This window comes from Aplidium turbinatum, chromosome 4, assembly GCF_918807975.1.
Source record: "Aplidium turbinatum chromosome 4, kaAplTurb1.1, whole genome shotgun sequence".
In the NCBI taxonomy this organism is placed as follows: Eukaryota; Metazoa; Chordata; class Ascidiacea; order Aplousobranchia; family Polyclinidae; genus Aplidium; species Aplidium turbinatum.
In genome coordinates, this window is record NC_137475.1 from 1,189,610 (window position 1) to 1,333,788 (window position 144,179).

At 39.1% G+C, this 144,179-nt stretch overlaps 7 protein-coding genes and 1 non-coding gene across 12 annotated transcripts in view; 5 read left to right on the forward strand and 3 right to left on the reverse strand.

The window, feature by feature from the left end:
* The first annotated feature begins 8,565 nt into the window (after positions 1-8,565).
* Positions 8,566-56,588, forward strand: LOC145768549 (torsin-1A-interacting protein 1-like). Of its 3 annotated transcripts, none has more exons than XM_082580065.1 (5): positions 8,566-8,707; positions 46,355-46,766; positions 49,609-49,759; positions 53,115-53,324; positions 54,647-56,588. In XM_082580065.1, the coding sequence occupies exons 1-5, from the start codon at positions 8,689-8,691 to the stop codon at positions 54,851-54,853; spliced, it is 999 nt and encodes a 332-aa protein (XP_082436191.1). In that variant the 5' UTR covers positions 8,566-8,688; the 3' UTR covers positions 54,854-56,588. The 3 variants fall into 3 exon arrangements, with proteins under 3 accessions (XP_082436191.1, XP_082436189.1, XP_082436190.1); XM_082580063.1 differs by having other exon boundaries at positions 8,566-8,703; positions 46,352-46,766; XM_082580064.1 differs by having other exon boundaries at positions 8,566-8,703.
* Positions 56,589-57,651: 1,063 nt separating this feature from the next.
* Positions 57,652-72,341, reverse strand: LOC145769260 (L-proline trans-4-hydroxylase-like). Its single transcript, XM_082580841.1, has 9 exons — positions 72,186-72,341; positions 71,717-71,819; positions 71,178-71,373; positions 70,269-70,360; positions 69,641-69,728; positions 69,004-69,090; positions 58,792-58,874; positions 58,307-58,418; positions 57,652-57,792 (listed from the first exon to the last, which is right to left on the reverse strand). The coding sequence occupies exons 1-9, from the start codon at positions 72,202-72,204 to the stop codon at positions 57,670-57,672; spliced, it is 903 nt and encodes a 300-aa protein (XP_082436967.1). The 5' UTR covers positions 72,205-72,341; the 3' UTR covers positions 57,652-57,669.
* On the forward strand, positions 60,705-60,807 carry LOC145769752 (U6 spliceosomal RNA). The gene has a single exon (XR_014289072.1). It is a non-coding gene; the product is annotated as a U6 spliceosomal RNA (small nuclear RNA).
* An 83-nt stretch (positions 72,342-72,424) lies between the features above and the next one.
* LOC145768307 (uncharacterized) lies at positions 72,425-77,611 on the forward strand. The gene is made up of 3 exons (XM_082579786.1): positions 72,425-72,492; positions 75,910-76,552; positions 77,450-77,611. The coding sequence occupies exons 1-3, from the start codon at positions 72,425-72,427 to the stop codon at positions 77,609-77,611; spliced, it is 873 nt and encodes a 290-aa protein (XP_082435912.1).
* A 1,065-nt stretch (positions 77,612-78,676) lies between these two features.
* LOC145768308 (neuropilin-2-like) lies at positions 78,677-87,638 on the forward strand. The gene is made up of 7 exons (XM_082579787.1): positions 78,677-78,857; positions 79,688-79,762; positions 80,014-80,208; positions 81,249-81,443; positions 82,465-82,623; positions 82,990-83,153; positions 87,310-87,638. The coding sequence occupies exons 1-7, from the start codon at positions 78,677-78,679 to the stop codon at positions 87,451-87,453; spliced, it is 1,113 nt and encodes a 370-aa protein (XP_082435913.1). The 3' UTR covers positions 87,454-87,638.
* Positions 87,639-91,829: 4,191 nt separating this feature from the next.
* LOC145768699 (clusterin-associated protein 1-like) lies at positions 91,830-99,550 on the forward strand. Its single transcript, XM_082580268.1, has 8 exons — positions 91,830-92,003; positions 95,399-95,655; positions 96,341-96,506; positions 96,679-96,784; positions 97,087-97,256; positions 97,479-97,600; positions 98,007-98,102; positions 98,810-99,550. Exons 1-8 carry the CDS (start codon positions 91,870-91,872, stop codon positions 98,980-98,982), a joined length of 1,224 nt encoding a protein of 407 aa, XP_082436394.1. The 5' UTR covers positions 91,830-91,869; the 3' UTR covers positions 98,983-99,550.
* Positions 99,551-103,568: 4,018 nt separating this feature from the next.
* LOC145768255 (diacylglycerol O-acyltransferase 1-like) lies at positions 103,569-122,083 on the reverse strand. The gene is made up of 16 exons (XM_082579737.1): positions 121,988-122,083; positions 111,789-111,951; positions 111,538-111,625; positions 110,798-110,838; positions 110,186-110,271; positions 109,706-109,758; positions 109,029-109,131; positions 107,728-107,856; positions 107,496-107,551; positions 107,020-107,154; positions 106,217-106,297; positions 105,737-105,781; positions 105,177-105,289; positions 104,722-104,875; positions 104,291-104,353; positions 103,569-103,852 (listed from the first exon to the last, which is right to left on the reverse strand). The coding sequence occupies exons 1-16, from the start codon at positions 122,061-122,063 to the stop codon at positions 103,691-103,693; spliced, it is 1,548 nt and encodes a 515-aa protein (XP_082435863.1). The 5' UTR covers positions 122,064-122,083; the 3' UTR covers positions 103,569-103,690.
* Positions 122,084-127,681: 5,598 nt separating this feature from the next.
* The window catches only part of LOC145769681 (voltage-dependent L-type calcium channel subunit beta-2-like), an 18,246-nt gene continuing 1,748 nt past the window's right edge, over positions 127,682-144,179 (reverse strand). For 2 of the 3 annotated variants that reach the window (XM_082581355.1, XM_082581356.1), the window contains exons 3-12: positions 135,193-135,312; positions 134,623-134,745; positions 134,186-134,402; positions 133,611-133,698; positions 133,102-133,258; positions 132,847-133,015; positions 132,195-132,346; positions 130,505-130,600; positions 129,940-130,101; positions 127,682-129,283 (exon numbers count right to left, since the gene is read on the reverse strand). In XM_082581355.1, coding sequence (XP_082437481.1) covers positions 129,191-129,283; positions 129,940-130,101; positions 130,505-130,600; positions 132,195-132,346; positions 132,847-133,015; positions 133,102-133,258; positions 133,611-133,698; positions 134,186-134,402; positions 134,623-134,745; positions 135,193-135,312 — 1,377 coding nt within the window. In that variant the 3' untranslated portion in view covers positions 127,682-129,190. Of the gene's footprint in view, positions 129,284-129,927; positions 130,102-130,504; positions 130,601-132,194; positions 132,347-132,846; positions 133,016-133,101; positions 133,259-133,610; positions 133,699-134,185; positions 134,403-134,622; positions 134,746-135,192; positions 135,313-144,179 lie in introns of all 3 variants that reach the window. The other variant, XM_082581357.1, reaches the window with a different exon arrangement.

Sequence of the window (144,179 nt, forward strand, 5' to 3'; positions counted from 1 at the left end):
AGCAGAACGCTTCAAAGATGCTGGAGGATATATTTACGATAAACATTAAAATAAGACGTTTTTTGCATAATTGACACCACTCAAACATCTTGGAATAAAACTATAATCCGCAACATGTGCCACTTAAATTTTACATGCATCGGATTCAGTATTAAATTGCCTTTGTGCACCAATAGGTGCGCATTTGGAAGGAACTCCCAGCAGAACGCTTCAAAGATGGAGGATATATTTACGATAAACATTAAAATAATACGATTTTTGCATAATTGACACCACTCATACGTCTTGGAATAAAACTATAATCCGCAACACGTGCCACTTAAATTTTACCTGCATCGGATTCAGTATTAAATTACCTTTCCAGGGATGTGCATCAATAAGTGCGCATTTGGAAGGAACTCCCAGCAGAACGCTTCAAAGATGCTAGAGGATATATTTACGATAAACATTAAAATAAGACGTTTTTTGCATAATTGACACCACTCAAACATCTTGGAATAAAACTATAATCCGCAACACGTGCCACTTAAATTTTACCTGCATCGGATTCAGTATTAAATTACCTTTCCAGGGATGTGCATCAATAAGTGCGCATTTGGAAGGAACTCCCAGCAGAACGCTTCAAAGATGCTGGAGGATATATTTACGATAAACATAAAAATAATGAGATTTTTGCATAATTGACACCACTCAAACATCTTGGAATAAAACTATAATTCGCAACATGTGCCACTTAAATTTTACATGCATCGGATTCAGTATTAAATTACCTTTCTAGGGATGTGCACCAATAGGTGCGCATTTAGAAGAAACTTCCAGCAGAACGCTTCAAAGATGGAGGATATATTTACGATAAACATTAAATAATACAATTTTTGCATAATTGACATTATTCTTCTAACATCTTAGAATAAAACTATAATCCGCAATACGTGCCACTTAAATTTTACATGCATCGGATTCAGTATTAAATTACCTTTCCAGGGATGTGCACCAATAGGTGCGCATTTGGAAGGAACTCCCAGCAGAACGCTTCAAAAATGCTGGAGGATATATTTACGATAAACAATAAAATAATACGATTTTTGCATAGTAGACACTACTCAAACATCTTGGAATAAAATTAAAATCCAAAACACGTGCCACTTAAATTTTACATGCATCGGATTCAGTATTAAATTACCTTTCCAGGGATGTGCATCAATAGGTGCGCATTTGGAAGGAACTCCTAGCAGAACGCTTCAAAGATGCTGGAGGATATATTTACGATAAACATTAAAATAAGACGTTTTTTGCATAATTGACACCACTCAAACATCTTGGAATAAAACTATAATTCGCAACATGTGCCACTTAAATTTTACATGCATCGGATTCAGTATTAAATTACCTTTCTAGGGATGTGCACCAATAGGTGCGCATTTAGAAGAAACTTCCAGCAGAACGCTTCAAAGATGGAGGATATATTTACGATAAACATTAAATAATACAATTTTTGCATAATTGACATTATTCTTCTAACATCTTGGAATAAAACTATAATTCGCAATACGTGCCACTTAAATTTTACATGCATCGGATTCAGTATTAAATTACCTTTCCAGGGATGTGCACCAATAGGTGCGCATTTGGAAGGAACTCCCAGCAGAACGCTTCAAAAATGCTGGAGGATATATTTACGATAAACAATAAAATAGGACGTTTCTTGCATAATTGACACTACTCAAACATCTTGGAATAAAACTAAAATCCAAAACACGTGCCACTTAAATTTTACATGCATCGGATTCAGTATTAAATTACCTTTCCAGGGATGTGCATCAATAGGTGCGCATTTAGAAGGAACTCCTAGCAGAACGCTTCAAAGATGCTGGAGGATATATTTACGATAAACATTAAAATAAGACGTTTTTTGCATAATTGACACCACTCAAACATCTTGGAATAAAACTATAATTCGCAATACGTGCCACTTAAATTTTACATGCATCGGATTCAGTATTAAATTACCTTTCCAGGGATGTGCACCAATAGGTGCGCATTTGGAAGGAACTCCCAGCAGAACGCTTCAAAATGGAGGATATATTTACGATAAACATTAAAATAATACGATTTTTGCATAATTGACACATCTCCAAACATCTTGGAATAAAACTATAATCCGCAATATGTGCCACTTAAATTTTACATGCATCGGATTCAATATTAAATTACCTTTCCAGAGATGTGCACCAATAGGTGCGCATTTGGAAGGAACTCCTAGCAGAACGCTTCAAAGATGGAGGATATATTTACGATAAACATTAAAATAATACGATTTTTGCATAATTGACATCTCTTCAAAGATCTTGGAATAAAACTATAATCCACAATACGTGCCACTTAAATTTTACACGCATCGGATTCAGTATTAAATTACCTTTCCAGGGATGTGCATCAATAGGTGCGCCTTTAGAAGGAACTCCCAGCAGAACGCTTCAAAGATGCTGGAGGATATATTTACGATAAACATTAAAATAAGACGTTTTTTGCATAATTGACACCACTCAAACATCTTGGAATAAAACTATAATCCGCAACATGTGCCACTTAAATTTTACATGCATCGGATTCAGTATTAAATTGCCTTTGTGCACCAATAGGTGCGCATTTGGAAGGAACTCCCAGCAGAACGCTTCAAAGATGGAGGATATATTTACGATAAACATTAAAATAATACGATTTTTGCATAATTGACACCACTCATACGTCTTGGAATAAAACTATAATTCGCAACACGTGCCACTTAAATTTTACCTGCATCGGATTCAGTATTAAATTACCTTTCCAGGGATGTGCATCAATAAGTGCGCATTTGGAAGGAACTCCCAGCAGAACGCTTCAAAGATGCTAGAGGATATATTTACGATAAACATTAAAATAAGACGTTTTTTGCATAATTGATACCACTCAAACATCTTGGAATAAAACTATAATTCGCAATACGTGCCACTTAAATTTTACATGCATCGGATTCAGTATTAAATTACCTTTCCAGAGATGTGCACCAATAGGTGTGCATTTGGAAGGAACTTCCAGCAGAACGCTTCAAAGATGCTGGAGGATATTGTTACGATAAACATTAAAATAATGAGATTTTTGCATAATAGACACCACTCAAACATCTTGGAATAAAACTATAATCCGCAACACGTGCCACTTAAATTTTACATGCATCGGATTCAGTATTAAATTGCCTTTCCAGGGATGTGCACCAATAGGTGCGCATTTGGAAGGAACTCCCAGCAGAACGCTTCAAAGATGGAGGATATATTTACGATAAACAATAAAATAATACGATTTTTGCATAGTAGACACTACTCAAACATCTTGGAATAAAATTATAATCCGTAACACGTGCCACTTAAATTTTACATGCATCGGATTCAGTATTAAATTACCTTTCCAGAGATGTGCATCAATAGGTGCGCATTTGGAAGGAACTCCCAGCAGAACGCTTCAAAGATGCTGGAGGATATATTTATGATAAACATTAAAATAAGACGTTTTTTGCATAATTGACACCACTCAAACATCTTGGAATAAAACTATACTCCGCAACATGTGCCACTTAAATTTTACATGCATCGGATTCAGTATTAAATTGTCTTTCCAGGGATGTGCACCAATAGGTGCGCATTTAAAAGGAACTCCCAGCAGAACGCTTCAAAGATGCTGGGGGATATATTTACGACAAACATTAAAATAATACGATTTTTGCATAATTGACACCACTCAAACATCTTGGAATAAAACTATAATCCGCAACACGTGCCACTTAAATTTTACCTGCATCGGATTTAGTATTAAATTACCTTTCCAGGGATGTGCATCAATAAGTGCGCATTTGGAAGGAACTCCCAGCAGAACGCTTCAAAGATGCTGGAGGATATATTTACGATAAACATTAAAATAAGACGTTTTTTGCATAATTGACACCACTCAAACATCTTGGAATAAAACTATAATTCGCAACATGTGCCACTTAAATTTTACATGCATCGGATTCAGTATTAAATTACCTTTCCAGGGATGTGCACCAATAGGTGCGCATTTAAAAGGAACTCCCAGCAGAACGCTTCAAAGATGGAGGATATATTTACGATAAACATTAAATAATACAATTTTTGCATAATTGACATTATTCTTCTAACATCTTAGAATAAAACTATAATCCGCAATACGTGCCACTTAAATTTTACATGCATCGGATTTAGTATTAAATTACCTTTCCAGGGATGTGCACCAATAGGTGCGCATTTAGAAGAAACTCCCAGCAGAACGCTTCAAATATGCTGGAGGATATATTTACGATAAACATTAAAATAATGAGATTTTTGCATAGTAGACACCACTCAAACATCTTGGAATAAAACTATAATCCGCAACACGTGCCACTTAAATTTTACACGCATCGGATTCAGTATTAAATTACCTTTCCAGGGATGTGCATCAATAGGTGCGCATTTGGAAGGAACTCCCAGCAGAACGCTTCAAAGATGCTGGAGGATATATTTACGATAAACATTAAAATAAGACGTTTTTTGCATAATTGATACCACTCAAACATCTTGGAATAAAACTATAATCCGCAACACGTGCCACTTAAATTTTACATGCATCGGATTCAGTATTAAATTACCTTTCCAGAGATGTGCACCAATAGGTGCGCATTTGGAAGGAACTCCTAGCAGAACGCTTCAAAGATGGAGGATATATTTACGATAAACATTAAAATAATACGATTTTTGCATAATTGACATCACTTCAAACATCTTGGAATAAAACTATAATCCGCAATACGTGCCACTTAAATTTTACACGCATCGGATTCAGTATTAAATTACCTTTCCAGGGATGTGCATCAATAGGTGCGCATTTGGAAGGAACTCCCAGCAGAACGCTTCAAAGATGCTGGAGGATATATTTACGATAAACATTAAAATAAGACGTTTTTTGCATAATTGGCACCACTCAAACATCTTGGAATAAAACTATAATTCGCAACATGTGCCACTTAAATTTTACATGCATCGGATTCAGTATTAAATTACCTTTCCAGGGATGTGCACCAATAGGTGCGCATTTGGAAGGAACTTCCAGCAGAACGCTTCAAAGATGCTGGAGGATAGTGTTACGATAAACATTAAAATAGTACGATTTTTGCATAATTGACACCACTCAAACATCTTGGAATAAAACTATAATCCGCAATACGTGCCACTTAAATTTTACATGCATCGGATGCAGTATTAAATTACCTTTCCAGGGATGTGCATCAATAAGTGCGCATTTGGAAGGAACTCCCAGCAGAACGCTTCAAAGATGAAAGATATATTTAAGATAAACATTAAAATAAGACGTTTTTTGCATAATTGACACCACTCAAACATCTTGGAATAAAACTATAATTCGCAATACGTGCCACTTAAATTTTACATGCATCGGATTCAGTATTAAATTACCTTTCCAGAGATGTGCACCAAAAGGTGCGCATTTGGAAGGAAGTCCTAGCAGAACGCTTCAAAGATGGAGGATATATTTACGATAAACATTAAAATAATACGATTTTTGCATAATTGACATCACTTCAAACATCTTGGAATAAACTATAATCCGCAATAGGTGCCACTTAAATTTTACACGCATCGGATTCAGTATTAAATTACCTTTCCAGGGATGTGCATCAATAGGTGCGCATTTGGAAGGAACTCCCAGCAGAACGCTTCAAAGATGCTGGAGGATATATTTACGATAAACATTAAAATAAGACGTTTTTTGCATAATTGACACCACTCAAACATCTTGGAATAAAACTATAATCTGCAACATGTGCCACTTAAATTTTACATGCATCGGATTCAGTATTAAATTACCTTTCCAGAGATGTGCACCAATAGTTGCGCATTTGGAAGGAACTTCCAGCAGAACGCTTCAAAGATGCTGGAGGATATATTTACGATAAACATTAAATAATACGATTTTTGCATAATTGACACCACTCAAACATCTTGGAATAAAACTATAATCCGCAATACGTGCCACTTAAATTTTACACGCACCGGATTCAGTATTAAATTACCTTTCCAGGGATGTGCACCAATAGGTGCGCATTTGGAAGAAACTCCCAGCAGAACGCTTCAAAGATGGAGGATATATTTACGATAAACATTAAAATAATGAGATTTTAGCATAATAGACATCACTCAAACATCTTGGAATAAAACTATAATCCGCAACACGTGCCGCTTAAATTTTACATGCATCGGATTCAGTATTAAATTGCTTTTCCAGAGATGTGCACCAATAGGTGCGCATTTGGAAGGAACTCCTAGCAGAACGCTTCAAAGATGGAGGATATATTTACGATAAACATTAAAATAGTACGATTTTTGCATAATTGACACCTCGTAAATATATCTTCCAGCATCTTTGAAGCGTTCTGCTGGGAGTCCAAATGCGCACCTATTGGTGCGCATCCCTGGAAAGGTAATTTAATACCGAATCTGATGCATGTAAAATTTAAGTGGCACGTATTGCGGATTATAGTTTTATTCCAAGATGTTTGAAGAGATGTCAATTATGCAAAAATCTCATTATTTTAATGTTTATCGTAAATATATCCTCCATCTTTGAAGCGTTCTGCTAGGAATTCCTTCCAAATGCGCACCTATTGGTGCACATCCCTGGAAAGGTAATTTAATACTGAATCCGATGCATGTAAAATTTAAGTGGCACGTATTGAGGATTATAGTTTTATTCCAAGATGTTTGAGTGGTGTCAATTATGCAAAAAACGTCTTATTTTAACGTTTATCGTAAATATATCCTCCATCTTTGAAGGGTTCTGCTGGGAGTTCCTTCCAAATGCGCACCTATTGGTGCACATCCCTGGAAAGGTAATTTAATACTAAATCCGATGCATGTAAAATTTAAGTGGCACGTATTGAGGATTATAGTTTTATTCCAAGATGTTTGAGTGGTGTCAATTATGCAAAAAACGTCTTATTTTAACGTTTATCGTAAATATATCCTCCATCTTTGAAGCGTTCTGCTGGGAGTTCCTTCCAAATGCGCACCTATTGGTGCACATCCCTGGAAAGGTAATTTAATACTGAATCCGATGCATGTAAAAGTTAAGTGGCACGTGTTGCGGATTATAGTTTTATTCCAAGATGTTTGAAGAGGTGTTAATTATGCAAAAATCTCATTATTTTATTGTTTATCGTAAATATATCCTCCAGCATCTTTGAAGCGTTCTGCTGGGAATTCCTTCCAAATGCGCACCTATTGGTGCACATCCCTGGAAAGGTAATTTAATACCGAATCCGATGCATGTAAAATTTAAGTGGCACGTATTGCGGATTATAGGTTTATTCTAAGATGTTTGAAGAGGTGTCAATTATGCAAAAATCGTATTATTTCAATTTTTATCGTAATTACATCTTCCATTTTTGAAGCGTTCTGCTGAGAGTTCCTTCCAAATGCGCACCTATTGGTGCACATCCCTGGAAAGGTAATTTAATACCGAATCCGATGCATGTAATATTTAAGTGGCACGTATTGCGGATTATAGGTTTATTCCAAGATGTTTGAAGAGGTGTCAATTATGCAAAAATCGTATTATTTTAATGTTTATCGTAAATATATCTTCCATCTTTGAAGCGTTTTGCTGGGAGTTCCTTCTAAATGCGCACCTATTGGTGCACATCCCTGGAAAGGTAATTTAATACTGAATCCGATGCATGTAAAATTTAAGTGGCACGTGTTGCGGATTATAATTTTATTTCAAGATGTTTGAGTGGTGTTTATTATGCGAAAATCGTAATATTTTTATGTTTATCGTAAATATATCCTACATCTTTGAAGCGTTCTGCTAGGAATTCCTTCTAAATGCGCACCTATTGGTGCACATCCCTGGAAAGGTAATTTAATACTGAATCCGATGCATGTAAATTTTAAGTGGCACGTATTGCGGATTATAGTTTTATTCCAAGATGTTTGAAGAGGTGTCAATAATGCAAAAATCGTATTATTTTAATGTTTATCGTAAATATATCTTCCATCTTTGAAGCGTTCTGCTGGGAGTTCCTTCCAAATGCACACCTATTGATGCACATCCCTGGAAAGGTAATTTAATACTGAATCCGATGCATGTAAAATTTAAGTGGCACGTATTGCGGATTATAGTTTTATTTAAGATTTTTCGAATGTGTGTCTGGTCGCATTTTATGCCTCGCACTTATTCACGGATAACATTTTTAGGCGGAAAGCGGAAAAATTATTCTGCCAGAATGACGGTGGTTGAATGACGGTGGTCTCTTCTCTTTATCAATTTTTAATTCAACTATTATGTTATCACCATGAGCACCAATTGAAATGATTATAATTTAATTTTTAATTCTAAATTTTTGTGATTAAAGTATCGTATGTTTTCTATGTACCCTATGACTTTTTATTTTAACTTTATTTTTCTAAAAAGAGATGTGTCCAATGTTTGAGCATAAGTAGGATAAGGTACCGTACATTATACTTACATATATTGTCTCATGAACACAGATTTGTTGAGTTACCAAGATTTGCACTGCTAAAATTTTGTAGTTTGCAACACTGCTTAGAGCTGAAGTGATGCCACTACAGACAAGGAGTCATGGCAAAAAAAAAGGTATGTTTTGTTTTATTAAATTTTCTTACATACGGTACCTGAGAGCAACATTGGAATATTTTCTTGTATAGCCTACCAGAGGTCACACCTAAGGCCAGATCCGGCCCACAAAGTTTGACCATCTGCATACCAAACTGTGCAAAGAATGTGGTGTAGTCTTGGTGCATAATTGGGATGCAACCTAGTTCGTACCCTGAACAGTTCGTACCCTGAAAAGATCGAGAGAAAAAATTTTGAAAAGCCGAAGTCGCTGATCGCAGTTTCCGCAAACATTTTAAAAATTTCCCCCTGAAAAGATCGAGAGAAAGATAGCACAAAGCCGAAGTCGCTGATCGCAGTTTCCGCCAGGGTTGAGAAAAACCCGTTTTTTTTAAAAAAAAGCCCAAATGAGCAAAAAAAGGTAGATTCATGCTTATTTCACCTCAAAACTACTTTTTACAAATGAAGTGCCTTTCACTCACAGTAGCCTACATGCTTGCATAACTCAATAAAACAATGCACTAGGGCTGTTGTTGCTTGAATGTTGCATCATCCATTAATTTCAAGATCAAGTTGGATGTTGCATCATCCACTGATTTCTATACCAAGTTGATGCTACCTTGGTAGAAATCACATTATTGCGTCATTTGCTTTAGATTTAACCTGTTAAGTGCGTATGACGACAATTGTCGTCCGAGACAGTCGCTCTTGCTGTGCGTAAGACGACAATTGTCGTTTTCGTGATCGCAGCTATTCATGGCACTTTTAATTTCGCTTTCCTGTAGTTGCTTTGTCTGGAATGCGCAATTATGACGTGTGAAGAAACATAGATGCATTGTTTACACTACAATAACGATTGCAGCTTGACAGAAATCATTAATCCCTTATTCACTCTATTGCAATATTAGGTATGGTAGCTTCTGCACTCACCTACAATACAAAAAGATTTCATCCTAAATATTTTTTTTCTGAAATGGCTTCCTTCCGGTGTATAAAATTCGAACCACATCATGTGCGTTCAGTCAGTGTAAAGTCATTTTGATGTAATGTTGCAAGCAGTTTCAGAAATATTTTGTTGTGTTCGAAAACATATTTTGTAACATATAGTCAACAAAACAATAAGGTTTTGTGTTGCTGCTAATGTTAGAACAAGCGTCAGAAAATGATACAGTTTGAATATTTCCAAACTAAACTTACGTGTACTTTGTTTAGTGTCCTATAAATGCTTAGAAATTATTGTTCTGTGAACTGATTTATTTTTTTCTTTGTAATAAACAACTAGTTGAATAATTTCACAATAGTGAAAGGTATTATCACTTGAGAGTAATGTGATTGCACCAGAAAACAATAGTCCAGCCGGAGACTTCTCTGCAATAGTCGATGAAAAAGTAAAGCAATAGACACAAAAGGAAATTGAACAAAAGCGTATTATGCTGTGTCATGGGGGTTCCCCAATATCCTAGCAAGCAATAATGCGACGAAAAATACTGCGAGTGATCAAATTAAATAGGCCTACACACTTAACGGGTTAATGTTTAAATATTTTTTATCATTTATATATGTATATATATTATATATAGTAATGGATGAGCAATTGAGCGATTGCGTGGCCAATGGCCATTTAGGAAAATGCTCTGAAACAGTCATGCGTTAGAATCCAGAATCTGTAATTGGTAAATAGCCTCCTAAATTGCATTTCACATCATATATATATACAGACTACAGTAGAGTAGTACTTTCACCAGTTTAACTATAAGGCCTTCTTGCATAAATGGGTTTAGTGTAGTATATATACACAAAGTGGTATTACTTGATTTTTGTGTACTGTACAATATCCACTGCGTTTTCAGTTTATTCTTGGAAATTTACTTCACAATCACATCCTTAAGTCTTAATTTGAAGTTTGTTTTAAGTGCCTTGTAGTGTTTTTGTTCATTTTTCTAATTTTCTAATAAAAACTGGACAAATATGATGCTCTGGGTTTTTTTATGTTTTTTTTTTGTTTTTTTAAGTGGGTTTTTTAAAAAAAAACCACCCGGGTTTTTTTGGGTCGGGTAAAATACTGACAACCCTGGTTTCCGCTAACCCTAACGCTAACCCTCACTGATCGCAGTTTCTGCAAACATTTTTCCATAGTTTCCGCTAACCCTAACTCTAACCATAGAGTAATCTATGCTCTAACCCTAACCCTCGCTGATTGCAGTTTCCGTAAACATTTTCCCGCAGTTTCGCTTACCCTAACTCTAACCATCGAGTAATCTATGCTCCCTATAGGGTGGAGTGAAAAATTTTTTTCTCTCAAATCAAAAAAGAGGGGTTCTAAAAACTTGTCATTTGACCCAAAATCACCATTAAAATTGATTTTAGGGTGTGGCACTTTTAATTGGCCGTGCCACCCGACCCTAGGGGTTGCGACGAGGTTAAAATTCATGAAATCCGCATAACTTTACAACCGTACATGCTAGAAACTTGAAATTGGTCTTAAAAGATTCAGAAGCTACATGTTTCTATCTGCTCTAAAAGCAATTTTAACCATAAATGCAACAGAAAATGATTTAAATGAAAAAAAACTGATATTTTATCATTTCGCTCTCAACCATAATAAGTAGGCTATGTACTGTGTGCATTGTGGAATCGTCCATTTTAGAATCTATTACATAGAGGAACAACATAATAGACTATATTTCAAAATCCATTCACAATCACAATCAATCCTGGAAGAGCACTATGTCATTGTTGGAGTACCAGGCGAGTATTATTTGCCCCATGTCACACCTGAAGATGGGAAAGGAAGAACAACTGCAAATACCGTCAATGATCCCATAAAGTACACTGAACTGGGCGACAAACTTGTAGTTGTAGGAACTGATGGCACGGCAACAATGACCGGATCATACAATGGCTTAATCAGAGCATTGGAAAAGAAGGTAGAACATCCATTGCAGTGGGTGATACTGATATGCCTTCTAGGTTTTAGGTTAGGTTTGTTTATCTTTATCCTGCATTGCGGGAAAGCGGACTTGAGCGCTATGCATCGGTGTACGCCTTCCGACATACACCTGACCCACGCTGCAGCCGACGGCAATGTCTGTTTCCGGTTGTCTACTCTACTTATGACTTAAATTTGATACTACCCATTACTCGAAATCGATCACTAGGTAGAGGCAATTATCGTAAAGTTTCTTGCCCAGAGAAACAACAGCAGGTGCGGGTGGTTGGAGTCGAACATGCAGGCTCTCGACTGCGAGCCCAATGCGTTAACCACTCGGCACACTGCAATGAACTGCCATTGCGACATGTGCTTGTAGCTATAGATGGGACAACACATAATACTTTCCAAGGAAAGATTGGATCAAAACTAAGTGGTTGTGTTTCGGATTGGCCAATTCAAAAATTCAAACCTGGCAATCCTGAGAAGAACGGAAAGGTCAATGGTGAGAGCAATGTGTGAGGTGAAAACGAGAAGGAAAAAAAGGACTGAAGAATTGTTGGATATGCTGGAGATGAGAAAGACCATAGACCAACTGGCAAGGGCAAATGGAGTAAGATGGTATGGACATGTGATAAGGAGGGAGGAAGGAAGTTTTCTTAGAAAGGCACTAGATCTAAAGGTGGATGGGAAGAGGAAACGCGGTCGTCCAAGAAGAACGTGGAAACAACAAGTGAAGGATGAATTTTAAAAAGTCGGACTGAAGGAGAACGATGCAAGGGACAGGGTGATATGGAGAAAAGGGATTAAAACAATTGCTGCGCGGAAACAATCGGCCACCCCCACTAGTGGGGAACAAACCAACGATGGATTATGATGAAACCAATTTCAAACCAGAACTTTCCATTACTGCCCAATAAGGTTGTCGCTAACCTCAGCATAGACCAGCATTATGCTTACAGGATTTGTTGGAAAACTCTCCTTGGTCATGTGGATGATGATTTAGCAATGTTGGAGATAGGGCCAATTTTCCACTTGAGGTGGCTCACACTTGCATGCAGAATCCTGCGGTATTATACTTCAATATCAAAGCCGTCCGCAAACCGGCATACTTTGGCTGAACTTTGCTTAAATGTATATATATATACTTCCACATGGTTTCAAATCAAGCACAAAGATAAAATATCTGATGGGCCAAAGACTCTGTTCAATCTTGTCCAGAGTTGAATCGTCCAGTTCCCGTCCAAAAAAGTGAGGGGAATTTTGTTAAAGGTTGTGCAAAGAAATGCATTCTTTGCACATCCGGAGAATATTCTGGTGGGACGACAGTGAAGAAATTTGCAGAATTGCTGTGAACAAAATATTGGCGATGAGAGGATGTTTACAGCAACATGGAGTCAACATTTCACCGAATGACAACTTTGAAGGAGGTGACCTGAAACAATCAGATGAGAAGACTGGTACAAATGTTAGTTCCAGTGTGCGTTGGTTTCTTGTTCCTAAAATCAACATCAAGGCGAAGGAGTATTACAAGCTTATCAATCTAAATGACCCTGGGATTTGTGAACCTCCACTGATCAAAGCTCTAAGTCGATCCACACTCGAGGAGATTTGAGATAGTCCATTGCGACTTCAGCATCCTTGCCACAATCAAAGAGTTGAACAGTCATACAGCCCTTTTCAAGCCTATAAGAAAAATACATTTTAAAAGAAATGCTAAAGAATCATACACTATCACAGCAAAAATATGGTCAAATCTAAACATTTGAGAAACTGCCTCGCTCACACAAATTGATAACTTAAAATTACACAGCACAACGGGTCAAGTATTTGAGAGGTAAAATTAATTAATTGTTCAGAAAATTTTCTTTTCGCTTTTTGTTTTTTATAATGTTAAATGTAGTGTTGTTGCTGAGTTATGTCTGTTTATGGCTTTGAATTTCAGTTCATCAACATGCCTGAAGTGTCAAATGGCTGTGTTCTATATTCTTGACTGGGCTATACATTCATTTACAATGTTAGGTCAAGAAATTTGTTTAATTCCCACTCTCCTATTTCTAAAAGTGCTTATTTTTGCATGCATTTCATCGACTCACAATGCTTGATGCTTGTTTAATACAAATATCAGTTTTCTTTTGATAAAACGTTTTCTGTTGCACTTAGGGTAAAAATTGCTCTTGGAGCAGATAGAAACATGTTGCTTCTGAATCTTTTAAGACCAATTTCAAGTTTCTAGCATGTACGGTTGTAAAGTTATGCGGATTTCATGAAGTTTGACCTCGTCGCAACCCCTAGGGTCGGGTGGCACGGCCAATTAAAAGTGCCACACCCCAAAATCAATTTTAATGGTGATTTTGGGTCAAATGACAAGTTTTTAGAACCCCTCTTTTTTGATTTGAGAAAAAAAAATTTTTCACTCCACCCTACTCCCTAACCCTTCGTTGATCACAGTTTCCGCAAATATTTTTCCGCAAATATTTTTCCGCAGTTTACGCTAGCCGCAGTTTCTGCTAACCCTAACCCTCGAGTTGTTTGCGGAAACTCCGATCAGCGACTTCGGCTTTGTGCTATTAAACTACGATCAGCTACTTCGGCTTTTTTTAATTTTTTTCTCTCGATCTTTTCAGGGTACGAACTGAGGGTACGAACTGTTCAGGGTACGAACTAGGTTGCACCCCATAATTGCACCATTTTTTCAAGGACTTCTAAAAATTGTTTTTGTTGACTTAAACTGTTACTCTTTTTTTTATTATAAAGATATTTTCATACTTTTAAGCGTGTTATTATTTGATGGTATTGTTGTGTATGTTAAAATTACAATAGTGCTTTTTGTGATTGCTTTTTTAATTCCAAAATGCATCCAAACACTACTGTCATTCTGGCGAAATAATTCTGCACAATCTGCCTAATAAAATGATTCGTAAAAAATGCGCGGTAAATAGTGCAATGGCAGCAGCGGTGGGCTATAAATGGGCAATTTTTTGTTTTGCTTTATAGTTTATAGGGACATTTTTTTTTGTGTTTCATTTAACTTATCTCCACATAAAATCACAAAAATTTAGGTCTAAGTTCCAAGAAAAAAGTGTGCATGGCAAAAATTCAAAACGTCAACCTTTTCCTTGAAAAATCATGTTTTTAGCTATAACTTAGTCATTTTGAAGTATTTTTACCTGGTTGTGGTGTCTTACCCTATGTTTGTGGGGTCAGGCAATCTGTTTAAGCAATAATAAATAGGGTTTAACTTTTGTGTGTAGAGTTATGATATAGTTTGACAAATTTACCCACTTTTTCAAACTTATATCATGGCTTCATCAGAAAAGTGAGAAACACTACTCATGAGATAAGAGACACCATCGCTACAGTAAGTTACAGAGCAGCAGTTTCTGTTGAGAAGGCCCGTATTGTTAAAGTCGGAATGGCCCGTTTCGGCGAGTCCGATTCGGCGAGTCCGATTCGACTAGTCCAATTCGGCGAGTTCCCTATTCGGCGAGAGCCCTTTTCGGCGAGTGCCCTATTCGGCGAGTGCCCTATTCGGCGAGTTTTTGAAATTTTTAAAAGGAAATTATCGGGTACCGTAGCCTAATTGCAATTGCCGTTTTTACATCGTTTTAACGTCGCTAAACGTTGAAATCGTGCAGAAAGGAATAAAAATAAAATGTTTGAACTATTAAATTAAAATTCGTCATGTCAGTTCAGTTATTTTTATTTTTGACCATCATATCAAAAACAATACACGTCAACATAGCAAAGGTAGAAGCGACAAAACGCAAACGTTAAAACGTGCTTGAATTCGTCATGTCAGTTCAGTTATTTTTATTTTTGACCATCATATCAAAAACAATACACGTCAACATAGCAAAGGTAGAAGCGACAAAACGCGAACGTTAAAACGTGCTTGAATTCGTCATGTCAGTTCAGTTGTTTATCTTTCTGATCATGATATCAAAAACAATTCACGTCAACATAGCAAAGGTGTAGAAAAAGGTAAAAGCGACAAAACGCGAACGTTAAAACGTGCTTGTGACCGAAGTAAGTTATTGAGTTGAAAGAAATTTGGCAAGGTTGCATCACCTTCAGAAAAATTTAAGATATAACATAGAATATGTTATATAACATAGAAAATTTAAGATATAACATAGAAGGAAAAATAAAACATAGAATATGTTACAAAAAAAATAATGTTTATATATGTCTATAAGTTAGTACTTTTGAATAGTTAAAATCATAGGCGCCTAACTATTTTTTTGGCCGTGGGGGCGAAAGCGTGTTTCATCAGCAGCAACGTAAATTCAGCGAAATGTCACGCAGATGGATGACGTAATTATGTCGCCACACTAGGATTGCTTTTATTGCCACACTCGGAGTTATCGCTACGTTCGACCTACCGTTAATTATTATAAACAAAGCTCGACCAAAACACATGCTATGCGTCTGCGTTGGCTAGCGGTTGATGGACTGCGACTCTTTAAGCTAAGCGCAACATAAAGTTTAGCAACAAACTAGATTTATTAGCATGAAACAAGAGACGGAAAGGTTTACTAAAAGGTATACTGTAAATGGAATGAAAATACTAACTTGATCATATGCTTGAAAATATACCTGTTGAAAGCAAAATCATTCATGTTTACAGCAATTCAACAGCACGTCACCTTTAATAAATTTAAAAGTTGCTGACATCCGTAAACAGCCCTTGAAAAATAGTTACAGAGAGACGTTTGATTAAGTTTTTGACTTGACATTGCTCCCTTTTCACTACAATATCGCAACTTATGGCTGACCAGCTTTCAAGTTTCAATTCGCTGTAATACGCCCGTTTTCGTGTTGCAGATGAAACAAAAGATGCGCATATTCCCCGCCTTTGATCGGGTTTCTATGGCAATGGACGTGTGTGCGCCGTGCAGTTTGCGCGAGTCCGTTGTTGTATTGATTATGCCGCTTGTGCGACTGTGGGCAGTGCGGTTTGTACCAGCCCTTGTTACGTTGGTTAGTGGTAACCTCGGGCCGAGACTTCAAGTTCATTTTCACAGCAACCGATTCACTGCCGCGACAATTCTCTGCAGAAGTTTCAACTTTTCAAAGCGACAGCGAGGCTGTTTGCAAGCGCATTAAGTTAAACGCACGCTGCGTCAACGTAGCAAATTATGTTGTTTTTGGGTGCATTCAACATCTGATGACATTGAATCGACGCAAAATGGTAGATTTTTGCTATGTCACAGGCAGCAAAATTAGTCATTTTTACATTGATTCAACGTCTGCAGACGTTAAATCAACGTAAAAATGATAGATTTTTTTTTGTCTGGAGTGGGATTGTAGCATCGCTACTCGTTCTAGTGATTATTTACTGCGAAGCTGTTGCGGTTTGCATTTAAAAATGTTTTCCTGCTGCCGATCGCTAGTTCATCTATTGTTTTATGTATCAATGCAGCATAAAAAGTTGCTCCCACGCGGAAATGTGCGTGGGGGCCTGGCCCCCACGGCTTAGGCACCTATGGGTAAAAAGATTAGTTTGGATCAACAAATGTGTGACCTACACTCCTACAGCTTAGATTGAAAGGAAATTATCGGGTAGGCTACCGTAGCCTAGTTATCCCGACCAGCAAAAATTTGTCCAAGAACCCAGTTAGCCTAACAATTCATTTTTACATTGTAGTAACAGAATGAAAAGGCTAACCAAATGTGTGGCCTATCGTTTTAACGTCGCTAAACGTTGAAATCGTGTAGAAAAGGGTGCTTTTGCTGACTAGGATACTTTGAAACTGAGAAACATTCACAGAAGCCCTACGATACGTTGCATTTTTAAGATAATGTATTCAGACGTTGATTCAATGTACAAATGAAATGTTATGCTAAATGGGTTCTTGGAACAAATCGTAGGGCTTCTGTGAATGTTTCTCAGTTTCAAAGTATCCTAGTCAGCAAAAGCTCCCTTTTCTACACGATTTCAACGTTTAGCGACGTTAACACGATAGGCCACACATTTGTTTAGCCTTTTCATTCTGTTACTACAATGTAAAAATGAACTGTGTTCTTGGAACAATTTTTTGCTGGTTGGGATAACTAGGCTACGGTACCCGATAATTTTCTTTCAATCCAAGCTGTAGGCCTCACATTTGTTGGTCCAAACTAATCATTTTAACTATTCAAAAGTACTAACTTAGTTATAGACATAAACATGATCTATTTTTTTTTTTTGTAACATTTTCTTTGTTTTATTTTTCCTTCATATCTTAATTTTTTCTGAAAGTGTTGCGACCGTGCTAAATTTCTTTCAACTGAATAACTTACTTCGGTCACAAGCACGTTTTAACGTTCGTGTTTTGTCGCTTTTACCTTTTTCTACACCTATGCTATGTTGACGTGTATTGTTTTTGATATCATGATCAGAAAGAAAAACAACTGAACTGACATGACGAATTCAAGCACGTTTTAACGTTCGCGTTTTGTCGCTTCTACCTTTGTTATGTTGACGTGTATTGTTTTTCATATGATGGTCAGAAATAAAAACAACTGAACTGACATGACGAATTTTAATTTAATAGTTCAAACATTTTATTTTTATTCCTTTCTGCACGATTTCAACGTTTAGCGACGTTAAAATGATGTAAAAACGGCAATTATAATTAGGCTACGTACCCGATAATTTCCTTTCAAAAATTTCAAAAACTCGCCGAATAGGGCACTCGCCGAAAAGGGCTCTCGCCGAATAGGGAACTCGCCGAATCGAACTAGTCGAATCGGACTCGCCGAATCGGACTCGCCGAATAGTAGCAGACCCGTGCAAAGTTGTATAGACACAAATATGATCTCCAGCTGTCATCAGGGCCCTCGGATGAGCCCCCTTATTCAAAGAAACCACGACCATCAGCAGACTACAAACTGTATGGAATTGTCCTGTCTTCATCTAAATCTATAAACAACTTCTAACACAAAAAGGCACTCTGTCAGGAAGTAGCAGCTGCAAATGCCTTGGTAAATAAGAAGCCCACAACAAAAGTAACTCTACACTTTGACACTACACAGAGAAGTAGGATCTGGATAGTGATTGGCCCTGTCTCATCTTAAATGATGATTAGTGATTACACTAAGTGTAACATGATCTCTCCTCTCTTCTTTGCCTTTGAAGATAGAGACCAAATAGTTGATCTTATTGTTGAGACGTTGAAGAGACTACCTGCACCTGCCAATGACCCTCGCTGGACTGCAATACGTCTATGGGAGCAGATTGATGCCCTCATGACAGATGCCGCAAGTAAAAATCTCAAGATTGAGATTGGTGTTGAGAACATTTTGCATCAAAGCATGTGCCATATTATTTGCTTTGTAAGTCCCATATACATGTGAACAGTTTGGTACAGACAATCTCACAGCTACGGCTGCTCGCGAAAATAAAATTGGTCTTCGTAAACTTATTGTAAAGATAGAGCCAGCATTGCAGGCCTTCCTCTGGCAAAACAAATCTGTGGTTGAAACTGCTCAGGCAGCTTTTTTAAAGCTTGTAGCCCATGAGGGAGATGGCAAGACAGCATCTTTAGCAGAACAGTTTGATTTGAATTTAGAGGAAGCTGAAGTATATAAGTTGTTTAATGTTTAGCCTCTACAAAGAGCGACATTTTACCCGACTTAGATATCAGGCAGGTGCAGTCTATAATTGCATTCCATACATGAAGCATGCAGTTACTTGCCAAGACACCGCTAAATAATCTTCTCATTCAAGCTTGCAAAATTTACCTTGAGAATGATTTCATCATAGCAGGATTCCGGAATGGCCCGTTTCGGTGAGTCCGATTCGGTGAGTCCGATTTGGTTAGTCCGATTCGGTGAGTCTGATCCCTTAACGGGGGATTTTTTCAATTTTTTTTTTAAATTATCGGGTACCATAGCCTAATTATCATCGCCGTTTTAGGGTTAGGAGTTAAGGTTAGGGGTTAGAAGTTAGGAACTCACCGAATCAGACTCACCGAATCGGACTCACCGAATAGTAGCAGACCCCAGGATTCAAAGCACTTGCAAAATTTTACATGCAGAGTGACAATGCCCTTCTTTAACTGTGTGGAACCAGCAAACCAGGATTTGTTAATTGACATCCTTCCTCAGCTCTGCAGTGAACTTGCTAAAAAAATTAAACACACCCTCTGGGACTACCATGTAGAATGGACACATGTGAAAATGGAAGACAATGCTACACAAAGCGATCTTGATCTTCTTCTTGGAGAGATGTGCAATTGTGCATCCAGGCTGGAAAAGGAGTAGAACTGCAGTGCAAGCGTGAGTATTGGGATGTGGATCTTAATGCTGCTCGAGCAACTCCTCTCCATACACTGGTATCAGACCAACGAAAAAAACCTGCTGACAAACAACTTGAATGCAGAGTTAGGCCAAGTTTGGTTATCTTGCCTCACAATCGGCCAAACACTCAAACAGAATGTTCAAGGCAAAGAGGATCAAAGATGACCTTATGTTATCAGAAAGACAGATCAATGAAGTTGAGCGGTCAACCAGTATACTATTCTCAAACAACTACAATTGATGGAGGTGACCTGAAGCAACGAGCAGAAACAGAAGAAAAAAGGTTAAAAGAGAATTTACAAAAGAAAGTGAAAACCAGTGATTTTATTGACCAACTCGTTGTGAAATGTAAACAACATGGAAGGCCTTTTACATCTGTCCATGAAATTAAAACTCTTGTTTCTAAAAAGCCACCTAAGCTAAAAACATTCTTAAAACAAGAAATCCAATATCAGAGAGTCACCCACTAACATGATGTAGATGTCCGCAGAGATCTTTATAAGATCAACAAGGTATCCCAAGAGGAGATGATTGAGAACCTCCTTGTAGATGATTTCCAAGTTGAGGAAGCAGTGGACTTCCCTTGTGAAGAGGAAATAGTGCAAACACTTACAGGAGCTAAATAGGCGAAGGGTCTGGATAAGGAAGGCCTGGTGTTCCAACCAAACCAGTTACTTGCCATCATATGGGATGTGGGAGAAAACAAAAGATGGTTCCGTGGGTTTTACCTTGACGATAATGGTGATGAAACATTTCGAGTGGACCATCTGTCACGTGCTGGCACAGGAGATGAAACTTGGCAGCGACCACCTGGCACTGATGACATTCAGAACACTATGGAGCAACAGATTGTCCCTGTGACGGTTTCAGGAACTTGGGTGTTTTCTCGAAGAAAAACATGTTACATTTTAAACAATGCCCCTGAAATTGAAACTGTATTTAAAGAAATATCCCAATAAAAGTGAAAAAACTAGCCTATAAATTTGGTAAAAATTAGTATATATTAAGTCAACCTTCAATTGTCAATGACTTTTCTGATGCACTAACAGATTGCCTGACCCCACAGACATCTAAAATTGTGATTTTTCATGGAAAATAGCGGCCATTTTGGATTTTTTTCTCTGCACACTTTTTTCTTGGATGCAAGATCAAAAATTTTGTCATTTTATGTTGAGATAGGTTAAGTGGAATAGAAAAAAACTGTCCCCAGTGAAAAATAACAAAAAAAGGATTTTTGACCCATGTATCACTTCTAATGACAGTAACAACATGCGGACTTTGATAAAAGCACTTCTTGTTGAAATAGGCTATTTAATTTTATGCTGCTTGAAAGTCAGGATGCCATTTTTAATTTTGTTTTTATTACAGTTAGAAACAAGAGTTTTTCAAAAAACATAATTTGAATACCAGAAAAAAGTCACATAGTTAGCGTAAAAAGATAAAACTTACACAAGGTGTCAACATTATTGATAGGCTGTGGCTAGATTTACACCATATAGCGTTGCAGATAAGGAATTCTGCCCTAATTTGAGAAAGTTTAAAGCTGTTGAAAACAAAAACTTGTATTTTGGAAATTTTTGTATTCCTGGGCAAAGATCAAAACCCCAACTTTATTCCTAACTCTAACCCTTCCTAACTTTAATCTTAACTCTAACCCTTACCTTAACCCTTACTAACTTTAATAAGTGGGTGAAAATAGCCACTTCTATATTGATAAGGTGAAAATAGCCTCTGAGGTCATATTGCCCTGTTTACTCAAGCAAGACAATGACCTCAATATACACTCACGTCTCACATGTGTTGTTACATAGGTTCCATATCTTCTTGCGCAATGCGCAATCATAGTGCAAAGTGTGAAACATGAAGTCGCACATGCTTTAATAAACTATGAAGGCAGTAGCATTAAAATAAATGGCATTTGGCAAAACTAAAACCCTTAAATAATACGTGTAATTGTAATAAAACTATTTTATTGAAATAAGTATATATGGTATACTGTAGTGCGATTGAAGGCAAGAAAAAATAAAACACGCAATATTTAAAAAAATTGGCCAATGATGTGTGAGCGGTTACTTTCCACGTTAAATTATGTAAAAACTTCCAACAATAAACATAAAAATTCGAAGCAGTGACGACCAACAGAAAAAAAGTGCGATTGAAGGCAAGAGAAATAGAACACAATGTTTTAAAGATTGGCTAATGATGTATGGTTACTTTCGACGTTAAATTTCGTAAAAAACTTCCAACAATAAACATAAATTCGAAGCACTGAAGACCACTAGAAATTCGAGACAAAATTATATTGCAATAACGTTTCCAACTGTGTTTAAGTAGGCTTGATTTGATGAAAAAGGTAGTTTCAGTGATTTTGCATTATGTCTAAGAGTTTTGGCACTATTAGTTAGTCGGAAAAATAAAATAGTTTATTTGGTTTTGGGACATATATGTCCCGTCAGACTTTTTGGTTGGGACGCATTTGTCCCAATAGACTTATAATCAAACGTGTTCAGGCTGAAATAAAAAATATCATCGCTCCAGTTTTGCAGTCTGCACATATATTCACAAGTATTTACAAAAAATGGCTAATTGTGACAGGGTTGTCGGTATTTTACCCAACCCAAAAAAACCCGGGTGGGTTTTTTTAAAAAAAACCCACTTAAAAAAACCCAAAAAAACCCATAAAAAAACCCAGAGCATCATATTTGTCCAGTTTTTATTAGAAAATTAAAAAATGAACAAAAACACTACAAGGCACTTAAAACAAACTTTAAATTGGGACTTAAGGATGTGATTGTGAAGTAAATTTCCAAGAATAGACTGAAAACGCAGTGGATATTGTACAGTACACAAAAATCAAGTAATGCCACTTTGTGTATATACTACACTAAAACTCATTTATGCAAGAAGGCCTTATAGTTAAACTGGTGAAAGTACTACTCTACTGTAGTCTGTATCATATATATGATGTGAAATGCAATTTAGGAGGCTATTTACCAATTACAGATTCTGGATTCTAACGCATGGCTGTTTCAGAGCATTTGCCTAATTGGCCACGCAATCGCTCAATTGCTCATCCATTACTATATATAATATATATATAAATGATAAAAAATATTTAAACATGATGGCATAAATGCTCCTTGCCTTCAAATCTAAAGCAAATGTGATTTCTACCACGGTAGCATCAACTTTGTATAGAAATCAGTGGATGATGCAACATCCAACTTGATCTTGAAATTAATGGATGATGCAACATTCAAGCAACAACAGCCCTAGTGCATTATTTTATTGAGTTATGGCGAGCATGTACTGTGAGTGAAAGGCACTTCATTCGTAAAAAGTAGTTTTGAGGTGAAATAAGCATGAATCTACTTTTTTTTGCATCTTTTTTAAAAAAAAACCAAAAAAACCCGGGTTTTTTTAAAAAAACCCGGGCGGGTTGGGCTTTTTTAAAAAAACCCGGGTTTTTCTCAACCCTGAATTGTGATCACTTTTTGAATGCTGATGAAGTTAGTAATAGTTAGGTTCGTTATGTAATTTCGTTCAAAATTTTTGGAGATTAGCAAACCTATAATAGCAGGGTTCGATGTTAGCGGTAGTCCGCTAGCCAATGGCTAGTGAAAATTTGCGCGGACTAGTAGAAATGTTGCAGTGCTAGTCCGCAGGGCTGCGATTTTTGCCTTTTTTGGTGATGAGGTCACTCGACACGCGTCATCACTATTCGACAAACGCCGTGCCTTACAAAAAGAAAAAAAAAGGAAAATAAAAAGGTAAAAAAAACTGAGAGAGGACTAAACGTCGTCAGGTCGAGGAACAATCGGGGGGGGAGGCATCACGTGATGCAATCATAAGAGTGCTGACTTACGTAAACTTTCTTGCGCCAGGTACTTCAAAGCAAGGTCTAAATGTGACGCTTCACACGAGAAACTCCCAAGGCGTCAGCGCCGCCATTTTTGAACACTGTGGGAGAATGCTTTGATTGAAGTTCCAACGCCTGGCATCAAACATTTCGCCACACACGTTTTGTGTTATTCGACACAACGGGTTTCCTTTATAGATAAAATAACCGAAGTAGGCTACTTTAATTGTCAACGTGTTTGCAAGTTTGTATTTATGTCTGACTTATGCACTTGTTGTTCCAAGCTTGCAGAAATGTTTTGCACTGTGAATAAGGAATAGTAGACAGATAAACACGGTTGCAACTTGACTTCCATCCACTAAAAGGGTTTCTGTGATTACGTAATGGGCGATTTTGCATTTGCATTTACAAAAGCACACAACCCAGCTGGCAAAACCTGTCGTTTTTACATTGATTCAACGTCTGCAGACGTTGAATCGAAAAAACGAGAAGCGAAAAATATACTAGAGTAGTCTATCACGAGTCACGACCGCACTGTTTGATTTGTAGTGATGTACCAAAAGTAGCAATACGCACGCTGTTACGTTAAATAACTCAGGGGGAAAAGTAAGTTAATTTTGGGTTGATTCAACGTTCGAGTCAGCACAAATCTATTTAATTTTCCTGGCGGGTTACATTGCGTACCCAAACAGCAAAAATCATCATTTTTGCATTGATTCAACGTCTACAGACGTGAAGTCAATGCAAAAATAACGAATTTTGCTGCCTGCGTAACAATGCCCAAGAAGAAATGTACGTTTGTTTTACATTAATTCAACATCTAGCGACTTTGAATTATCATAAAATAACGTTAATTGTTCAACCAGGTACCGGTAACAAATTAATATCTCACTGCGAGATGATTGCCTCGATTTACGTTTACACTAACATAATTTCAGCACAATTGAGATACCGCGAGCAAACAAGAGTCTTATAAAGAACTAGTCGTCAGAATCGGAATCATAAGACGCTGTATGGGAGGATGAGGTTGTCGCGTCATCACTGAAATACTTGAAGACGCAAAACTGCCTGTTCATGAACGCGCAATGCCATATGATTAGAATCATTATTTTTCTTTTCTGCCGAAGAACCGTTTATCTAACTTCGTATTACTTTTTTAACTTGACCCCCTAGCTTTCTAATTCCGATTTGTTTCCGTCATAAAATTCTTTACAAATTTTGCAAAATACCACACTAACTTTTCCTTCTGTTTGATAATTTATAGCAGGTAAATTCCACTTTTTAACTGTATCTTCTTTCACGATGATTTATATTCGCAACGACACCGGTAAACAATAAGCATTCGATGAAAGAATAACATTTGCGTAACAATTAAGCCAGTATTCATAAGGTGGCAAACTTTTTACAGTTCACAAGAGGGGTCTGCTACTATTCGGCGAATCCGATTCGGCGAGTCCGATTCGGCGAGTTCCCTATTCGGCGAGAGCCTTTTTCGGCGAGTGCCCTTTTCGGCGAGTTTTTGAAATTTTATTTTTAAAGGGAATTATCGGGTACCGTAGCCTACCTAATTATAATTGCCATTTTTACATCGTTAAACGTTGATATCGTGCAGAAAAGAATAAAAATAAAATGTTTGAACTATTAAATTAAAATTCGTTATGTCAGTTCAGTTTAGTTCAGACACGGGAGGTCAACTGTAGACCAAGTCACACTACTAACTCAGGATATTGAGGAGAGTTTCTCGGCAAAAAAGAAAGCGGGGGCTGTTTTTATCGACCTAACAGCAGCCTATGACAGTGTTTGGCACCGTGGCCTAGTCTACAAGCTACTCCGCCTACTCCCTGACAGGCACATGGTCAAAATGATCATGGAACTCATCCACAACAGGAGTTTTACCCTTACCACCGGAAGCGGAAAACCAAGTAGACTGCGGCGACTCAAAAACGGTGTCCCACAGGGATCAGTCTTGGCTCCCCTCCTTTTCAACGTCTATACGCATGACCTACCATCAACAACATCTCACAAATATGCATATGCTGATGACTTGGCCATCTTGCACTCTGCGAAAGACTGGCAATCATTACAAACGACGTTGAGCCAAGACATGACGACCATATCTGGATACCTTCATCAATGGAAACTGAAGCTCAGCGAAAGTAAAACTGTGACGGCAGCCTTCCATCTCAACAACAGGGAGGCAAAACGTGATCTGAAAGTGACCGTTAACGGCAAAATTCTGCCGCCCTGCCCAGAACCAACATACCTTGGGGTTACACTTGACAGGTCACTCACATACCGTCACCATTTACAGTCACTACGCAAAAAGCTGACATCTCGCGTCGCCCTGCTGAGACGTTTGGCAGGCACAACTTGGGGCGCAGGTGCTGACACCTTGCGCACTGCAACCCTGGCTTTGGTTCACTCCACTGCTGAATACTGCGCCCCTGCCTGGTGCCGCAGTGCCCACACCCGCCTCATCGACGGCCCAATCAACGACGCATTGCGAATTGTGACTGGATGCCTGCGCCCAACTCCAACAGAGTATTTACCAATCCTTGCAGGCATCCAACCTGCTGAGCTTCGCCGAAAGGGAGCCATTATACACCTGGCTCGCCGGGCGGGGGATCCTGACCACTTGCTCCATGCAAAACTCAACATCCCACCTCAGGAATCTCCCCGGCAACTAAAGTCAAGACACCCCTTTGTGCCAGCTGCTGTTGAATTACTACAACCATTCAGCGATCGTGCCATCAGCGCAGCACACTTCATGGAAGACACTTGGAATGCAGCATGGTGCGCCACCAACACCAAACTACATGGTTTTATGCCCCACCCGGTGGCGCGCCCCCCTGGTATGGACCTTCCTCGGCCGACTTGGGTCAAGCTCAACAGAATCCGAACCGGAGTCGGTCGCTTCCATTCCAACATGCACAAGTGGGGTCTGGCTCCCTCATCGGCCTGCGAATGCGGCGCGGAGGAACAAACTGCTGACCATGTCGTTCTCGAATGTCCCACCTACAAGGCACCAAATGGAACGCATGGTATAGCAACGCTGGACAAAGCTACACTCACCTGGCTCTCCACTACCTGCCCTGAAATTTGATCTAGTCTCAAACGAAAGAAGAAGTTGAGTTGTTTTTATTTCTGACCATCATATGAAAAACAATACACGTCAACATAGCAAAGGTAGAAGCGACAAAACGCGAACGTTAAAATGTGCTTGTGACCGAAGTAAGTTATTGAGTTGAAAGAAATTTGGCATGGTCGCAACACCTTCAGAAAAATTTGAGAAATGAACGGAAAATAAAAAAAAGACAATGTTACAAAAAAAAATCATGTTTAATGTCTATAAGTTAGTACTTTTGAATAGTTAAAATGATTAGTTTGCATCAACAAATGTGTGGCCTACAGCTTGGATTGAAAGGAAATTATCGGGTACCGTAGCCTGGTTATCCCAACCAGCAGAAATTGCCGTTTTTACATCGTTTTAACGTCGCTAAACGTTGAAATCGTGTAGAAAAGATAACTTTGCTGACTAGGATACGTTGAAACTGGGAAACATTCACAGAAGCTTTTCGATTTGTTCCAAGAACCCATTTAGCCTAACAGTTCATTTGTACATTGATTCAACGTCTGAATACATTATCTTAAAAATGCATAATCTTAAAAATGCAACGTATCGAAGGGCTTCTGTGAATGTTTCTCAGTTTCAACGCAGGCCTTAAAAATCGTGTTTTTTTTTTCGGCAGCCATCGTGGCCTACCGAGAGCTCCTTCTCGGCGGCCAAATCTGCGTGCTTGGAGGTCAAAATACAATAACGATAGCACAAGTAAATAGCATTAAACTTGCAACAATGTTAAAATGATCACTTAGCGTTGTTGAAGTCTGGGCGGCATCCTGCAATAGAATCGTTGTGCCACGCATTAAATGCTTTATCAGGATTGTAATCCGGTATTGTGGGACCATCTAACGACCCTAAATTGTTTTAACTGCTCGCAGCTCAGTAAATTGTTTCAACTGCATACCGCCTTTCATAAAACCTGACCATTTATTCCGTTATGATGTTACCATTGAGGGTGTGAAGTCACTAACCCACAGCGTTCTCAACTATGAAGACACGTGTTTTACCCACGGATGTCAACTAACCTAGTTCTCCTTTTTAACAACGATTCAATATCCGACAACATTGAATCGATATAAAAACGACAATATTGCCAGCCGATGTAAATTAACACTTCGGATTAACACTTTGTTAAAATAAACATCGGGAATTGCAAACAAGACTTACAGCGCTGGTGATCGCAGCTGGATATATTCAATACAACAGTAGTGACTATGATGCGCTGGCCTAATTCTGCGTCACTCTTTGATACGACATATTTTCGACATTTAATCCACGATCATTCTATTGCGAAATTAAATAATTGGCTAGAAGAAACCGGAGGCCAAACTTGGCCGACGGAGGAGGTAGCACAGGCGGTCATTCAAGCACTACTTAGCGGCGATGGCCGCCGGCTGCTTTAAGGCTTGCAACGTATCCTAGTCATCAAAGTTCTCTTTTCTACACGATTTCAACGTTTAGCGACGTTAAAACGATAGGCCACACATTTGGTTAGCCTTTTCATTCTGTTACTACAATGTAAAAATGAACTGTTAGGCTAACTGGGTTCTTAGAACAAATTTTTGCTGGTCGGGATAACTAGGCTACAGTACCCGATAATTTCCTTTCAATCCAAGCTGTAGGCCACACATTTGTTGATCCAAACTAATCATTTTAACTATTCAAAAGTACTAACTTATAGATATAAACATGATGTTTTTTTTTGTAACATTTTCTTTTTTTCTATTTTCCCTTCACATCTTAAATTTTTCTGAAGGTGTTGCGACCATGCCAAATTTCTTTCAACTCAATAACTTACTTCGGTCACAAGCACGTTTTAACGTTTGCGTTTTGTCGCTTCTAACTTAAAAACAACTGAACGGACATGACGAATTCAAGCACGTTTTAGCGTTCGCGTTTTGTCGCTTCTACCTTTGCTATGTTGACGTTGTTTTTCATATGATGGTCAGAAATAAAAACAATTGAACTGAACTGACATGACGAATTTTAATTTAATAGTTCAAACATTTTATTTTAATTCCTTTCTGCACGTTCAGCGACATTAAAACGATGTGAAAACAGTTAGGCTACGGTACCCGATAATTCCCTTTCAAAAATAAAATTTCAAAAACTCGCCGAATAGGGCACTCGCCGAAAAAGGCTCTCGCCGAATAGGGAACTCGCCGAATCGGACTAGCCAAATCGGATTAGCCGAATCGGACTCGCCGAAACGGGCCATTCTGCACAAGAGCATTGTCAGCGCATAAAATAGTTTGCGTGATGCTCTGGGCTACCGCCGTGTGACACGCAATGAAGAAGCGCATAGAATTTCGTTTGAATAAACATTAAAGCATACGGCAATTGTCGCAGCAATCTAAGGTGTGTTGATTTGGCGACGGCAATGTTTTTTGCCGTCGTAGATGGAATCACTCAACCAGCGTGCGATTAAAAACAGTAAGTGACTCTGATACCACACAACTTGTGTGGTAACTCGCGGCCAAACGCTTATAATCTGACTCTTGTGATGTCATATTACTATTCGACAAACAAGCGTAGAATTTTTGGTCGTTCGACAAGAAAGAAAAAATTGCAGCCCTGCTAGTCCGATTGGCTAGTGAAAAGAAAATATTGGGTCATTCCATATCAAAACAGCCAATATGAAGATATCTTGTATATGGTACCTCTCAGATTTTGTTGAAAAGTTGTCATACTATGCCTTAGGCTACCAAACGAAAGAATCCTAAGTTTTAGATCAATATCTCAAACGGTTTTCCCATGGCGGCCATTTGAATTTCAGGCGCTACCCTAGTTTTTGACTTGGGGGGGGTAGCGAATAGCAATTTCAGCCATTTTCAGAGCCCCATAACTTTATTTGTAATTGTGGTAGAAGACTAAAAATTGCTGTGCTAGTTCACCATAAACTATACTACACAATTCAATAGTAACAAACAACATCTCTTGATGCATAAGTGTTAGGTGGGTCATCAAAATCCTGTTTTTTTGCCCCGTATAAGTGATTTTTTCAATTTTCAAATGCTTCTACCACCCAAACCAATCAAAATATTTCTCTAAAACCTAATTATTTGTAATATTTGGAAACTTTTCTTCTGCCAACTTGAATTTGGGAGCTGTGGTGGCATTAACAGAGATCTTATGGGGGTCTGAAAACCCTATCAGGCAGAAATGGCCCTTTTTTACCCCTATGTTTAGAGCCCCAAATGACCGCGTGGGCATTTTATGGTCATGCTGAAATTTATACCAGACAAACATTTACATTTATTCTTTCATTTCATGAAATAAAATCTGTGAGTATCAAACTCCTTCACTATAAATTTTACGTTTTTAAAATGTAACATTTTGGTCATTTTTGGCAAATAATCTCAAGTCCTTAATGTAGGTCAGAGAAAATTCAACAATGATTTATCATGAAAACAGTGAAAATAAGTAGGTACTATGCTTAGTGATCATAAACATTGAAATGCTGACATTGTTGACCATTAATTTATGTTCAAAATGACGCTTTTACCTCTTCTCACCCATGAAAAAGTACCCACCTGCAATCAATAAGCTATGATGTGGAGATAAAATTGTAGGAAAATGATCAAGTCGTGTTCAAAAATTAAATTGTTTTCAGTTTGCACTATAATTCTGCATTATGTAAAATGCATAACTCAAATTAGCTCAGTTGTGTTTGAATATCATCTATTGTCTAAGAAACTGTGGGAGTAGTGTCAGAACATTTTCATAATCTTTTTTGTTAAATTTGAATTTTCGAACACTGAATCCGTAGGTTTCTGGTACACCAACACTACAAATGGTATGTTGGAATGGCACCCAACAAGGCATCTGTCTTTGGTCTGGCGGCCACATCAAAATGTTGTTTACACGCTTCATGAATTTTATGAAAACATCACCATGTTTATCTGAACGTTCAATAATATTTCCATAGATACAGGCAATGTATATTCCTGGTTGGAACAGAGTTGAGATTTTTGATTGATCTGAAAGCAAGCGTTCTTCATCCAAATGTTTTGCATCACAGATTTGTTCTGCACTGATGTCAGTGAATATTGAATCTTGTGACATTCTTTTCATTCGTACTATATTGATGGAAATTGGAATAAAGCAATGGTGTGAACGTGTTCCCCTAATAGTTTTTGTCGAGGCATAACGTCTCTACAATTCATACTCTTCTTCATTTTTTTTAACATCGTCTGCACTAATGAAGAAGAACTGAATGTTTTTGATATTTGTCGTTGCCCATTCAAACATCTGCAATGGTGTCACAATATGGTTTGCATTGGGGACCTGAAGACTTGCACGTGCTGTAAGACGCTTGACAGTGCCTCCAATGCCGTCACATGGGCTTTTCCCATGCGAAGTGGCAAAAAAGTGCCATTCAGCAGAAATGCCAAAGTCATGTTTGTGATAGCACAGGTTGGTGAAGTTCTTATAATTTTTATATTGTGAAGCTGCACCATCTCTAAAATAGATTACTTTGTGCAGATTCGGGATAAACTGTTTTAGATGAGGTAACAAGCGTGATAGAAAACAATGAACTGCAGTTGTGTCATGCTTAAGGCGATCTGAAATTACGGACAGGCTGAGGCACTTTAGTTTCTGTGCATCTTTGTAGTACACCACAAATGGATGAAGGGTTGCTTGGCTGTTATCCTAGTGATGACCTTGCACAGCGTCTTGGACAATAAAACTATAGTTCTCTGAAAAGTCCAAGAGAACAATTGCTGTAGCAGGTGCAACTTCTTCCTTCAGTGATCTCAGAAAAGACGCCTGTGCTTTCATAATGAAATGATGTTGTCGCAAATGATCGAATAATGAACACATTATTTCTATAAATTCCTGGACTGAATTTTGCATTGACACAAGTGTTGTCCTGTCAGTGTGCACCCATTGTTTGTAAGAAATGGTATCATCAACATCAAAGTCATTTTTTTCAAATATATTGTTTTAAGTAACCTTGTAGTCCTTCCTTTCCTGGGCATGAGTCACAAAGATGGATCATGCATTCCCTTTCATTTGTGCTGCAGACCAAGTGTTGCAATAACTCCTTGTAATTTTCTTGAATTGGAATAGCTTGGATGAGTAATTTAGCATTTTGATGTGACTCACACACACAAACAGAATGCATACCTGAACTGTTCACTGGTAGACACCACTTTGGCCGAAGTTCACAAAACTGGCAAACCAAAAATCATAAATATCTTAAAATCAATACAAAATCAGGTGAATAGAAAATTTTGCGAAATTGGAAATCTACCTAAAAAAATACTCCTAAATGGACCCATATTCAGAACCCTAAGCATTGTTCACTGCTTGGTGAGAGTGGTGTACCAACAACTGCACAATTGGAATATTGATTTGAGCTAAGCATTTTACATAATGCAGAATTATAGTGCAAACTGAAAACAATTTAATTTTTGAACACGACTTGATCATTTTCCTACAATTTTATCTCCACATCATAGCTTATTGATTGCAGGTGGGTACTTTTTCATGGGTGAGAAGAGGTAAAAGCGTCATTTTGAACATAAATTAATGGTCAACAATGTCAGCATTTCAATGTTTATGATCACTAAGCATAGTACCTACTTATTTTCACTGTTTTCATGATAAATCATTGTTGAATTTTCTCTGACCTACATTAAGGACTTGAGATTATTTGCCAAAAATGACCAAAATGTTACATTTTAAAAACGTAAAATTTATAGTGAAGGAGTTTGATACTCACAGATTTTATTTCATGAAATGAAAGAATAAATGTAAATGTTTGTCTGGTATAAATTTCAGCATGACCATAAAATGCCCACGCGGTCATTTGGGGCTCTAAACATAGGGGTAAAAAAGGGCCATTTCTGCCTGATAGGGTTTTCGGACCCCCATAAGATCTCTGTTAATGCCACCACAGCTCCCAAATTCAAGTTGGCAGAAGAAAAGTTTCCAAATATTACAAATAATTAGGTTTTAGAGAAATATTTTGATTGGTTTGGGTGGTAGAAGCATTTGAAAATTGAAAAAATCACTTATACGGGGCAAAAAAACAGGATTTTGATGACCCACCTAACACTTATGCATCAAGAGATGTTGTTTGTTACTATTGAATTGTGTAGTATAGTTTATGGTGAACTAGCACAGCAATTTTTAGTCTTCTACCACAATTACAAATAAAGTTATGGGGCTCTGAAAATGGCTGAAATTGCTATTCGCTACCCTCCAAGTCAAAAACTAGGGTAGCACCCGAAATTCAAATGGCCGCCATGGGAAAACCGTTTGAGATATTGATCTAAAACTTAGGATTCTTTCGTTTGGTAGCCTAAGGTATAGTATGACAACTTTTCAACAAAATCTGAGAGGTACCATATACATGGGTGGCTGAGTTGATATGGAATGACCCTATTCGCCGGTGAAAAGTTTTGGTTTACAAAATGGCGATTGGCGACGTCACTCTGAAATACTGCAAAAATTTGCTTGCCAGAAGCGAAATTGCATGAAGAAGGCTGCAAAGTCGGTCAACTGAGCACGTGACTAGTTTTTTCTCGCATTTTTGCTAGACACGACACGTGGTAACGCCAGCAAGCCCAGCATGCAGAAGCCAGCATCCCAGCAAGCAGCAGTTAGCGAAATTAACGTTTTTTTTGTTGATATATCGTGATCAAATGCTGATTCAACGTTACTACAAAGTGTCTAACGCTTAGTGTTAGCTGGGTAGTTATTAGTAGTTTTTACGAGGACTGACAGGAAGAAAGCATATGCTGATTCTGATTTTGACATGTCTTCTGATTCTGACAGCGAAGAAGAGCTTGTTGTCACTGTGTAGCCTAATATTAATACGTCCCCAAGCTTGAACATTTTTACAAACAATAATTTATTCGACTTTTATTTCGTTTTTTCCCCTCTTCTTTGGATTGCTACCTTGTCGTAGTTGAAGAGCTCGTGTGCCTCCATGACCTAGAAGGTGTTTTTGTGCGTATTGTTGCTCTCTTGTGCGTACTGAAATCTGAAAGCCTTTAGTTAGTTTCAGTCTAAGCCAAAACACTTATCTTAATACGTCATCAGACAAGTGAAAAGTCAGTAAACTGGTCGGACTAGTGAAAAATCGTGCGGGCTAGTGAAAGCGGGGAGCAACTAGTCCGGTGGGCTAGTGAAAAAAAAAGTTAAGATCGACCCCTGCTATACATTTTCGGAAAGCTTAGACCATGAGGACTCCGAAACACGTTGATTACATTTGCAGAGATGTCCCCATGGCCGCCATTTTGAATTTTCAAAATGGCCGCCGCAAAATATATATTTTGATATATCTTGGCTTCTAATAAACTTAGAAACTTTATCAAACATGCTAATTCTATGTTTTAAGGGTCAAGAAATTCATTAGATGCATACCTAGATACCAAGCGTTAACCACTTTGCAATAATCCGCCATATTCGTTTTCAAAATGGCCGCCGAAATTATATTTCGTTACATTACTACTTATAATACAGTGTTACGCTGTATTTGTCTGCCTACAAAAAAGTATTTGTCTGCAATTAAGTATAAAAAATGAAAATAATGAAATAAAAAAAGTATGGTATTTATTCGTATTTGTTGTCCGCCTACTGGAAAGGCACCACACATGGAACAATCACTGCAGTGTATCAGAAAGCCATTGTTCCAGGAAAACTAGTCGCACCAAAGCTCGAACTTACTGCAGCTAAGAACTTATCAATTCTTCCATATGTGCGCATTAAGCCATGTGCCAAGCTAAAACCAGAACTTGACAACAGAGCGCAGAGATTTGAGGCCAACACAACAGGTGTTGCTCAGTCATATGAACTGACCCAGTTAGGGTGGGTCACAGCATCTACTTTGTCCAGAGCAAGAGAAAATTATGAACAGAGCAAGATCCCCAGATGGGCAGGATACAAGTCACCCATTTCATCTTGCCAACAACTCACTCACGTTGGTGCACTACCCCTGCTACCTGAAGTTGCTCACGAGTGGCCTACTATGCTGACTGTGATAACCTTCGACAAGTTCGACATGGCCCTCTACGAAAAGGCAGTGCAGTTGCTAGACGCACGGGTCGACCTGAAAAGAGAAATTGTTTCCAGACTGGGTGAGCTGCATGCTGTGATGGCTGCACTAAGAGATTTCGGAACTTCCATAGAGAACTCTGGGATTGATGATGCCTGGATCGAAGCCGATGTGTATGGATCTGCGACCACAAGACAAATTCTCAAGTGTGCGCACTACAAGAGAACTCTTCGTGCACACATCCACAGCTTTGTATGAACTGGCCTTGGATCAGTTTTTCACAGAGAAGCCACATCTGAAGATTATCTGCTCAAGATCAGCAGATAAGGTCCAGGAGGCATGTACATCGTTATCTGATAACAGAAACATTACTCCTGAATCCATCTCGACTGCTCATGACCATCTGGAACGAATCCTCATAGATAAAGATGCGATGCAGCAATCGAAAGCATGGAAAACGGAGAAGTCCTCTAATGCGATGTTCAAGTCAATGATGAACTATGTTCACGGTGTGGAAACGATCTTATTCTTTGTCGAGGCATCCCGGAATGCAGATCTCAATCTCCATTTGCAAGCTGGTGAGGAACTGAATAAGCCCTAGATCGGATAAAGTACAAGCGCCTTTGGCCACGGTATATTGCAGATATGCATGACCTGAAGATCAACCACCCAGAGACTTGGTGTGAACTTCAAGAAGGCAATGTGTCTGTTACCAAGGGTGAGATCCCATTTGTGTCCATAGGTGCAGATCGTGCATGCGAGCAGTTCAACAAGATGATGAAAGTCCGCTCTGGACTAATTGGCATTTCTAACAACAATGCCCGGCAACGGTTTTTCCTGGCTGCACCAAAGATGTCGCGCCTCTCAGAAAAATTCAAAGAGCAGTTTGGAGACACTTCTTCCAAAAAAGTCACGCTGAAGTACAACCAGCCATTGTCAGGAAAGAACATGAAGCTGTTGACAAGATAAAAGCTACCATACTCAGTCACGGAAATCTATTCACAGTTGAAAGTGACGAGTTGTATAACTTCATCACACACACATGTGTTCCACAAGAAAATGTCAAACAGATCCTGACCGTCGATGAGCAGGGACAACAGCTCTACAAAGAGTATGTTGCAGAACGCATTAAACGCATTAATGGTTATGTCAGCTTATGGGCACCAGTTACGAAGCAGAACAACCCCATGTACATGTCAAGAAACAAGAAGTAAACAGTCAAGGTTCTTGACCAGTCGGTCGATCTGAAAGAAACAAAACACCTCTACGGGCGCTTCATGGTCCTATCCAGATCAAGCCGGGACATTGACCAGAAAAACGCTATCGGTAACTATGTGTTCACCCTCACACCGAGAGCACTATTCGCTCCAGATGAATCAGTTCTACCATGCACTGATAAATCAAAGCCCATCCATTGCCTGCAGCATCTGGTTGAAACTGATGGAACAGAGCATGATGCGCATGAACCAGCATCGGGTGGACAGAGAGTTGACACTGCTAATACAGAACTGTTACCATCGGCATCGCATATGAGTCAGAAAATTGCCATTGTCAATAGCATGGTGGTCGTTCAGAAGATGACAAAGAATACGGGGCCATCACGACAGTCAAAGATCTTAGCCAACACTTCAATTACAAGCTCATGACGTTGACAGCAGAGTTTGACGAGATTATTCTGGTGTTCGACACGTACAAGTCTGACTCTTTGAAACAGAAAACTAGAGCAAGACGACGAAAAGACAAAGATCCCGTCCAATACCAAATCATGAATGACACCAGAATCAAGCACATACCACTGAGTAGGTTCCTGTCCCATGACCAAACGAAAGCAGGTTTCACACAGTATCTTGCTGAAGAAGTAATCGGATACAACAAGCGTTCTCCAAAGCTGGTGATAACTTCAGCGTCAGGCCACACCAGAAGCAATCGAAACATCACGTTTGAAGTGAACAAACACGAAGAAGCTGACACCTTGATGATCTGCCTCGCAGCATCACAGCAGAGTCCTGGTGCGCAATTAGTCTTCTTCAGTCTGGACACAGACGTTCTTGTCCTTGCTGCTGCAAACTACGACCAACTCTGCAAACACTCGTCCATTTCCATGCTATCAGGTACACTGGTGATCGCACCAATATGGAGAGCTCTAGGACAAGAGAAGGCGAAAGCATTACCCGTATTCCATACTTTCAGTGGAGCCGATAATGTTGGCAGATTTCAGGATTGGATAAAACCAAGTGGTTCTGACAGTACTTGAAGGCAGGAATGGAAACAATCAGTGCACTAATACAGTTACCTGAGGACAGCACACTATCTCAGAATGTGAAAGAAATGCTAGCCAACTTTGTCTGCACGATGTACTGCCTGAAGGGTGCCCACTAGGGTGCATCATCTGCCCCTCATTTTTTGTTTGATTTTCTGCAGTGGATTAAAATGTTCTTTTTTATGATTGTTGAAGATGTGCAACTTTTCAGAAGAATTCATTAACATCTAGGGGTACCACAATTGGATTAAATTATGTCATTTTGTGTTATTTTGGGGTCATTCCATGGCTACTGGTACAGTTGTAGAACCGCATGTCGTAGATTTTTTATGAAATTTTATATGTAGAACCTCCATGCAATTCTAAGAAAAGTGATACCAATTTTACCAAAATCGGCAAAGTACTTTTTGAGATATCGACGATTGAAAATTTGCCCTTTTCGTGATCGCTCATGCGTAAACATTAACTGCAAATTTTGTTTGACCTATTATGAAGGTGTTTCAAATGGTAACTTGAAAATTCCACTGCATATGAATTATCCAAAGTAAGGAGATTCTAAAAAGATATATTGTTTGTTTGTTTTTATATCACTACAGGCCACCAAGTGGCTAGTTTCACACATGACTATTTGTGATCAGTCATGCATGACGAAACTTTGATCGCTTATAGCAAAAAACACTCTACTTCGATTTTTCTGCAACTTGGCTTAAATGAAAGGTAATTTTCTTGGCTTTCTAGCTTCCAAATATGAAGTGGGATATTTGAGTAGAAATGAGGTAGTTTGCTGTAGTAAGTGTATCATGTATTTTTTAAAGTGAAGGGTAGCACAGTTTAAACAACTGACTGAGGGGAGACGTTAAAACCAATTCCGTGACCGGTTACAACGTCGTATGCAACAGTTACAACGTTAAATTGGGATTCTCATGAATTGGACAAACACAAACTGAATGGGTTCCGGAAGCTCCTACCAAACCGCACCATTTTGGCCTTAATGTGCAAAATTTTGACAAACCAATCTTCATATCTGGTTGTCTCTTTTTAAACTCCTGATATAACTCATTTAGTGTCACCAAAATCAATCTTCCAAAACCTCAACCACGTCAACAAAGGGCTTTCCCTCAAGAGATTATTGATTCTGTTTTGAAGTTCTATGAAGATGATAAATTTAGTAGGTTACTTCCAGGTCAAAAGGATAAAGTGTCTGTGGGCAAAAAATGCTATCAACAAAAAAGATTGGTTTTGGTGACACTAAATGAGTTGTATCAGGAGTTTAAAAAGAGACAACCAAATATGAAAACTGGTTTGTCAAAATTTTGCACATTAAGGCCAAAATGGTGCGTTTTGGTAGGAGCTTCCGGATTCCGGAACCCATTCAGTTTGTGTTTGTCCAATTCATGAGAATCCCAATTTAACGTTGTAACTGTTGCATACGACGTTGTAACCGGTCACGGAATTAGATTTAACGTCTCCCCTCAGTCAGTTGTTTAAACTGTGCTACCCATCCTTTCTTCACTTTAAAAAATACATGGTACACTTACTACAGCAAACTACCTCATTTCTGCTCAAATATCCCAATTCATATTTGGAAGCTAGAAAGCCAAGAAAATTACCTTTCATTTAAGCCAAGTTGCAGAAAAATCGAAGTAGAGTGTTTTTTGCTATAAGCGATCAAAGTTTCGTCATGCATGACTGATCACAAATAGTCATGTGTGAAACTAGCCACTTGGTGGCCTGTAGTGATATAAAAACAAACAAACAATATATCTTTTTAGAATCTCCTTACTTTGGATAACTCATATGCAGTGGAATTTTCAAGTTACCATTTAAAACACCTTCATAATAGGTCAAACAAAATTTGCAGTTAATGTTTACGCATGAGCGATCACGAAAAGGGCAAATTTTCAATCGCCGATATCCATAGGCGTCGAAATGGAGTGGGCAGGGTGGGCGGCGCCCACCCTGCCGTGAAACGAGGGTGGGCAAAATATGTTTCGCCCACCCTGTTTTCATGACACTTATGAAGTGTTCATTACAATTATTTCCGTTTTTGTTAAACGCTGAATTATCCAACCAACTGCAGCGCAACTTCTTGTTTTACGCTATGTCTCTCGCTAGGTATCCGACAGAACAAAGCAATTCCGCCTCAACGCTGCGTTGAAAAAAATGCGGTATTCACTGCATTGTTGTTGGTAGGGCAACTGCCACACGCTGGCAATTCCTGTTGAGAGAAAGCCACGTTTGATCTTTTCTCCGAATGGTCTCACTTTCGTTACATCACAATCAAACTTCAGTTCCGGGTCAGCGTAAGGGAATATGAATATGACATCATAATGAACATATCAATAAAATAACCGATAGGCTACAAACTAAAGAGGTACTGAAACAATCGCTTTTTACAAATCTTTCCTCACAAACTTGTTGCTGGGTATGTATAAATTGGGGCACCGCGCGATGTTGTCATTTCATTATTGAAAAGTTAAACATGAAGCAAAGTCAAACATCTATTCGCGCATTCTTAAAACCAGCTTCCAAAAGGCGTCGAGATGATAATGCTGAAGAAGCCACATCCACCACGAATAAACGTAGAGAAGACATTGATGAAGAAAGCAGTGCTTCAAGGATGGACCGTGGTGAAGTCAAGCCTTAAAGCAGCCGGCGGCCATCGCGGCCATGGCCGCTAAGTAGTGCTTGAATGGCCGCCGGTGCTACCTTCTCAGTCGGCCAAGTTTGGCCGCCGGTTTCTTCTAGCCAATTATGTAATTTCAGAATAGAATGATCGTGGATTAACTGTCGAAAATATGTAGTATCAAAGAGTGGCGCAGAATTAGGTCAGCGCGTTATAATCACCACTGTTGTATTGTGCGGGAACATTTGCTATTGTATCATATAATATGGAATATATCCAGCTGCGATCACCAGCTGTACCCGCGCATTAGACCAACGCGCATTTATCCATTATGCGCGAGTAATAGCGTTAATTACCGTGACGCGAAATCACAGGTCGCAGGTTTGCGATTTTTGCATGATTATAGAGCATGTTTATTTTAACAAAACTGTTAATCCGAAGTGCTAATTTACATCGGCTGGCAATATTGTCGTTTTTATGTCGATGCAATGTTGTCGGATATTGAATCGTTGTTGAAAAGGAGAACTAGGTCAGTTGACATCCGAGGGGAAAACACGTGTCTTCATAGTTGAGAAATGTTCCCGCTATGGGTTAGTGACTTCACACCCTCAATGGTGACATCATAACGATATAAATGGTCAGATTTCATGAAAGGCGGTATTCGGTAAAGCAGTTGAAACATTTTACTGAGCAATTGAAACAATTTAGTGTCGTCAGATGCATAGGCGCCGACTTTTCAAAAAACCTTGGGTGGCGAGAAAGGTGATGACGTCATAACCGTAACACTATTTTACTCAATTAAAATAGTCTTTGATTAAGCTTAGTGTCTTGTTTATATTGACAAATAAGTCGCAAACCGAATTTATTAGAACCGCTGCTTGAAAGGATTAGTTTTACGCATGCAGTACGCGTAGTCGTAAAAATTTTGATATTGTTAGCTCATAATTGGAACAGTTGGAAAACAAGACGATTCGTTTCCTTTTCGTGCGAGTGAATAACAATGATCAAGACAGTGAAGTTATCGAAATAAAACGCAAAAAATCATGATCTCAAGCAGAGTGAAAACCCGCTATCAGTTTTATTAACCTCGTTTCGCTAATTACTTTCTTTCAAAGCGTTGACAACGGCGAAGTGTTTTCTCTTCTGTTTTTTATCGAAAGTCTTTGTAGTCTTTTATTGAATACAGTAGGCTATATACTCGAGTAAAGGTCGAGATGTTCGCAAGTGATTTTCACCTCAAAAAGGCAAGTTCAACTAACACGGGACATGCTGTTGTCTCCAGCTCGGCAGTTTTCAAAATGAACGCACTAAAAATCATTGTCGACGTAGATTACGGAGTGTGAAATCGCGTCGGCCTAAGTAAAAGTTTTGAATATTGTACGTTTATTTGCAGTGATTCAAACTGAATTTTCATATTCAATGATTTCTTGTCAATTCTAAACTTTATGCACTTGTTGAGCAATATGCAAAGCTCACGAGACAAAACAGCAAGAGCTGTTTTGAGATCATTTTTTTATTTTTGCGTGTAGGATATAATCGTTCTTATTATTACGTAACATTCCATGATCGTTAAAGTCCATGTCAAACCTTAGCGGCCGCATAAAACAATGATGTCAGGTTAGCTAGGTGATAACAGCGGTAAGAGACGTCGTGAAAGCAGGCAGTATCTGTGCCAAGACCATTAAACACCTTTTCTTTTATCGGTTTTCGATTTAATTTTCACACATTGCGAAGAAAACAATGCGTTCTGTTGAATCATAATTGTCTCACAGCGGGATGACCTCGTTGAAAATAGCGCGTCTAATTTAGCTGGTTTACTGAATATTGCCGTGAATACTGAATAGTTACGTGACTATTCCAGCAGCGTAAGTTACTCTACCATCTACTTTGAAATTTCCATACCGTATGAGAAAGCCATGCGATTAGCTGCTGTTTTGCGGGCAAGAGCAACGTAGGCTTTTCTTGCTTTCGGCATTCTTTAAGTCCGTTTAAAAAAATTATCTAAATCTCTTTCGCGAAGTGTTTTATCTTTAAAACTCCACTTGTAATCAACAATTTTGTTGCCCCTAAACCATAAATTTACGGGGGCGCCGCCCCCCCCCCCCCCCGGAAGTCGGCGCGTATGGTTAGATGGTCCCGCAATACCGGATTACAATCCCGATAAAGCAGTTATTGCGTTGTACAACGATTCTATTGCAGGACGCCACCCAGACTTCAACAACGCTAAGTGATCATTTTAACATTGTAGCAAGTTTAATTCTATTTACTTGTGCTATCGTTATTTGTATTTTGGCCTCCAAGCGCGCAGATTTGGCCGCCGAGAAGGAGCTCCCGGTAGGCCACAATGGCTGCCGGGAAAAAATACAAGTTTTAAGGCCTGGAAGTCAATGTCTCAGGCAATGCACCGGTAGTTGTAGAAGGCAGCATTAGCCATGGATCTCTACCTGCTCCATTTGACGTTAGCATGCTGCCGGATCAGCTTCCGGCTTGGGAAGGTCGTGTGTTGAAAAGGAAGCTTTTTTCCGAATTCCAGTGGATGCGTCTTAACCCTGATGGTACTTGTTACTGTAGCTGCTGTTTGTGGTCCTCGGAAAACAATCGGTTAACTGCCGCATACCAACGGAAGTTATACAGCAGCAATATCCGCAGTCAGCAGTCACCTGTCCGAACATTTTGCGGCAAATCCGAAGGCGCCACTTTAAAGATAACAGGTCACGAGTCACGCGCTTTTTAGGTTGCAAAGAAAAACATAAAAGAAGTTTGTTTAGTTTAGCAGCTCTCATAAGATCGCAAGGCGCAAGAATGAAACATCAAACCTATTAAAGCTAAATTGCTGCCGTGACGCTAAACGCAGTCTTTGTGAGAAAGACTAACCAATGCGAATTTGCGAACATACACATTCAATGAAATCTGTTTGAAAACACTCGCCCAACCAGAATTCCTCTCTTCTAAGAAAAAATTGACGCCTATGCCGATATCTCAAAAAGTACTTTGCCGATTTTGGTAAAATTGGTAGCACTTTTTTCAGAATTGCACGGAGGTTCTACACATAAAATTTCATAAAAAATCTACGACATGTGGTTCTACAACTGTACCAGTAGCCATGGAATGACCCCAAAATAACACAAAATGACATAATTTAATCCAATTGTGGTACCCCTAGATGTTAATAAATTCTTCTGAAAAGTTGCACATCTTCAACAATCATAAAAAGGAACATTTTAATCCACTGCAAAAAATCAAACAAAAAATGAGGGGCAGATGATGCACCCTAGTGCCGACATAAACAACATTCCAGAATTGAGATGGCACCTGTTTTGCAAGAACTTGGTGGAGAATCAAAACTTGCCTCCAACAATTGGTGCATCAGTACCATCAGCATGAAAGTGGGATTTCACCTACATAGGCGTCGATTTTTTCTTAAAAGAGAGGAATTCTGGGTGGGCGAGAGACCGAGAGTTTACAAACAGATTTCATTGAATGTGTATTGTGTATGTTCGCAAATTCGCAATGGTTAGTCTTTTTCACAAATACTGCGTTTAGCGTCGCTGCAGCAATTAAGCTTTAATAGGTTTGATGTTTGCTTTCTTGCGCCTTGCGATCTTATGAGCGCTGCTAAACTAAACAAACTTCTTTTATGTTTTCCTTTGCGACCTAAAAAGTGTGTACCTCATGACCTGTTATCTTTAAAGTGGCACCTTCGGATTTGCCGCAACATGTTCGGACAGGTGACTGCTGACTGTGCGGATATTGCGGTTTCGTACCGCGCCAAGCTTAGGCCTACGTACAATGTGGTCATTCAATCACGCAGCACGAGTTCAGTTGTAAAGTAGTCCTGAACAGAAAAAGGTTTATTCGACCAACTTTTTCGTATTCAAAATAATTTTTCAATTGATTACGCTACTTACTGTACGTTTGGTGAAAATCTATTCGAAAAGCTAGGCCACGCGGATTTTAATTGTCTTGGCTTTCTGCTCTAGACAGGTTTTCAACGTGCGACGTCCCAAAAGAGAGGGATGAGTTCGGCGGTTTTACAGCGAATTGGCTTGATATCAAATCGTGCCCAAACGCCTTTTTTTCAACGCAGCGTTGTTGCGGAATTGCTTTGTTCTGTCGGATATATGGCGTAAAACAAGTTGTGCTGCAGTTGGTTGGATAATTCAGCGTTTAACAAAAACGGATATAATTGTAACGAACACTTCATAGGTGTCATGAAAGCAGGGTGGGCGAAACATGTTTTGCCCACCCTATTTCGACGCCTATGCCTATCACCACAAAGATTCTACATTCTACCTGCACCACAAGCCATTATTCAGCTAGACCGATGCCAATGCAAAACCAACTGCTCAACCCAGAGAGGTTCGTGTCGAAGGAACAACTTGACCTGCACCGACTTGTGCCTGTGTGGGACAGACTGCGAAAATGACATTGACTGTAATGCTGGAAATAAGACTCAGGACAGCTGTTGGAAAATTGAATTGTTTTTTGTTTGTCCAAAATATGACAGTGGCGTGCAGGCTTGCTTCTAATGAATTCCTTAGTCAACATAACTTAGCACTAGCAGTTTGAATGAAGTTTCCATCTCAACTAGTAAGTAGTAATGTACCGTAACGAAATATAATTTCGGCGGCCATTTTGAAAACCAATATGGCGGATAATTGCAAAGTGGTTAACGCTAGGCATCTAGGTATGCATCTAATGGATTTCTTGACCCTTAAAACATAGAATTAGCATGTTTGAAAAAGTTTCTAAGTTTATCAGGAGCCAAGATATATTAAAATATATATTTTGCGGTGGCCATTTTGAAAATTCAAAAAGGCGTCGTTAGATTTACAGAAGGATTTTGTTGGATTACAGCAGTAGTTCTCAAACTGTGCATCGCGACGCCCTGGTGCGTCGTTTCACTTTTCCAAGGGCGTCGCAGAATAGTTCTATTTCTTGACTGAACTCAGTTTAAGATTATAAAAATGAGGTTAACCCTTTGAGGACCGCTGGTTCGCACATGTGTCCCATGCACTTAGCCGATTACACCGCAATTAACTGAAAATTTTGCCACTGCTGATACCCTAACGCAGTATTGTATATCTATCCTTCAAAAAAAAATTGGAAACTCTGAATCATTTTTCTTGGTGTTATTTCAGTCTGAAAACAGTGAAGAGTTGAGGTTACAAGTGCATTTTTTTCCCTTCAAATTTGCGAAGCATATTTATTTACATTTGTCCAAGCTCGAGTCGAAATTTGCAAAATACTTCCTGGAAAATTTTTTAAACTACGAGTGGTTTCGTGATCCTTTCGTGGTAGAAAATCCTGCAAATTTTTGGATTCAATAAATGACGATTATCCAGGTTTGGTGAAAGAAAGCACTGCGAATTATTATCCCATTTGCCACGTCGTATTTAGGCTATGTGAAGCAGGATTTTCTGCCTTGGAGGTGATAAAACCAAATATCGATCACGAATAAACAGTGAAAGAAAAATGCGGGTGGCAATTTTAAAAATTCTCCCAAGATTCAATGAACTTTGTGAAAACAAACAAGCCCACACGTCACATTAAATAATATACATTGCTTTTTGTTGTTGTATCAATAAACAAAACTTTAATAATAAGTTTCTTCATTTACTTTTATTTGCTGGTGCGTCGCAAGTCCAGAAAACTTTTCCAGAGGCGTCGCAACAAAAAAAAGTTTGAGAACCACTGGATTACAGGATTATCGTTGGATTTTCAAAAAATTGCCGAATAGGGAACTAACTGATAAAGACTGTATCCAAATAGGGAACTAGCCCAATCGGACTAGCCGAATCAGGCTGTAGCCGAATAGGGTAATAGCCGAATCGGACTAGCCCAATCGGACTAGCCGAATAGTAGCAGACCCTTCTGGATGGCCATCTAAGCGTGTTCGGATGATGGTGAATGTTGGCGTTCACCTTCCCGAGGAAGGAGCAACCCGTCGAAGGTGTGTTGGCTGCAGCAGGAAAGGAAAAGAGACACGCACGAAAATCATGTGTGTGGAGTGCAACCTGCCATACTGCAAAGCTTGTTTCAAGCCCTACCACACCTAAACTTTTAGCAACTGCTTATTTACCTTAACTGAACTCCATGAATTGAACATGCATGCTCATTTTTTCTTTTGACGTTTTTCGTGTGTTTCATTTTCATTCGTTAGTGTATTGAAGACTGTTGGGACACTGGTGTCCCAGTAAAAAAGACTATTGGGACAATATTGTCCCAGCCCCATTTTCACCATTTTATGCAGCTGAAGTTAACAGTATGCATAACAGGCACTATCAACGACATAAATCACAAAAAATTAGTTTAAAATGCCTGCAGATTATATTCAGACTTAAAAGCGTTGAGTACATTGCAATGTTTGGATGTGATGTTGATGAAGCAATTTTCTGCGGTAGTGCGTTGATAATAATTACTTTCATTTTTCAAAATTTTATTTCTGACCAGTTAATTTTGTGATCCACTTGTTGTTAATTTTACTTTCAATTTCATCAGATGAACGTTGCAACTAGTGCTAGAAACGATCTTAATGCTTTTAAATATGATAAATATTGAATACTTGTTTATTTTGCAGAAGCACCTCTTTTTAGGAAAGGAAAAATACACAAGACAGAACCAGATAAAATTCCTGACCACACGTCTTCATCTGAAGAAGATGATGATAAACCTGAAGAAGTTAATGACACTTCATATTCATCTTTAAATGATTCTTTCAAAGATCCAATTGTTGAACTTGAAGCATCCAAATGTTCAGAGGAACAGTTAGACGTCGCCAAGAAAAGCTCATATTGTTTTATTTGTTTTATCATGGGTACCCTGGTTGTGTTGGCTATTTCCCTCTTCTTATCGGACTTTTGTAAAACCCTCCATCCTTACTTGCCATGGATGGATGAAGTTCATCATTCCAGGTTGTCATTATATAAGGAAGATATAAATGAAATAAAAAAAGCTTTTCCATCACAGCATTCCCGATTATGGAAAACAATAAGGTGAGGTCATAATAACGTTCACTATAAGAAACTCTCAAAATATTTTTATATATTATATTACAAATTTAGGCGAAAAGTAAAGTGATTAGGCAAAAAGAAAATTGAATGACTTTAGGGTGTTGATTGCTTTTTCATGCCTACTTTTCACTGGTATGTACTCTACAGCTATGGATCTCAGATCTCAGATCCCGTAGTTTGGTCTTGAACAGTACTGTGCCTTAGCCATCGCTACTCTTATCTTCACTTCATTTGTTGACTTTCCAATTTCATGAATTGTGCACCCTGCTTTCTATTAGATCTGGAATTTATTGCATTATCATTATGTAACAATTATGCTACAATGTAACAAATCTGTAACAATTAGATGTGTTGTGTCGCATTAACTATTTCAGTACGTACGCCAGTAGTAAAGATGACATAATAAAGATGTCATATCTGATTGTGGGTCGCACAATAAAACTTGCATTAAAAGCGGGTCGTGAACTGAAAAAGGTTGGGAAGCACTGCTCTACAGTATGTTGCATAAAAAGCAAGAACATTTCTTTGTGATTAGTATGCAGATTGTTGGTGCGAGCAGCGATACAGGCTGCACAGTTTTGTACGAGTAGAGAAAACTACTTAATCCACTCATTGTTTACAAATGAAAGCCTTGTTTTTGGCACAACATATTGTGTGAGCAACAAAGACCTCTAATTTTTCTAATTTATTTTATTACGGGGGTTCACCTCAAGCGGAATGGCCCGTTTCGGCGACTCCGGTTCGGCGAGTCCGATTCGGCGAGTCCGATTCGGCGAGAGCCCTTTTCGGCGAGTTCTCGATTCAGCAAGTTTTTGAATTTTTTTTTGAAAATTATCGGGTACTGTAGCCTAATTATCAATGCCATTTTTACATCGTTTTAACGTCGCTAAACGTTGAAATCTTGCAGAAAAAAATAAAAATAAAATGTTTGAACTATTAAATGAAAATTCGTCATGTCAGTTCAGTTGTTTTTATTTCTGATCATCATATGAAAAACAACGTCAACATAGCAAAGGTAGAAGCGACAAAACGCGAACGTTAAAACGTGCTTGAATTCGTCATGTCAGTTCAGTTGTTTTTATTTCTGACCATCATATCAAAAACAATACATGTCAACATAGCAAAGGTCGAGAAAAAGGTAGAAGCGACAAAACGCGAACGTTAAAACGTGCTTGTGACCGAAGTAAGTTATTGAGTTGAAAGAAATTTGGCATGGTCGCAACACCTTCAGAAAAATTTAAGATATGAAGGGAAAATAAAAGAAAGAAAATGTTACAAACAAAAAAAATAAATCATGTTTATGTCTACAAGTTAGTACTTTTGAATAGTTAAAATGATTAGTTTGGATCAACAAATGTGTGGCCTACAGCTTGGATTAAAAGGAAATTATCGGGTACCGTAGCCTAGTTATCCCGACCAGCAAAAATTTGTTCCAAGAACCCATTTAGCCTAACAGTTCATTTTTACATTGTAGTAACAAAATGAAAAGGCTAACCAAGTGTGTGACCTACAGCTTGGATTGAAAGGAAGTTATCCGGGTACCGTAGCGTAGTTATTCCGACCAGCAGAAATTGCCGTTTTTACATCGTTTTAACGTTGCTAAACATTGAAATCGTGTAGAAAAGAGAACTTTGCTGACTAGGATACGTTGATACGTTGCATTTTTAAGATTATGTTTTTCAAACACTGTTTTATTGATGCATACTTTAAACCTTTTGGTTTTGTCATCTTCTCCTTTTGTTGATCTAAAATTCGTGTGTTTACTTTACTTTATAAGTTCCTTTCAATCCAAGCTGTAGGCCACACATTTGGTTAGCCTTTTCATTCTGTTACTACAATGTAAAAGTGAACTGTTAGACTAACTGGGTTCTTGGAACAAATCGAAGGGCTTCTGTGAATGTTTCTCAGTTTCAACGTATCCTAGTCAGCAAAAGTTCCCTTTTCTCCACGATTTCAACGTTTAGCGACGTTAAAACGATAGGCCACACAACACATTTGGTTAGTCTTTTCATTTTGTTGCTAACTGGGTTCTTGAATCAAATTTTTGCTGCTCGGGATAACTAGGCTACGGTACCCGATAATTTCCTTTCAATCCAAGCTGTAGGCCACACATTTGTTGATCCAAACTAATCATTTTAACTATTCAAAAGTACTAACTTATAGACATAAACATGATTTATTTTTTTGTTTGTAACATTTTCTTTCTTTTATTTTCCCTTCATATCTTAAATTTTTCTGAAGGTGTTGCGACCATGCCAAATTTCTTTCAACTCAATAACTTACTTCGGTCACAAGCACGTTTTAACGTTCGCGTTTTGTCGCTTCTACCTTTTTCTCGACCTTTGCTATGTTGACATGTATTGTTTTTGATATGATGGTCAGAAATAAAAACAACTGAACTGACATGACGAATTCAAGCACGTTTTAACGTTCGCGTTTTGTCGCTTCTACCTTTGCTATGTTGACGTTGTTTTTCATATGATGATCAGAAATAAAAACAACTGAACTGACATGACGAATTTTAATTTAATAGTTCAAACATTTTATATTTATTCTTTTCTGCATGATTTCAACGTTTAGCGACGTTAAAACGATGTAAAAACGGCATTGATAATAGGCTACGGCACCCAATAATTTTCAAAAAAAAATTCAAAAACTCGCCGAATAGGGCACTCGCCGAAAAGGGCTCTCGCCGAATAGGGAACTCGCCGAATCGGACTAGCCGAATAGTAGCAGACCCCACCTCAAGGGTACATAGACACTTTGTTTGAGTACTCGATCAGTCACTCTCATGAGTAATGATCAACTTTTGTTTTCAACGTAGACTTGATACGGAAGGGAACTTAAAATTGGAGGACCCCCACCAACCATCTATATTGATGCTAGCATCGGATGAGGATGGCTATCCCACTGCACAGTGCCTCTCCTCAAAGCTGTCTGAAGCATTTTCTCGGGGGTGTCAAAGACACATCGTAGTGGGTCTTATTACTTTGTGGCGTTTATTGATCTCGTCAGTTCTTAACTTCTTCAAATGTCTAGCTAAAGGAGTGAACGCATCAACACAACTCTCAGCAATATATTGCGGTGTGGTTTCTCTTATCAGATCCAGTCTGACCCTTTTCAGCTAACATCACTTTCGGTTACACTAAAGCGATGTTTCATTGTGATTAATGAAACGCAGGGTTCCCACGCAGTCGGGAAAGTAGGGAAAAAGTAGGGAATTTAAAAACCCGTTTTCCAGACCGGGAAAAGGTCGGGAATTTTGTGAAACCTCCTTCGTGGTATTGAAATAGTATGGAAAACCTTGATGACTAAATTGTAGATAAAAAATCCGATGTATCGGTATCGGTGATATCGGCCATTTTTTGAGTGGCCGATACTAAACATGTAAAAAAGGCGCTTGCTGCGGATTTTCTACAGAAGCAAAGATATAGATTTTTCAAAGTAGTAACTAACGTCAGATTGATGTAGAAAAATAACAACCTGTTAAATTTTTGATACGTCACACTCCCATGACTTCTTGCGCGCACGTTTTAACATTGGTTGCATGCAGTGATTCTATCACTCAAACAAAACGTTTTGTTTCAGCAGTTTTGCGTTGTTCGATTCTTAAGTTGTGTAAGGAGACTCAATTTCTCCAATATTTATCATTTATGTTTCTTCTTTAATCTCAGCAGAGTATAAAAGTTGTAAAAGTTTTTCATCCATACGACGTTATGAATGAAATTATATTTCAAATCGGCGTAATGACGTGACATCACCTTTAACATTTTATCGAATAAGGAATTAACAAATTCGATCGTCACAAGTGGTTTGGTTGTGGTAAACAAATACGTTTTGACTTTGAAGTTTAGTGGAACAAAATATCCAATAATCGATATGTAATATATGTAGTCAAATCCCATATCAAGAATAAGTCCATATTTTCTCAGGTTTATGTAAGCTCCAGAGATCAGTAGGCACAACAAGACCTTTTACTGATTGGTTCAGTGAGGATTCGTGGTCCCGTTGCTCTCATTTTTAGTGAATAGGCTCGTTTTCAATTCATTCTTATAAGACATTACGTAATGAAAAAATATGTGATAAGGTTGGAAGACATTACGTCATGTATTTTCAATACAAATTGAAGTTTAAAATTTATTCTTTTGTTCATAGTCGTAATCCACCTTCAAAGCGGGATTACAAAGAACGATTTTCAATAAGGGGGGCATCAAGAATAAGTCGACATGACTTTTAAGGTTTACATCAGCTCCGGAGATCAGTAAAATATTAGGTTGTCATCTTAGGTGCAACAAGACCATTGATTGATTGGTTTAGTGAGGATTCGTAGTCCCATTGCTTTCATTTTGAGTGATCATACTGATTTTCAATTTATTCCTACAAGACATTACGCAATGAAAAAATATATGATAGCTAAGGATGGAAGACATTACGTCATGTCGTTTCAATTTAAAATGAAGTATAAAAGTTATTCTTTTGTTCATACTCGTAATCCTCCTTCAAAGCGGTATTACAAAGAACAATGTTGTGGCGCAACATGCAGCTTTTCAATGAAGTTCGGAAACTGTTTTTTTTTCTTGTTCATCTGCGCTTTAAATATCGGTCATTCTCCGTTGTTCATCCACTAAGCAGTTTAGGTGAACTGTGGTTAGCCTACTTGCAACAGGAGTTATACTGTACAGACAGTGGCGTAACGTAACCATGGCGTGACTTATTTAATTGTGAGGCACTCCAGAAGCAGAAATATTTAGCTTGACATGAAAATTTAGCCTCGGGCGATTTTTGTTCTGTAGCCTAACATTCAAAATTTTACTTATTACCGTATATACTCGAGTGTAGTTCGAGATTTTCGCAAGTGATTTTCACCTCAAAAAGCCAGGTTCGACTTATACACGGGACAAGCTGTTTCCAGCTCGGCAGCCTTCAAAATTAACGCATTTTTGCTGCGGCAAAATTATTGCCGACCTAGATTACTGAGTGTGAAACAGCGTCGGCTGAAGTAAAAGTTTTGAATACGTTCATTTGCCGTGATTCAAATATGATTTCTTGTCAATTCTAAACTTTATACACTTGTTGAACAATACGCAAAGCTTAAGAAACAAAAGAGCTGATTTAAGCAATCGATTTTTTTTATTTTGCGTGTATGATTGTTCTTATTACGTAACATTCCATGATCGTTGAAGTCGATTAGCGGCCGCATAAAACAATGATGTTAGGTTGGCTAGGTGATAATAGCGGTAAGAGACATCGTCAATGCAGGCAATATCTGCGACCAAGACCACAATACCTCAGTCCTTAATCACGGTGGCCTTTCATTACTAAAACCTACTATTATGACACAACAACAAAGACAATATCATTCATAAATCTTATTTACTGTACAATGTCTTTGTGATTCAGTGTTCAGAATCACAATGACAGTGTTCAGTGTTCTTTTCACTTGTAAACTTCATTTTGTCAGGGGTGTGATTTTTAATTGTTTTGGTTTGGCTTATGACAGGTTGCCATATCCGATGGAATGAGGCTTTGAATTGCAATTTTAGTATAAATGTGACAGTTTATCCAAACTGATTTCAGTTCGGGTTTTTTCTTCAAACAGGAATCTTCTACTGTACATCTACTCTACTGTACTTCTACTATTGTTTTTCATACTGATTCGAATGTAATAGAGTCCGGATATACAATTTTTAACCTGCTGTGCATGATCGTGTTTGGAAATAATACAGCACAAAAACTTTCATTGATTAAGCACTGTTAATGCGCATCAAAATCAGGTTGGAAATTTTTTAAATTTAGTATTGGAAAAGTAGGGAATTTTTAGAATTTAGTATTGAAAAAGTAGGGAATTTGTTTATAAAAAATGTGTGGGAACCCTGGAAACGAGAAGTCTGTGAAAGAGCGTTTTTAAGCTTATTAACGTGTTTTCTTTTTGATACAAACATAAGGACTGATTCAGCGATTTATTTTAAAGTGTCTTCTGAAATAATTTTGGAAATTATCTGGTGGGGAAATTTCTCAACTGAAAGCGCGGGGCCCAGTTGCTGGGGTGTTTAATTAAAGGTTAAATTTGAAAATGAAGAGCACAGAAAACTAAGGTCTAAATACTGATTGTGTGATGGAAAGTGGAAACCGGATTGGAAACTTCATGTTGATACAGTAGAATTTATGTAATTTGTCAGTTCGCCTTATTTATCACATGTTTGTCCTTTCCGGTTGCATAATTCATAAGGTTGACATGTTTGCGTAGTTCATTTAATTCGTCACTTCTACTCTACTTGAGGTGGCGAATTAGGCGATTTGTATTCATCAATTTGTGAATTTTGTTCCGAGGTGGATGGATCTTCACTGAGTGGTCTCACTCCGGACGTAGCGAAACTGAGGATTGATGATGAGATAACGCGAGGCTTTAGACAAGGAGCTTGTTCTGTGGTCGTGTCTCACTTTGAGGAGATCCCCTCATTTGCTACTAACGTTTTCTATCAGTTCTGTGAGAACGACAATGCTCCGTTCAGGAACGTCTCCATTATCTTCAACGTGCAGGTGAGATGATCTCTGAACTGGTGTCTGGTTGTCATGTGAGAAAGAACTCGATTGTTACTGTATTTTGTGCCATACACCTTGGCATGTGGGTGAGCACATACATTATCAATGTGTTGTGTTGGTTGCCATTCGTGGAAGAGCAGAACTTGTCTCAGTCCCCACGAGGTAATCGTTTGCTAACCTCCATCGCTTCACATGTCTGTTGCAACATTAACTGGTTTGCAATGGATTGAGTTTCGCTTTTAGCAGCATGATCGTTGCTTACTTCACAATAGAGATACTAACGACCTGTTTTATCCTGATGCTGCGAGTTCGCTGTGGTAATAGCGAATTGCTTTAGCTTTCAGAACACAGTTCCCTAGTCATGTGCTATGAAATCACAGCATCAGGCTAAATCAGGTCGTTAGTATCTACGTTATGAAGTAATAGGTTTGTTTTGTTTTTGTGCGATCAGATGAGCAATAAAACCACGCATTGCTGAGCTGAGATATTTGTTAGAAAAGCTTCCCATAAAACTAATCTTGCCAGTTTGTACTTATAGAAGAATTGAACCCACTGACTCAGGCCCGGCCGCAAAATTTTTTTCCCACAAATTTTTTGTTACTTCGCATAGAGTTTGTATTTATACCGTGTGAATGTAAACATCTTTCCTTGTCGTGGTTGGTTCAGTGGTTTCATCTTTTGCCTTATATTCGTGAGGACATCGGTTCGACGCCCATCGAAGTCAATTTTTTTTTTTTACATTAAGTTTTGCTGTGCACAAAAGTTTTTCGAAAAAAGTAAGGTTAGTGTTAATTCTTAATCAATTCGAAACATCTTACTTTTAGATTAGTGACCAGAATCTATTTCTTTTCTCAACTTTTACTTGGCTAGGTGTGTCTCCAGGCTACGTTTTTTTTTTCAAGTTCAATGTTTAGATTTGGACCTGGAAGGCGAAAATCGGCTGCAGTGAGGGCGAAAATCGGCTGCTGTGAGGGCGAAAATCGGTAAAAACAGTTACGCGTGCCGCGCGGTAACCAGTAATTGCTACACTTACACAAATATGCAAATGAGACAAAAGTTCGTGGGGAAAAAATTTCGCGGCCCGGCCACCGAGGATGGTGTTTGCGTACAAAGTCGCACTGTGGCTTTCCGAGACAAAGTTTGCTTCTTTGTTGCCCTTGTGTGCGTCATCGCGATGGAAGCTTCATGTTCATCAACTAGCATAGGCTACGACGCAACCAACAAAACTTCACATTAATTTAACGTCTGCAGACGTTGATTCAATATAAAAATAACAATGTTTGAGCCGGGAAAGAAGAAATTTATTTATTTCTTTGTAGGTTCAACCTGTAGGAGATGACGGAAGCAACTCTAACCTGTCCAAGTACCCCGCCAAGTGGGACAGGGTGTTGGACGACTTTCTAACCCGTTCCCTGCAACATCGTGATCCCAAGCGCATGACCCAGGATATGATAGGGGGCTTGTTATCACGAATCACTCCTTTCGTGGTGTGGGTCGGAAAAGAGGAAAGATTAAGTTCATGTTGATCTTAAATATTATTTCTAGTATTGCAATTATTTGTACTTAACTGACATTTTACTGCAATTTACAGTATCATCAGTGTACTTATTGATGATACTTGCTAAGTTATTCGCGAACTTTCATTCGTCAATCATTCGATCTCCAATTGGAGATCGGGAAGCACTGCGCATGACCTGTTGATCTGACATTTCTACATCTGTGCGTGGAACTTTTTATCTATTTAAAAGTTTCAATATATCTTGTTGAAGTTGCTATATTCTCTTATCGCATTCTTGCATGAATTGTAGCGCCTCCATTTTGTGGTCTGTAGCCTATATTGCCGGACAGCAAATCAGTCGTTTTTTACATAACAATGTATAAAAGTCTAATTTGCTGTGTGGGTTGCTGATGCTCAATGTTATAGTTACATGGAGGTGATGTCATAGCTACATGGAGGTGACGTCATAGTTACATGGAGGTGACGTCATAGTTACATGGAGGGTGACGCACCAACCGCATCGATTAGGTCACGGTCCCTTTGTGCCAAGTTGCACTGCATCACCCCCCTCCCGCCAGAAAATCAGTCCTGTTTACATTACGTAGTTCAACGTCTGCAGATGTCGAATCAATGTAAAACAGAACAGATATTCTGGTTTTAAATGAAACGTTTACGATTTCGTTGAATGGAACTTGAGTTGAATGAAATGTTTGTCCAAGACCAGGATCCGTTAGATATATCTGACTCACGACTTCATTCTTCCGATCCCGCTTAATCCACCTATTCACTGGCTCAAGAACATAATCAATATTTGGAAACATTACTGTGACTAAGCTTGTAGCCAACTCCTGTCACTCTCTGCATTCCAACCATTTTTTATGATAAACGTTTTCAAACCCTGCCTCTCCACCGACCAATCAAATTGCGTTTGCCTGGATACAAACCACAAATATACGGCTCGGTCACCAAGGTTGGCGGCATCGAATCTGTAGACCACGATATGTGCTGCTTGATATAGTACTTAGCTTGGTCTTGCCACTTATTTGCATTCTAGTCGGTGCCATTCAATAGAATGGGAATTAGCGGTGGAATTGTTTGAGTTTATACAAAATGTTTCATCGCATTCTCAGACAGTGTTCCATCACATAGCCGCTCAGTGGTGAGTTCACTTTGGGAGGATTGTGGATTGAACTGAAACGATATTATCCATACATGATTTTGTTTTGTGGGACAGTTGGGCTTTATCGTTTCATTTTGACGCAAGCATTTTTGAAGGCGCTATTGTACCATTCAAGGCGTGCAGACGTCACACAGGTTACCTTATGCGTCATTGATGGTTTGTTGCCGGGAAGTTTTCCATCGAGCAGGATTTTGTTGGTGGATGTGATTATCCTGGAATATTTGTCATGGTACCAGAGTTTAGATAATGACTCGCACCTATTCCAGTTCTGAAACAATTTGCTCTCGATGCTGATATGTTTACTTAGTAGGCTACGATAGAATTCGTCTAATGTGACATTTCGCTTTTGCAGCATCTGTTGCAAAGTTCCGTTTTTAAATATACTAGAATTCTGTTGTGGCGTCACTTTTTCGGAGTTACCTTTAAGTGTCACTATAGACGAGTTCTACTGTATTTTATTTTGATCTCAAACACGTTACATAATTACATATGTTCGCGTTTTATCACTTCTAGCCTACCTGTTATTGCTGTGTTGTAGTAAGTGTAGTTTCGCTCTGATGGTCAGAAATAAAGTCAAGCTTAGTCGAAATGTTCGCTTTGTCATTATTGTTTCTTGTGCTTCGACCAGGGACGTCGTAAGCAAGGTTGTGATAACTCGTCACAATTGCATCAAGCCTCCACACAGACTGTACGAATGTTACGCAATTCCAACGTAAAGGTGAACATTTGAAATAGCCGATTGTAGCCAAGTAGCTGATCCTTTCGGTTATCTACAGGTAGCGGGTTATGTCCGTCGTGTATGTGGCGACAGTTCAACGACGGCAGGGTCGATGCCCTTGGTGCATTGACCAAGTTGCATAGATTGCTTTCATGCTCACAGAAATTTAAGATACATTGCGTACTTTTTTCTTTCGTGGCCCATTTTCGTTACACAAAAATTCTTGTGGCTCATTAATTGTTTACGCAAGAAAAAAACTACAAAATAGGTTTAAAAACAGCAGAAAATATTTCAAAACAGCTTATACTGTGCATCAATGAGATGTTTGGTTGGTTTTTGAATCTTTATCCTCGGACTGACAAACCTTGATTGGTTATTCCTGGTAGTTTCGCATAGGCTACTTGTAGAGGCTCTTGACGCAGGGCCGGTTACCGAGATTGGCAGAGTGAAGTTTTCTGATTGTTGAAGTGTTGTTGCCGGGAAATTATTCCACTTACTAGATGCCGTTGAATGGAGAGCAGTCCTTAGAAATGCATTGGTCCAGCGCACACCTCGAGAGTCGAACCAGCGTTATTTGATCTTGAAGCTTCTTAGTTCATGAAGTCATGCTCTAACCAACTGAGTTATCCTGGCAGACTTATTTAATCATTATTTGAATACGAAAAGAAACAAAAATTTTATTTTTGAAAAATGCGTAATTTTCATTGAATTGTTTAAAAAAAGATGTTAACTTATTTTAATGAGATTCTAATATTTTATGAAGTAAATTAAATCTATTTGAATAAGAATGACTGAAGCTTGTTCTGGAAATGTTAATATGAATATTTCGCCTTACATTATTTTTATACACAACTCGTAACACACAGTTTGATTGACTTGAACGACTAAACTTTATTTCTTTGTAAAGAAAAGTTTTGTTTCTTCTGTGCGTCATAATCGTGTTCGGTTACGTCACTTTGTCTTGCAGCTTTGTGATCTCGACTTGAAGCGTCGGCGCGTTCGGGTCATTGATGTCCTTCCCTGACAAATCGTCGAACTCGTCGCATTTCATCAGATCCTCATCATCGACCTTGGTTGCGTAATAAAGTTATCGAGTGCTGGGATGACGTGTTAAATTCCAGTTGACTTCATCAAAGGTTTCACCAACCGACAACAAATTAGATTTTTTCACATTGATTTAACGTTTGCAGACGTTGAATCAATGTAAAAACAACTGATTTGCCGTCTGGGAACGTCACAATCAACCATTTGTTGATGTCCAATCACGTTACTGGTTTTAATTGCAATAACTTTTTGTTGCTGATTACCTGGTTGGTGTAAGAAGTAATCACAATATTTCCGTTTTCTTATGTAAACAGTAAACACGTTAACCTGTTCTATTTCCCATCATAGTTGTTTCAAGGGCAATTAGCCTATTCTTCCAGTGAGTTTTAGCTGGGATTTCAAGGACGAGTCATTCAAGAGACTCTTAAGCGAGGGAGATGATGATTATTATTGATTACCACAGTAAACATAACCTTTCTTGTAGCCACCTGGTTACTGCCAACGTACATTATTTTTAAGTAAACAGCAGACTGGCGTACTTTATGCAGCTTGGTAGCGTTGGGATGATGGTGGTCCTTGAATGGGTTGTTGTCCAGTCTGTTGTAGCAACACAGGAAAGCCCACCTTGACCTGTCTGAGCGGTTCTGGGCGCTGTTCAAGCATTTTGACGGTTACAATCTGCTTCACTATCTCAATTAATTCTTCTAACGCAGATTTGCGCAAAGTGAATAAGCAATCTTAGCCAGACCAGTTGTGAGGCATTACGCTAAAAGTAGCAATCATTTTAAGTTACAAGCAGCAGCATCAAACAAGGCGAGTTGCAAGTGCAAAATAAACAATATAAATATAATAAACAAATAATAAACAATTAATCAAAAAAATGTATTTATGTTGTATTTTTATAAACTCGCGTTAGATCTTTTACAAACATTTACATTACACTTCATTAAAATTAAACTTTGTAGGATATTTTGTGCTTATATTATGCAGTAAGTTCAACAAATGATGCTTCCAGTTCACCTACCTGGTGTGCAGGGCATTGCAATGCATGAACATTGCATCACCTGGATCTAGTACGACGTTGACTTCTTCGAATATCTTCTTGATCTGAATAAAAGTGAAAATATCATCATGAAATTGACAATAATGTGATTGTCAGAAGTCGCGTTTCATATTGAACTATCGTAAGATGTCGCCTGACTTGTAGGCTGTGACGCATCAGATTATGACGTCGAACATTTCGATTGGATTCGAAGCATGAGCATAGCGCGAAAGTGTATTTATAGCCTGAATCTCTTTTTATTCTTGTTTGCAATCGGTTTGTTGTCGATGAATAAGTTTACTTCAGTTGTTGTAAATGTCAATACTTTTTTCCACTAAAATCAACTCTTTGGTGTAACCAGAGGCGTATTTAGAAAGTTTGTTAGGGGGGGGGGGCAAGACATTGTGTCAGTCAGCCGCGTAGCGGCTGACTCGGCGGCGGAGGCCAATGGGGGTCTGGGGGTAGTACACACCGGGTAGTCTCAACGGTAGTATACACAGAAAGCTCAAATTTGGTGAAAATGGCTGTTGATTGGTTCAAATGTTTTCTACTTGGGTTAAAATTAGACTTGTTTGACCCTTTACAAAGAATGGGGTATACCAAAATGTCATATAATGCGTCAGAACGGAGGGATTGGGTTAGCTGAAACAGTCAGAATACCGTCAGATAAGGGGAGGGGGTCCAAAATTAAGGGCGAATCCGGAGAAGTAAGTTACTGTTCCAATCAAGGAACCAACAAAAGGCATCAAACACTTCAGAACATAAACAATAAGTTGGTCCTTCCGACCTCGAATACCTTTTGAACATTCTCGGCGATTCACAATGACAATTTACAGTTTAATGCGATGGCTGTGCTTGGCAAATATATCAATGACTGCGTCATACTCGAGTACAATATCCTTGCTTAACTCTTTCGCAACCACCGAGGTCACGACGTTTTAATCTAAATAACCAGACATTTTTCACAAAAACCTGTTGTATTTACGCCGTAATAATATCTCATGTGATCGACGTAGACGCACAATCTTGACATCAATTGAAAGCATACATCTTCAGCTACCCGAAGATGAAAAGTTTTGCAATAAAATTTAAAACATTCAATGTACAACTAGCAACTTTCCAAACGATATTTTTTCTAATTTCTAAAAAAATTAAAAATTGGCAGAAAAGTATACTTCATTATAATCTTTACTACCCAAACATGATACAATAATATGAAAATATATGTAGTTTGATCGAATGCCAAAACAATTCTGCACATGAGAAAAATTTTACTTCGTTTCTGTGCACAATGCTTTAGGACAGGGGTCACCAACCTTTTTTGCATGCGGGCCACTTTGGCACTAAGGAAAGCTGTGGCGGGCCGCACTAATAAAATGTTAGGTAGGTTGACTCTTATGCTAGAAAAGAACGCATTTCGTACCCAGATTGGCTTCCTTGCCTTCCCGTCCGCTTAATCTAAACCTCCAATAGGCCTACCAGGTGTAAACCTGGATACGACAAACAAAAAAATCAGCATATTCATCGCCAAGCAAGAGTGGAGTTGTCACTTCGCTTCACAAAAGATATTAACAATTTCAGTAAACAAGGAAATGTTTGACACATCGCAATACAGGCAACAATAGTGACCTGCAAACATATCAGCGAAAAATGGGCTCCAATAACAGGGAAAAAGAAACTAGGCACCATGAAACAAACGCTTGTCGAAATCACCGAAAAATCGTAATTCTTGAACAGTCTTCCCTCTAAAAAAGCAACGAGCTGGTTTTCATCCTTTTTGTGAGAGTCTATAAAACCGTCTTTCTTTGATTATTGTCAACTGTCACTTGCGGTGCTTATCAGCGTGTCAAGAATTGTTGATTAACAACATTTTGCAGGACTTGCTTCGGCAGTAGGCCTACATGCTTCGGCAATACTAAAATTGGAACGATACAGAGAAGATTAGCATGGCCCCTGCGCAAGGATGACACGCAAAATCGTGAAGCGTTCCATATTTCTTTAAAAAAAAAACAATTTGCAGTAGCCTACTAAGCTAAATATTTTCATAATACAATCAGAAAAAGTCCTTAAATTTATATATAATATTTTGCCAATTTATTATAGATTGAGTTGCCACACCGACCTAATTTTCCAACAAAAACTTGCATAAAGAGAACACTGCTCGTGAAACACAATAACGGTGAAACGCATGACATTTACAAACATAAAATAAGCAACCCTATGCTCACAGACAATTTTGAAATTCGAAAACAGACGTTTTAATCAACCACTGGGACAGTGTGGCTGGACATCGCATTGGAATAACTTTAAGCAACCCCCACCTAGAACTATAATCTGCTTGGTCGGTCGGTGGGATCGTATGCAAAGCGAAAATATGCTTCCCGGAAAGTATTTTTGCCTTCGTGCTCATTAACTCCTCAAGAAAAGTATTTTTGGTTATACTTGTACGCTGATACCTTCCGCGGGCCGCAGCGATACAGCGTGGCGGGCCGCATGCGGCCCGCGGGCCGCCATTTGGTGACCCCTGCTTTAGGAGATACAGCAGAATGAATAAGGACAGGTAAAGACTATGGATGGATCTGCCATCATTTACATTTTTTTTTGCTTGAAACACCTTTTAAACTTGGACGTATGGATACGTCCTTGGTCATCATGGTTAAAATCTCAAGACGTGTGTATACGTCCGTGGTCGCGAAAGAGTTAAATACATCTGAGCTAGACCATCCAAACGTGGCTCGGTCATGGTCGTGTGGTAATAATTTTTCAGGTAGCCTGATTTTTCAAATTAGTAAACTGAAACATCGCTCATTGGAGGCAGTTGTAACTGGAAGCGTAGCAAAGATTCGAAGTAATTTATGGATAATCGGATAAGTGCGGAGTTGTTCAGGAAGTTGACACGCATCCACAAGAGTCGCAGGTCGTTTATCCGCAGTAACTGCAAGCCAATTCGCTCTCCATCTTTGCAATTCAATAGTAGCTGCAAAGTAATTGCTTGGTTCAACATCCAGCATTTCATGGTAGAAGTCGAAAATCTCGTCGATCAGGCAATCCATATCTTCATGAATCAATTAAGGCAGAAATGTGCTGACTTTAAAAACTAGCGAGCAGTGCTCATTGAATCTCTTGTGAATTTGTGCCATGCAATTGTCAAGAAAAGGAAGAAAAACTGTTCGTTTGAAATAGACCTCCGCAGTTTCAGCTGGAATTTTAGGTCGATGTTGTGGTTAAGATTCTCTCCGGGGCATTCGGATTTCTTCGCCAAAAACTGAGCAAGCCTTTGCTAAAACGTTGTTGAAAAAGCCTATTATCGCCCCTTGGGTCTTGCAACACAGTTGCGCAGCTTCTAACATTCATCATTGCAGAATTCAACGTATGTGTAGGTCCTTGTAGGAGCTTAGAAAGAGGCTTAGTAACCTAGAAGAATATTATTTAGAAAATGTTGTGGTGCTGCAGCACCATTAGACGAGCCGCCACTCTATTTTCTATATGCAGTGTATACTAGTGATTGCTTGCTTAATTAAATATTTTTAACTTAATGTAATCAAGATTAAACTCGAAGTTGATTTGGAAACTCAAGAGTATTATTGAAAAATTACATCGCAAAAAGTGTAATAAAAAGTGTAATCCCCGCGCTAGGATGAATCATTCAAGCAATTATGTCTTGCGCTAGCCTAGAACTCTTTTTTTTGCAAAATTTGTTTTTTTTAAAAACAAAACTTTATCTGATCATTAGGAGGAGGCCATCGCCCCTTATCCTCCCCCCTAAATACGCACTGGGTGTAACTAAGCCGTTGAGAACATAATAAATCGATTATACTGTAAATCCCCGGTTGTTCGGTGCTGCCAGACCTTTCTATTGCTATATTTTATTTGTATATAATTGTGTTTTTTTTTCGAATCGTATTAGAAAGGCAAATAAAACAAGGTAGTCAGGTAAAACCTTGTTAAAGCTAGTTATTGACTTGCAGACGACATCTAGGCTTGTTTCTACGCACTAGAAGTTATTTGTAGCTGTTTAAAAACGTCAAACTTTAAAATGTCGGGGAGCAATGTGCGAGATAGTCGATTCAATACGGAGGAAGCGGTAGGTCAGATTTTTGCTGACACAAACAACGAGGACAATTTTGATATTGTTGATAGAGAAGCTTCGTTTTCGCATGTTGACTATGACAGCCCGGGGAGTGATTGGGAATGTGATTTGAATGATTTTTATGATTTACATCTTGACGATAGATTCATGGATGTGTCTCCCGATTATGATGAAGAGGGTGGTCTATCCTTTTACCACCCCAGATTCACGATGTTCCCGGACTACACTGGACTGGCTGCTAGAGAGCAGCCAGTCTTTGGTTTCATCATCCATGACACACAGACCTTCCACTCCATTAGGTAGCTTGAAGATGGAACAGTCATTGATGATGTGGTCTGCGCTCTGTTCCTCGGCACCACATTCACAGGAGGAGGAAGAGGCCATTCCCCGTTGGTGCATGGTTGAGCAGAAAAGCCCGATGCCCTTACAAGGACGGTTGAGGCGCACCCATGCCTGTCTTGGTAGTGTTAGGCCGATGGGGCGTGTGTCGGCGTCGGAGATGAACGAATAGAGTCTGGTGGCGGTTGACTTCCATTCAGAACTCCATTTATGATCCGCCCAAGTAGCCGCATTTATGGTCCGCCCAAGTTTTCCCTGACTGTCCAATGTCCATGCCAGCCAGGCCTGTATGCAGAGAACGATCGTTTTTGGGGTTTTCCACACAAAAGTGGATTATTCTGTAGCTGCACCTGATGAAGAAAGCAGAGATTCATCAGACGTAGGCTATAGCCTGCGAGTAAATGTCCAAATTATGCTCTCACCAGACTCAACAGCTTGAAGTTTATACTATGAAAGCAGGGATATCTAAAGAAGGGGATACGAAGGCTTTTATTATGTCTGACAATAGAAGGGCTTTTGTTTATCGTAAATAATCTGTGTTTATCGTAAAATGACGATTGGCACCGATAGTAGTTTAATAAATCTTGTTATGATAACTTGCATTGCACTATTAGCATCAGGCCTGGATATTCAGAGCATGCTCATGGTTGCTTGTTAATTCAACTACCCATATACTTACTTTACATCTAGCTTACTGCAAAGGCTTTGTTAAAAAAAAAACAGCTCACTGATAACTTTTCAACTGTCTTTGTAAACAAGTATTCTTTAAATATGCTCTACGTAACATTTGCTAACTGTCTTCTGTGGGCTCATTGTACCAACTGCACTACAAAACTTTCTACGATTTTAAAAAGAACCACATGTTTAAAGCATTACAAACTACCGCCCTGGTAGTGTCATGAGAATAAGGCAATCGCTGCGAGCCTTCATATCCCTTTCTCTAGATATCCCTGTATGAAAGAAAGCAAAAACATTTATTGAAAAGCATTATGTGATAGAAGACTACAATCGCTATGTACAAACTATAACTATTTTTCAATGTATCTTTCAGTTTTTACATGGTATTCTATGGTTCTTTTTGTCCGTTTTGTGTATTTTTATTTTTATTCAGTAAACAACAAGACATTCCAACAACGTTTTACTAAAAAAAACTTTTTTTTACAAATTTTCTAAAAATTGAAGCATCTAAAATGGCTGCCACGAAGTCACGTGACAATCTTCCTGGCAAAATTTTAAAATTTTCCTTTTTTCATTAATCCAACCTTTTTTTTAAATCTAAAACACAAAAGAAATTTTCAAAAAGCTCTTATAGGAGCCTATTTTTTTCACATTCATTACGAAATGCATATTTTTTTTTACCAGTTTCATTTTTTAACACTTTGCTCCTCAAAGGGAGGCCAGATTTGGCCCCCCCCCTCATATTTCCTTTAATTATTTGAAGCACAGTAACGCCATGCACTTGGTTTTTCTTGACTTTTCCTAAAATTGCCAGGCGGATCTGATGATATTAAATTTGATGCTAAAAGTTGTGTAGTTTTCTTGTAAAATCAAGATTTTGGTGAATTTTTGCTATTTCTAGCTCACTTCCAGCAAAGCGTGAAATGGATTACATTGCGATGACAAGCCATAAGCTCATAATTGCTTCGTGCATCCATATGCGCGAGCAGAGAGAAGCATCCTCTTGCTTTCCTTTGTTTGGTTTGACCTCAATAATACAAAGCGCGTTATTTCTTATGCTACAAAGAAAAGCCAGTGATCGTAAAGCTGTTAATTAGAAACAATAATAGCAAACGTTTTTTGCATTATCAGCTCTACAAAGAAGAATAGCAATCCACGATCAAAATAGTAGGCTATGGAGGCCACAAACTATTCAAAACAGTTGTTTCAAGCAGATAGTATTCATTGACGAATAAAAAACGTTACAATAAGAAATCTTCTCTTGGATAAAGACACGAAAACCTGGTTTCGAAATAAACGTTCTATGGAAATGCTCTCATTGACAAAACTTACAATTGAAGAAATGTATCACTGCAAATGCTTTTGGGAGAAGCCGGAGAAATAGCGTTTTTGCAAACAGTAATTGTGAGATATACTCAAAATTATGAGATAGGCTCCATTTACACGTAGCAGCTAACTCGATGGCGTCCCTTCAATGCTTTATGTCGCCTATTTGTTGTTATGTCCTGCATTTTTGTTTCACAGTGCACTGTGTGTTGTTCCAAAGAGCGCAAAATAAAGATGATAATGCCTCATCTGCATTACAAAATATTTTGTAATGTAGACAAGGCATAAAGTTAGGCGTCACATAAGACAAACAACAAATCAGCTTTCTTCATCATTGATTCAACATCTGAATACGTTGCGCCAATGTATAAGAGGCCGGCTATTGTGAAGACCCGCCATTTATAAACGATCCGATTATACCAAAAGTGGGACAAACTAGTGGATCAAAGAATGAATAAACAATGCTGAGAAAACTAAATCTAAGTGACGAACAATACCGATGTCTTCATTTATCTTGGAAAAATGCTGCCTAAACTTATCAACAAAAAATACCATAAATAACGGCAAGGATCCCGAAAGCAGAATTTGCTCGACTTTGGCATGAATTTAGTCAGACATCTACAGTAATAATTCCACACATACAATAACGGGCTCTCAACTGCTGTAAGAAACATAATAATCAACCTGGTTCTGGGCGATTTGTGTAACAGTTTAGGGGAAGACACTACTTGAAATGATGCACCACACAAAAGATTTTCAATGAAGACTGAGTCTAAAAACCGATGTGGATTGTGCTGCACAATAACTTCAAGTTTAGGACAGAAAAGGCACAATACATCACGATAAAAATAAAGACCTTGTGGGAAATTTTCGAGAATCATAACACGATGCAAATACCATAAACGCGTAGTTTGCATGCTGCTCTAAGCTGGCCGGCAACTACAAAGGTAGACAATAGCCTACAGGCAGTTTATAATTCGATAACAGCGCAATAAACATTATAAATACGTAAACCGACAATTTTCTTTTACAAACGTTTTACGTCTAATAGTAAATTTTCCCCCAACAATTTTTTGTGAAGCACTTGCAAACCACGGTTTTGTAAAATAATTCATCATTATTATTTTTTACTTCTCGGATATTGTAAAACGTCATCAGCAAAATCACAAAAAAATTTCATTACTTCAATGTAGTAGGCCTAAGAATTTTTTATAAAATTGTAGCCACGTTGTTTCAACAAAGAAGCCATTTTTTAGCAATATAAAGTTATAGAAAATAATTTGCAATCGTGCAAATGGTTGGAAAGAATCTAGGAAATCTTCTCACAATCTGGCACAAAATGATTATGTTTATTGTATCTCTGTAAAATTTTTTACGACAAACTTTGAAGCTTCGTTATAATCATTTTTATCTTTGAAGTCAAAAGTTATTTTTTTTTGGCCAGAAACATAATCACTGCCTTGCTGATGTTGTCGCTTTTACGCGTATTTTTAGTGCTTCAAACAATAAGGACCCAGTCAGCAATCCAGTCCTTTTACATTGATTCAACATTTGTAAACGTTAAATTTATGTAGATTTGCTGACTGTGGTTACGCATGTTCCTCAATTCGCTGTTGCATTATTTCGACGCTGGCGGACTAAAAATGTATTTTCAAATTGATTGACACAATCTTCAATAAAAAGTGAGCTTCCAACTTAGCTTTGTTGATGTAAATGCTGTATTTTTTGTGGATGTAATTTATGAGTCATGTTTATAAACACCCGTAAGCGAAATGACTTATGATGTGGCCTGCATGATATTTGTGATGCGACTTGACACAAATCCACAATTTCAAAAGCACCTAATTTGAACTTAGAAATTTCAGATAATTTCAACAACATGTTCAATTGTCTTCTCTCTACTAAAAATATTCATACTACGAACTCAATTGTAGACCTAAAATACACAAACGAAGATGTAAACAGCTATTCAAGCAGGCTAAGCTGTTACTTATGAAAAATTTGGTTCCATAAAACTAGAAGCTAGCCATGAGTTTCGGAATGCATTAGTTTAGGATAAAAATGTAAGACAACAAACGCAGTTTTGATTTTTTTTCAAATTCGTGTAACAATGTTACTCTGATTGTAACTATTTTAGAATCAGTGAGTAGCTTACAATAAGATTTGCTCGCAAGTCGTAAATTCTAATCAATGCAATGATTCGGCACACCGCACACACACTTCGTGCGTTCGATCGAGCTCTTTGTTATTTAGAAGTTTGCATGAAATCGGATTAGCACGGTAATTAAATTGCGGCAAGTTAAATCAAAAATGTCGTTTTTGGGTACCTTTGCAAAAATTGAAATATCAAGTTTAACATATAAAATTTTAAAATAATGACTTTTCAAACTTATAGACAAATGATTTGCTTTCACACTAGTGCAACTTCTGTTGAAATAGCATCAGCGGATAACACGTAACAGCTGATTGAATTTGATCCAAAAACGGCCCCCCCTTGAGCAGTTAACTTCCAAAAAAACGTTGAAAAGCAAAGGGTTAAATGTTATTCAGTAATTGATTTTGTTTGTTTTGTGTATCTTTATCCATATTTAGTAAGCAAAAAGACTTTCCAACTACCTTTCATTACAAAAAAAACGATTTCTTCACAAATTTCACAAAAATTAAAAAATCCAAAATGGCTGCCATGACGTCACGTGACAATCTAACTGGGCAAAACTCTAAAATTTTGCCTGTTTTTATTAGTCCAACCTTTTTTTAAAATCTAATACACAAAAGAAATTTTCAAAAAAGCTCTTGTAGTATTTTTTGCACATTCATTTCAAAATGCATATTTTTTCCTAAAAAAAGGCTTAGCACAGGAACTAAACATGCCTATAGCAGCGAAAGGATTAAGCTTTTGCATTTGCAAAACGTCTAATTAAATCACATTGTGATGATGCGCGAAGCGTCAGTGAAGCAATAAACCATCCTGTTTGTTGTTGCTTTAATTTCGCTTTCATCAGATGAACGTTGCAACTAGTGCTAGAAACGATAATTATTCTGACGAGCACCCAAACTTTTCAGCATTCAATGCAGAACAGACGTAAAACTTTTAACCCAAAAACAAATATCACTTTTCCGCTGGCGAAATTAATAAATTGTTATAGCTGACTTCTGATCCAACTCCTGCCCCCCCCCTCCTTGAAGCGGGGATTTGAATAATTAGCCTACTATGTCAATTTCATACATCAATTTTCATATATTCAATTTGCTATATCCCCAATTACTAATCTTCTTCACAGGCAGACATCCCGAGTTTTCATCGTATTCAGGCTTGTAACTGGAGATTGAATGTGAAACGTATGGGGAAACAATGAAGGTGATGTTCACATTTAAACATGGTTTAGTTTATTTTGTTGACAACAATGTGCTTTCGCTGGGTGTAGAACTAGTAGCCTACTCTTTAATCAACTTTACTCAGCCGAGTGGTAAACTCGGACACAAAGAGCATCGGTTCGACACCGCTCAAAAGCATTCGCTTATGTCTGTGGCAGGACACTTGAAGGTGGCCTATGTCTCAAAGTGAAAAGGAAGATTTTGTCGTTGGCCTAAGCCTGAATAAGACAAAAAACACTTTGCCTTAAATCACAGTGTTTGACCAAACGCTTTCGTCTCTGGCACATAAACAAATGTCATTACATGCTTCATGCACACAGCTCTATGGTAAAATTCATCTTGTTCCATCATAAATAATGGTTTGTTGCATCACTATATCATCACACCTCTGTCATTCTTTCCGGATTCGGTTCTTGTTGTTTTCCGCTTTTCATGAGATCCACTCGTCCCAGTTCATGAGAGCCACGGAGGACCTGCATGTGGAAGATGTGTGTTGTGGAAAAGATTTTCTAATCCAATGATTAAAGACTTAATACGTTTTAGCTTTGGTAAAGAACTAATGTAGGAATACCATGAACAGAAGATAGACAAAACCTTAACTGGATTAAATAACATTAATAAAACAATATAATGTTTTTCATCTGTTTATACCTTTCACACTTGCCACCATTTTCTGCACAAAAAAAAAACTTCACAACACCTACAAATTAAAACATGGAGGAAAATTGAATGAGTGTTGGCTACAACTAAGGCCAACACTGAAAATGATCGGGTACGATCGGGTACGGGTCTGACCAGATCTGAGCCAGATAAAGTGACTGTCTGGTAAGTGCCATGTCATGAATGCCTTGATGGCACTTTCTGTAACTTCAATACTGAATTAGGTTGCAACAAATTCATAACAAACACGCCAATACTTTGGTTTAGTTGAAACTTTTAATTTGCGAGGTTTCACTTTTAGGTCTCTCTTAAACCCAAACTTACAGTGACCTCACTACAAACATAATTGTGACGTCATCTTACTCTGAGACAGCCGTTGTCTACGTCACACCTGTCCACCCCAATCATGACAGTGATCATTCGTGGGAAGAGGTTGAACTGGTACCAGTAGCTAAGAATAATAAGAATAATGTTAAACAACGTCACAATAGTGAACTTTGTTGTTGGCAACTCACATGGGAAGCGTTCACTTTTATTTTTGCAATTTGCAATTAATATTCTTCAAATTGGAATTATTGGTATTATTTTGTATTAAAATTAAACTTTAATTTACTTCTTACTGCCACAATTTTTAATTTATGTAATTTGTTAAAACAAAACGTTGTTGCACTGCAACACTTCGCTGCCGAATCGAATGCTTCTGGAAACGCTTTTTTGCTGTGATACTAAACTTCGTCTTCATTGTTGTGTTTCTTTTCTTTTTGTCTCTTCTCTGTTTTTATCCGGTTCCTCTTCCTCGTCTGCGTTTTCTTCCTTCTTGCTCGTATTCTTCTTCCATCTTTTTTCAACTGTCACATCACAATGACAGAATTGTTCCATTGCGATATTTATGTTGTGAAATTTAGAGTTGTATTTTGGACATATGAGTTGGAACAAGAATGGAAATCGGCGCCTTCTTGTCTGTCGAACGTCACATTGTGACGTCACTTACCCGTAATCCTGATGCCATTGATAGCTTCCGCCATCTCGTGGCTGCTTCATGTTCAGTCTGCTGTTGTAGTGGTAAACCTCTCCTCCGAGGAGCTGCAGTACAGATTAGCAACATTTATCTTTATCTTCCATACATAACTCAATAGATAGTTTATCAAACCCCAAGTTAGTGTTGATTTTGAGTTACACAGATCAGTAACTTTTTAAATCTTAACTCCAAAACGAGTATCGGGGTTTGGTAAACTATGTGCATCGAATTAAACAACAAATGCTGTTAGTGCTATAAAAAGTACTCCAAGCCAAGCAGAGCAAATTACATCAAAATTAGCTAGGCCTACAAGTTCACTAAAAACCTGAACAGTCTGTTTCACCTCAATAGTATCATCAGAAGAAACTTATTCGAATAAATTCTAACTAAAATAATAATCTAATGTAATTAATAATATAATATAACCTAAATAGAATTTGTATCGAAATATGTATTTAACATAGGCCTAATATGACTTTGTATCGTATCATCCAAGGTAGGCCTATGCATTTGTGTTTATATTAAGTTTGTATTTGAGAAGCAATGTAGGATTGGAAAATTTCGTTTGAAAACCAACGTGCTTCACAAAGCTATCCTGCTATAAAATTAGTTCCCTTGGATGTCACAAGCTTTATTTGATTTGTCAGTTGCTAGTCTAAATTTAGCTGCAACATGTGGGCAATGACGTCAGATTTCAATATTTAGTTGCGAGTTCTAGAGGTGTGGTACAAATAGGAACGTCATCGTATCATTAGTCAACACGTCATCATGTCAACGTCATGCGTTCAACGTATACAAATTGTAGGATCTATTGTAGATTCCATGCTGTTTACGAAAAAGCTCAGAATTTAGAAAATTATTGAGGTTGAAATGTATTTTTACCTTCTCCGATGTATCAACCATTCGTCTACATCTTGCCATCATTCCTGTGAAGTCGTGTCCCGGATGGTTCCAGATCACAATCTTCGAACTCTTCCCTTCCTTGTCTGTGAGTCCGAATGCGAGTTTGTGATTTATCAAGTTGCCTTTCGCTAATCCCTTTCGTAGTTTATCCATCTCTTCCGGAGTAAAGAGCCCTCTATAATTTATAAAGATGTGGAGATCTTGGAAGCAAAGATTTTGAAAAGTGACAAATCAGACATGCAGAAACTAAATTTGTTGGTTCGAAAACTACAGTGTAGTTTTTGAATGACGTAGAAGTGAATTGGATGTGCAGAGTATATTGCTTCGATAGTAATTTGGAATTATCAAAACTTCTCGGTTAGGTTGTACGTGTTACATTAAGTGTACATCAAAACAGTTCTTCGTTAAAATTAACTCTGCTGAGTACTTGGGCTTCCTTCTAGCGCCAGCTTGACTTGGCGTGTAGTTGGTTGTACTTCAGACTGCATAGGCTATCTCATTATTTCTATCAATCCTACCTCACAAAGAGAAATCCATCTCTGTCAAAATCGCTCTTCATTTTATTTTTCCACCACTTCTTTCCTGGTACATAATTGTACTCAGGGACTGGCCCACTTGGCCCTAAAAGAAGAAAGAAGATCTTCTAAGAATATACACAGTACACAGTGCACAGTAGCCTAATTCACTGTATCCTGAAATTATCTATCCTACATTTCGGTGTCTACATAAAAAAAATCTTATTTTCCCTACTTCTGAAATCATGTTGGGCCTGAATAAGATTTCCAACAAAGTTCTTTAACAATCCCTTCTATTGACAAAGATTCATTTTAGAAAAACATTTGTTTCTTTCTGTCCTTATTTGGTATAAAATAAACAAAGTATCACACAAAATTAAACTAGTCAAACTGATGTAATCTTTTCATCAAAAGGGAGGAAACTCAAATGAAATATTTTTTTTGTGTTTTTAATTTAGTTTGCTATTCTCACCTTTGTATTCAATTGCCATTGATTTGATTCAAAGAGAAGAAAAGTGAAAATATAAATTTCTGGTGAACTCAAAAGAGTCGTTTATGTCCAGCCTAGGAAACAAACATATGTGAATGTGGGCAAGCAATGAACAACTTTTGCTGGAATTACCACGTCTCAATCCTATACACTCTATTCAGAACAATAACAATCACTTTATTTCGCGTCTATCGTGGTAACATCACGAAATGTAATTACAGATGAATACAGTCATCGAGTCAGCTGCTCCTGTTGGTGGTGGGGAAGGCGGTTTCTTCTTGGTAGCAGAGTGGATTGCATTGTTTTATGTTCACCATACAGAATGTTGTCTGAGACAGTGTGACCGATGACTGACTGCTCTGCAGTAGCCAACCAAACAAACACAGAAAAATCGATAACAATATTCATTATTCGATAACATAGAATAATGAAAGGTTGGACAATCGGCCTCAATCTTTAACCTGTGATGACCGACTCTTTGTGAAATACTTTTTGTACTTTCTATTTCATCAAATGGGCAGTGAGCATTGTAACCAACATTCGATGGTGAAGGATGGACTCTCGACGCCAAAGACTTTTACGACGACGGATTTGTCATGTAATTGTGTCTGGCTGAGACACAGCCGCATGTCGATTGTCGAACCACCGCATTTAAGAGTTGGCCAAAAGGTCTCACCGCTCGGCACTAGTCAAAATTTATATGGTTTTAAATGATTGACTACACATACAGAAGTATGCGATTGTTCTATAACTGAAGGATCGCTACTCTTGATTGTTGCTTAACATTCATTCTTTATTGGAACATATTATAAATGAAGCAAACAAGGATTCTTACTATTTCAACAACTTTTCATGCAAGTTTCAATCTTAAGTTAAATCTTTTCAGATTCTTGGCGTGTTGCCCTATTACCTTATACAACTTATAGCTGGTACTTTTTTGTCTTAGTTAAAATAAAATGCTCTGATTGTCAAACATCTCCAAGACCAATATTTCATATTTGTCCACATTGTTTGGTTCAAGCTACAGATTAAGTTATAATCTACCACTGCTTAGAGATAAGCTACCTTTTTCTAACAATCACTTGCAGTACAACAACTGCTGTTGCAAACTAAGTATGTTTCGTTGGTTATAATTATTGCTCTGTTTAGATGGCTTGTCTCAGGCACTTTGCAATTGCACTTACGAAATGATCACTTGTTACAGCTTAGATATATAGACTGCATGCAATGCCTCATTTAAACATTGCTGAACTTTCATAACCACCAATAGACGCAGAAGGCAACAGGTTTGCATGCACCTCAGCAATCACCAGTGCAACATCACCTTATACGTTGAAACAATGTTGTCGATCGTTAAGTAAACCTGGAAGGTTATAATTTAATCGTTGACTATTGTGTACCCAACCTATAGGAGACTTATTTCATGTCACGTTTCCAGCATGAAAAGCAAACATTAGCAAAGTTAAACTTAAATCGTGGGCGGAGGCCAAATTCGATTGACAGTAAAGCAAATTAAGATCTCATCACCGGTCACAATGAGCGTTTTCAGCTCTTCTCTCCTGCTGATCCTCCTCGTCCACGCGCTCCTACTTCTGTAATGTCCAATCGTAAACTCTTTATGTTTTGCTTTTACTAATGTGACGTCAGAATGTATTGTTACTTAATAGTGATCAAAAGTGAGAAAAACTAACTGGTAAAGGTGATCAGGTACTATGACACTTCCTCAAATGGGCGATCAACCTAACACAGAAAGCAATCATTAAGAAAATAAATCAATAAATAAAGGATGAATAAAGGATATGAAGGTTTTGGACATTCAGTGACTTTTATTTTTTTATTTATTTAACATGTAAATTTGCGTTTTTTTTTGTTTTTTTTGGGCTAGTTGTGCTGATAGTAATCTTCTGTAATTTTTTCGTTTCGATCCAGTTCTGCTGATGAATCCTATAGGATGAAAACCGGTTCCACAACATAAATTATATTAAAAATTTTTTTTTTTTGAAATACCATTGTGAGTGTTAACCTGGTCAAATGGTTTAAGGTTTAGACTTGAAAAAAAACTATTGATTTATTTACTTAATAGTGATTAGTGATTACTTATAACTTATAGTGATTCTATTTGAATAAGGCACTATTGATGCTCTACAGTACAGCGAAATGCATATGCCAATAGGGCTCTGCTGATTTTCCATGTATTTTTGTAATAAAGAATGATTACTTAATAGTGTGTATGGCTGCATTGCTTATGCGTCATCAATAAAAAGTCAACTGTATTGCTTATGCGTCATCAATAGAAAGTCAACTGTATTGCTTATGCGTCATCAATAGAAAGTCAACTGTATTGCTTATGCGTCATCAATAAAAAGTCAACTGACGGAGAACAGAACGACAACCTTCATCTCAGAAAATAGAAATTAGGAACAAATTAAATTTTGAAACATTGGTCGGATTTTGTGTGAAAAATAAATGCCACCTTCATGAAAACATAGCGAACAGAGAAATGTGACTCCTTGGGTACCTAGCAAGAGAGCGAGTTTAAACAAACAACAACGATAAGTGGATAATGGACCCACAGCTTCTGAATGCAGTTGGTTGAGTTATTTTATTTTTTAAACATTGTTCCCTGACTAGAAATGTGAAGGTTCCTTTGGTATGCTGCGAGTTTTGATGAAAGTATTCTATTTTGCTTCTTAGTTTTTGCAAAAACCAATCAATTAATTTGCAACTGCATCATTGGCAAGACACTTGAAGGCATGCCTGAAGGTGGACACGAAGATTGGCTTCATTGCTTTCCCGTCCACTTAGCCTTAATCTTTCAACATGACTTTCAATATGACGATGCATTGCTGAACATATACAACCCATGACCGTGAGCTTGGCAAGTTGTTTGGAGCAAAATAATTTATTTTATAACTTAAATGGCGGTTCAAAGTAAAACATAGGCAGATAAAACCAAGCAACCACACGGCATTTAACATAATATATTAAACTGAACATAAACTATAAGCTACAAACGTTTTCGGCCATACACATATTAGCAAAGGTGGGCAGTACCGAGTACAATTGTACCGCGGTATTGTACAGCGGTACTTTTTGTGTACCGGTACCGGGGTACTTTTTGAAATTTGTACCGGTTGCCTAAATACCAAGTACGTTTTGGTCAAAATACCCAGTACTTTTATCGGTACTTTTTTTTCAACAATGTTAACTCCGTAACGATTTAATCCATGAACGGAAATGGCCCGAAGAGAAATCATCATGAACGAAAATGGCGCAGTTTTTTTTGTTGTTATTGCTACTTAAGTAACACTACTTTCATTACTCTACATCTCTGATGTTGAATGGCCTTTATTTCCAATAGCTTTCTATACGGCATGTTGGGTTGGCCCTTAACTATAAGTCTATAAACTTACAAGTATTAATATGCCTACCTTAAATTTATGCATTCATACTGAGCAAAATCAAGAGACTTGTGACTTTATTTTCCGATCTGTTCCATTCAGCTTTGCGTGCCTACCAAAGGGCTGGTTGAGCAGTCTTTGTGTAGAATATGAGCATTGTCATGGCGCGTTGCTGTTACTGTGTTATTGTTAATATAATTGGGATGGAGATGAATCGCATTTGTGGTTTTAAATGTAAGATTATTTCGATTACAATCACAAAAAAAATTCATCATTCTAAGTCTTGTAACTTGTATTTAAAAAAGTACTGTACCGAGTACCGTACCGAGTACCGTACCGAGTACCGTACCGAGTACCGTACCGAGTACCGTACCGAGTACCGTACCGAGTACCGTACCGAGTACCGTACCGAGTACCGTACCGAGTACCGTACCGAGTACCGTACCGAGTACCGTACCGAGTACCGTACCGAGTACCGTACCGAGTACCGTACCGAGTACCGTACCGAGTACCGTACCGAGTACCGTACCGAGTACCGTACCGAGTACCGTACCGAGTACCGTACCGAGTACCGTACCGAGTACCGTACCGAGTACCGTACCGAGTACCGTACCGAGTACCGTACCGAGTACCGTACCGAGTACCGTACCGAGTACCGTACCGAGTACCGTACCGAGTACCGTACCGAGTACCGTACCGAGTACCGTACCGAGTACCGTACCGAGTACCGTACCGAGTACCGTACCGAGTACCGTACCGAGTACCGTACCGAGTACCGTACCGAGTACCGTACCGAGTACCGTACCGAGTACCGTACCGAGTACCGTACCGAGTACCGTACCGAGTACCGTACCGAGTACCGTACCGAGTACCGTACCGAGTACCGTACCGAGTACCGTACCGAGTACCGTACCGAGTACCGTACCGAGTACCGTACCGAGTACCGCGGTACTTTTTGAAAATAGTACCGGTAGTGCGGTACTATTAAATTGTACCGTGCTCATCTCTGCACGTTAGCCTTTTTCGAGTAACGAAAAATAACTGATTTTACATCTACAATGAAAATAAATAACTGATCTACCAATGAATTGAAAAAAGAAAATGCATAAGAATGAAACAGTAAATCAGGGGAGAAAGGCACATCATATGGCGGTTAATTCCGCGAGGCAAAATCGCATCATATGATGAATTAATACGTTTTTCGTTACTTGAAAAGGGCTAACATGTGTATGGCCGAAAACGTTTGTAGTTTATAGTTTATGTTCAGTTTAATATATTATGTTAAATGCCGTGTGGTTTCTTGGTTGTATATGTCTGTGGTTGAAGAAAGTGACTCCTTTACCAAAATTGTACAAAGTAAAACACTTTATTAGAAAAATTTACTCGAAGCAATACCCAAAGAACCAGTGATTTTAGTGTCCAAACTAATTTCATATTTTCCTGAAATCTTGTTGTTGGGAACGCTCCGATGAAATGCATTTTATTTTTGCAGTTGAAAGTGTGACTTCACATGGAATCAAACCCAGACCTTCACGTGTCTGAAACATGGGTCCCTTGACAGATGCTACATTCCAAAACATTTTAATTGCGAGTTACAGCAACAAGGGAGTGGATTCCAACGCTTTGGAAACCTCATTCCAACACGAACGTCATTGTCTGTTGCGTTTGATTGATGCTTGTGTTTACTTAACGTTGAAACAACGTTTAGAAACGAAAACTGCACTTGGTGAACAGGAATTCTTGACAAACAAATTTAAGACCTGTTCCATCATTCCAGTTCTGCAACCAATCGAGTTCCAACGAGATGAAGCTGCTTCTCACAACCACAAATGATTGCATACGCAGCTTGTTACGTTGGGATGCAAGGACAGAAAGAGATTAGGAAGAGATTGGAAGACGGGCCAGGATCCCAATTCTGAAATCCCAGGTTTTAACGATTTTGTTGATCTCGAAAGTGTTCTGCTTGCAATAATTCAAACATTTGAACTGAATGAACGAAAACATTAAAGTTTGAAGCAAAACTAAACAAACTTCTTTACTAAAAAGCTAATTGTGGAAAAGAAAAAAAGATGTTTCGATTGCCCAGTTGCCCACTGTCACCATTAGGTTGTATAACTTTGCTTTTGCTTGATTCATAAACGATGCAGATTTCCTTGATGTTGGAGTTCTGATTGAATCTCTTGATTCTAAAGTACAGTATAACAATCATTACAGTTAGAGAAAAAAACGATCTAGAAAAAGTTAGAGAAAACAAACAATTGTTCGAACTGAGTCGGACTTTGAAGGACCACAAAGTTAGAGTAGAAGGTTTTAGTATCAAATCTCACAGACCTGGTTGTCATTAATTTTCATCCTTGATTTGAACTTAGAGAAGCTGCGGTGCTGTTGTCATGGTAATCCAAAAAAAAATCTTGTAAATTTTAAACCCGTTCAGATACAGTAGATCAGTTGCAACCACACAGATAATATCAAAACTAGCTTTGAATAACAAACAGGACCAACATAGATTGCAAAAATGCTGAAACATTATCTTTTGGGAAAACTCCCTCTCAGGCTTCTAGCTACCCAAGTGGTTACGCGCCCGCCTCAAGATCAAGCGGCGCTGGTTCGACTCTCGGGGTGTGCGCTTGAGCAACGCACGTTAAGAAGTGCTCTCCATCCAGCGGCACCTAATGAATGGAATAATTCCCCGGCACCAACACTTCAACAATCGAAAAACTTCACTCTGCCAATCTTGGTAACCGGCCCTGCGTCAAGAGCCTCTACAAGAATGCGAAACTACCAGGAACAACCTATCAAGGCTTTGTCAGTCCGAGGATAAAGATTCAAAACCAACCAACCAACCAACCAAACAAACCATTACAAGTCATAAAAGCAGCATCTGCTTTAGTAAAATCAACAAATAACAAGTAGACTATCCAACCAGCAAAATTTGCTCTTTTTACTTTGATTCAATGTCTTTAGAGGTTGGATCAATGTAAAAAAAGATCAATTTGTTAACTGAGCATGTTGTATTTCTTTTTCCTATGCATGGCAAAGGCAACGTATGGCATTGTTATGTCATAATAAAATATGACTTTTTACAAGTGCATAAAGCTGCAACTTCTTTTCCTTTATGTTTCAACCACCACCCCTGAGATTTGCTTCCCCGCCATGGAAAAGGGGGAACCGGGGCCCCCAGGAAAACCAGGGGTGTGCGGGTGTGAGCTTCAATATGAGGAAAGCATCAGGGAACAATTGACGGAGCTAACAGGTTTACTTTTTAAATATTTCTTTTTAATAATAAAAATACTGTTCCTTTTTATACAGTGCTTTACTCATGGTGGATGTACGTTGTTGTCTGTACCACAAGACAGCCAGTTTCAGTGTAGCCATATACAGACAGCACTCAACACACTACTACTCGGAATTCTTTCCTGAATGTTGAGTGGTTGACAGGAATGAAATTCAAGAAAATTCAAGGGCATGTTTGCTGTGGCCCGACAACGACGTGGTATCGAACCCCCGTCCATAGGCTCAGGGTCGAACATTCCTTTGTCAAGGGACAGTTTTGTTCAAGCAGAGACATCAACGTCTTTAAATAGATAACTGCATCTCAATGGGTGAACCTGAGTTCGATTCCGGATCGTCGTATGTCATCCAAAACCTTCATAGAGTCCGAGTTTGATTCCCTATCAAGAAAATCAGAAACAAACCTATGCTGGACCTCGGTAGAGCAGAAAATCAAGATTCTTCTTCCTGGCAAGAAGAAACTGATGAGTTTATGAATAATCACTTTTGTTTAAAAACGTAATGTTTGATGACAGGTAGGCCCTATAAATGATGTCACAAAGTGTGGATCTCAAGTAATTTTGACATCACAATGTTTGTATATGAATATCTTATGAACAAGTATCAGGTAGATAAACTTGCTGATAATGTGTAGTATAGTGCTAGGGGGGATGTTAATAAGCTAATGATTGTAATGTGTATGCTCGGTGGTAGAATAAAAATTTTACATGACAAAATCAACCGTCTCAAAAGTAAAGCACTAATAAGTTTCAGCATTCCACAAACTAATGCAAGTTTCATTATGTTGAACAGGTACAGTGAGCATATTGAGCGCAATAGCATCTCCACCTAGAATGGATGAAGATGAACGCACAGTAGAGGAAGAAGGTCCTGCTCATATTTTAAATCATTTTTATAATCACCAAATAATACTTGGCTTCGAAAACGTTGTGAAGAATCTTGTTGGAAAAATTGAATGGAATTCAGAAATAAATACAATACGCTAAGCTATGATAGGTCATTGAAAATTTGTAAAAACAAAATCAGCATGACTGGTATTTTGTTAGATTCGCTTAGACTTTATTTATCTTCGCAATACTTTAAAAAAATTCATTCCTGTAAACTTCATTATCGTTCAGCCATAACTTGCATCGTGCCAGCGTCTGTAGAGAACGGCCTCATCTATTCCGCTTCCAACGCGGCCTCTGTTGAGGAAAACATTGTCATCAAGTGCCGCAAGGATTTCTACACCGATGTCAGGACGGAAAAGAATGAAGTGTTAATGACCTGCCAAGAAAATAGAGCTTGGGATAAACGCGTACCCCATTGCTATGGTAACGTAGACGTAATGTATGAAAGTATATATAAGCTTTGGCGTGATGCGGGGTTGGGTCAATCTTGGACTGGCAGCTCATCTGTAGTCAAATCAAGTATGGGAGTTCTATGACCTTGTTTGCCTGACAGATTCCTCGGTGCTCGCAAGCCTCCACACGACGACAATGTGTCGACCCAGGTCGTGGAGGAAGTGAGAATAAGTGAAACGTGAGAATAGACTTTCACATTACATTTAGAATATCCGAGTAAAACATTATTGCAAAAGGAAACCATAGAAGCAACATACACAAAAATAACAACTGCCCCAAGCACTTGAAGTTTACATTCACATTATTTCAAGCTAAAAGTATCAACTAGCTAAAAAATGAGACTCTGGCTCCTGTTTTTTGACAAGAATTTCACATTCCAGCTCCACTCCGACTCCGGCAGAAACTCGAGACTCCTGTACAGTTTACACTTCTGCTATTAACGAGATATCCATGTTGAAGATTGTCTATTTGTGAAAAAATTCTATGCAAAACCAGGTGCAAAACTCATGCAGCTGTCGTTGTTTAAAGATTTAAGGCGCCTATAACTTCATCGCCTATGGTTTCCAATTAGCGCACAGTAACCTACCTGTGGCTTGAGGTTGTAAATGATAGGCCCAGTCATCCATTTAACTATGCAACCTAATTCTCTTCCACAATTATCTTTTAGGCTACATTCCACAGATGCAAGATTTTCCCCTTTTGCAGCTGTCAGTGCTGCAAGCTTTCAATTGCGGTTCATCTGCGAATCTGCAGTCGTTTAAAAACTAAAATATCACTGGAGTTAATAAAAGTTTTTGAAAGAAATGAAGATATGGTTTTGTGAAGCCACAGCAAACCACTTATAGAGCAAAACTGTGCGAGTTAGTTTGACAAGTTATATCCGTTTATGAATTAAAGTTTTCACACGATGACGCTTTGAGCATGAAACTGCACGAATTTTCCATTAACTCATAATGTGTCCTATCATGTCTTCACAACATTGTTAGGGTTACAGTAGTTCAATGTTGCAGCGAAAACGTGTCTCGTCCCCCTCGTCCCGAAGTATGTAACTGCATCTACCGACCTCACAAAGCTGAAAGTCTCTGCTAACATGACTTACTGGTGTCGCGGAGGATACGAGATCCACGGAACAGATGGATTAACGGAAAAGACAGTTATTTGCCACAACAATGGAAAGTGGACAGAGAACCCCCCACACTGTGTCCGTAAGTGCAAATTTGTTTGTTAAAAGTTTGGGGCTTTATAAGTTGTGAAAATTTGTTACAGATTATTATTTATCAAAATTCATAAAATAATTTTCTTTTTATTGTCATTCGTTCAAACTGTGGAGACAGAGGTAGCGCACTAACTTTTCCCAACCAAATATTGACATTATAAGCTAGTCTAGAATAAATCTGGTTTTTCATCTCAACCGTTAGTAGCCTACTAAGTGTCTAAAATGTCTTACGTCCATATTAGTTGCATTCTTAATGTTTTTTATTCTTAAATGCGATCAAGTTGAACATAATTTCATAGGAAAAGTTTTGCATCCAAATCTGAATTTCCGCTGACGAAATTAAAGTTCCTGATCAAAATTTAAATAAATATTCTCTTAATTTACGATTACGTGTTGCTTACAATGATTCTTTCAGAATAATGCACAATTTGTCTTGTTATGTCAGTGCCCGTGAATATCAAGTAATGAATAATATAACAATGTTTGATGCTTTATTGAGGAAAAACATGTTTTCGTTTATCAACCGTTGCATAGGCTATAGCCTACTCCACAAATCGCTTTATAGCAGACCTGATGTCATCTGATTGTTTTTATCGTTCTGAATACTTTCAACTCTTTCAACGCTCATTGTATGGAAATTTGTAACAGTAGATATTTAGTGAGCTCTTAAACTGACGACATCCAAAGTGGCTCTCTGTGACCTTTGTGCATTTGCAGTTTGTGTATTATTTCGTTGTTTTGTCTTGGATATGGACAGCTTTGTCTGACGCAAATAAATAATAATAGTTTAAACATGGCTGAGAGGTAGCCTATAGGCCTAACTTCAAACAGAAACAGCTAGTGGCCGTTAGTAGGCTAAGTAATCTGGTTAAAGGTTCCCATAGCTGTTCTCTTGAAAGTAATGATAACCTAATTTTAGTTCACAATATTCTTCTCATGTAACGAAGTCTTTTTATATCCCTTCGGGTTAACGTTTATTATGAAGTAGTTTTTCTTAATTTCTTCCATAGGAAGCTACTGCGGTGTCGGATTCCAGGATGGAAGAGTGAGGGATGAACAAATAAGCGCTTCATCATTCCACAACACGGACTGGCTTCCTCATTTTGGAAGATTGGATAAAGAGACGCTTGTCTCAGGAACCGGTGGAATGTGGCTCCCAGGAGCAAGCTGTAAGACAAATGTTTTCTGCATTGTACCGGTATGCAATATATCATTATGTTTTCATAAGAGACTTTTTGTAACGTCAATCAATGATTGACAATATTTCAACAATTATGTTTGTTTATTTTAAATTTTTCATTAAAAGTTTACTTGACTCAATACTTTTTTTTGGTTGTATGATAGAGGACACCACAGGTGACTGATAACTTAAGCCCCAGGGGATAATTTATGCCGCTTCATTTTGTCAAGTTATGCACCAATTGTTTTAAATTTCACTTTGAAAAAAACTTTTCAACTAACCCCAGTTTCCCCCTATTATAGAATATTTCGACATTGAACCGTTTACATCTCAATGCTATGTTGTGACGTTGCAGATCGTGGGGAGTGGATTCTTGTTGACCTCACGACCCCAAAATCAATCACTGGGGTAGTTACCCAAGGCTACCCGAAAAGGCCTTGGTGGGTGACCGGGTACACAATAGGTTATGGGAACACATCAGACACTCTGCACATGATACAACAAGACAGACAACCCAAAGTAACTATAAGATACTTCGCTTTGATTATATTATTGTCAGCTTAAGTTTTAGTGAGAAATTGTACTTGTAGCCTATTAAATTAATAATTTCTCTCTCCCAGCAGTTTTAAAGACGTTCGGTAGGCTATATAGTAGGGTGGAGTGAAAACACTTTTTATAAAATTGTTATTAGCTTGGTGTTGGAAAACTTGCTAATTACTACTAAAACGAATTGTGCAAAATTAGAATGTAATCTGACGACATCTTGATCTGCCACCAGCCACTTGAAAATTTACTATTTCCTTCTACATTAGGGTGGATCAATTTAGGGGAGTGTAAAACTTTTTTCCTCATTTTTCTTAGCTTGGGTGGCCAAAACTTGCGATTGGGCATATAGAACACTGTGCTAGAACTATATTTCGATCAAACAAATTTTTGATCTGCAACCAGGCCATTACTTATCGACTAAAAATGCAAAAATACATGCAAATGTATATTTGAATTTGATATTAGCATAGAGATTTATTGCAATGCAATGGAGATGATAATATGCATCAAACTTCCTCATTTTAGATGAAATAGTCACGTTTCGATTCGAACTTGGGCATTTCTTGTCGTGATTCAATGCGTGAGCGTATAAATCCATCTCGCGAATTAACCCTTCACACCGCCGCTGAAGCTTCCGTCACCAACTTGACGCACCTTTCCACCACTTGCGTGTGACACGGAAATCAAGGAAATAAAAGTTCTGGAGTGTCCTTAGCTGCAATCATGTCTCGCAGTTCTTTGTTCCCCATGTTTCTTGTTAGAGGAGTCTCCGTAAGATTGAGAGCCTGATAGTCAACTATATCGTAGTATTCTTTGGCGTCAAACTTTATGGGCGGAATGCAGAATCGTCGCACTGTTCTCTATTCACGATGGCTTGATCGAGCATTCTGAATTCTCTTAAGTCCAAGCTCACGGATTATCACTACCAATGACAAATGTAAAGTGGCAAATAAGAAGCACGCCCTTGCAGTGAAGCAGGAATGCAGCTGGCTCTGGAACTCCCCAAGCTCAGATGGCCATTTGTCAGCTCCCTTCAGCACCAGAGAACTTGCATCTGTCATTAAACAAGTTAAAAGTGGGAAAGCACAAGGGCCCGATAATATCCCTCCAGAATTCTTAAGGCACTGTGGTCCCAAATGTTTGGCATGGTTGAAAAGCTTCTATTCTGCTTGCCTTACCCTCCAGACCATACCTAAAATCTGTCGAAAAGCAACTGCAGTGGCACTACTAACCAAACAAGCCAGCTGATGATTCAAGAGCTATCGTCCAATATCACTACTCTGCGTCCCATATAAGACCCTGGTACGGCTCCTGCTAACTTGACTCGAGCCAGTTGTCGATCTCCAACTACCAAAAGAACAAGTTGGATTTCGGCACGGACGCTGTACGACTCATCAAGCAGTCAAGCTGACCGAAGATATAGAGAAAAGTTTCGAGAAGGGCAACAAAGCAGGAGTAATCTTGGTAGACCTCACTGCCGCCTATGATTCTGTGTGTCACCAAGGGCTAACCCTAAAGCTTCTCCGCATGATCCCAGGTAAAAAGGTAGTGCGATTTCTCGCCAACATTCTGGCAAATCGGACCTTTTTGCCGAAGACAAGTGATGGGCAGTGCAGCCGGCCCAGCCGCTTAAGAAACGGTGTTCCGCAAGGATCATGGTTAGCCTATCCCCTCTACTATATTTAACATCTACATCAGTGACATGCCAGAGACTACGTCACGCCAGTACGGCTATGCTGATGATCTGGCACTACTCCATTCTGACAAGTACTGGCCTGTGGTAGAGGAAGCACTTACAGATGACATGGCCCAAATCGCAGACTACCTGAAGCTTTGGATGCTGAAACTGAGCCTGGCAAAGATCACTGTCACACCTTTTCACCTTTGTAACATGGAATCTACGCGCCCATTGTCAGTCTCAACGGAAACCCACTCCCACACATCCCGTGCCCCACCTTCCTAGGAGTGAATCTCGATCGAAAATTAATATACAAACACCATGCTGAAGCCCTACATGCTAAGCTATCAGCGCGCAACAACTTTCTGAGATGCTTAGCTGGAACATCCTGGGGTTCTAGTACATCTGCACTCCGTACAAGTGCTCTTGCACTTGTTTATAGCACCTCCAAATATGCTTCCCCCACTTGGTGCCGCAGCGCACACACTAGCAAAATTGACACTGCCCTCAACACCACCATGAGAATAATCACTGGTTGCCTGCTTCCAACTCTCGCCGACTTTTTGCCTGTGCTATCCGGCATCGCCCTAGGTAGACTGCGAGGGAAAATCACGTACGCAGTCTAGTTTTAGAAGCTATGTCAAGGGATGACCACCTCCTCAACCAGATTGTCCTAAATTCGCACCCTCAAAAGCCCCAGCGCTTGAAATCTCGACGCCCCTTTTCCGGACATGCTGCAGATATCTACAAGTCCAACTTCCACCTTACCGAAGTTTGGAACAGTGAATGGAGAGAAGTTGCGAGACCAACCCAATTCACAGTTCCTCCCAATACCAACACTCCAGCCGGAGCAGAACAACCTCGGAAGGAATGGATAAAGCTCAATCGCTTGCTGACTGGGGTGGGCCATTTCAACAGCAACATGTTTCAATGCGGCCTCACCGACTCACCATCTTGTGCATGTGCCTCAGAATCTCAGACTGCATAACACATTATCTACCAATGTCCTGCATATCGACCCCAGGACAGATATATGGAGTGTGGACCTCACAACGCTCGATGAACACACAATCCATTGGCTGCTGTGCCTGGATGTAACAACGTGATCTGCGGCGGTCTCAAACGCAAAAAGAAGAATATTCTCCAACTTTTTGGGAAGATGCTCCATACACAAAGCAAGAGCTTATCCAAGAGGACAGAAAAATTCACGTGGTCCAGCTGTTAGTCCATCCAGATGTGCAAATACATGTCTAATGCAAATACACGATACTGTTCTCCAGAGAAATGGATACTTTGCACACTCAGAAAACATTACGTTGGCCATGATCACAGATGAGAGGCAGATAATCCGTGAGCTTGGACATAAGTGAATTCAGAAAGCTCGATCAAGACATCGCGAACAGAGAACAATGCGACGATTCTGCATTCCGCCCATAAAGTTTGACGCCAACGAATACTACGATATGGTTGACTGTCAGGTTCTCGATCTCACTGAGCCTCCTGTGACAAGAAATATGAGAGACCAAAAACTAGGAGACATGATTGCAGCTAAGGACACTCCAGAACTTTTATTTCCTCGATTTCCGTGTCACACGCAAGTGGTGGAAAGGTGCGTCAAGTTGGTGACGGAAGCTTCAGCGGCGGTGTGAAAGGTTAATTCGCGAGATGGATTTATACGCTCACGCATTGAATCACGACAAGAAATGCCCAAGTTCGAATCGAAACGTGACTATTTCATCTAAAACGAGGAAGTTTGATGCATATTATCATCTCCATTGCATTGCAATAAATCTCTATGCTAACGTCAAATTCAAATACATTTTCATTTTTTTTTGTAGGCTATTTTTGCGGTTTTAGTCAATGAGTAATGGCCTGGTTGCAAATCAAAAATTTGTTTGATCGAAATATAGTTTTAGCGCAGTGTTCTATATACCCATTAGCAAGTTTTGGCCACCCAAGCTGAGTAAAATGAGGAAAAAAGTTTTACACCCCCCTAAATTGATCCACCCTAATGTAGAAGGAAATAGTAACTTTTCAAGTGGCTGGTGGCAGATCAAAAATTTGTTCAATCGAAATAATTTTTTTACACAATGTTCTATACACCCAATGGCAAGTTTTCCAACCCCAAGCTAAGCAAAATGAGGAAAAAAGTGTTTTACACACCTACATCGATCCACCCTACTATATAGGCTAATATTTTATAGATCAGCTTTTACATCAACCTTGGGTTAGCCTACGCAACAAAAAATTGTTAGCTGTGTCGTTGGCTGGAAGAATGCGTTGGCGCAGGTGGAGCAAGCAAAAAACATTTTAAAAGGCGAAGAAACATCAATTCAGTATATTATTGTTTTTTAGAGGGGAGTGGGTTGTCTTTGCTTCTCTCTGTACGTTTTTACACTTCAATTTTTTTCACCTATTAAATTAAATTATTTTTTTGGACTTCTTTTATAGATATTCGAAGCAAATCCAGAAAACGGCGAGGAACATTACGTTAACAGATTTATTGAAGCGGTTACAGCCAGATATTTTCGGTTGACAGTGGAAACTTACATCAACGACAGCCCTACTCTACGCATGGACTATTTGACTTGTTAGCTTTATGGAATGTTAATTGTTTTGTTATCTACCGATCAATCAGTCTTATATCTGGGCTATTGCAATATCGTTGCAGATTAAGCTGAATAGCATATTTGCAGTTGGAAAATATAGCTGTTAATGTTGGGCTGTAAAGCAATGAAATTTCTTACTGTCGCTTTGAAGATTCCCCCAAAGCATTTTCATTTTACAACAACTTTTTCTATTGCATTTCTAAAAAACATAAGTTCAAAAAAAAGCTTCATGTTGTTTTCAACGACTATAAAACTTCTCCAATTTACGCCTAGGTAGCCTGCCTATCTGGCTGCGCTGAACCTGAAAGTTAAACTCTAAGCTATCTGTAGTTACATAGACAACTTTACGTTAGGCTACATTAATAGGCCTATGTACCGTATATTGAAATATATTGATTATGACTCATTTTAAAACACATCTAAAGTTATAAAATGTGTTCAGAAAATTAAGGTTGTGAATACTCAGACAATGCAGTAATTTTCGTTAAAGTCTGCCCACTAGCGGCCATGCTTCAATTTGTTTTAGCTTATCACGCATCTATATACACTTATACAGTATTATTATTCTATGTTACACACGGATTGTAAGCTGCGATCGAAAACATTCGACATTGACTCCACAATATTTCAGGGGCGCTTCACCAGCAAAGTAACTTCAAGATCAAGCCGCGTTGTTGCTTCGATTCTCCGGGTGTGCGCTTGAGTCAAGGATTTGAGCAACGCATTTTAAGGTTTCGGTGACTAAGCGTACGTCAGTGGTTCAAAGCCTCTACAAATAAGCCTTCTACAAATATTGCTGTATTTATTGTATTATATTTACCTACAACGAAATAAAATCAATCAATCAATCAATCAAACTAAAAGTGAAAAGGCCTCTCAAGAAAATTTCTCCGGTAAGAGGGAACGGTGGTGGGATAATTCGGCTCTGAATAGACTTCGATTTTTGTTTAAGTATTTCTTGATATACAATATATAATTAATCAACTACAGTAGAATTCGCCTATAGTGATACCTGAAGGGACCGCGGAAAAAAGTGTCACTATAGACGAATGATGACGTCGTTGATAACGTCACTTGTGCAGTATCTGCGCATGCGCATCCCATGTTGGTTTAATTCAAACCCAGTCAGCAAATCAATCCTTTATGGTTCAACCTTTGCATACGTTAAATCAATGTAAAAAGATGGATTTGCTGGCTGGGAACTGGCGAATGCTGATCAGGACAAAATATGATTCCAACTTAAACTGGAAATACACCGCAAAGTGTCCTTATACGGAAATTTTTGAGCCCAAGGGACAGAAATGTGGTGTCACTGTAAGCAAAGTGTTCTTATACACGAAGTCACTATAGGCCAAGTCATTTCTATGCAAAACATATGGTTTGCAAACGGGACTTTGCAACAGGTGTCACTATAGGCGAAGTGTCACTATAGCCAAAGTCACTATTGGCGAATTCTACTGTACTTGTCGGCAGCCGTGGCCGAGTGGTTAGCGCGTTGGGCTCGCAGTCGAGAGCCTGCATGTTCGACTCCAGCCACCCGCACTTGCTGTTGTTTCTCTGGGCAAGAGACGTAACGATAATTGCCTCTACCTAGTAATCGATTTCGAGTAATGGGTAGTACCAAATTTAAGTCATAAGTAGAGTAGACAATCGGAAACAGACATTGCCGTCGGCTGCAGCGTGGGTCAGGTGTATGTCGGAAGGCGTACACCGATGCATAGCGCACAAGTCCGCTTTCCCGTAATGCAGGATAAAGATAAACAAACAAACAAACTTTTTGGCAAAGTTTTAATTCTTAATCCCCCTTGCAAATAAAAGAAAACTACTAACAGCTTGAAATAAAACATAACCAAAGAAAAGCTAATTGTCAATCAAAAACAACACTTCACATTTGTACCACTGAAGAGAGAATTCAATAGTTTTCGAAACGTTTGCTGAACATGAGTTTAATATCTACATTTTATGCTCGTTATGTTTTTGTTAGAACAACATCAGTATTGAGTATGGAACAAAGCGCAGCGCACACTTTCGCTTTGATCAAGATGCAGCTGACTCGATGACTAATGTAGTCTTTCGCTGCTTTTCTGTCTGTTGTTAAATATATATATATATGTTTGTACCGTATACTATTTTTCGCAACAGACAAAATAAAAGGTTTCTCTCTCAAAAAGTGCAGTTACAGTCAGGGCCATGTCATTGTCAGCCGCCTGTGCCCTCCGGAAAGGTAGGGCCTAGGGTTGTTTAGGTGCCGACTGATTTTAGTCTGTTTAATGTGTTTTGACTGTTTAAAGCTGCTGCAAAATCTCAATAATGAATAGCTTAAATCATGCAAGCTGTATTTACTGCTTCCCAACCCCCCCGGCTGAGGGTCCACCAGGGCTGAGTTTTTTTGGCTGTTGCTATAGTGTAATAATAGCCTCAATAGTGTTGCCAGATAAGGAATTCTGCCCTAATTTGAGAAAAGTTTAATGCTGTTTGAAAATAAAAACTTGTATTTTTGAAATTTTTTTTAGTCCTAGGCAAAGATCAAAACCCTAATCTTATTCCTAACTCTAACCCTTACCGGTACCTTAACCCTTCTTAACTTTAATCCTAACTCTGGCAACACCTTATTGTATCCATGGCATTAAGTGTAGAAAAATAGCCACTTCCTTTTTTTTCGGTCAATCAATTATTTTATTATTTGTCATTAACATTCACACATATTTTGTCTGCAGCATTTTTCGGCTTGTAGTATTAAAACATTTAATTTTATATGTATTTTTGTAAAATTTTCTTGCTTGCCTTGTTTGCTCGATCACATTTTTCTATACACCTAACTAGCAATCTTGGGCACCCATAGTTTCAGAAAGTGAATTAAGGGAGTAAAATAAAAAGGTTTTTTGTATATCAATTTCAATTCAATTCAATTTATTTTTCTTTGCTGGCGCGAACATGTAGAGAACGATAAAGTAATCACACAAATTTTACACCAACAAAAGGAGAAGATGACAAAACCAAAAGGTTTAAAATATGCATCAATAAAACTGTTTGAAAAACATAATCTTAAAAATGCACAGCCACCAAACCTAGAAAAGAAAGCGAAAAAAGAAAACTTTTATTTCGTCGATAATAAGATAGACCTACAACACTTGCTAGAGTAGCAAGGGCAATTTAACACAAAAAAAATTCAAAAAGTGACAAGTTTCCCGAAGTTTTTACTTTGAGAGTCTCGCATTCAAAACTTGGTTGTGATGTCATAAAAGACTCAAAAAAATAAAAATTGCAGGAAACCGGCTCAGTGTGACCATGCGGATTCAGAAAAAAGTAAATAAAAATAGAGATATAATTAAGCATAATAAAATAAAGACATACTACTTTCTGTTCAAATAAACTTTGTTCAATCAATTTCACTTTCCAAAAGTTTTACAAAAGTTACAAGTGAAATAATTTATGGCAATTTAAAATTTAAATCATAAATGCAATTATATTTCCACCAAAAAGGTAGTGATAAAAATGCAACAACAAAAAAATTGTAGTCAAAAGCAAATTAACGAATTAACAAATATATCCCACAAAAGCTAAAATGATATTCCAAAGTAAGCACTGGTAACTCAAGTCGCCTAGTTCATTAGTAATTTAATTGATAAATTTCAGGGTTAATGAAGATATGTAGCTTACTGTGAAAATACATTAGATGAAACGGGTGCAACCCATTTCGTCCATTGTCCCTTGAACACTTTGTACTTCCATTTCGTACCCTGAAAAGATTGAGAAAAAATCCAACAGAGCCAAAGTCGCTGATCGGAGTTGCCGCAAACATTTCAAAATTTTGATCTTTTCAGGAGACGAAATAGGTTGCAGGCCTCAAAATTTGATTTTGTTGACAGCGGACAAACGTCTCCGGTCTGAGTTGCTATCTCGGCGGACACACCAGTTTTAACGTCGATCGTCATGCTTAATTACTTTATCTTGAACTATATCTACGGTTTAGAAAACTTTTTAAAATTTCAGCGAAGTCACTCTGAAAGACTTTCATCAGACCAATGACCTGCACTTGAAGAGTCAAACGTTTCAGTAGGCTTTTTTTCTTAGGTTTGTTTTTGCGTGTCATGTGAGCGAAAGTTTGGGGGGGGGTAAATTTTACTTTTTCATTCGGCAAGGGGTAAACGAGATAAAAAAAGTTTATAGCCTATGAATTCAACCTATTTCGTCCCCTGAATATTTCGTACCCCGATTTTGTCCCCTCAAATCGGGATACGAAATGTTTTGACATAACCCAGCATACAAAAATTTTTTCTGTTCCCTCAATAACTTACATGTATGCAATGTATAGAAAGATATTGCTAAACTACATTGACATGTTTTGTCTCTTTCAGTTTTTAGGATTCTTTGTATACAGGAATTATATTAATACATAGAAATGTCATATAGAGATTTACGAAACTTCACTGAAATGATGCGATATCTTGGATATCCACGGCTAATATCAATGGAGAATTTTCGAACTCCTAATTTTGAACTTGTTGCCGAAATTATGCTTTGGCTTGTTCAAAGGTATGATTGGTTGTGTTGGTGAATATATTGTTATTGTTAATAAATTTCAAATCAATTACCAACCAGATGGAAATGGTTTGACTCAACATTAAATGCAGCGATTCAGTTGGAAATAGCATAACTGAAACATGGTACATATATCTTAAAGTTACAGCAAATGTTTGTGTGCTATTTATCTTGTTTAATGAATGATTTTTGAACCCCGTGACTTGTTGGAGATTATTTCATTAACGGAATGTCAGTGGCTGGATTGACTGTGTGTGAGTGCCGAAGCAAAATTGTAAGGCATTTATTTGCCTGATGGTTGATGACAAACATTTAATGGCATAGACGCATCACACATACGCGCCGACTTCCGGGGGGGGGGGGGGGCGGCGCCCCTCGTAAATTTATGGTTGAGGGGCAACAAAAATGGCTATTACAAGTTGTGTTCAAAGATAAAATACTTTGCAAAAGAGATTTAGATCATTTAAACGGACTTAAAGAATGCCGAAAGCGAAAAACAGCCTACGTTGCTCTTGCCAGCAAAACAGCAGTTGATCGCATGGCTTTTTCTGGAACGTGAATGACTACTGAGATGCGCACGGCACGCACGCTCACAGTCACACGCTGCTTATCTTCCCGCGCGTGAGGAGCAACTTCAAAGTCAAAACGCATGGTAGCGAAAAATCGAATGCGAGGTTGAATGTTTATTCTCGTTTCATGAGTTATCTAAACGTCCGTTAGATTTTTTGTGACTTCAAACATGAAATCGATTTTAGCAAACTTTATCGAGTTGAAACTATGACACAACTAACAATTACGTGAATACAGTTTAAAGAAAACATCCATTTTTCAAAACTGTCATCTGTGTTTTGCTTCAAATACATCTCGTTCGCTCATCCATATATACAGAAGTGGGCACCCGCTACTTTTAAAGTAGCACGCTACCCGCTACCACTACTTGGACCAAAATAGCGCGCGCTACCCGCTACCAATTTACACAAGTATCGCGCGCTACCGCTACTTCTTCCGCTACTTTTGTCTAAAATGACATAGCAAACACTCTTCAAGTCCCTAATGAGGCAAAAATGACCTTGAAAACGAATGTTATCATTCGTTTACACAGTCATTTTAACGTTGTCATAGAAAACACATTCTAAGGGAAATTTGTTGTTACGCATCTTTCAAAAACACGAGCATTTCAAAATGAGAGTCACTAAGTCCTGCCCGCTTTGGCTTAAGCACATCTTTTCCAACAGAGAAAAGTCTCTCCACCGCAGCACTGGAAGGAATGGGAGTGTTGTATTTAATGAAGAGATGTTTTAACTCGGTATTCGAAAAGCTCAAAGACTTGCTCCTGTCCGAAAAAAAGGCGTCCACAATTACTGTTTCCTTCTGCACCAACGTTTCACGGGATGGCGCCAACACACCAAAAAATTCATTCTCGGAGTCGTGACTGGTGCTGGTGTCACATTGATCGCAGGATTGCAACTCCAAACCAGAAAACGAGATTCCCAAAAGACCGAAACTTTGCAACCAAACCGATTATATATATAGGTTTTTTCATTTTAAATTAAAAAGTAGCGAGTAGCGTGAGTGCAACTGAAAAAAAGTAGCGCCTCTCCTGCTACGGCTACTTTGGAAAAAAATAGCGCCGCTCCTGCAGCTGCTACTCCAACTAAAAATAGCGCCGCAACTCCAACTAAAAAGTAGCGCGCTACTGCCCACCTCTGCATATATAGTATACTCCTGCACTACCATTCGATAAAAGATTATAAAGACTTTCGATAAAAAACAGAAGAGAAAACACTTCGCCGTTGTTAACGCATTGAAGGCAAGTAATTAGCAAAACAAGCGAAACGAGGTTTATAAATCTGATCGCAGATTTTCACTCTGCTTGAGATCACGATTTTTTGCATTTTATTTCGATAACTTCACTGTCTTGATCGTTGTTATTCACTCGCACAAAAAGGAATGAATCGGCTTGTTTTCCAACTGTTCTAATTATGAGCTAACAATATCAAAATTTTTACGACTAGGCGTACTGCATGCGTAAAACTAATCGTTTCAAGCAGCGGTTCTAATAGATTCGGTTTGCGACCTAGGTGTCAATATAAAAAAGACAGTACCGTAAGCTTAATCAAAGACTATTTCAATTGAGTAAAATAGCGTTGTGGTTATGACGTCACCACCTTTCTCGCTCCCCAAGGTTTTTAGAAAAGTCGGCGCCTATGACACAGGGATATCTAGAGAAGGGGATATGAAGGCTCGCAGCGATTGCCTTATTCTCATGACACTACCAGGGCGGTAGTTTGCACCGCGTTAAACATGTGGTTCTTTTTAAAATCGTAGGAAGTTTTGTAGTGCAGCTGGTACAATAAGCTACAGAAGACAGTTAGTAAATGTTACGTAGAGCATATTTAAAGAATACTTGTTTGGAAAAACAGTTGAAAAGTTACCAGTAAGCTGTTTTTCTTAACAAAGCCTTTGGAGTAGGCTAGATGTAAAGCAAGTAAATGGGTAGTTGAATTAACAAGCAACCATGAGCATGCAGTGAATATCCAGGCCTGATGCTAATAGTGCAATGCAAGTTATCTTAACAAGATTTATCAAACTACTATCGGTGCCAATTGTCATCTTGCGATAAACAGAGATTATTTACAATAAACAAAAGCCCTTCTATTGTCAGACGTAATAAAAGCCTTCGTATCCCCTTCTTTAGATATCCCTGCTATGACATCACATTCATAAGGATTTTGGTTAAGGTCATTCATTCATTATTTTTTGTCATTAACGCGTCCGGGACGAAAAAGATACTAACTACAAAATCGATATAGACCTAACAGCACGTTAATGAACGGGAAAGGTGGCAAAACCTTGAAAGGATTAAAACGTGCCTGAATGGAAAATCATGTAGTAGGTTATAATGTCTGTAGTTAGCACGGCTACAAAACCCAAAAAACAAATAGCAAAAAATAAAACAAAAACAGAGAAAAGCACACATGTAGTAATGAATGACAGCCTAATGACAAGTGTTGTGGATTGAATTTGCCAGTTCCAATATTGATGTGGATGAGTAGTCATAATAATAATAATAGGATGGAGAAAGAAAACCGGACATAAAAGAAACTCATCCTCAGGCAAAAGCTCGTTTCGATGTGGCCTAGAAGAGCTGGTGTCGAGCTCTTTCTATGGTCAGACTGCACATCACACAGTAGCCTAAGACGATTGAGGTTTGAGATCCAGTTTAAGTAAATTGTTTCTTGTCCTGGTGGGTGATTTTATTTATTTATTTTATCATTAACAAAATATTGCTTCCATCAACATGCTTCATGTGATACTGAAACACTTTCCCAACTCAATTGATTTTAGAGACGACTTTGTTTTGTAATAACTAGAAACGTTTATTCCAGGTATGACCCCAATGCTGTGATCCCTCAAGATATCGACACCGAGCAAGATCGGGTCATTTTCATTAAATCAGTCGCCCAGTTCATGGCGACAAAGGCGCATATCAGGCTGAATACCAAGCGGCTCTACATGGCGGATGGCTACTCCGTGAAGGAAATGCTTAAAGTCACCTCTGTGCTACATGCCGCCATGAAGGCGACCACCTCCATGAGCGCAGAGCATGGCGCGGGAGATCAGGCCGTTACATCATTCGATATCGGTGTGTGCTTCTAGCTGAGTGCTTTAATGTTTGAGGAATTTCTAGATAATTGCACATGTCATTGCTTCTTTCAGTTTGGCTTGTATTGTTGATTGTTGTCTATACTGCTGTGCTTGCCGTATGTCAGCGCATAGCACAAACGCTATGGATTTGTACCCGGTAGGTTTGAAATATCTTTGTTTGTTTGTTTGTTTGTTTATCTTTATCCTGCATTGCGGGAAAGCGGACTTGAGCGCTATGCATCGGTGTACGCCTTCCGACATACACCTGACCTACGCTGCAGCCGACAGCAATGTCTGTTTCCGGTTGTCTACTCTACTTATGACTTAAATTTGGTACTACCCATTACTCGAAAATCGATCACTAGGTAGAGGCAATTATCGTAAAGTTTCTTGCCCAGAGAAACAACAGCAAGTGCGAGTGGCTGGAGTCGAACATGCAGGCTCTCGACTGCGAGCCCAACGCGCTAACCACTCGGCCACAGCGGCTCTTGTTTGGAGGCAGCAAACTTGCACGTCCTACCTTGGATACTTCTCCTAGAGCTTACGACTGAAAAATGACGCATCCGACGTACAATTTTGCATTGATAATAATTTTGTTGGAAGAGATTTTGCATCAGATGCGTTATTTGAGACGAATATAAAGAGGGAAAGACATAAACGAACGATCTATTTTCCTTCTACAGCTTCCAAGCTTCAAGATCTCAAGACTGTGCGACAACTGGCTAGTGACGTCACTCAGCGAGGGGCCACTCTGTATCACCTTCTCGCTCATGAGCCAGATCTGAGGGAGGCCCGCCAGCAAGCCCTAGGTCAGCCCCTTGACATCAATAAGATTGAAAAGGGCCTACGGTAAGTCTAAGACATTGTTGTGATGCTGGAAAAGTTTGATGTTGCTGTTTTGAAAACGTTACTTGCACTTACCATGCACGTCAGGTGGTCGGATTGGGTGGTGTTTAATTATTGATGTAAATTTAGAATAAACATCAAACAATTGGATTAAATCTTTCTATTGTTTCTTCAGCGCAAGCATTGCGTCTGTGGAGCAAGAGACCAAGAAGACGCTTCATAAGTTGGACAATGTGGCCGCGGATGAGGCGAACTTGGAAGCGAAAATTGAGAAGCGGAAGGTGAGTATCCATCCGCAAATGAACCATTGTTGTGAGGTCGAGGTTGTTATTTACCGCGGCCCCGTACAACCAACTCCAGCAGTGGCCACTAACACTCACGTATGAAAGCCACGAGACTATCTGAGAGTGTGGATATTCACCGACCATAAAATAAAATGATTTGATGGGACTGTACTGACATGGGCTTCATTAGTTGAAGGAATATTGATCGATTGCGTGGCTGAGTGGTAAGAACGCCGGCTCTGTGATCGTGATCGTCACCGGTTCGATGCCCAAGGTATTCCCTTGAATTTACTTTTCAGTCTGAGCTGGAGCGATCGCGCAAGCGTTTCTCCACTCTCCAGAACGTCCGACCGGCGTTCATGGATGAGTTCGAGAGATTAGAGGATGAGTTGAAGACCCAGTACGAGGACTACCTGACAAAGTTCCGCAATATGACCTACCTGGAACATCAGATGGAGGACTTCTCCAAGTAAGTGGAGGACGCAGGAGTAGATATAAAGGATCCGCGCATGATGTTGGAGTGAATTTCTATCTTATGGGTCTGATTGTGGTGATGAGAACAGAATTCCGGCATGGTGTCGAGTGTCGACCTGGGCATCATAGAACAAAACCCGCAACGGTGTCAGTTTACCGACAGTGACGTTGCTATCTCTCTGTTGTAATGTACGAATGACGTAATGTTATGTTCCAGGCAAGAGCACATGAAGATGGTAGAAAGTGAAAGTTCACTCAAGCGCATCCAAACCCGGCTCAAGGAAGCCGAGTCTGACGTCATACTCAATGGGGGATTCCTCGACGAAGGAAACCTCGATGGTGAGTTGACTTTCTCTGCGCGACCACTAGATATCATGGCCTAGAGAATATTTCACAGATGTTTATCGACTGCTAAGTGGCGTTCTGACAAAGATTTGTCGTCCAAATCATGCGATCCTGGTTCGATTCCAGGCGGAGTTGATCTTGAAAAATATTGTTCAACCAACCATAGTTGCACTTTGACCAAGCTTGACCTGAAACCAAGGACTTTAAATAAATGACTTGGCAACCCTGGTTCGTGCTGTGGATGCAGTGTCAGTGTAGGGATCTTCCCCTGAGTGTTGGACGATGTGACCGGATCCGCCATAGTGTTGCGGCAATAGCGGAAGTTTAATGGTATCAATCATGTATATTAATAAAGAAGTTCACACCCTCATAGTTCTTACCCATCATTCTTCTTCTTTAGATATCATCGATGATGGCAGCGAATCCGATGAAGATTTGGGGATTGCAGGAGGAAACGAACGATCTCGTCCCCAAAACCCAGTCCGGCCCCATGCTGGTATGTCTCATCATTATAAAACTATTTTGACCAATCCTCGTTAGCGGTATGTGCACGAGAGATAGTGAGTAGAGTGGAGATGTGCAAACCCATGTCATCGTTCTTCCTGTTCGTCTCTCACTGCACTCGATGATGGAAGTCAACCTTTGCGAGAACTCGCTTCTGACGTTTGCTCTTATATTTGAATTTGGTATTTTTGTTCTGGTTTACCACCGCTTGATGGCGCCATATAACTTAACACTGTTCCGCCCTCTAACTGGGGTCTGTGTTATTTTGTTGTAGCCGGTGCTTGGAGTGGCGACTTTCTAATTTGTCTTGGCGCAAGAATGTCAAAGCTAAACGTATTTTAAGAGTCTTTTCTGGACCATGCAAACCGCACTCAGTTGCTCAGTAGCCTAATTGCAATTTGATACGAAAGGTTTCGAAGAGATTCTTTGTCAACAGATTGCTCAACTGTGACCTTCCTTTTGAACTCTCTACATTTTGTTCCGTCTTTTGTGTTTATTAGTAATTTCGGTATGTTTTTAATTCCCGTAATTTTCTTTATATTTTCAAAATATTTCATTTTTTGTTCTTCTTTTGCCCTATCCCAGTCCGTTGGTTTCGGTTGCAAATGGTTTCGAAGGGACTCAAAGCCAAACAAGGAAACATCTTCAGTAAATCATCGGTTTTGGTTGTTACAACGTAAACGAACGTCCCGTTTGCAGGAGTGCGGAGGAGCATGTACGTCGGTGAGAGCGACGACGACACATTGTCCAGTAGCGATGTTGCTGACGACGATGATGACGTGAGCGCCGACGAGCTGATGATGAGGGAAGACGCAAGCGATGACGTGCAGGGGCATCCCCCTCCTGATGACGACGACGATGATGATTTCTAGACAATGATGAGACTTGACGTTCGGTGACAACGCTGCTGATCCCCTCCCCCTCATATTGGTCGGTCCTCTCCCCCTCATATTGGTCGATCCCCTCCCCCTTATATTGGTCGGTTATGTCTGAAATAGCTGCACAGCAGTTTAACAGACATGAAGTCATCAGTTCCCTCCCCCCACCCACTCCATACTGGATCGTCGGCTGCTATGCCTTACCCTGAAACCACATAGAGGGTTGATTTTGGTTTATTTTATTAACGCTGTCGGTCGTTGACGTTGCTTTGATTGGCAAGAGTAACTGTTTGTGGCCAAGTACTTTTGTTTAAGGTCAACTTTTTACCACAACTTTTGGACTTATTTTATTCTATCCCATCCGCCATGTGTTTTGATGCGTCATGTAGCGGCTTGGGTGGAACCAGCAGATTCTATTCATCACCAGGGTTTCATTGTGAAGGAATTTGTTACTTGGCTGTATGTCGTTGCTGATTTGAATGAAGGATTTTGAGTTCAGTTTCCAACTGTAGCTGTTTTTTTTTATAAAATACTGTTCACTTCATTTGTTTGATTATTTTGGTTTTTTGAATCTCATGGGCCGATGGTCGCCCTTTCACCACCCCAGTGGCTTATGTTTCAACCCATTGGTAATAGAACACTTAAACATTATCCTTGACATGTGCATGAAAACTCATTATTACAAAACTAGCAACTGATTACCGTAATATGGGGTAACTTTGGTCCACTTTTTTTGTTTCTTGAATGCTATCACAGAATACTTAATCTTTAGGAAGTGAAATTTTATTCCAAAACATGGGCTTATGAACTGACACAAGCGCTACATACGTTGATACTGAAAATTCAACGTAACAAAGGAGTTTTTAAAAAATAACTGTGGTGGCCAAAGTTACCCCAGGATGGGGTAACTTTGGCCATGTATATAAAATGCCTTGAATGTCAATGTTAAACCGCCTTAGGGTAACATTGGCCACCATCCAAGTTTTAAAAAAGTGTTTAAAGACTGCTAGGTCTCTGATAATCACACCGGTGCGATATAACGAAGCGGAAAATGCCTTTTTTCAAAAACAATACAATTTGAAGACACAATAAAAGGTTAAGATACGAGCATGGCCGGATGACACACTCTAATCCTCAAACACTTCGAAAAGATTATTACGGGAGTGAGAGGGTTGGTTCCTGGGATCCCACTCAGGGTCAGATCCGGAATCAGATAATTCTTCCTCAATGGTTTCATCATCGTAGTCGGTCTCGGCTTGCCCTGAAACGAAATCCTGCCGTTCATCTGCATTTGGAGGCTCCACTCCTACTGCTTCGGCAACAGAACCATTTGTGTCCAGGAGATCGTGCCGTTCATCTGCGTTTGGAGGCTTCATTCCGCCTTCCTCGGCATCAAAATCACTTGTGTCCTGCTCGTCAACAGGCCCACGAACGCTTTTCCCTGGCTCAACAGTCAACCGACGCTTCTTCGCGGAGCTGTTTCCTATACCTTGTTCCACACCGCCATTCTTGAAGATGGGAGAGAAGCACTTTTGACACTAATATGTTTAAAAAGGTTTTAAATTTACACAAACATCCTTTGTACCGCATTAAACATATATTTGACCACTGGCCAAAGTTACCCCAAAATGATGTGATTTAGTTGGGGAACTTTGGCCACCCCATAGATTGCTTTTTAATGTAACACAATCATAATATTGCTTATATATTATCAATAACACTTCTTTTAGGATGAGAAAAATGCAAAAAATAACTTATCACACTGACTCAGTTTCACTGCAGAAGTGAAAGTAGACAGCTCAGAAATTTGGTTTCAAATTTCTAACCTTTTTCTGATGGAATTATTCAGCAGCAGATATCGCAAAAACAATGTTAACAGCTAGAAATACGTTATAATGTAATGTAAAATCAGAAACAAAAGGTTATAATTGTCTAAGTTGCCAGAAAAACTGGAGTTGTGCAAAAAACAAAAAAATTCAGATGTGGACCAAAGTTACCCCATATTACGGTATGGTTTAACAATCACATCGCGCAATTCTAGCCCACTTCGCCGTCAGCTAAAAGGAGGCTGAAGACACCAGCAAATAAATAAAAATTCCTATCGGTGGTTGCATCGCAAGTTTGTTTGTCCCCATAGTGTGGTTTTGAATCTTTATCCTCGGACTAACAAAGCCTTGATAGGTTATTCCTGGTTGTTTCGCATACCGGTACTTGTTTGTAGATATGTAGAGGCTTTGACACAGGGATTGAAATTGACACAGGATTTGTTACCGAGATTGAAATTTCCGATTGTTGCCGGAGAATTATTCCATCCATTAGGTGCCGCTGAATGGAGAGCACACCCCAAGCGTGCGTTGCTCAAGCGCACACCCCGAGAGCCGAACCAGCGCGCTTGATCTTGAAGCTTCTTAGTTCACGAAGTCAGGCGCAAATCGACGGAGCTATCGGGGCGGACGTTTGAGATTTTAAATGTTAATTGTGCCTGCCTGATGAACATTCTAACTAATCTGACTCCACACTAGTTCCACACAATTATTAAACTTACTCGAATTATAATTTATCAGAAGGTGTTCGTATAATATTGTAGGTCTATAACAAAATGAATTTAAACATTACAGAATAACAAAACAATAAGAGGTTACGAATTAGCACATTTTAACAGTCATCCAAATTGTATTTCTATTACCGGCAGGCTACCTTTTTTCTATTTAGAGCAGCTTAGATGAAAAAATACAAAATCTTTAGGAAATGACGTATGAGAGTGGTTCACTTGCTTGGCATGATATTGAATTGCTACACTAGTAGGCTACTGCAGCTTCGAATACGGTACTTGTAGAGATTTTCACGCAAGGCGGTTACAGAAATTAACGGAGTGAAGTTTCAATAGTTGTCGTCTGAGTGGAGAGCAATCCGCGTCAGCAACTTGCGAGTAACCACTGAGCTAACGGGCGGACGAATTCACATTGTGTGATCTAAAAGTCCGCGCAAATTCCATTATTTTATTTCAACTGTTGTCAAGTGGGTCTCGCGCGTACCACCGGGAAGACTTCTACGTACCATAGTTTGGGAACCACTGTACAAAAGGAATGTAAATCCCACAACGGGATTCCGTCGGAAACAAAAACAAGGCCTAACCCTTTAATCGATTAGCGGATTTAACGTTTGAATTTGAAAACGTATTTTCCCGAAGGAACATGTTTTGAAATTCTACTTTTTTTGCGACAATAGAATAATTGGAATGATGCAAATGTAATTCTAATATTCAGGTCTGAGCAACGTACAAGAAAGCCTGAACAATGAATATGTTGAAGCTATCAACATCTTCAAATCCGGCCATTTGTGAAGTGTCTTTGAACGACATATTTAGAAATTGTTCTTTAGGCAGAAAAAATCTAAAACAACTTTTGAAAACTTTCTACGAAAATCAAACAAGACATTCTCTGAGTTCAGTGAGCAGGGGCATAGACGTAGCCGGGGGGGGGCGAAAGGGGCCATGGCCCCCTCCAAATTTTCAAAGTTTTGATTCCGAAGTTGAACCCTTTTTTGAAAATATAATAAAATTTGTAGAAATTTATATCGTTTTCCAAGACATCAGGCTATTAACACCTCCCAGGACTTGTTTTAGACACACAGAAAGACACCAATAAATTTTGCAAATCGTAAATCGCGCAAAGTTTGCGCGATTTACGCTTCTTTTAACTAATCTGTGGAAGCAATTTCAGAATCGCTTACTCTGTTGGGTTTTTGTGTAGTTTTTGAGTAGCTGAGTTTTTGGTGTTCTCTAATTTTAGCCGCAGTTTTGCCCGTTCGTGTGTAAGAGCTACCTTTAATAAGTTAATAGCTGTTTATCTGATAATAAATTTCATACAAATATTACGGACCCTAAAAGTGTTTCCAGAAAGCTCTATAATCCAATATTTGAGTGTAATTTTGCAAAGTTTTCCGGGGGAGTACACCCCCGGACCCCCATAGAATACGCGTGCCTTCGGCACGCTCTAACCCCCCCACCAGTTTTATTGTTTCCCTTGCTCAACCCACCAGTATACATCAGGTGATGATGTTTTAAATCAAACACTTTGTCGTTCTCTTTAATTTATCTTATTTGCCCCCCCTCCCCAAAAAAAATTTTCTGGCTACGCCACTGAGCAGGGGGTCAAACAATTTATGGCTGGTAGCATACAGCTCACTTGTCTCATGTTCAGGAATTTCACATATCAGAATCATGTAGTAATATTATTGTACAATAGCAGGGTGGCCCAGGGGATTGTGCGTCCATCACGAAGTCCAAGGGAACTGAGTTCGATACTACATCAAGCAATCGAATTTTACGACCATTAATTTTGCTTGACAAAAAGATTTCATGATCAGAAGATATCCTGGAACGTAGGGGAATCGAACTCTGATTTGGTGTTTGAACTATCTTAGATGTCATGAAAATAGTGAAACTGCGACATATGTAACGCTCCTGGATAGATGACAATGTGAGGGCACCAGTTCAATTTCTCACCAGCGCATACTAGAAATCAAGGAGATACCTGGTTCGATTCCCCGGAATAACTTGGAGCCAACCACACGATACGAACCAAAAGTGCCATTTCATTGTAAGACGCTCAAATACAAAACATGGACCGTGGAACGAAAGACAAATTGCACAGGAATCACATGATTCTTGACGACAGACGACACCAGCTTCAATTGTTCATTATAATACTGATGGGTCGGAGTAATTAAACACGTAATAATAATAAACGTAAGCTAAGATGGCGATGGGTTGTCCCAGGATGAGGGAGATCCACACGATCATGTTGCCATAGTGACTGCTGAAGCGTTTTGTTACAGCCTCGGTTACCATGGAGAGGGGTATCTGATGAAAATATAAAACAATTGATGATAACATGACTCATCATTGGAAGCGGTGATTTAATGCATTGTCATATAGCCACCACCTGCATTCACATAGGTTAGCGTATTTTTAATCTGCAGGTCGTTGCAGCAGAGGAGGTTTGTTAACCAATCAGAAGGCAACATTTAAATCAGCTGATTATAGTCATTAAGAAAATTCAGTGACCGTTTCGCCGTCGGCAACGTGGCCTAACGGTTTGAGGGTTATTCATTTCTATGACGTGGGTTCCATTCCCACCCTTGTCATCACTCTTTTTTCTTCTTTAATTACCAAACAAAGTTTAAAGCAAGAATTAATTTTATGGCTAACAGCTACAAGGGTCACAATAGGCTACCTGTACGACATGCTGTACGATTGATGACGTTGATAGAAAGCTACACGAGGCAACAAGCCACTCACCTGCATGGTCATTCCGAAGAATGCCCATAACTTGAACATGTGGAGAGGTATCGAGACCAGGTACTGGAAAAATTATTCGTGATTAGTTGAGCTTGCAGCACAACGTACATGACAATGTGCATCAGCTGGTGGATAATTTCTTAAAAGTGCAACTTCTAAAGCAGCACGGACTACGGACAAGTCGCAAATCTGACCCGTATTTTAAGCAACTTCTATCGTTCGGGCACACAATATTGTTCCATCAAATTAGTTGAGAATCAGTGAATAGCTCCAAAGCCTCCAATCATCCAAAATACAAACCAGAAATATCAGGCTATGTCCCGGCTAAGTTACATCCCAGATGCGCAATTTTACTTCAATCGATGCAACGTTTATACTCGTAATTTGAAGATTGAATTGAATCTACGGTGATGTTCGAATGCCACACTTACCTCATGGAAGAATGCGGAGAGAAGGAAAACCATGATCTGCGCGGTCTTCCTGCTGACTCCTGTGGAGAGGAGCGGCTTGTATAGATGTCGTACACACCACTTGTGGACGGGAATATTCCAGGCCTGCCAGAAGTACACGATGGTGGGGGAGTTCCTGCGATCAACGTCATGATTGTTTGTTACGTCACACTCAGCATCATATGATTGTGTTGCTCACAAAGTGCCCAACTATATGTGTGTTTTACTTCGGATAAGCCGAATCATTATCATCTGAATGATAATAATTATTAATCTAAACTCTAAAAGAAAATTTCCTTGAGCCATAAATCGTCTGTGGTTTGTTGCTCATATTCTACAAACGGGCCACCGTGAACCAACCATGAGACTTCAACACATCAAAAAAACTGACGAAGATGTAGCAAGTTATGACGCCACCGAGCGGACACATGACTCACCACCAGTCCCTGTAGAATTCCCTGTCCGCGAACTTCATGACTTCGGCCACTGCGTTGAGGAGGGAGTGAAAGAAGAGGTAGAAGAATATCAACCAAATAAGGTGGTTTGGTATCTGTGGCCACAACGGTTCATGTTAAACTTGTGTTGGTAAGAACGTTCATCTTCAAACGTGATAAGTTTTTTTTAAATTTAACTTTATTTTACTGGGCAGTGTGGCCGCTAAAATAAACCGTCACCTCCGGTTGAGTGGTTCATACTTTTAATTTGTCTTGTAGCAGTTGTCTAGTTTTAATAGCTTGCTTTGCTTGATATTGTGTCTGGTGATGATAATATTCATTGTATACCCTCTTTTACATTGAGTTGGTTGTAAATGACTTGTTGTATTGAGTCTACTCTAAACCAAACACAAGATCAATAAAAGCTGAACAAATCAAATCATTGCCGTCCAAGAAAAACGCTTACAGATTATTTTATTCTTATTCTATTTGAATAAGGACTTCCAAGGTGCTCACTCTTGGACAGCAGTGGTTTCATCCAGAGAAGTACGTAACAGACTCACCGATAACTTGAGCAGCCTTTCCACCACAACTGAACCCTCACTTTTCTGAAACAAATTATTCATGGTCACCACACGGTGGCGCACAACTAACAGAAAGGTTTGAAGTTTACGAGTCTTGTCAGGCCTCAGAGGCGCTTGCTGCAACTAACTTATGACCATCGTGCGATGCAAAATTAACGTTATTTCAACGTGAGAGCAGTGGGGTATTTTGATCGCTCAAAGGGCGATCAGCTCAACACTAGTTGATAACACGTGGCTGTGTCATTAGCAAGATACTTAATGATATAAAATTGGACACGACTCGCTTCCTCGTCTACCTCATTATTGTCGACCTTTCACCTTGAACTTGTACAAAAAGATCAAAGGTCATGCTGGTTGCTACGTCATAATCAGGATTGTTGTCGAACAATCCTCCCTAGACGTTCCAAGCTGAATGAGACCCTCAATACCGTCTCGTGGTTGTCACCAACCGGAACTTACATGTATGGGAAGAATGGCTTTCCTGAGAACCGGCACAATCCACTGCTGGGTCAGGGCGACTTCGAGGTGGAACAAAAACAACTGAAAAGAAATGAAACATTGGTACCAGGTACCCCTCGTAGACTGCACGATACTGACCTGCAATGATCTACAATAATAATGTTATCATTGATCCAATCATCGTGACGTCATACAAGTCTCAAAGGGTGGTAGGTTGGAGTCCACCAACCCCCATGTAGGATGTAGCTAGGGCATTAGGGTAAACAATATAAATTGTTTCGCACATTTTCCATTCAAAGGAATATTGGGAACTATCTGCAACCTTTCCTTTATACCGTTGTCAAGCTTGTGAGTTCCTTTTCAATTCCTGCATGTCTTGACATCAAACTAGATTTTCAACTGATCTTGAAATCAAACTATGGATTCCAACCTGCTCGGAATGCTACATTGAAAGCTTTTTAACAGAAAAACATTTAAACGACGTTGAATAATATCTGAATGCCACGTCTGAAGATTTGTTTGAAAAGCCACAACCGCTCCCGAGAACCAGCGCAGCTTACACGAGGTGATTACGATGGTGGCATCATCCAGGGCGGTTTGTTTGGACAACTTTCTTTCAAGCAAACAATGCCAGTGTTTGTGTTGCCGTCATGCGCGGAAATAACCGACGTTTCCATAATACAACGCAATATGACGTAACACAACGGTTCAGCAAATGATGGCCGTACGTTTATTGTCAAACAATGTAATCTATCTGCACAATGCAAACTGTATCGACTTCAAAGATTCAGCAAGTCACTCACCAATTCAAGTATCCTCCTCCCGAGGTAAGCCTTGTTGATGGACTTGGTGCGGGGGTAGTTCGGTTCGTAGCACAATGTGGGGGAGCACATGAAGTAATACAAGTTGCGGTAGCTCAAGTTGTACGGATATTTTACCTAAAAATAAGTTCAAATGACGTAAAACAACAGCAATTAGCATAAAACAATAAGGCCACTTCAAAACGCCGTAAAAACTTTATGGTCCGATAACTGATAGGTTGTTGCCATGGCAATGCAGAACATACAGCGTGCAACAAAACTATAGTCTGATCAACTACATCACCAGCGCGCCATTCTGATCACGTGGTGGGCAACCGTTGCTATGGCGAGCACTCGCGCTATACCAAAATACCAGTGGTCGTCATAGGGGGATCACGGTCGGCATAACGAGAGTAGGGTGAAAGAATAATCCCACTACAGATAGACATGATCAATTAACCCAACAAGACTGCAATCACCTTGACAGCTTCCGCACTATCCCGGATGTCTTTCAACGCTGAGGAAGGCATGGACACTGAGATGCAAAAATATGAGTTCGATAAATATCAATAGAACCCGGAAGTCATGTCACGTCACATACGTGGCGCCTACAATCCAATCAGTGGTTGACAGTCAATCTATTGAAGGTAAACTCGTCGTCGTTCACTGATCCAAACTACATGACTTTCATACCACTGGAGGGCGACTCACTCGTTCTCTGTATCTTCCTCTTTCCCATCGTCTTCATGTAGTCCTCTCTGTACCACTTGTTGGCTTGGGCGTACGACCACAGCTTGAGGAAGACGGTCACATACACGCTGCATGCCACCAACGAGCCGACTGTGGGAGGACAAGCCACGTTATGAATCAACCACAAGGTATCCCGACACTCGCTGCTAAGCTATCTTTAAGTTAGAATCATAAGCTCAGTGAAATACCCTATGGAAGAAAACGTTGGGACAAAGTTGCCAAAATAGTAAACAAAGTGCGCCAAGTTGTACATGAACATTTCAACTAATTAATGCTCGTCCACTACTTTAGCTCGTCTATGTCAGTTCAAGATTGTGACGTGGATGCCAATGGTGGGGCTCTGAATAGATGCCACGATCATTTGTAACATAAACTACAGTAACACACATCAGAACGGCATGCGGCACTGCGGCCAAGGCTATTACGGTCCACGACGTTCAGGCGCAGTAGTTATGTAGACCCCCAAGCGCTATGTTGAGTGAAGTGTATGCTATTGGGTACATGGTGCTTGCGACAGGACGGTAACATAATAAACAGGAAACAATCTCACGTGAGAGGATGGTCTAATGAGATTGTGTGACCTGTGAAGTATTAAAACAAAATTTCTCCACTCAGTATTTTATTGAAAAACCACAGGAAGCGCAAAACAGTTCAGTAATTAATATAAAAAGTTATAAAATTGCGTATAATCTGGAAAATATAAAACGTGGGAAATATTCCGACAAGATTTCAGTAGAAAATTCCAATTTGTTTGTTGTGTGACCAACTCAAAGACAAATGTCATGCAGCAACATAACAAACCTAAGTAATTGTAACTTCTTTTTAGCTTCATTGGGTCTATTAAACGCGATGAAACAATTAAAACATTATTTTCTGTTTGATACAAACTTCGTATAAAAAGCATTGTCCAAGATATTCCAAGAGTCTATGCTATCATGCCCAAAAAATAAAAAAAATATGACAACAGATAGGACATTCCCTTATTAATAACCCACTGCCTGCCAAGCGTGAGTTATTTGTTTATTGATAAAACACCCTGTGCCTGTCACAAGCTTCTTGCGCCCAATGAAACACACTTTACTCGAAATAGCGCCAAATCGTCTGGTGCCACAGCGTTTGCGCCTACATGAGAAGCGCCTTAACGCTGTCCGAGGTATCATGGTCAGTTCCCACACCACGGTCTCGGAATCCCGGTGCGCACGAAACGAACAACCAGAAGTTACCAGGATGGGATATGAACAAAATGTTTGGTGATAACTCACTTGGATTTGGAGGCTGGCTGAGGATACGGATCGGAGGTAGAATGATTGTGATAAAGAGATTGATTGAATGAAGAACAACTCCAGTTTTTGGAGAGATGTGATTCTACAAGGATAGAAACAAATTTGCCGACATTTCTTAGAAATATCCACTTTCTTTTTCAACTACAATGTTAGACAGTAAACCATACGAATCGTAAAAAGATCTTAACCTAATACTGTACCACAATATTTTTGACAAGATGAATTGAAGTGAACACGAAACAACCGCAAGCGATCTCAATTCAATCGGTTAGAAGGGAAGGCGCTGAAATTCGAGAGCAAACGATCAACGGGGAAACTCAAACAGTCTCATTCATGTGGAAGATTGCGTTGTCATGATGCAGACGGTTGTTCTTGCTAAGAGTTTTAAGCTGTCTGATGTCACATAGTTCTTACCAACCTCTGGAATTATTTGCTGAAAATGAAGCTTTGATTCTAACTCTGGTCAAGGCATACCAAACCACTGCCCAACTATGAATTCCTAGCTTTGAGCAAGCAAGACGCAACAGCGTCAAGCAGAGCGGAACGTTGGTAGTGGTAGCTTGCTCTGGTTGAGGAATGTGTTTTTGGTTAATAGCGCACCCTAAGTTTGTGCCGATACAAATTAATGATTAAACAAATGGAACGACATCACTTACTTTAGCGAGCAGCCTCTCTAGATGGAATGCTGCAAAAATGAAGATGTTCGAGGCTGTAATAAACAAAGTTTCTGGTTACCATGGTCACCAATAATAATCATAATTTTATTTCGCGCCATTGCAACAACATAGAGGGGGCCAACACTGCGATACAACAGACAACATGAAGGGACATAATTATAGTCTTCGGGTCAGCTGCTAACCTTATTTTGAGTTGCCATTAAGCCGAGACACAGCCGCGTGCTCGCGGTGGCGAGCCGGCGTTTCGCAGATATTTTCACCAGGCAACCGAAAAACCAGAGAAAAAGTTACTGATTGACACGCTTCAACTGCTGTCGCGACTTTGGTATTGGGAGATCGAAGTTTAAATCTCGTTATAACTTTATCAAACAAGACTACACAGACACACTCAAAACATCACTAGATAAGTTCGTACTTCAATAGAATGATGTTTCGTTTACACTTTAACAGAATACTTACCACAAATAAGCAACAGGTTGGGCCATTCATAAGGATTGTGAAGCACAGTTGCCGCCCACTGGACGGGGTCTACCAGGATACCATACCTGCGCAGATGACACACAAACATTTATAATCGTTCAAATAAAACCTTCCTGTTGTTAGCGTCAGCAATGTTGACTATATTTCAATCACTGCAATGGAGATGATTCATTGGTGAATTAAACATCAGCATGGGGTGGCATGCAATGCTACTGGAAATATAACATTGCCACGCAATTTCACAACAAACGTTACATCTATGCATAGGCGCCGACTCCAGAGGGGCGGGGGGGCGGCGCCCCCCGTGAATTTAGCTCGGGGTGGCTGCCCCCCCGCAAATTATTTAAAAAAAATTCTAAATCAAATGTTTCTAAGTTCAGATTTGCGTTAGTTTGACTTTCATTGCGGATCAATCTCATTAAAAGATCTACTTGTTGCAACAAGAGCGCTGCTTGCCACGCAATTTCACAACAAACGTTACATCTATGATCTATGGTACATCTCTGTTCACTGGATTCTTATTGTAAATGTTGAAACTTCGGACAATGCCCAAACAACTGTGCCTCAAGGATTCGATGACATGCAACTTACTTCATAATGTTTTCAAGGAACACTCTGGCATTGGAAACAACCTGGTGGAAACATAGTAAAGATTATTGAAAACTTTGCATTATGTGAATTATATTGATGTGGTATTCAAGAGATCTTGCAACGTTGAGCATAGATTGTCCATGGGTAGCGTAAGATGTTTAACTAGCAACACCACAATACATTCAATATAGTGGAATAAACACATTATTTGACTGTTATTTGTGTTCAGTTATCAATAAATGCATGCATTGCGTACTATGGTTTCACAATTCACATATTGCAGCACTTAATATTATCACTAATGTTTCTTCAAGGCCATTAACATGAGGTATACATTGTTCCTGAGACCTGAGCCCAACACCCCAAACAGGTTCACAAATATGAGGCAATCTCATAGAGACGAAATGTTATTCTTTTACATAATTCCCATGCAAAGTTTTATTTGCGATGTTATATATAACTGCTTGGAATGAAACTGTTTGCATTAATTTTATACCACGTGTGCTTAAGCAACAACCGCGCTTTTCACTTAACTGTCTGTACTCCAACTCAACACCATTCAAACATTGCTGAATAATTGTTTACTACATGAAACTGCACAACAGAATGAAACTTGAAGAACTGGTCACAAGCGTATGAGACAAAGTTGCATCTGGTTTAAAATTGTTGGGCATTACAACAACGTGTTGCAGTATTTATAGATTGAGCAAAACTTTGAAAGCTGTCAAGTGTCAACTTACCAATAGAACGACACATAAATTAAGAAAGCCTCGATAGTCTTCAAATCCGCTGGTAGAGCTGAACAAGGATTGTCGAGGGCTGTGACACCTACAACACAACAATGTGATTACATGCGCAATAATTGACAAACATGAAATGTAGGTTTTTTTTTATTTACAGCGGTCAATTTTTTTCATGTTGTGAAAAGAGCAACTTTCTACCATGGAGACAACATACATCACAAATAAAAATTGAAAACTCAGTGTATTACGTTTTTATTCCATAAGATGGAATTTCTTTCATTTTTTCACCACTCTCTTGCGCTGTGTTAGACTTCCCATTGTCGTACTTATGATTTGTAGTGTCTGCAGCTACACTTGAGCTGACCGTCCGGGGCTTACGCTTACGAAGAGTTGGTTCAGACATTTTTCTTTCTAGATATATATGTACAAAAGTATAAGAAAAACAAAAATAAAGTCTAAAAGAATACAAAAACAATTCTTAAAAATAAGTGAGAATAGATATGTTGCAGTGCGATAATAGCAAAACAGAGACGTGAAAAGTTTCCACTGCAAAACGATAATAACATTTATGTCGCTGAATTTGTTCAAACTTTAATATCTGTTGTAAATTTAATAAATCCCTAAAATAGGCTGAAACAAATCATCTGTTCCTTTGTGTTGCCATCATTGCTGTTTGAGGTATTTTTCTCACCGCCAATCCTTCCACCAGCCCATGTTGACAATACAGTAGTTTCTAATCTACAAGAAGCTGGGTACTGAAGAGCATCCACTACTTCTCTTGTTTTTTGTCAATCTAAATTAACATTAAACTAACTCTGCGGTACTACTAGCATGCACTACAGTATGCTCCGTGGTTGGGCTGGGTCTACACATTGGCACAGCAACAAATCCTCTATTGGCCAAGCGGAGAGAGCCTGCATAACGTCAGTTTGACATTCATTGTTAATAGTAGTCTGTGATCTGAGTCTGCACGTCCAAACCAAACAATTTCCTCACATAGGATAGAGAGTCCAGAGCATTGCAAATTGCAATGCAGAATGCTCACAGGTCAAGGTGTTGATATATTAGAAATAACAGTCTGCCACCATGCTATTACTACAGGGGTGTCCAAAGTCTGACTTGCGGGCCAACTACAGCTCGCGATGGTTTTTTATATTGGAGCCCATCCTTTAGGTGCAGACAGTTAGGCGCCTGCCAAATAGGTGCGCACACTGTTGCACCCGATCGTTCAGGTGCTATTCCCAATAAAGTGCATTTCATTAGGTGGTTGATGGTAATACAGCAGGGTGGCATACACAGAATTTTCTCAGTGGGGGAGGCGGGAATTCGAAAACCATTTCAAATCAAAACAAAGACGAATATTAAAAAACGACTATTTTGTCACTGGGGGAGGAGGAATTCGATATAACGTGACATTTTGCTCAAGAGTAGACTAATGCTACTTCATAGTCTGACCAAAGTTTGAATTTAAAATGAACGACCAATTTTCTAATTATATGGCTTATTCAACCTAGTGACGTACGTACAACCCAACCCACTCGAAACTGCCAAAAAATAATTTTACTGTATCTGAAAAACTAGAGCCAATTTGAAAAACCAAAGTGCATTTTCGGAATCAGGGGCCTCAAAATATCCCAAGATCACTCTCACATGTTGTGTTTTAAAAAAAAAAATTTTGTTGATCTGTGTAATCAAGCATTTTTGATTAATCGTCTTCTTTGTGTGAACCTTTTTTGGCACTCCAGGGGTCGAGGGGCTCTGCCTTTCACCACCCTTGGGTAGTGGCGGCAACTCGGTCTAAATGGTTGGGCAGATGCCGAGCAGCCACTGAATAGATTCGTCATCCAGTTTATGAGTGTAATTTAACATATCGAATAGCTCCTGAATGACTGGATGCCACAGTGCACCACACTTAAATATTCTGACGCCACAGTGTGAACACGTATTTGGCAGGTACCTAACTGTCTGCATCTATAAGACGCAAACCTTTTTATACAGCCGCACCTGTTTAACTTTTAGCAAGCAGAGAAAAATATATATAAATAGTAACAATTTAACTTGCAGCAGTAAAACAATTATGGCAGTGACAGGTCTACAGCACTTTCTCAGACTTTAGAAAAATCCAGCGAGAAAGAGTTAGCATTGTTATTGCATCATGATCATGAAGTCAACATATTTTGCTCTAATGACTGTAGTGATGCAGCTGAACACTGGCCTAAACCAATTACAGAAGGTGAGTTAATAAAACTTTGGTAGATCTCAGTTGAAGGCTTAAAAAAGATATGGTAAATCTATTTTGTTTTTAACCTTTTATGGGCTATCTCCTAAACTTGTATAGCCTAAAATACTTAATAAATCTAGAATCATACTAATTATTAAATGAAGAAATTTAGTTTCTACCAGTACCAAGACTAAATAAAAAGTCTGAAAATAAAGTTTCTCAGTCAACTGGACCAGCCTACTTTGGACTCGGTACTTTTTTCGAGCTTGTAGGAGCTGAACAGTTTGCTGTAATCTTTTAATTTTCACGTATTAGGCATTGCTGACATTCAATTTATAGCTTAACTGTGTAAACATGGGCTCTCAATCCTTTGGTCTATTCCAGGGGTCACCAACCTTTTTTGCATGCGGGCCACTTTGGCACTAAGGAGAGCTGTGGCGGGCCGCACTAATAAAATTTTAGGTAGGTTGACTCTTATGCTAGAAATGAACGCATTTCGTGCCCTGTATTCAGCGTTACATGTTGTTACTATTTATCTTAGAATACCGCAGCAACAAAATTAGTCGAACAACGCTACCGCCAGGCCAAGCTTCTTTAACAACACTTTTGACTTCTTTAACAATGTCTAATAAACGAGGCCACTTGTTTTGCGCACTTGTAGCGAGGCGAACGGTTTCATTAGAATATTCGTCGCCAAGCAAGAGTGATGTCACTTCGCTTCGCAAAAGATATCTTGCAATTAACAGTTTCAGTAACCAAACAAATGTTTGACACATCGCAATACAGGCAACAACAGTGACCTGCTATGCTGCTAACATATCAGCGAACAATAGGCTCCAATAACGGGGAGAAAGAAACTAGGCACCATGAAACAAACACTTGTAGAAATTACCGAAAAAAAACGTTTCTATCGTAACTCATGAACAGTGTTCCTTCTAAAAAAGCAATGAGTTGGTTTTTCATCTTTTTGTGAGAGTCTATAAAACCGTATTTCTTGATTATTTGACAACTGTTACTTGCGGTGCTTATCAGCATGGCAAGAATTGTTGATTAACAACATTTTGCAGTATCAAACTAAATATTTTCATAATTCAACCAGAAGTTGTCTTTTGAAAATACAACCATAATACAACCAGAAGTTGTCTTTTGAAAATACAACCATAACACAACCAGAAGTTGTCTTATGAAAATACAACCATAATGCAAACAGAAGTTGTCTTATGAAAATACAGCCATAATACAACCAGAAGTTGTCTTATGAAAATACAACCAGAATTAATACAAACAACACCTGTCAGAAGATATTTCATTTTATTGATACAACCAGAAAAAGTCTTTAAATTTATATATGATACTTTGTCAATTCATTATAAATTGACTTGGCACACCGGCCTATTTTGCTAACAAAAACTTGCTTAAAGGGAACACTGCTTGTGAAACACAATAACGGTGAAACGCACACTAGTGTTTACATGACACTCACAAACTTAAAATAAGCAACCCTATGCTCACAGACAATTTCGAAATTCGAAAACAGACATTTTAATCAACCACTGGGACATTGTGGCTGGACATCGCATTGGAATAACGTTGAGCGACCCCCACCTAGAACTACAATCTGAATGGTCGGTGGAATCGTATGCAAAGCGAAAATAATATGCTTCCCGGAAAGTATTTTTTACCTTCATGCTCATTGACTCCTCAAGAAAAGTATTTTTGATTATACTTGTACGCTGATACCTTCCGCGGGCCGCAGCGATACGGCATGGCGGGCCGCATGCGGCCCGCCATTTGGTGACCTCTGGTCTATTCTAACTGATTTTATCCACTAAGAGTGCGAGTTGTATCATAGAATAGAAATAAAATCTAAATATTTGCATTGATTAGCTATTCCAAAATTCCAATTTTAGTTTAGTCAACATAATATGAATAATAATGTGTTTTTAATAGAGATGGGCAATTGAAAATACTGAATCGATTCAAATCCTAAGGGCAACACTAAAAGGCAGAAATGCAGAACGCGGAAATAAGCCGGGCTTGAAATGGCGTATTGTCCGCAGAAGTAGCGATTTAATGCCGATGTAGAAAACGCGGAAATACGATCTTGGCATCCATATTGTTTAACATAGCGACACCTTCATCATGAAAGAATGAAATGTTGCAACATGGAAAAAGGCGAAAATGCGATTTTTAACAACTCACCACCGAACCTACTTTTATGTTAAAATATCATTGAAAGATATTGTTTAGAAGCAATTGTGAGGTCATTAAATACTTTAACTGTTTTAATTCCACAGTTATTGGAGTAAATTTTGAAATTTAATGGAATTTATTGAAATAGGAAAAAGGCAGAAATGCGATTTTTAGCCACAACTCAATACCGAACATTTTCTTATGTTGAAATATCATTGAAAGATATTATTTAGAAGCAATTGTGAGATCATTAAATACTATGATCAAAAGTGGGAAAAAACTAACTGGAAAAAGAGATCTGGTACTATGACACTTCCTCAAAAGGGCACTTCCTTTTGAGGAAGTGTCATAGTACCAGATCTTCTTTTCCAGTTAGTTTTTTCCTACTTTTGATCATAGATACGGTTTTTTATAGTTGTTCCATCCCTTGTCGCATATTTCTGCCGCATTGAATGCTAACTTTTGCATATTGCTAGTTTTGCATGATGATGTAATAGAAGCGTTTATTCTAGCTTTCACCGACAAAGCATTTCTGTAATCTTCCTGATTAGTAAATTTTATTTGAATTTTCAACTGTTTGCCGTTACTTGCTCAAGCTAGGCCAAATTATACTATTCGATAGTTGCGTTTTCGCCAATACAATGAAGAAAAGGAAAAGAAAATGGAGGCCCTGAACAATTTATCTAATTAATACCGTATGTAAATTTTCGTTCTTTTGGTACAGTTGTGCTGATATTTATATTGTAGGCTAATTTTTGTTTCAAATAATTTTGTTTCGATCCAGTTGTGCTGAAGAGTTCCAATGAATGAAAACCGGTTCCACAACATATAATAAATTAAAAATTAAATTTTATTGAAATACTATTGTGAGTGTTTGCCTGTACAAATGTTTTAAGGTTCAGACTTTAGGAAAAAAATCTATTGATTTGTTTTCTTAAATACTATGACTGTTTTAATTCTAAAGTTATTTCGGCTTATTTCCGCATTTCCGCCTTTTAGTGTTGCCCAAATCCTAAACTGTTTGGACAAATCGAATCCTAAGAATAGGATTCAGTTTAGGTTATATCTCATTTTTTATACTTTTCCTCATTAAATTTATGTCATTGATTACTTGTGGACTATGCATAAGCAGCGCAACAAATAAAAAAAATACCTTTTTAGGAATAGAACATAAGTTTGATTTATATAATACAGAGTAAACTATGTTATGACAGAATATTTGCATATGCAAATAGGGCATAAAGAGGTAATTCCGGACAGAATTTCCGTTTTCGGAATACCATTGCTCACGTGTTGCTTTTAAATTGACCCCAATGCAAATTTAAGACATTCACGCATGTCGCATATGTTAATAGTATGCTACAGCAATTTTCTAAAATTATTTTAAGATGGCCACAAGATGAGGCCTACATTTCCAGTGCCTAACTATCCGGAATTACCCCGTCTGTGGGGTAATTCTGGACATGCACACTTTTAATGCAAAAAACGAAATTTCCCCGTAGCCTTACCGTTACAGGTAATTCCGGACAGCACAGAAACTTTATTTTTTCAGTATTTCACAACATTTGGCGCTCGAAAGCTAAATTATATGTATATAAAAAAGGAACATTTTGCTCACTCTGAAAAAGATTGTGTTTGAATGTTTTTTTTATCCTTGGACTGGGGAAGTCACTTTATGAACGCATTAATGTATTTTGTTTGTGTTGTGTTGTTTACTTACTTTGTTATTTTGTATTTACGTGTGCATTTATTCTTTATACTTCTGTTTTGAAATAAAATGAACTGATAATACGATTAGAACAGGAATTACCCCAGGCTGTCCGGAAGTACCTCATGTCCGGAATTACTCCATTATACCTTACATAAACACATATTATGTAAAATCTATTTTTAAAATTACAGCTTACTTTTCAACTCAATACCCTGATTGCTCATATCTTAAACACAACATAATATCTGCGCTATGCTGTTTGTAGAATTCGCTTATGCTACTATCAAATCAACACTGTGCAGACATGGAAACAGGCTTTGTTTCCAGTAGGCTAATGAGGTTCTGGTAAAGCTAGTAAGATCAATCCCCTGCATGTGGATACCTATCGTATTGATCACAAAACGTCAAAAGCAACATAGCATAGGCTACCATACTCATGGTCTGTTTTTCATTATTACCCCAATATAACTACGAGACGTAGGTGGCAATCACCCATTAAATTGCTTTTTATTAACACTATTTTACCCTTATCTGGTCTAAAATATATTATTATAAAATAGTGTAGTTTCTTTTTTCTGTTATATTTTTCAATCGTAACCTTTGTACTTAGGCTACTGCAAAAGGTTAAAAACACAAGCCTGACAGAATTAACTGATGGCAAAAGCACCTTACATACAAAATTCTAGCAAGTCAGCACACTCCACCAACCGACTGTACTTCCGCAAGCACTAAAACAGACTAGTATGTTTGCTGTGGTAAACTCTACATTCTACAACACCAATCGCCAACACACGCAGTGCAACAAATACTACAGAAATGGAAAAGTGCAAAACAAAATTCCCAGCTGTTGTCTTGTCAGAGTTGCCAGTCAAAAATTTTCAGAGCGACAAAATATACACCAAGTCAAAAACAACCAAGTTTGCATTTGTAAATACAACAGAAAACATATCTACTTTTAGAATCGTTAAACTAAAATTTAATAAATAAATTACTTCAATCTTCAAAAACTAGATAAGCACAAATTAAATAACTTTGGAAATGGACGCAACGTTAAACTTATTCACTTTAAAGAGACAACAAAACGATAATCTTCACGTTTACTGGTTGATTAATTACTAACACAACTCATCAAGAGCTGTGCATCACACGTTGATTATTATCAAAGCTCTTGGTAACACACCACGGCCTACCAATATGGCAGTTGTCTATTAAGTTTGTTTTTACATGTTATTTTGTTATTTTTTTACAGGCCTGGGCTAGGCCTATAGCCGTATAGGCTATTTTTTTCTCTCAGACACCAATTTTTGAGTTTTTTCACATTTGCTTCAATTTTCAAACTTCTAAAGTTCTTGCGATTGTGCCAAACTCCTTGAATTTAGTAAAATCTTTTTCTCTCGAGCACGCTTTAACGTTCTCAGTTTGTCGCTTGTATAGGCTACCTTTTTTAGACCCCTGCTATGTTATGACAAATGAAATTGCTTTTTTGCTTTGATGGTCATTAGTTGGAAATAAAACATGAAACTGAACTTTCAACTTATTTCCGTCTTAATCACGTTTAACTTTTGTGCTTTGTCGCTTCTACCTTTTTCTAAACCTTTGCTCTGTTGACGTGTATTGTTCTCGCTGGTCGTTCTGGTTCGTCTGGTCTTAAGGTTGTGATGTTCATGAATAAAAACAACAAAACTTTAAGATAATCGGCAATATGAGACTTATGATAATGATCGTTATGATTGTGGAAATGTTAAACTACGGACTAAGAAAGCTTTTTTGATAGCTTGCATCGACAGTTTCGAATGTCATAGCCCACTTATGGATGCTTTAAATCACTATCGCAGGCACGGTTACCGAGTTTGAAGAGGAAAGTTTCTGCTTGTTGTTGAAGTGTTGTTTTAAATTATTCCATCCACTAGGTCCCGCTGAATGGAGAGCAAGCTTTACAATCCGAGAGTCGAACCAGCGCCGCTCGAACTTGTTTGTTTTTGTGTACAAAGTCAAGCGTTTTTCCAACTTAGCCATCGGGGCGGATGGACGGCCAACTAATAATTATGCTACAAAATAGGCTAGTCTTTTTCTTTTCAGCTGTCATATTGTGCAGTTATATCACAGTCTAAATATAGAGACTGTGGTTATATTGTGCTGTTGTCACAATAAGCTTGCATGGAAAATAAAATAGTCGTTGATATTTTCATTATCTGTATTTCTATTTGTGGAATTTTCTTTGCCTACCTTGTTCTTGTTCATAATCAACTCTTTTTCCTTGTATTCTTTTACTAACAAGTTGTGTTTTCCACATTTTTTGCTATTTACATAATATTCTCCGAAAAGGTGGTTACTCCTTAAGTTATAGCAAAGTCAGAAGTAAAGCAAAATAATTGGGTAATTCGTGGGGTGCAGATGAAAGGGTTTGTTTGTTTGTTTGTTTGTTTATCTTTATCCTGCATTGCAGGAAAGCGGACTTGAGCGCTATGCATCGGTGTACGCCTTCCGACATACACCTGACCCACGCTGCAGCCGACGGCAATGTCTGTTTCCGGTTGTCTACTCTACTCATAACTTAAATTTGGTACTACCCATTACTCGAAATCGATCACTGGGTAGAGGCAATTATCGTAAAGTTTCTTGCCCAGAGAAACAACAGCAATTGCAGGTGGCTGGAGTCGAACATGCAGGCTCTCGACTGCGAGCCCAACGCGCTAACCACTCGACCACGGCTGCCGACAAATTGGGTGATTCCAATTTCTTTGTGCGCTATCTAAGCGGAAATATTGCATTGAAAGCAATGAGGTAGAACTGCAACCGTAAGTTAACTTCGTATAAAAATAGGCTAAATACAGTATATAGGAAAAAAACAGAACTTTCATTTCTTCAAAAAAAATAGTTTAAAAATATTAAATTATGAAGAAAAACTATGGCATTAAAAAATATGAAGAAACAAAAGTTATAAAAGTTTGTAAAACAACAGACCAAAACTCCACACCAAATATTTTTAGTTAGCTTTCCTTAAAAAAGATTAAATTCGTGAACGTTGGCAACTCTGCTTAACAAATGACACATGGTCATTGGTCAACAATGAAGCAACCTTTGTACCCGATTCTTCTAGTATGAGTATGACGTAACTAACGCGTGCGTGACGACATCGACACGATTTTCCGGGTGCACGCTTTGTCGCGTAAATTGTTGTTTCACATCGAAGCAGAAGCGTCTTCCATGCAGGACAAACAAGGCTTCTATTTCTCGCCACAAATATGATGAGATTTTCATGAAAAATGTGGCTTATATCCGTCGCATGTTTTCCAAGTAGTAGCCAATAGTATTGTAGTAGCCAATGTTGTAAGCATCAAACAATTGTGTTTATGATAAACGCTTTACGATCTTAGGCATGACTATTTGAAAAGAACGGGATAAAACATAAATCAAATGTAGCCTACAGCGATTTTAGGTATGACTCAATCCCGGATTATCCGAATAACCAAATTTGTGAAAGATTAAAGGAATGCTCTCGCAATGCGATCGACTCGTCAGCGCCTCTTCCGGCTGCACTGAAATTGCCTCTAGGCTATGGCGCTGAGTGTATTTCTGATATCCACAGCCAGTGGCGTAGTCGGGGGAGGAAATTGTCCCTAACCCCCAAAATATTTTAAATAAAAATTGCACACTATATTGCAGCATCATTTGACAAAGTTTTACTATTGATTTAGGCTGAAGGTAATTTCAAAATGGACAATTTTAAGGTATTTTTATCAAAAATTTCGGAGGCCCCCCAGACCCCCTATGGATGTACTGCTTTCAATGACTCGTTGCCGGGCTCAATTACATCATCTACTACAAATCTACATCTGAAAAAATACTTATTCGCCTCCCTAGAAATTTTGTGCTGGCTATGCTATGCATCTGTCCAGAGTAAAAACACAGCGTATCCAACACGTAGCAGTTCAAAAGGTTAGAAAAAAGCAGAGTAACAAAAATGAGGAGGTTACCACGTGTTAGACGTGAAATAAATGGAAAGGTTTGGGACGGTCACAACGAACCTCTGATAATTCAAATAGAAAAACTGGATTATATTTTATGATCTCATACCGCTTCACCATTCAACAAACGCGGGTTTGCATCAATATGTAGCCAGAAGGCCCTCTTCATTTCGACTTGCACCTCATGTGCACATTCTTTGGCTAGTCCTTACACAGGCAGCAAAATCGGTCATTTTTACACTATATAATAAAATACATTATAAAATACGTCTGCAGACGTTGAATCAATGTAAAAATGACAGATTTTCCTATCAGGGTAGTAACTTAGTTAGATTCAAATAAAATTTAACTTACCTCTTTTGTATTTTATTGGTCCAAGAACCTCAATTCCCATCCCGCTCACTTCAATGCCTTGGAATCCGTTTTGCATTCTATCAAATTTTGACAAAACAATCAACTAGTGACTGAATGAAAACCAAATCAAGCAAAAACTGCTTCTTTCCCAACTGGCAAATTAGTCCTTCTTTGCATTGATTTGCAGTCTGCAAATCAATGCAAAGAAGATCTAATTTGCACGTTGGACTGTCCCATTATTTTTCTGACAAGCTTTTCATTTCCAACATTCACTAGTGGTGATTTCCAGCGTTTATGATGAAAACGATTTGAAAAACGATGAAAAATTAGAACTGGGCAGTGTGCAGGTGTTTCAAACCTCGACGCATCTGCAGCACTTGGAGAGTCTTGCAAACTTTGTTATTTTTCAACTATTTGCAAATCCTACCACTATGCTGTTGTTAAACCGCTGATAGTCGTTACAACTTGCAGAGTGGTTTAAGCGTGTTCGATTTCCCACGTTTTATTTCATCACATTCATCTAGTTCAGGCGGCACGCGCTCCACATGAGCGCGATGCGTGATGAAATGTTGAGTCAGGGAATTGAATAATATTCTTTCTACAACGTTTACTTAGGTAAAGTAACAACGATCGTGCTGCTAAAAGCGAAACTCAATCTATTGCGTGTCCAACGTTTACTTACACTAAACCGATGTCAATTTCAAGTTATAATGAATCAAAGTGGAGTAAAAAAAACGAATAGTTATTTCCACGTAACTTTGTGTTGTGGGTACGTTCAAGTGAAGTTTTGCTCAGACCAATCCAGTTAACAAACAAACCAACAAAAGCTGTCATGCATCTTTTCAACGTCACTGGATGAAATAGCAATTTTAGTTGAATGTTGCATAAACTTGTTTCGAAGAGGAAACGATCTGTCTTCGAACTTGTAATTAACCAAACCAGCAGAATTCTTTTCAAGTTGATTTAACGTTTGTGGACGTTGAATCAATTCAAAACTGAATAACTTTAGGAGCTGAGAAGATTTCAAGTCAAAATTTTACTTACAAACTACAAACAAGCTTTGACTATAAAACAAAACTGGTTTGACAAAAGCTCTATAATCAACTGTTTTCATTAATTTAGAGTAATACTTTCTGCTTTAAAAAAAAACAGGTTTGCTTGGTGATTAAAAGTAAAACGCTGCGAAAAATCTTTATGGGCTAGATCCTGTGAGTAGAGTCACTGACAAGCAAAACCAGTTTACATTGATTACTAAAACCCCGATCAAACAATTGATTATGTGCTAGGTTAGACTTCTTCTTCTTCTTGCTTATGAGGCAGCAATTCAGGTAACATCTCCCAATTGTTGCAACCAGAGCAGTGTCTTCATATCAGGGTCTATGAGATTCGCATGTTCTTCAGGTCGAAACACTGGACAGTGATTTGAGAAATTTTATTCAGGGCTGCGGAGTCAGAGTCGTTTAAAAAAAGTCCGACTCTGACTTAATATAAAACAATAAAGTTTGTTTGCATTTTTTTTTAAATATTGTGTCTTGTTCTCCATATTGAGCTCAAAAACATTACCAGAATAACAGAAGTGTTTGTTCTTGTTAGTTTTTATCAAAATCGCCGTTTTAATTTTGATCACAACTTGAAGTGAAATTAAATTTTAAAAAATAAAAAAGGACAAAAATTAAAAAAATTCTGGCAACGCTGAAGCCGGAGTCGTACATTATTCGCCCCACTCCAAGCCAAATGAAAAATCCAATGTTGTTGTACGAAACGTTATTTGCGGCCAGAAACTAAGCCATTTCTATTGTGGCAGAAAACTTTACATGAAAAGAAATTTCCAGGGTAGGACTGAGGTTTTGGACAGATTTTTAATTTTTTTATTCTAGACTCTAGATTCTAGAGGTCTCAGAGTGTATCCTACTGTTGTTAAAATTAACCTCTCCCACAGTGACAAGGCATGATACGGACAAAACACTGAAACTTAACCACGTTAGCGATATGACGTCATCAACAGGCAGGGCTTGCGTTGACCAATCAGAAGATGCATTGCTGATCTCACAATGCGCAACTTTCGGAGCTGACCACCACCCGGTGCTACTGTAGCGTGGAGATTCGCATCAGTAGAATAAATGTATGGAAATATATCGCGACAAGTTTTATTTTGTAATTATTGATTGTAGGAATTTTCATCCTTGTAAACGACTGTGGAAGCTTCTGTGGGAATTTAATCGCGACAGTTGGAATTATTCTGGCCTCTAAGCAGTGTTGGGCGCGATAACTCATTTTTTAGTTAAGCGATAACGATAATCGATAAACAAAAAATTCCTAAAGCGATAACGATAAACGATAAATCAAAAAAAAGTTAAGCGATAACGATAAACGATAAAAGTATCGCCGATAATGTCCAATAACGATAAAAAAATTTTTTCTTGATTAGCGCTGCCCCATCCCATGCAGCACGAACTGTTTTCATCAACATGCCGAAAAATCGAACATAATATACTGTAAAGGGACAAAACTTTTGTAAGTTATGCATAAATAGAATCGCAATAGCGGCAGTAGGTATCGAATCTTCAACCTCTTGATCCAGAATCAAACCACTGAGGTAACCGCCGTGCTTATAATTATACCTTCAGATACCAGTTGGATGCTTTTATCAATTGAGTTACACTGCCGCTTACGAGCAGTAGGCAAAATAATTAAATCAAATGAAAATACCATAACAAATTCCAAACTTTGTATTTTGCTTTCTGCTGGCTGTTTACAGCAAAGTCAGCAATAATTGAAAAAATTCCCAAAAACGCAAAATGCTTGAAAATTTATCAGTAATCTTAAGCGTTATTGGTAGTAAAAATGTGCATACTGTGAAATCCATCAAGCTTGTCAAATTAGTCGTGTTTGTTTAAGAACAATAACATAATTATCGTAATTTACTGATAAGTTCAGATAATTTTTTTTGTTTTCTTTATTAACACCATCATTAAAGCAATGGCAGAACGCTGAGTTGTTGAGATAAGAATTACAATGCAGGCACTGTATTAGTGGGAATAAAAGTATTTGATTGAGGTAGGCTATGTCGCATAGGTAGGCTACAGTAAATGAGAAAGGTTATACTGTATTTAGCGTAATTTTACCACGCAACTCGATCCGCCTATTGTCATGCAAAAACTACTACAAGATGCAAAAAATGTGATGTCGGTCTGCATGTCAAATGCTTCAAGCAATATCATATTCCGCAATGACTTGTTTCAGTGATGTTTCGTTACTTTGCTAATTTTCATCTTCATATTTTTTGAACTTTCATTTCAATAAAATGCTCGATGACAATAATGACATGACAAGACATGAACAAGACATTTCCCATTTATCACTTTGAGCGATAAGTAAAATGTATTAACGCTTAAGCATTACGCATAAGAAACTTGTGAAATTTGATAACGGATTTGCCTAGCGTCTTATATATAGGACGGCTTGTTTTCTCAAAAAGTACAAACACAATGAGGAAAAAAATAATTGTGATATGTTTTTTAGGTCATAATTAGGCTATGCAATATTTAAATTTTTCGAAAATTTTTTTAAGTAGGCTATTTTCACTTTCGGCACAAATGCGTTAACTTTTTAAGTTAAATGGCACTTATGCATTTGGTTATTATTTTTGGATTAAAGTTATATCGCCAAGCTAGAAAAAAAATCGATCTTACAGTCTATAACCGATCTTGTGTTGTTATTGTGTGTGAATTTTGTCTTTTAATCTGAGTTTGTGACGTAACCGCACGTCTCAAGGCAAGTTCTTGCAATTTTAGTTAATCTACTCATCTAAAGATTTAATGCCCTTAAAACAGTTAGTTTCATGTTTTGACGAGAGAGATTTTATTTTTTTACTACAATTACTAAAAACTAACACTTCCAACGAAAAAAGAAAACACAAGAATAAAATAGTTGATCGTGAGGTGGCGCGAAAGACCGTGTTTTCGATGTAAAAGCGGCCTCGTATTGCGACACTTTCATAAACCACTTGCCAATTTCTTTCGCTTCGCTTCAAAGGAAGTTGTGCCGCCTGTGCGCTACTGCGCTTACATTTTAATTGTAAAATTTACTCGCGATCGCCCATTGCAGCAAAACAACAAGAGACTTGTTGCATGCATTTCATTGCATTGCAATTTGCAACTCTGAAAATTATTGTGTTGTCAGGACCGTCGCTGCAGGGGTGCGTGCCCCCTCCCCTGATAACGACCTGTGCACACACACTTCAGGCACTGAAGAAGAACTGGTTTTAATTTTAGTTTCATTAACTAGGTGGCTAGTTAAAATATTACTTTTTATGTTCTTTACGCTTGTGTGTTGATCCGAAATAAAATTTATCGGCGATTAATTATCGGCGATAATCAAATTTTGCCTTTGGCGATAAAGATAACTGAAAAAATAATTGAGCGATAACGATAAGCGATAAAAATTTATCGCCGATAATGCCCATCACTGCCTCTAAGTGTTGCTGCAAGGAGCGCAGTCCTAGAATTGTTTCTTCGAGCGCGAAGTTGGATGATTACCTCGCCAAGCTATCGGGGAGGGCTATAAATTATTCATTTCGTCATGAGTAGACGGAGTGGTGCGGTAACTTCCTTAACTATAGCCTACTGTTACGGACAATCGTTCTACATATCAAACGTCTCATAAAACCGTTATGGTCTACTTAACCTAGCTGGCGTCTTACGTCATGGAAATTGCTAAAAAATGAGCCGAGATTGCAACATAGGCTATTTCGTAAGACCTGTAAAACATTGCACAAACCGTTTCAATACCTGTGAAATTGCATAACAATGCATATGAACTATTACGTCACAGAAGCTGCTTACGTGCGTTTGAAATATCTCAAGTCAGTTTCGCTATTTAGAATTCTCGTTTTGAAGAGTTGGTCGAATACTTAACTGTTTGGTTGGTGCTTAGCCTACCAACTAGACGAAATTTCCGTCTTTATCTCAGTAATTTGTATTGTGGTGACAAGTTTTCTACTGCGCAGTGCATACGCGTTGCACTAAATTTCGACAGCCGGTGGTTATTTTTTGCTGAAATACAATTCTTGAAAAAGACGTTTCAAAAGAGTATTCTTTTTCGCGGTCATTGCATATGATACAGACGAACGGATCCGGAAATTTTATGTTACAACTTTCCCACGAAGATATTATGGTTTACCGCTGTGACCACCTACTTGTTTACCACTAATATATTTGACACCGGTTAATTGTGCTAATAATCGAATAATGATCATATTTGGCGATTTTCATTCAATTCTCGAAGCTTTTCTGGGTTGTGCTCTGTGGACTGTGGAGGACCGAATTATTTGAATAAAAGTTTGTGCTGGTCTTCCTTGCTCTCGTTTTCTTTTGGTCAATTCAGATAATTTGTTCTATTGTAAACTGAGTCTATCTGGTGTCGTATTCTATGTCCCACTAAAGAAGTTGACGTTTTTCTGATTTATTGAATCAAACAAGTTTCTCCTGCCGTATCTCACAACAAGTCATTGTGAATATATGTTAAAACATGGTCGATCATCTGCTCAGTGTCAATGTGTCTGTCTGACCATGTTTCCCACTTGGGAGAGCAGGAACTTACGCCCTGCCGCTACAAAAGATTGGGAATTCTAGGAAGCTTCTTTCTAGTTTCATCAAAACATCTCAACCATGGATCGATCCACAATACACCACAAAGAGTTAAAAATTTTAAATACAATAACCACAAACTATCAGTCGGTTGAACGTCAAAAAGCACAAATCGGACGTTTAAAATCGTCGAAATCATATAAGCGTCGAACGCTTAAATGCGTTTATAAAGCATCGCAAGAAGCTGCTCAAACGCGGGTCTGATGTCCATGCAGAGGGTTGGCTGGCAACACTAAAAGCAAACTGATTTGAAACACATCCACCAGGTGTACTAGCGTGTTACAACTCCATACCGACCAAAAGTACGAAGAAGCCAACTGCTTGAGTTGAACGGAATTGCAACATCTACAACAGAGGAACATTGCAAACCGGCCGGCTGTTATACTTGATTGCAACGTCATCGAACGATTTGACGTGATTGAACTAGTGTTTGTGACGCAATAGTCATGGAGCATGAACGTCACAATTAAAGCTGTATATATATATATATTATAATTAGATATCATGAAACAAGAGTTAGTAGAATGGCGAAGAAAAAGTAATGTTGTGTGTTAGCAAAGTGCAGAGGAAGCACCAACTGCAGTAATATGGTGAATAGTTGAAAGGTAAAGTTAGCAAGACAAGGGGGCAGTCGCTGCTGTGGGAACCATCAGTCGATAGCGGCATTGTGTACATGATCCTGCGAAGGTAACAAACATGTGCAAACTACAATATGACGTCAGCATGATTGACAGGTGGAGTTGACTCCAACCCAGTGGTAAAATGAATGGAGTTGATATTGTGGAGCGAATACAAGTAGACTTAGATTGAGCACCCAAGCGGTGATGCGATGTTGAAGCTGTACAAAAGGCTATGAATACAATAATAATAACAATAATACTGCAAATGAAAAATCCTCAAAGCGAAATTGTACATCATCATTTTTCGAATGCTACAGAAAATCCTTCAGATGATTCAGACTAACAGAGTTCACCGACGACACTTGGCAGCCCTACTGAGAATCGTGTGAGTTCCGTGATGAATTCTATGATGCGAGAAGTGAAGAATATTTTAATTACAATCTCATTAACCTAACCGCCTTTTGCAGGGCACTACATCAAAAGAGCACAATTAGGGGAGGCAACCATCGGCTGGTAGGCCGCGCATCATCGGTCTACAGATCGAGCATATCTAACAACTCCTTAACCTGGCGGTTGAAACGATGGATCGCCGCAGCGATTCGTTGCCAGTTTCGTCATAATATGAAAGGTGTTTTCCAGTAAGAATAATCCCACAATAAACAAGAAGTAAGACTGGCGCAGGCGGAGTCGGTCGTTAGTCATCGCCATAACAATGATACCGCGGTCGGGAGAATGGTTTTATCCCTTCCTCTGCAGCTTGGGCTCGCCGGTGCAGACGCGATCGTAGCGGAACAGCAGAATTCACGATAAAAGAAACAAAATGTCTTCTCCAATCTCAAAGCGTCTTCTAGCGCCGTGCGTCATGTCACAGTCGGAAAGAAAAGTCTTTCAAATAAATAGGGAGTTTTCCGGGGTAAGCACCGTCCTTGTAAAGCTCAGGAGTCTTTGGGGGTACCGGTCGATTTGAGCGAACCCCGCCGGGAGGAACGGAAACTGAGGTTACGCTTCAGTGACGTTAATACATGAACCTGCGTGAAAACAAAACAAAGTGTCAAGAATCTGACGTCACAATACAACACAGCCGCGGCTCTCTGAGCATGACCAAAGCATGTGACGGCTGGCAGTGAAGTCATAATAAGTTGATGTTTTCACGTCACAGGTGACGCAACGAACTGGCTTGGAAACTATTGGAGCATAAAATTTGTTGGTTTCATCAGCAACAACAACATAAAACATTTGATTAGATGGGATAAGTTTAGTCTCAACACATAAGCAACATGAACTAAGCGCAAAGGCAGAGAATATGCGCCGGGAATGCATAAAGTATGAGGAGCTACGATGGAAATGAAAGTGTACGCGCAAGTTTAAGAGAAAACGGAAAATAAGAGCAAGACAAATAGTTTATTTGGATTCAGAATCTTGTGGTGCTCGTTGTGTGGTCGGAGTAGAGGAAAGACGGAGCTACCAGCAGTAAACATATGCACTGCTTCGTTAATGGTGATAAGCGCATCAAGAAAACAAATAGAAAATAAAATAAAACATCTGCGTTTGTACTTCCTGCTTGTCTTGACGAGAAGTTCACTAAGATGACCGAGAGAAGGAGTGAAGAAGGCGATCGAGAGAAGTTGTGAAGAAGGCAATTCTGGAAACTGATATCATTGAAATTACTTACCTAAGTTTTTACCTGCAAGTTACCCGATGGATTAGTATGGCCGCCCCGAGTGAGATTGGGGTTGTTAGACTTAATCGTGGGATGGGTGGCCCTCCAGTACGCCTCCAAGTACTCGGCCAGGTGCTCACAGGCGTCTTCTAGCTGATTTTCGTCAAGCACAATATCGAATAAATCCTGAAAAACAATGCACAAAAGTCATAAGCGCGGTGCAAGAGGAAACGATTGATGATTACCTAAACTTCTATGATGTCAACACCTCCTATGATGTCATGGCGTTTGTCGAGTGATGAAACAGACGCTTAAAAGCTGATCGGTCCGATTCCAATCGAAAGCACAAAGCTATGTCTTGACAAAGCCAATGGCTTGGACAAAAATCTGTCCTTGCCTCCCAGTCCACTTAATCTAAATCTTCCAATACCAGCCCACAGTAAGCCTAGGTGCATCATATCAACATCTAACTTTCAACACATCGGCTGCAAATCATGGCACACTCTCCATCAGAAAGCCAAGTGAGTTAAAAAATTAAACTGTTTCTATGAATAACACAGGCGTGGCAACGTCACAAAGCAGGAGTTACCGGGTTGCATTGTGCCAGCTTCTCTGCTGCCACCATCTGGATGTTGAGAGCTTTTGCTTGGGACTTTCCCCTGGACTTGATCAGTCTCTGCAAGACCTGAGCGACAAAAATGTGATCTCTGTTACTTTGAAAGGAAAACTTCAACAAAGCAGAAGCGGTTGTTTAATTTGGCAACACTTAATGGAGCAATGGGTTGCTATAGCAACGGTAGTAACCTCGGTAGCCTAGGTCAGGGGTCACCAACCTTTTTTGCATGCGGGCCACTTTGGCACAAAGGAGAGCTGTGGCGGGCCGCACCAATAAAATTTTAGGTTGGTTGACTCTTATGCCATAAAAGAACGCATTTCGTACCCAGTATTCAGCGTTACATGTTGTTAATATTTATCTTAGAATACCGCAGCAACAAAATTAGTCGAACAACGCTACTGCCAGGCCAAGCTCCTTTAACAGCACTTTTGACTTCTAACGAGGCCACTTGTTTTGCGCACTTATAGCCAGGCGAGCAGTTTCATCAGAGTATTCATCGCCAAGCAAAAGTGGTGTCGTCACTTCGCTTCACAAAAGATATCTTGCAATTAACAGTTGCAGTAAACAAAGAAATGTTTGACACATCGCAATACAGGCAACAATAGGGACCTGCAAACATATCAGCGAAAAATAGGCTCCAATAACAGGGAGAAAGAAACCAGGCACCATGAAATAAACGCTTGTGGAAATCACCGAAAAAACGTTTCTATCGTAACTCATGAACAGTGTTTCCTCTAAAAAGCAATGAATTGTTTTTTTTGTGAGAGTCTGTACTGAGTCTAAAACCGTCTTTCTTTGATTATTAGACAACTGTCACTTGCGGTGCTTATCAGCATGGTAAGAATTGTTGATTGACAACATTTTGCAGTAGACCTACTGAGCTAAATATTTTCATGATACAGCCCAAAAAAGTCTTTAAATTTATATATAATCTTTTGCCAATTTATTACAAATTGAGTTGGCACACCGACCTATTTTGCCCAAAAAAAAACTTGCATAAAGGAACACTGCTCGTGAAACACAGTAACGGTGAAACGCACACTAGTGTTTGCATGACATTTACAAACTTAAAATAAGCAACCCTAAGCTTACAGACAATTTCGAAATTCGAGAACAGACGTAGCCTACATTTTAATCAACTACTGGGACAGTGTGGATGGACATTTCATAGGAATAACTTTAAGCGACCCCCACCTAGAACTACAATCTGATTGGTCGGTCGGTGGAATCGTATGCAAAGCGAAAATATGCTTCCCGGAAAGTATTTTTTGCCTTCACGCTCTTTAACTCCTCAAGAAAAGTATTTTTGATTATACTTGTGCGCTGATACCTTCCGCGGGCCGCACATAACAGCGTAGCGGGCCGCCGGTTGGTGACCCCTGGCCTAGGTAGTTGGTAGTCGCCTACAGCGGTTGAAAAGCGAAGTTGCAAAACTAAGACAATAAATTTACAGCTTCCGGTCGCAAATAGACAAAAAGTCATGTGGGAGCAAATGTAATCATTCATTCAACTTTGTAGTAACTGGCAGTTAGCGCGTCTACTTCCGTTGTCGTCAAACATCTCAAGGTCGAGATATTCCTCAGCACCTGGGAATGTTGGTCAAGTGCGACAACGTTCTAGTGTTGGAAGTGCAACTTAATTTAGATATTATGACAAAACAAACCTTAGCTGAAGATATCTTGAGCGCGACTGTAATAGGTGCAAGAGATGTTTTGAGGAGCTGATTGGGATTGTTGATCGTGTCTGCATCCAGGATGATGAGATGTGTCGTACGGGCAATCTCGAATATCCGTTCTATCTCCCGTTGCACCTCGGCTGTGCGCAAGGGATTGTTAGGGGCGAAGTTATGTTTTAAAGCAAAAGTTAAAACCATTGGATACGTTGGTTATTTCTACGGTTCCCGCCGATCATCAGCTGATCATGCTCTGATCACGCGCACACTACGTGCCCAAGAGTTTTCCTAACATTCCCTCACAAGAAGTCACCACAACAAAGCAAGTATGTACAAGTCAACTTTTTGCGCACATGGGTTGCCAGGTGGCCTCAAAATCAGACAGAAAGCGACGCTGGCCTAACTTTATAAGCCAAGACTTTATAAGAAGGCTTATAAGACGAAGGCTACAAATAGCTTCTGCCTATAAAATTATACCAATTTGACATCATCTGACCGGATTTGAGGCCACCTGGCAACCCTGCAAGTTGTGCATTCAGCATTGTCACTGCATCGTGTGAGAAACATCACAGAAGCAACTATTCCCAATGCACAGCAACATTTAACATATTTGATGTCACCAAGAGCAAGAGAAGTAACCCACCTAGACTAGACTTGGTGCTCGACTTCTCTATGACGTTTCGCTTGCTCGGGTTGTTCAGCACTGACCGTTTGGCAAGTGAGATATCCGCTGTGACGCGAACAATGGATAGCCGGCCTTCAAATCGGCGTTTGACGAAATCGAATATGGCCTTCTGCATCATGTCTGTCACCTGCGGTAGATTGTTCATTTTCGGTTAAAGCTGTCTCAGTCGCTCGTGGTTCATTACTTCAATGATGATTTGTAACATCACGTTACCTCGTAACCCTTCAGGGCAGGTCCGCACAACACCACCGGCCTCATCGTGGGTACTACGTCATAGGGGGGCACAGTCTCCTGCTTCTTAAAGAAAGCCTTCTTTTTACCGTCTCTCGTTAGCGTCCCACTCGTTGCTGACGACACTGATGTCTTCGGGCTTCTTCGAACAATCGCGAATTAACACGTCACAAAACAAACAGGACGTCATTTATACACGTCATGGATCGGACGTCATCAACATGACCTCATTAAAATTACGCATTTGAGTTAGTAAGAAAAGGCCCAACCCTATAGATTTAAATAGGCCCTGCTCTTTTGCCGGGCACATTATGACAGGTAGCAGCTGTGAATGTGATACCTCTTGCTTGATGTGGCTGCAAACTCATAGAGAGGTAAGAGAAGTATGAGCGAGGTTCAGCCATTGTACAAGATCCTCTCCGCAAACGATAGTGATTATGTGACACTTTGCCATCTGGTCTAACAACATCTAGAACCAGAGGCAACATTACCTTGGTGTGGATGAGGAGAAGGCCTGTGTGGGAGTAGGTGAGTCCGATTCATCTTCTTTGACGCAATTCTCCTCCGTTTCTCCTGCAACTAGAAGATCATGTAAGTCAGGTTGGTTTACAACAAACTAAACGAGTTGAAAACGCGAGAACAACCACAGGCAGACGTCGTGTACTGTAGAGGAAACTCCTAGTTGTCAACACTAATCTGCTAAAACATACTTCAACTTTTGCCGTTTAATAATGATATACGGGAAACTCCATGACCGTTCAAAGCCTCTACAACATGGCCTGCGTCAAGAGCCTCTAGTCTACAAGTATGCGAGAAACTGCCAGGATTAACCTATCAAGGCTTTGTAAGTCCGAGGATAAATATTCTCATATTCAACCAAGCAAACTCAGACTGGTAATTTTCACAAAAAAAATGATCTGGATGTTTTTTTTAAATGCACAGAGAAGCGAACACGCGACGTATCGATTCCAAGCTGAGTATGATGCGACATTGCTGCAACGTCATTACCGCGCAGCGCCCGGAGAAATGGCGATCACAACAATGACTCATCTTGTGATCCTCCTACCAGAAGAAGGAGGAGTGGATCGTCTTGACAGTGTGTTCCCATCTCCAAGGCTGGTGGTGGACATGCCTCCGGATTTGGAAAGATAGAACTTCTGTGACTTCATAGTCTGTTGCAGCTGACGCTGACGCAAGGCCTCAAGTTTGGAGGGTGATGGGACGAACCCGCACGTGCATCCTTCCTTGACTAACCGGCCAATCCACCAATCGTTGTTGAACTTCTGTTGGAAGAGTTGAACGATGAGAAAGATACGAAGCAATGCCACCCGAGCAGTATGGAAGACATAGAGCTGTAGGTTTAACACTGATTGAGCAACGACATCTACCGAGCGAAAACAATCGTCGCCGGTGGAAAAGTTATGCCTAGGTGAATCTACTGGTGGGTTTATAGGTTGTAATGACATAATAATGACGATTGTGATATGCACAGAGATTCCAAACCTCTTTGATATGAAGAAAGTCTTTGCTTTCAAACGAGACAGCTTGACCGTGCACCGGAGACTCGTCATCTAAGTGTCCATCGTAGCTAACGTTTGTCCGAACGGCGAAAGCGACTGGCTTTTCCTGACCAAGACATGGATGAAGATGAATTCAAGCCAATAAGGTACAGCGTCCTGCTATGACGTCACTGAATGACGAGGCGACGCCGCGCGACAATTCAAACCCAATAATTCCAATTAAAGCGAAAACTAAGTAAACAACAAACCGTCATGAAGTAAAACGGGTTTTAATCGTCAGCTTCGTCTTCGCCGCATCCACTTCAGTGGCTTCATAGAAATTACATATATTAGGACAAGTCCACCTAACCTAACCAACCACTAAATCAGCCTCATTCACGTTTTTCTAACGTTTGCATCTGAAAATATTACCACAGCTTTCACAAGGTTGAACTTGTTTCAGTGCAAACATTGCGTCATGAATATTGTTTGTCTACAATTATTAAACAACAAACGCAGAAGCCAAAATACAGAGAGTACACTCATAGTTAATATAGCTAAGTGACAAGCCTACATTGGCCCTCTCCAGCTGGACCTTCGCGTAGTCTTCATTCTCCTTCCGGACTTTCACGGGGTCTTCCTCCAAAGAAACATCGGACTCCGATCGGTGGCTCTGGTACGAGTCAGCAGATGCCTGAAGAAATAAGTTTCAAATGAGAATTTAATATCGTTGGACATGAAAAAACCGGTAGGTGTTTGAACTAAAAGTTCTCTACATCGATGATGAAACCATTACTAATTATTACGAAGCGGATTACACTATCACCCTAAATCGGATACTTTGTCTACCAAACCACAGAAATAATGTTTTCCACTGTGACATCTTGTACAATATTTCAATGATTTTTCCTGCTTCACTTCCGCATTAAGCTCATAGGTTCCGACGTCTGGCTTCTGCTTCTAGGTTCCCATTGGGCTTGCCTTGTTTCCAACGTTTCAATCTGTTGCAACTTTCTCTGTTTTGTCTACCGAAAACTCCCCTTTTGAAACTCCAACTTTGTTTAAAACCTCGCAGAAGTTATCTGCCTTCCGCGGTTCATTGTCGTAATGGTATATATCGCATATTGTGGCTGGTAGTTTATTTTCACTTTTGTTCGAACTTTACTTCTTGAACACGCCAATGATCTCATTCACTCGTGCCACTTAGCGGAGATTACCATGCCTACATTGCCACCAAAGTAAGTTTGAAAACCACCACATAAAGATAGAACAAGTTTCGTACACTTCTATACATTATACCTCAAATTTCGTACAAGTTTTTCCGTTGTGAGTTTTTTTCTTTCGTACACTCGTACAAAAGAAAAACCTCACAACAGAGAAACTTGGCGCTTCATTGCTTCCAACTCTCGACGAGAGGAAGGAACTTAATGTTGCTGGAAGATGGAAGCGGTTTTTCAACAAAATGAAGCTAAAATATGCAAACAGCGTTGTTTGGGAATCGTCAAGCGAGATGTTGTTGGACTCGATCGATGCACTTGCCTCGTATTTTCTGCCTGTCCAATGTCCATACGTTCTCAAGGCATGGCCGAACAGTTTTGGTAAAGTTTAATTAATTGGCGAACATCTCCTTAATCCAATTCAATTAACAGGGGCGGTTGCAAATTCTTTATAAGGGCAACGAACTACCCTTTTATCGATTTCTTTCCTTATATAACAATACCAACGTATTGTTCTGAGATGTATGAAGAAGTTTGTACCCATGAGGAATTAAGATTGCAGTCAGAATTACATTAGCACAACCACTCAAACCCTAAATGCAACGACGAAGCACAGAGACCCCAGGGAATTGTAAGAGCGAAGTGGCTTCAAGGAGTAGTCAGCCCAACTCAGCACCGTTCGGAGTGAAGTGTGGTCAACTACCAAAGAATAGTTTTCATTACTGTAATTAGACAACGCCTGTCCATACAAGACAGCAGCAAAACTACATCAAAGTCTGGTTTATTAATTATTTAAGAAAATAAGCAACAACCAAAGAAGCATGATCGACGAGTAGTTCAAGTAAAGCGGCGATTGAAGTAACTGGCGTTTGAGTTGGTTTTCACTAACTACCCCCAAGTGACAACCTTCTACCCACACACCTTCGATGGCGCAACCTGCGAGTCTTGTTTTGTTTTCTGAAACCAACACCACACAGCGCGAGAGTAGCGCTATTTACAAACTGACATGCTCGTCACTATGACGTCATCGACGAGTTGGTGAACTTGGCAATTTACGCAGGTAGAAAGGCTTGTTAGCCTCGTTATGCGCAGAAAGATCCCTGGAGATACAAATCAAGATAGTGTCTATAAATATCCCGTGCAAAGGATTGTACAAGGAAATGCTCTCAAAACAAATCGGGACTGAAAAGTCTACGGCCTTATTAAACGATTTATGTAATGCTCAACATTTTCAGATTTTTTTTCTTGCTCTTGTAGTTTTGAGCGACCATTTCCAAAAACACATCGCTCCTTTTCCTAGTAAAACAAATATCATTGTTTAACGTTGAAACCTCGTGGCCGGCCTCCATTTCCTTCTAGTGGCGTTGTTCGTGGTGATAAGAAAAGGGTCCAGCCCCATCTCAGAAGGTGCACACGCCCTTACTCGAAACAGAATGATGTCGAAACAATAGATCGATGAGGTCGACGCCGTTTATTTCATCAAATAATTTAATCAACTTATTCCGACGGCTGTTCTGCCAGTGTTCTGACGGAGCAGATAGTTTATATTTCACCAAATGTAACAATTCATTGCACACAACAACCCCAAGGAGGGCATTTCCTTCCGGCTAATGATCAAACGTGCAGTGGTTTCATTGATAGAGCAGCCGGGTTTAAAATCCATCAGTGTGATGTCAGAAAGTGACAGACGAAAAAATCTTAAATCTCAGCATGAAGAGACCAAGTTCACTCCATTTTAATGAAGAAAACGCGTCAAAAAGCATTTTGCCTTGAGCCCTAGACAATAAGTAGACAATGTCAACGATTTATAGGTGAAAGCATCAAAATGGTTAAGCATAGCCGAGTCTAGCGTTGTAATGCGGCTGCGTCTTCATAAATACTTCAAAGCAGATCAATAGATAGATCAACTATGTGGCTACTCTCTCCACCTACAAACATAATCCGCTAATATCGATCCGACGTAACTAATCGTCACACTAACGAATAACGATGAGAGATCGAACCATCTTTGGCCTGACTAAACCTTACAGTGCCGCGTATAACTCCACAACATAAAAGAACAGATTCGGGTTCTTATTAAAGTGACATGATACTGTAGTGCAAGTGCAACAATGAATATAAAAAAATGTATGAATTTTAACATGACATGGCATTTTCTAATACATCCTATCCAATTCAACACAGTTAGGCCGAACAAATGGAAAAGAAAATCTGAATTGAACTAATTCGATTACTAAGCACTTAGAGAAGATCTAATGTGATGGCGTGCTGAGGCAGCAACAGCTCAAGCAGGCTCAGTATAGCGTGTACTATCCTGGAGCGGTATGACCTCAGGCAACAGATCGCTACAGCTTGTTATTCAATGGAAACATTTAAAAGAGTATAAACAATCTTCTCAAGACAATATCGTTCAAAATGTTCCAGAAGATTCTCGAATAATTTCAACAAAGTCAACATCCATGACAACGCATTGCGCAGAAAACACACAACACATAATAAAGAATACGTCAGATCTTATAACGTCCATTTTTGTGACAATCATAGCACCCTGGCTGCATTAAACTCACCCATACTATTGCAAGTGCGTTTTGTTTGTTTGTTTTGTCATATCTTTATCCTGCATTGCGGGAAAGCGGACTTGAGCGCTATGCATCGGTGTACGCCTTCTGACGTACACCTGACCCACGCTGCAGCCGACGGCAATGTCTGTTTCCGGTTGTCTACCCTACTTATGACTTAAATTTGGTACTACCCATTACTCGAAATCGATCCCTGGGTAGAGGCAATTTGGGTAACGCAGCTACAAATGAAAAAAAACACCTTTCAAATGGAGTTTTTGACACCTCTTAAATCTCTCACGTACTTTTTATTACAAATCACTTGCAAGTCTCAGAGCCCAGAGTCAAAGTTCAGATGCGTGTAATGTCCTCTTGAAAGTTTCCACTAGATGGCAATGCAGAAAAGAAGAGTCACGGTTAAGATTGAAGAGAATTATACACAAGGGAGGAACATATATAACCCCCTACATCAGCTAATAAAGTCTCATATCTGCACGCGATCAAATTGAATTAGATAAATATAGCTAATAAATACCGCACCATAAGATATGAGGGCCATCAATGGCTGGAAGAACGAACCAATTCAAATTCGACACCAGCCAAACATAACAAACATTTTCCAAGGAATAGCCTACGTCACTCAGAAATGTTTGGGGGAGCAAACGAAAAATAACTAAATATTTTAAGTTTTGTTTAACTCTTTGTCTTTTGTTTTGAATTTCCTGGCAAGCTTTCACAGCATATGACCACATGCTGCCTTGTTATTTGTGAGGGGGAGCAGAAGCAGTGTCGGCCACCTAATTATCATCAACCTTCGTACATCATATGTATTATAGGCAAAAATTAAGAAGGATGTTTATTAAAAAACTTCAGAAATAGAGTCTGCTTTACTTTGAAGGCAATTGCAGTAGCATACACACTTGCGATTTAATGCACCACATCACAGTGTCAGCCGATGACGCCGACTGCCCCGCGTGCTATGTTTTACTCTTATACATCAACTATAATCCTCTGATTATGTATAACCGTGGATTGCTGATCCACCGTTGAACTTTGAATAAAGCGACTCTCGATTAACTAATCCGCCGGATTAATTATCTTAACATCCACTAACGGTGCATCCAACCCTCAAGAATGCATGGACGGTGCTTTGCCATCCAAGCGGAAGAAGGGCCATTGTCGCAGTCGACGAGACCGTCACACAATGTTGAACAAAACATATCGTTAATAGATTTCGTAAATAACCGTTCAGACGGTGCCAGGGAAAGATGGCAGCACCCTCAGGTGAAGGGCCAAACAAATCAATATCCGAGTAGGTAACCATGCCAACCTCACGTTTGTTGGGAGGGCCCACGCTATAAATTTTCATTTACCAAACGCATCGCAGGCCTCGAAATTCGTTTTTGTTGACGGCGGACAAACGTGTCCGGTCTGAGCAGCTATCTCGGCGGACACACCAGTTTTAGCGTCGAACGTCATGTTTAATTACTTTACCTTGATAATTCTTCACCATTTGATAACTATAGCTACGGTTTAGAAGCCTTTTTAAAATTTCAGAGAAGTCAATCTGAAAGGTTTTCATCAGACCAACGACGTGCGCTTGAAGAGTCAAAGCGCTGTGTAGCTGCTACGCCGCATAACGGATTAACTTCCAACCAACGAGATCGTGTGGATTCGTGCGTCACAATGCTCTGGGCACGAGTCGGAAAACTTCTACACCAACGCTGCTATTTTCTGATGTGCAAAGTTTCACTAGGCTTTTTTCTTTGGGTTTATTTTTGCGTATCATGTTAGCGAAAGTGAATTTTCTCTAGCCTTATCTTTCTCATGGTAATACCAAAACTTAACAAATTTTGCTGCATCTTGCTGTAATAGCCTACGGCACTCGTAGAATCTAATTTTGTAACCAATCTTGCCTTATCAATATTACTCGGAGATCAAAGCCAGACATTGTGACGTAAGACTTGAACTAAGTTTTGCGTGATTAGTATAGAAGTGCCGGTACTCTCATCGATTCTTAGCGAAGAATTCACCTTTGTTAGGCTGATTCAATGTCATCAATCGTTGAAGCAACGTAAAAATCGAAAGTTTTCCTGCTTGAATGGAAGGTAAGGAATACAGTATTCACATTTTTTAGATGCGCAGGAAGTTATATTCTCGCAACAAGTGTTCGTGTTATGCAATGACGATTTGTATCACTAGTTCCTGTGTTATTTTTCGGCGGACAAATATGACCGATCTAGATGGTATTTCCCGCGGACATCACATGCTGTGACGGTGGACATGACCGCCGTGCATTTCGAGGCCTGGTATCGTATATTCTTTCTCAAACGTTTAAGTTTGATGGAATATTCTTTCTTTGGAAATATAAGTTCCAGCCCCGACAAAATAATTCAAAATATATTTTGCGTCATGGTTAACACGACGTTGGAATTTAACTTTAATTTAACTTTAATTTAAATTTAATTTAACGTTTTTAACTTGCTTCATTCTAACGATCAACACTCGTTACTGCAATTGAACAAGAAGTTAACAAATGAAGCATCTTCCTATCGGCATCATTTCATATAATGTCTTTAAAACACAACTTTAAGCAGATTGTGGCGTCATACATTGTGATGTCACAAAGTTCACAGGCGCAAACACACTTCCATCTGCGATTGTAAATGCCAGCGATACAATCCCTACTGAAACAAGCCCGAAAGGTTAAAGTAAAATCCCCACCTGTGGATAGAATCCCCCTAGAAGATGATCCGATGATGTCATCGATGTTAATGCAGGCATAACATCCAAGTCTTGAAAGCTACATGGAACCTACCAATCTTATCAACCTATGCCAACTATGCTAACCTGGAGTAAAGAAACAACAGTGGTTGCTCCTAACCAACCAAAACAAAAACACGATACTAAGCAACGCTTTAATGGCTTCCAGCACTTTTAAAACATCATATTAACTGCGATGGAAAAAGAAACATTCTCCGTATATGTGGAGTGCAATGCAAGAAACCGTACGGTTGAAACTGCACAAAATTTCGATTGATAGTTTCCGAAAATATCTTAATAGAAAGGTCATATCAATATTCAGACCCCTCACACGCAGGCTTGTTAATCAACCTAGATTGGTGTTGGGTATGCTTGACTGTTGAGCTGGCCTACACGGGATGGCTGATTGTAAGAAGTTGTCGTAGCATCGCTCCAAGAACACCAATCGTGATAGACAATTACACTGGAACACATTTGCCGTTGTCCATTACAATTTAACATTGAAACGATCCAGCATGTTAGAGGGCACATTTTATGTGATAATTTTCAGGAAGCGTGTTCCTGTTACCAGCTTAAATCTTTGAAGGATTCTATTTTGCAAAATCCAACAATTAAGCCTGTGCGACTTCCGAGGCTCTAACAAAATCCTATATAACTCATAATTTCAATCTTTGTACTGGCGACGGGCGACCGCATCAATGCCTCAAGCCTGTGGATATTCAGTAAGGTACGTTAAGTCACAGAATGAGTGATTGTAGGTATAGGATGGTAGTTGGTGAAATATAATTTTAATAGACCTTATTGAGTATAAACACCAGTGGTCTGCTGTGACCTGTTAAACAAAAATTATATATTCAACGTGCGTTCGAAAACAAAAATTAACTTCAACAAGCAGAAAAGAAAATATATTCAAAAGCTTTATCGAAACTCATGTTCTTCAAGTAATGATTGTTGTGTCATTTGCAAAGCAGACAGTGGACGTAGCCTGAAACTAACGTCCAATCCTGGAAGCAATCTTGAAAATCGTAAACAAGCCGAAGCTCTGTATTCAATGGCGACCGTTGTTACCAGAGTGGCATAAAAAATTTAACATCAATTTCCAACTTCTGCTCCACTCTCCCAGTTATTTCAAGCGCTAAACTACGACTGAACGCTTACTGAAGGACAGAGCCTAAGCTAGCTTGCTAAGCATCCAGTGGAACTGCCTTCTGCATGGCATAAGAAATAAGAGTGTGGGGTTACCAGTATGGGCGACGCATTTGCCTCATGTGCGCTCATGCATTATTAATGGGGTAAGGAGCCTCGAATCGGCAACTAAATCATATCACGGCTGCACGTTGCACTGACATTTGAAAACCTTCAGAGTCGCACAACCAGCGATTCATTCCGACTCTTGAGACGCATAAACAAACTTTGGAAAACTGAAAGATATAATTGCTGAAACGATCCAGCCGAGGTAGCGGTCACTTTATCTTCAGCGCGTATAATACGCTACCACATCTGTGACATCACAATTATTACAGACACCGATGGCATTTACTATCAACTAGACCAGTGTTTTTCAACCTTTTTTGAGCCACGGAACAGTTTATGCATTAAAATAATCTTGCGGAACACCAAACGAAATTTTATAATGATGCAATAATATAAACAGCACAACAACAATTTATTGGCTGTCAGCTTTCTCAGTGCGATATCTGGGCCTGTTTGGATGAGCACAAAGCTGATATTCGGGCAGGAATTGCAGAAAGACAAACGCGAAGCTCTTCCTCAACAGTTCTCAATTTTTCTCGTTTTTTAACTTTTATAGCAGTCATGCTTGCAAAACTCATCTCACACAGATAAGTTGTTGAAAATGGAAGCAAAGTCAAAATAGCATTGTTTGCCACAATAGGAAACTCCTTGGAAGTCATCACCCAAAAACGTTCCAAAGGTAGATCGGAAAATCTCAATCTTAACGTGCGATCTTGTCTAAGTTGAATAAATTCTTCTTGCTCCTGTACAGTCATGACTTTGTCAAAAGCTGTTGCTGAGCTGTAAGAATCCCTGACCCAGTCAAAGCGTTCGGTAGGAGCAGAAGGGAAATAAAAAGACAGTTTCTCCTCGAGAGTTTTCAAATGTTTTTCTATAGTCTCGCATAGAGCAGCAGTGTTCACATTTCTTTGACATTTTTGGGTGAGTGGAAACATATCAAGGACTGTATTTTTCACATGTCGTTGCCAAAGCTGCACTTTTGAACGAAATCCATGTATTTTATCTGTGCTTGTCAGAAGATTTTCATTTCGGCCTTGCATCCGTGTGTTCAATTCATTTAAATGATGGAATATGTCAGCCATGTATGCTAACTTTGCACACCAATCATCACATGCCAGCAGCTTTGCCCCATCAAAGCCTTCATCCGTTAAAAATATCTTTAGCTCATTTTTCAATTCATAAACACGAGCTAAGACTTTTCCTCTTGATAACCATCTGACTTCCGTGTGAAGCAGTAAAGTTGTATACTCTGCTCCCATTTCTTCGCATAAAGCTGCGAATATGCGACTTTTTAGTGGTCTTGTTTTGACAAAATTAACCATCCTCACCACAGCATCAAGCACAGAAGCTAAATCTGCTGGCAAAGTTTTTGCAACTAAGGCTTCTCGGTGCAAAAAGCAGTGTGTAAGTATGACAGCTGGGTGTTTCTCCTTAACTCTGCTAACAAAGCCTTTGTGACGTCCGACCATGGCTGCTGCTCCATCTGTACAGACACTATTACAGTTCTTCCATTCAAGTCCTCCTTGTTCAAAATAATCTGAGGTAACACGAAATATTTCTTCCCCGGTTGTCTTCTCAGTGTTCCGCGGAACACCGGTTGAAAATCACTGAACTAGACATACCACACTTTTCCAAACAGACCAAGAAGTATGTCGATAAGTACACAATCTTACACCAATGCAGGCACCCTGGAGAATCTTCAACGCTTATATACATGTATAACAAATTTCCCTTTAACACCAAATCGTCTTTTGCTTTAAGCAATCGGA

What these genes read in the sequence shown, in the direction of transcription:
- LOC145769260 (XM_082580841.1), bottom strand. An exon ending in GATGGATTTCTCTTTGTGAG is followed by an intron (nt 71,374 to 71,716) that starts GTAGGATTGATA and finishes TATAAATTATAG; the next exon opens with AGGGCTCTTTACTCCGGAAG. An exon ending in ATCCGGAAAGAATGACAGAG is followed by an intron (nt 58,875 to 69,003) that starts GTGTGATGATAT and finishes ACTTTTATTCAG; the next exon opens with ATCAAGAAGATATTCGAAGA.
- LOC145768308 (XM_082579787.1), top strand. Translation starts at nt 78,677, where the DNA reads ATGACTTTTTACAAGTGCATAAAGCTGCAACTTCTTTTCCTTTATGTT. An exon ending in ACGCACAGTAGAGGAAGAAG is followed by an intron (nt 79,763 to 80,013) that starts GTCCTGCTCATA and finishes ATTATCGTTCAG; the next exon opens with CCATAACTTGCATCGTGCCA. An exon ending in ACGCGTACCCCATTGCTATG is followed by an intron (nt 80,209 to 81,248) that starts GTAACGTAGACG and finishes TCAATGTTGCAG; the next exon opens with CGAAAACGTGTCTCGTCCCC.
- LOC145768307 (XM_082579786.1), top strand. Translation starts at nt 72,425, where the DNA reads ATGAATACAGTCATCGAGTCAGCTGCTCCTGTTGGTGGTGGGGAAGGC. An exon ending in GGTTTCTTCTTGGTAGCAGA is followed by an intron (nt 72,493 to 75,909) that starts GTGGATTGCATT and finishes TATTTAAAAAAG; the next exon opens with TACTGTACCGAGTACCGTAC. An exon ending in GTACCGTACCGAGTACCGCG is followed by an intron (nt 76,553 to 77,449) that starts GTACTTTTTGAA and finishes TTGCATACGCAG; the next exon opens with CTTGTTACGTTGGGATGCAA.
- LOC145768549 (XM_082580063.1), top strand. Translation starts at nt 8,667, where the DNA reads ATGCCACTACAGACAAGGAGTCATGGCAAAAAAAAAG. An exon ending in GGTGTCAAAGACACATCGTA is followed by an intron (nt 49,760 to 53,114) that starts GTGGGTCTTATT and finishes TTTTGTTCCGAG; the next exon opens with GTGGATGGATCTTCACTGAG. An exon ending in CCATTATCTTCAACGTGCAG is followed by an intron (nt 53,325 to 54,646) that starts GTGAGATGATCT and finishes ATTTCTTTGTAG; the next exon opens with GTTCAACCTGTAGGAGATGA.
- LOC145768699 (XM_082580268.1), top strand. Translation starts at nt 91,870, where the DNA reads ATGTCATATAGAGATTTACGAAACTTCACTGAAATGATGCGATATCTT. An exon ending in CGAAAATTGAGAAGCGGAAG is followed by an intron (nt 96,785 to 97,086) that starts GTGAGTATCCAT and finishes TTTACTTTTCAG; the next exon opens with TCTGAGCTGGAGCGATCGCG. An exon ending in CCCAGTCCGGCCCCATGCTG is followed by an intron (nt 98,103 to 98,809) that starts GTATGTCTCATC and finishes TCCCGTTTGCAG; the next exon opens with GAGTGCGGAGGAGCATGTAC.
- LOC145768255 (XM_082579737.1), bottom strand. Translation starts at nt 122,063, where the DNA reads ATGCAAAACGGATTCCAAGGCATTGAAGTGAGCGGGATGGGAATTGAG. An exon ending in GGAGGAGGATACTTGAATTG is followed by an intron (nt 106,298 to 107,019) that starts GTGAGTGACTTG and finishes ATTTCTTTTCAG; the next exon opens with TTGTTTTTGTTCCACCTCGA. An exon ending in AAGCCATTCTTCCCATACAT is followed by an intron (nt 105,782 to 106,216) that starts GTAAGTTCCGGT and finishes AATTTGTTTCAG; the next exon opens with AAAAGTGAGGGTTCAGTTGT.